This window comes from Pleurodeles waltl, chromosome 7 (assembly GCF_031143425.1).
Source record: "Pleurodeles waltl isolate 20211129_DDA chromosome 7, aPleWal1.hap1.20221129, whole genome shotgun sequence".
NCBI classification, from domain to species: domain Eukaryota; kingdom Metazoa; phylum Chordata; class Amphibia; order Caudata; family Salamandridae; genus Pleurodeles; species Pleurodeles waltl.
Genome location: NC_090446.1, coordinates 43,863,618 through 44,007,796, shown reverse-complemented (window position 1 = coordinate 44,007,796; position 144,179 = coordinate 43,863,618). Strand labels below are relative to the sequence as shown.

Here is a 144,179-nt window from a genome sequence, read left to right as displayed (position 1 = left end):
GGTACACCGCTGACTTTCCGTTTCTGGCCGCGGCTGAACCGCCGCGGTCAGAATGCCCAGCGGTGCACCGCCAGCCTGTTGGCGGTGCTACCGCGGTCGTTCACCCTGGCGGTTTTGTACCGCCAGGGTTGGAATGACCACCTTAATTCTTGGAAGAAGAACTCCCTTTGTGGCGGAAATCGACGCACAGCCAGCAGAAAACGACGCACAACCTGCATTGCAGTGAAAAATTTGCCGCATGCTGAACCGGAACGACTCAGCCCGACTTCACAAGGAGAAGATCAAGGCAGCTCCAGCGTATCGACCGGAACTTCGACACACAGCCGACTGGATCACAGCACAGCCGAGCCGGAACAACGCAGCCCGACTTCCTGAGAGGAATCGACGCAGCGTGTGACGTGCAGTAGAATGTTCCACGCAACACCCACCGGGTCGAAACAGCCCCTGTGACTTTGCCCTGCCAGCACCGGATTTCAGCGCATCATCCCCGGGGCATTCGAAAACCCCTCAAACCGAAGAGGATCCAAGACTGAGCTCCGGAAATCGACACAAAGCCTTCCCTGCGTTAAAAATAAATAATGCATCGCCATGTGCGGCCCGAGAAATTGACGCACACCTCCCTGTTTTCCACGCATCTCCTCCTCTGCCGTTGTTTGCAGAGATTTTGAACGCAAACCAGGTACCTTGTGCTTGCAAGAGACATTTGTTGCTTTTACAGTGATATTCCAAAATATACTTATTGAATTTTAATCGTTTTGACCTGCACCTTATCAACTAAATATTATATATTCTTCTAAACAATGTGTGGAGTATTTTTGTGGTGTTCTACTGTGTTATTGCATGATTTATTGCACAAATACTTTACACATTGCCTTCCAAGTTAAGCCTGACTGCTCAGTGTCAGGCTATCAGAAGGTGGGCACAGGATAAATTGGATTGTGTGTGACTTACCCTGACTAGAGTGAGGGTCCTTGCTTGGACAGGGGGTAACCTGACTGCCAACTAAAGACCCCATTTCTAACAGAATGCATTCCAAGAGCCCTTCTTTAACATTGGATCATCAGTTGGTACATGCTGGCCTCAACATAAACTTCTGACTATGGGCATGTGGGTGGCTGTGATTTATTTAAGGATGCAGGGACAGAGAAGCATGATCATAAAGGTTGCCATTGGCTCCTTCTTCAGTCCAGTTGGAGCTCACATGAACCATGGCTGCGGAGCCACTCACCAGATTCAGGTGCCTCTCCAATGGATGCTGTGGAACTGCTGACATGTATAATCATGAGGCCACATGTACTTAGCTTATTTTTGGTCGCAAACTGTCTAATTCACATAATCTAGCCATTTGTGACCAAAAAAAAAAAAAAAAAACTGTACAAAACCCTATTTTGTGATAGGGTAACCTATTACCAATGGGTTGCAAATTGTGACCTACCTCATTAATATTCATGAAGTAGGTCTATATGCGACCCACTGGAAATCGCAATTAAAAAATCACAATTTCTAACATGCGTATGTGTATTCCATGATTCTGTAACTCAATGTGAGAGGGACCTAATATCAACCAGGCCTGCAATGACTGGTACACCCATTTTCTGTCATATCCGTCTGAAAGAGGAAGACTTTACTCTAATCATGCATGTGTTTAAGTGCAGGTCGCAGGGTGATTTTGTGACCTACGGACACAACAAACATTTTAGAAATTTGGAAGTGAAGGGTAGATGTTCAGACTTTCTGCTGGCATTGATGAGGTGCTTTGGTTTAATGAGAGCAGCTGCTAAATTTGGTTCTGGCCATCAGTGATATTATAAATGATGTCACATAACATGTTCTGAATGATGTAATATGTGAGGTCATAAGCAGTGCATGGCAGAGCCACAAGTTATAGCTAACTATAACTGGTGAATGTCTGTGTTTTTTTAAGTTCAAAACATTCATGTTTTATATAAATAAATATATATATATATATATATAAATATACATATATATATACATATATATATATATATATATATACACACACACACACACACAATTAAAAAAACACAGTAAAGTGCAATTATGGTTTCAAAACGAGATGCAAAAACTACAAGTGATGATTCGGTAAAACCCTAACATCCGTCATTCAATGCTTATAAACTCACATAATACATCAGTAGTCTGTAATTCCTGCTGTATGGATAAAGTCCGTATGCAGGTGATGTTGGTTGCTAAGACATTTTGATGCAGGTTCTGACTTAAATCCAAGTCCTGTTGCCAACCACCTCTGAGTAAAACCAAGGGGCATATTTACAACCCTCTAGTGCCACAGTTTTTTTTAACGCTAAGGCAGCGTTAAGGAGGCCTTTCTCTCACGCTGTATTTACAAAGTTGCGCATTGCTTGCAGTGCACCACTTTGTAAACCCTTGCACCACATTATGCATGCGCCAGGCATAATGTCTGCAAGGGGGCGACACAGGGACGGCCCGAGCAAATGGCACAGTAAAATTTAAAACATTTCACAGCACCATTTTTACCTTCATTGTTAACACCTGCTTGGAGCAGGCGTTAAAATGACGCTCCCATATGAATCAATGGACCTCCCTGTGCTTTGCTGCACTAGCATGACAATTTTTGTCGCCAGTGCAGCAAAGTTTTGCCACTATTGTCCTAATGACCGTATGGTGCACCTTATTATAAATACGGTGCAACCATGGTGTCGTTAGGTGGGGCAGGGCGATGCAACAAAAGTGGCGTATCGGGACTGATGTGCCACTTTCTTGTAAATATGCCCCACATGTTTTGGCCACCAAGCATTATCTGCCTGTAGAGGGCAGGGTGCGTGGCGATCTATGTTATGCATTTAAAACCCAGAGCTATGGTCAAAGACTGAGTATGGTAGGCTTTATTAGTTGTGGATGGGTGAGTGCAGGCCTTCGCTGAAAATTATGCTTGACTGCTCACAGATCAAGGATGTACACTGTAAGGGATAGCCATCTGAGATGGTTTCACTCAGGATGTAGTTGTATGTCTGGCTCTAAATCTAAATTCCATTGTGCAAAGCTGAGGACTATGTTTAGTGTTCATTAACCAACCACAGTGGGTTGTCCATAGGACTTGGCTGCAGGCACAAATTCAGTGCCAAATCTTTGCTGCATGTTACCAAAAGTTATGTGCATTGTAGGTTGTTTGGCCACAAAGGACTGGGCAGAGATTTGACCTAGTGCCTGACTCCCAAAGCACATAGCCAATGGCCCATCTCCACCAGCTTTTACATGGGGGTGCAACCGCCATGTAAAAGCTGGTGGAGAGGGGACTCGTAATCCCAGGGCCGCGCTGCTTGCATTGCTGTCCTAGCAGATTGAGATCGCCAGATCTGCCAGGCCGTGAAAAAGTGGCAGTGCCGGCGGTCTGACAGTGGCGCATTTGTCACGGTCATAATGTGGAGGTCGGACCGCCACATTGGCAGCAGTCCGGCCGCCACCGCAAATCTGGCGGTTTTAGGACCTCCAGACTCGTAATGTGGGCCTGAGACTTGTAATGGAAATACATGCAGTAGTTATCAAGTTGACTTTGCTGAGAATCATCATCATTGTGAAGAGTTACACATGTCATTTTGTACATGATATTCACACTGATCAATGTTTGTGATGTTTTAGAGCCTAACAACTCCCTAACGGCACTGCTGGAATGTAATAAAATTGGACTACAACTATCATAATGGATTGCAACCTTGAACATGAAGGGTTGGTTTCCCTGCTAAGTACAATGAGGTTCATGTGTTACCAAATTATGGCCAATGGACTCACAGGATCATGGCATTGTGATTGGATCCAGAGCAACCAACACAGCAGTTTGGTATACAGCAATCCCCTTCACAAATCATTTGCACATGAACAGTTTGCTTCATTTTTATTGTTTCAGCATATTTGTTTCTGTCTACATGAGGCCACCAGATGTCCAACAATGTCAGGAAATGATGTGTTAGGATTGTTGTTTGCTTTGCTGGCACTAGCTGTTTGGGTGTCCAAGGAGAACTGTATAAGCTGCTTACTCACTTTCCGCAAAGCATCTGTCACTTAGAAGAATATTTTGCTAGGGGTTGGCTGAGAATTGCTATGCACCAAACCTACTGTCTGCTGTGTGTTACATGTTGCAAAATATTCTAGCATTGGTATTATTTTCAGGAATGGGGATGTCAGCGTATCCCTATGTTGGGATCCAGGCAATCCATAGTAATGAAAATATGTTTTGTATGGGGCCCATATCAAACTTGTATATCCTCTGGATCTCAAGCTGACTAAAGGTTATGGTTTCAGTCATATGTTAATCTGTCTTACTCTCATTCCTGTGTTGCTGTGTTGTTTAAGGCCTTTTTTTCCATCTCATGCTGAATGGCCTATTGTACCAGTACATGGATCTAGCATAGCATGTATTAGTTGTCTCTTGGTGATGCATCCATGGTGGTGTACTGTAGAATGGAAATGTAAGGAGCTGCAATCAACCTGTGGCTTCTCCTGTCAGTATTCATTTGTGTAGGTCCGATCCTGCATGCAGGTGTTTGTTTTCAACTAAAACAGTGCATGTGCTGTGTTTTGTTTACATGATTGTGTTGTTTTTTGTTTGTTTGCATTGCTTTACAACTTTTCTTTAATTCAATAAACGTTGTGGAATTTTAACCACATGCTTCTGATTGAAGATATTTTAAGGTGATATTTTCCACTGGTTTTTGTTGATCACTCATACTTGTAATTGATTGTTATTTAACACATATGTTATTTTTTACATGTGGTAAATATAAAATGTGGTAAATAGCACATGCATTTAATATCACACCTGGATCACATACATGCAGTACTTCACACCTCTACTAATTATCACAAGTATTTTTAACAGAATAGACAGTTCAGTAAATTCATGCACAATTTACAATGACATGTGGTAAATGCTGCTATGCTTAGCTGATAAGCAGGACCATAGACTTGGTCCCTGACACATCAGAAAGACTTTTCGCTATGTGTCAACCCAACTGCGAGTTCATATGTCCCCTCTGAGCAAAGATACTGTTTCATGTATTTTCTCCCAATCCCAAAGACTGCATATTTTTTTTTTACAATGTTTATAAATGATATACTTTAATTAATGGTTACAAAAAACATAAAGAGACAAAACTGATTATTTCTTTATATTTTGTGATTTGGTGGTTATTGATGAACCATTAATCCAATTACTGACATGATTTTGAAATATTCCATACAGATCCATATCGCCAACACTTAAATACACAAAAACATACATTATTTTTAGTTTTTGTTATGTTTATTTTCAAAGTTTGTCACCTGTGACATTTCAAATTAGGTTGCTTTTTGAATGGTCATGCATACGTTACTTTAACTGTTTGTTTTTAGTTAGTGTATTGTTAACAGAGTAGTGAATATGAAAAGTCAATATTCAGTATACAATGTTTTTGTACATTGCACATAGTATATGCAGTACTGGTTGTGAGACTTGTTGTGGGTCTTCACGTGATGTGCTTGTGCTGCTAGTGCTGTGTTGGTAGTGGTTAAGTTAGTGAAGGTGGAGGTTAGATATTGGACAGTATAGTTCTGTGAATGGTGCATGGGGATGTGCACCAGGGTTTGTGGGTATTTTGGGTCTCGTAGATTGTGTTGCCTCCTGTTAATTTTGTACATGCCTTGGCCCAGAAGATTGTCATTGGCAGTTATGATTCATTACTTCTGCCATCTCCATGGTCAGTCATATTACCTTCCACTCTCTTCCCTCAAACAACATAGATGCTCGTAGTACATCTTTGCCCTGTCTTGGTAAAATGTTGCAATATTATCCAAGGCATGGGCCTTCTTGTCAATCATCTGAGGGAGGCCTTTAAGGTAATGAGCAATGCCACTCATATTTGCTACAATTGATACGTATATTTATATTGACATTAATATTGTTGTTGTCCCGCGCAGTGGGAAGATGAGAGATGTTATATGCACCAAAGATCCCCACCTCCTTTGGTAGAGTGTTCGGCAGCTCGTATTCCTCAGGACAGAGTCCATCATTTTCCTGTGCAGCAGAAAGATGAGATGCGTTTTATGCACCAAAGAGCCCTGTCTCCACCTCCCCCTTTGAAGAGTGTTCCAGGGTTTATAGTCCCCAAGGCATAGTCCGTTGTTGTTGAAGACAATAGAGTGTGCCAAAGTACACATGGGGTTCCCTTGACAACATCGCACTTTGTTACTCACCAGGAAACTGGGTCTGGATTACGTTGAGGATTTGATTAAACTTGCCCCCCTGCTTTATTCGTGCTCAACCAAATGCAATGACCAGGCTAGCTTAAGTAAAGAGATTATTTTAGACTGTTTCTCATTTGCCTATGGGAATAAAGTACCTTCACTCAACTACATCAGAGATACAGCCGTTGTCAGCTAGAAGAGCCAATAGGGAGAGCAGTGAATTAATGAAGCCCTCTGTAAGAGACTATTATTTGGTAATAATTTCGTTGGGGCAGCGTCCTATGTGGACCTGGTTTGGGGATCTTGGGAGAGTATGCTGTTGACCCAGTTTAGGCTGGGAACCTCAGAAGAATATAATGTTTTCCTCAAGGTCAGTTTGACACCTCCAGTATATGAACATGTCTGTATGTCGAGGTCTCTACTCAGACTTTGCTGCATTATTTCTTTTTTTTGCAAGTTTTATCTCACTTTTGCACAATGTTTTCTAATGCCTCTTTTATAGAAGCGTTAATTAACCAAGTGTAGTGTGAAATTGCTTTATATGTAGTAACTTGATTGTCCTGAAAATTATAACTAAAACTAATAATTCTTTTGGAAGTTTCTGTATTTTGGGTTTTTAATGATATTTATGGTGTTTTATATAGGTATAATATAGGTATTTATATATTTTATGATGGCTTTTAAGAGATTGAATAAAGAGTATTGATTGGTTGATATTAATATTAATAAGATTGGCATGGGCAGGTCAGGGCCCCCCATGGCCAGCCCCGTCACACTTTTCAGACAGTGAAAAAAGCGTGACGGGTGCTAATGCACTGGAAGCACCACAACATTGCTGTTGGCTCAATTGTGAGGCGGTGTCAATGTTGTGGGCTGTTTCCAGTTGTTTCTGTCCGCTGACCCAGAGGGAATCTCATAATAGGGGCCATGGGAAGGAGACCACACTGGCAGTCTCCTGACCGCCGGCCTTTTCCAACTGTCGAAGTCGTAATGGGGGGCTCTGTTTGCAGTTTTACACTGCCTTGTTGACCTGTCAAAATAATCCTATTGCAAGTCCTAACCTTTCCTTTTTCTACATATGTCATCCCTAGGGTAGGCCCTGGACACCCAGCGGGCAGAGTGCAATGTATAGTTTTGCCTGTCCTGGAGTTTTCACTACTGCATGGCCTATCTCTCCCTTTGGTTAACATTGGGATTACCTTATTACATCTTAAAAGTGTAACGTTTTTTGAGTTAGATGACTCAAGACTCACAATTAAAAATCACAACTTATGATGAAACTGGATTTTATATTGCAATTTTGAAAATGCCATTTTTTGGAAGTTGACACTTCTTACTTTAGCCATTTGGTGCTTGCTGCCTGTCTCCAATACATTTCAGGGGTTTGGTGACAGCTGAGCATGTACATTCCATCTAGACAGCTACATACAAAGGGAGCTTAGGTGTGACTAATGGGCCATTCACAGTCTGATGGGGCTATCGTGGGCAGGACAGGAGTGTTGGTGCGCACGCGGAGGTTCTCTTGTTGCCTCAGGTTCAGAAACCACAGGTGCGCAGTTGAGACTCCATCATTATTCTCACTTACAGAGTTCGACTAAATCTTTGGACTTCATGATGGATGTAGAAGTCAGATTCATATAATTACAAATCATTGACATTAAAACCATAAACCAATTTAAACACCATGAACAGTTTAGACTCCAATGAAAACTCCAATCTGAATAGGTTTCAAAGCTTTGTTACAATCACAAAAGCAATGTCATGTAAATCGTGCCAAAACTAAGATATAAACATACATGAAAGCCATAGGCTGACCAAAACATCTAAAAAGACAGGACCAGATTTACAAGGCCCTAGCACCACCGGAGCATCACATTTTGTGATGCTCAGGTGGCGCTAACCACTTCTCCATATTTACAAGGAGGTGTAACGCCACTTTGAGTTTTCTGCATCAGAGGGGCGTTCAAATGGGTATTGAAGTGGGCATTCCACTACAACCCAGATTGCTTTTGATTCTGTCTCAGATTTTCAAGAATCTGTAAACCTGAGGCAGTGCCAAAATCTAATGCCACCCATGGGGTGGCATTAGCATGGCGCAAAGAGGAGGAATACTTTTATACCTCCTAGTTTGTTTGCTTTTGCTATGTGTGCTGCATTCTGCATTCACATGTAAATATGGTGCATCCCTGCGTTTCAAAACTGGTGCAGTGCAGTGCTGCTAATTGTGGCACAGCACTGCACTACGCCAGTTTCTAGTAAATCTGGCCCATAGTCTACTAAACATCAATACTGTTAAATGCTCCAAAATAATAACATAAATCAGCAAAACAACAATACGCAAGTTCATTTCAAATCTCAAAGCAACGAATGGTGACATCAGCAAATCATCAAAATGCAAGTTTAACAGTTCATTTTCAGGTTTGGGACATTCTTATCTCTAACATGAATTGGGGCTTGCATTTTTGGGGAAGAGGTAACATGTGAGCAAAAACAAAAGAAAGACAAAAATAATTTAAAAAAATCATCTAAACTATAACTCACTATAAAAAATATGCTGGTGTATTTGACTAAGCAGAAAAAGGAAACAATAAATCACATTTAGTTATACCTCTCCTTATGAAACAGCATACAGGTTGATTCTCCAGCAGCGACGTCAGTGGCGTCAGTTGACAGCAGCATCAGGGTGGTGGAGAACTCGGGCTGCACATAGGGTAAATCATCAGTTCAAAATTATTGGGCTTATTAGTACTGAACAGCATAAACAAATGAGGCATTTAAGTCTATGACGAGAACACACATCAGAGAACGTAGAGAAGAGAATGTGACAAGAACGGACTTTACCAAGGACTAAACCAAACTAGAACTAACTCCAAGTTTTAAAGTTCTCCACTAATTAAAATATGCACAATTCACTCATTGGTCCTTCAGGTGGGCATCCTTCCATCGTCAGATTCAGCATCCAATTGCTGTCAGTGGTGCCAACAAGTTTGCAACTTTTCAGAATCCTCCTAGCCAAAGTCCATTATCGGCCACATTACTACATATATTTCGGCCAGCTATCACATTTTCTAGATGTTTGTTACATTAGGATCCTCTCTCAAGGCACAGAATAAATTACTAATACAGTAATCTTTAATATGAAAACTACAAGTTTTATGTCTTGTTCAACAGCTCGAACAAATACTGTAACGTTGTTAGTGATAAACGTTGCATTTTTTCTTTGTATTGCCTGCCATCATCCTCTTGTAGATGGTGCAGCATCATCATCTGGCCCAATGTCTCCAGTACATGCAAGGGGATAGATAAAGATTACCTTAGTCTGGTGGGTCTCTGTATGTAACTCCATGGTATTGTGGGTCTTCAATACTGTTCGCTGAGCTTGAATTTGACAGTTGTTTAAGTTATAATACTTTCATGTACCTCAATCGGTAGAATGGTGAATGTATAATGTATTTCAGAAAATTGTATCCCCTGTTGAAGGGAATCCATACTGTGACTGTGATTGTAATTTGGTTGTTCTTTGCTAATAAAGATATTCAAACACCAAGTCAATGTTATAGTGATGAGTTGGATATAAAATATGCCACACACACACACACAAAGATCCTTCTCCTGAAGGTTAATGCTAAGCTTGACAGAAATATAACTATAATGTGTATCTTATAAAATGAGTGAACTGTTAGGTCGAAACCCAAAGAACACATGCTATACTTACCATTCTCTACCATCTGTCTGCTGTATATATCCAGTCCAGGATTTGTAGCAGTGCCAGGAATAGAAGAATAGGAGTTGGCAAGTGATGGATGAGACAGCACAGACCCGTAGTAATAAATAACAAGCATTTTCAATGCAACGGTTCTCGCATTTGCTCGAGTTGGAGCTATTAGTGTTGTAAACTCCTAACCGGTCTTGTCTTGCCACACAAATTAAAAGAAAAGGCAATACACTGTGTAAAATGCAGCGCGATGGTGCTGTAATTGAAAACGGAAAAATCAAGCATGATCGCGCTATGTAAACCCCAGCGCGATCGCACTGCGTGGAAAATAAAAAGATAAAGTAGTCCGGAAACCATGCTGAAAATATCGAGCCTCATATGATTTTAGTAGTTTACGGATGCTTTGTAGGTGGGCTTAACACCGGAAAAAGCATGACGTATGCATGCCTTTCACAAATGAAAGCAAGAGTATTTTAAAAGGCAAACCCACGAACCAATGAAAGTGACTGACATGACATGGGCGTGGTTTGAAGCCCAAAGAGAGATTACTACAGGGGACAGAGTGCTTTGTGCTCGCCCCTAAAAAGGTGTAGGAGCATAATTTTGTTTATAAAATGAATATATAAGTTATGGTCGAGTAGAGTTATAGTTACAAAAAAAAACAACAGTTTGTAGCAAGCAATGGCAAAGCCAATCGGACTCATGCTGGCTCTGACCTATCTGAGTTTCCAATGCTGGCTCCGACCTATCAAAGTTGCTAAAGCTGGCTTACGTCACAAACATTTTTGTAAAACTTTATAGCAAAAAACATTTATAGATAACCATCCATGTGAGCATGTGCATGCATGTGCACACAAGGATATGATTCTTGGAATGATTTTGTAAGAAAGGTGTGGTTTACAATGTGACAATGAAACAGTAAGTAGCACAGTAATCACTATATTGACCGAAAGGGACATGGACGCTTTGCCAAAGCATATGAAGATATGAGAGGTAAGAGAGGAGGGGGAGGTAATTGTGACTGGGAAGTTTAGGCAGTCACTTCCTTTTAAGCAGATTTAATATGGTAGTAATGGGAGTTAAGCATGGTACTGTAGGTAGGTTTGGTAGGAGTGATAGGTTAATGGGTAGATAATGTATATAGGTTAAGCAGCTATTGCAGGTTGGTATTTGAATGAGGTGTGATGGCAATTGACAGATATCTCATTTTTGCCAGCCATTTATATTTTTTCACTATTAAAACACTTTCTAGACTACCTTTAAAATCAGTGGAATTGCAGACATCAAGTGATCCTTGTAGGAGAAGAAAAGGTGATGTGACTGGTGAAAGTTGTGACTGATGGGACTAATGTTTTTGTTGTGGCTGCAGTTATGTGAGTAGGTAAATGACACTACTGCAGGGGTGTGACAGTTTTCCTGTTGCTAGTCATGCAGGAATAATTTTCAGATTGGGGGTGCTGCCATCAGTGTTATGTCACGAAGTCATAAGGATGGTAAAAAATCCAAGCATCATACAAATACGTGTAGCAAATGGGCCATGTCCGTTGAGAAGGAGAGTGGTAAGAGTGTGGTATGTAGGCATTAGTGCATTTTGGAGCACACTGCCACAAATATATTACTGAAGCATGGTGTAATAGTGCATTGTCATTTACAAACTGAAAATGAAACTGAACTCAGACAAAACGGAAGTCCTCATCCTCGGAAACACCCCGACTGCCTGGGACGACTCCTGGTGGCCCACGGCCCTTGGCACTGCACCGACCCCCTCAGACCACGCAAGCAACCTCGGTTTCATCTTGGACCCACTTCTCACCATGACCAAACAAGTCAATGCCGTATCATCCTCCTGCTTCCTCACCCTCCGCATGCTCCGAAAGATCTTCCGTTGGATCCCCGCCGACACCAGAAAGACCGTGACCCACGCCCTCGTCACGAGTCGCCTGGACTACGGTAACACCCTATACGCAGGAACCACAGCTAAACTCCAGAAACGTCTGCAACGAATTCAAAACGCCTCCGCCCTCCTCATCCTCAACATACCCCGCAACAGCCACATCTCCGCCCACCTGAGACACCTGCACTGGCTTCCCGTCAACAAAAGGATCACCTTCCGACTCCTCACCCACGCACATAAAGCCCTCCTCAACAAGGGACCCGAATACCTCAACCACCGCCTCAGCTTCTACACACCCACCCGTCCTCTTCGCTCCGCCAACCTCGCTTTCGCCGCCGTCCCTCGCATCCGACGCACCACGGCGGGTTGGAGGTCCTTCTCCTACCTGGCGGCCAAGACATGGAACTCCCTCCCCACCATCCTCAGGACCACCCAGGACCACTCCGCTTTCCGGAGACTACTCAAGACCTGGCTCTTCGAGCAGCAGTAACCCCCTCCCCCTAGCGCCTTGAGACCCGCACGGGTGAGTAGCGCGCTTTATAAATATTTATGATTTGATTTGATTTGACAAACAACATATATTCCATTGAAAGAGCCAATAAATTTGCATAGACATGGAACTTTCTGATAACACTGTAGAGCCCACAAATGATAATCTGGAAATCGAGGGCCTAATTTACAAGCCCCTTGCACCACTGCTGTGTCAATTGTGTTACACAACGATGGCGCTAGCACTGCACTACACTGCTTCATATTTATCAAATGACACATTGGGCCCAATACATCAGTTTGTAAAGCCCTGCATCTCATTATACCTGTGCAGGTATAATGTCCGGTATTATGTATTCCAGGTAGACATTCTCACAGAAAAAGCCACATAGAACTGATGCAGTGAAATGGACAACTTTTCACTGTGTCCCTCTACAACTTCACTGCTTAGACAAGGAATAAAATTGACACAGGTCTTTTTACAATGGGACTCTCCTTTGCATTGCTGGAGATGCGTCACTTTAACAATGCAACTCCAGCAATGTCTCACTTTAGCCAACATATGTGTCAGAATTTCACTGTTATTTAGTGCCGGTGGCGAGTTCCACACCCAAAAATCAGTGTAAACTGCACCACACAGCTCTGCTACTCGAGCTGATTTTGCTGCCTCTTGAGTGAATTTTCTTCAGGAGCTCCAGTCTTCTGACCATGAATGGTCACGACTGCCCGCAGCTGCTCACGTTAGAAAAATCTCACCAAATGTCCTGCTAGTGACCGGAAATCATGGTAGGTGTGCTATATGTCTCTTGCGCTCATCTCTCTTGTTACTCTGCGTCTCTGCAATACTTCGCCCACTGCTACTCATGTTGATCAGTGACTCAGGACTCTGAACATCATCTTGTAAAGGATTAGAACCTTTTTGAATCACTGTGCTAGAAATAGTTTACTAAATATTTTGACATATTCACCATCATTTCAGAAGTATAACTCTGTGGGATTCTGTGAAGCAGAATGAATGCTAGATCTGGCAAGCGAAGGTACCTTACTATTCCTTATTGCCTCCTGAGGATGGGCCAAATCGGACAATTTGTGCAACAAAGAGCTGTCCACTCAACATTCCTCGAAATGTCCTTTATAATAGAAATGTAAGGCTTGCGTTACAGATAACTGGTAAACCTTTCCTGAAAGACTTTCTTCATCATAAGTATAAAATTCGGAAGTTTGCTCTTCAGACATATTTTAAGAGATCTAAATATGCCTAAAGTAAAGGTAAATATACATTATTGTAAATTATAAGTAATAATATATTTTATTTATTGCATCTCTTTTTATAAAATGTATTTTCGATGTATGGCAATGAGAAATTGCTGAAAAGCCATATTAGAATGCAAACCAAAAGTAGAAAAGGGAACATCCCCTAGGAAATTAGAATTAACATGAGGACTGCTGTAGGAAGGTGGGGTATTAGTTGAAGGGAGCAGGCAGCCATCTCAAGTAATTACCACAATTCTTGTCAAGGTGAACCCTCAAAGTCACAAAATTAACTTGAGAGTGACCCCCTGATACTTATGTCACAGAGCAGACAGGTTTAACTTAGAAGCAATGCGTTAAGTATTTATACAGCACTAAAAAAGTTCCACTTTTGCATGGCGCACTGCTGAAGTTGAGGTTGTCGTAAAAGGAGACACTCTCACTCCTCCCATCTTATGGTGTCTTAGCCAAGGATCTGTACCCTGAGACTAAACTGGTGCATGACAGTCCAGGACTTCTGAGAGAAAACCACATTCCTCCTCAAGAGTGTGTTGTGCTGATGTCTGCCTTGGACAGGTCTCATATTTACTGTGTCTGAGACAGCATAGGCAGCACTTCCAGGTCAGAAGAGCCTTATCAGGCTCTTCTCTCAAAGAAGGTAACCTCTGACATACTGCCCTACCCACTATGCTTTGGCCTCCACCCCCTACACCGTACTGTCCATCACAGGTCTCCATACTCTCCATCTGCAGACAGTACAAAAGAAATCCCAGGTTTGGGGCACCCGGCACAGTTGTCCAACCCAGCTGCTCGCTCGCCAGTGAAAGTTAAATTCCAAGAATGCAATCACTGGGCCACTTTACCCCATTCCAGCGATATACAGGCCATAGGGTGAAAAAGTCATACCAATGGGCCTAGGTTACACTTCAAACTTGTTCTGGCAGATACTGCTCTGAGGAGAACATCTTTTTCCACCACCATGGTCTGACTGGCATCGATAAACTTTATACCTCTGAGCAGTGACAGAGACCATATTCATCATAGTCTGGTGAAAGTGTCAACTCCACGCCTCAGGAATTGACAGCTTACTTTCTGAATCCATCCTCACACTAAGGGATACTAGGACATCCTTTGCTCTGTCCTCCTGGGGACAACCTCTCTGTTGTATCCTGAACATTCCACTCCTGCTGCTGAAGGGGACCTGAACCACCCTTTTAACAGTCACTCCCAGCTAGCTTTTGGACACTCTAGTGCTGATCCAGAGGTCTGGTCCCTTTCAAAGCTCTATAGGCAAAATGGTATCAAAAGTTGAGTGCAGAAAGGCTAATATATGCCTTTTATGCCTAATGTGAAATCATATTGTGCATAGACGGGCCGATTATCTAGGCGTCCCTTTGTTTCTAAAGGGATGCCCCACATCTCGGAATGCTTTGAGGAGAACATCCACACTGAAAGAAGAGTGATGAGAAAAACACTCAAAAAAGCCCATTTTGCTCTCATCAAATACAGTCCAAGAATAAAGCCTGGTAACGGGTCCAGTGACTTCAAAGGCTACTGAATGGCACCTCAGACAAAAGCATGTCAGAGAGATTCAGCAAAGGCTTTGAAGAGGTAAACACTTGTGCGCTCACTGCATTATATTAACCTTAGGCATTAGGGTTCATAGCAGGAGCATTGGAGCAATATTTCAGCACAAATGTGAAATGACTAGAGCAAATGGAAAGAGACTAAAACCTCTAACATTAAACTAAGAACCTTAAAAATCTAAACAATATAAACACAGAAAATAACATTATGAATTGCGGGAAATGCTTTCCCTGAATGCAAGCAGCAAGAAAAGAGGGCTTGTTTCTCACAAACAAGATAATCATACATAACACTACATGCTCATTGGTTCGGAGATTCTTTGTTTCACATTGATTATTTCTCTCAAGCTTTATGATATATGTAGCTTGTTATCCTGGCTGCCAAAGAATTAAAGCAAGAAAAGTAAGCAGAATATGAGGCTCTCATCTTGCTATAAAATCTGTGACTTCTAACAACTAGAATCATGGTGCTGGCAGTTGTGTTAGTTAATGGTATGTGTATATCCCACCTGTACAACTTTACCTCCCATTACACTGCACTATTGCCAACAAAAAATAAGCTGTCAAGGGAAAAGTGGAAACATGTAGCACACCAAAGAAAAAGAGACACTGTATGAAATAGAGTTATTGGTTGAGGGAAGTAGAAGCCCAAATCAGGAGGTAGAATCTTGGTTCGAAAATGCCTGTCCACAGTCGTGAATAGCCCAAAACGTCTGGATTTCTACTTTCTTCACAGAGGAGAGCGCTCTGATGCCAGCTAATTGTCCATGACTTGGGGAGGCACCTCTTAAGATCAGAGACTCACTGTAGCAAAGGCCATCAGTGTTTATCAGGGTCCAGTTGCGGGGTCAGGGAGGTCCAGTTGAAGGGGTCAGCTGGGCAGTTGCGGGAGGGGTCTGGAGTTTCTTTGTGTTCCACTACCTCAGAACAGGAGCTCAGCCAACAGACATGAAGTCACTCAGGTTACCCTGGGAGGTAGGGAGCAGGTCCAGTCTTCATTCCCAGATATCAGAGTGGGCCTCAAGCAGCATGACAGTCCTCTAGGGAACAAGGCATGAACTAAAAAGCCTGGCAGTTCTTTGGTAGTAGCAGGTCAGTCCTCTGAGGAACAAGGTAGTAATTCTTCTGTAGTGTCCACTGATCAAGAGTGTACTAAAGAGGTGTCCTGAGAGTCCAATATGCATACCTGTCCACCCTTTAAGTTAGGAGGATTCTCTATGCTACCCAGATCTGGTTCTTGGAAGTTCTTCCCTTCCCCTACCCAGGCTCCAAGAAGTCTGGGGTGACAAAAGACTAGAGTCAAGTTCCATTGTGTGTGCGCTGGAGGGAAGACCCTTTGGAATGTAAGTGGAGCAGAGATCAGTTGTGCCCCAATATTTCAGGCAGGGTGGCCCATCCTGCCAACACTTCTTTCCCCTTTATTTCACTGTCTGTGAGGAATGCACAAACTCCAGCAGCTAAGCTATTCACAGTCATGATACACAGCACGCAGGCAGCAGGCACCAAGTGGTTAAGATAAGAACATACCAAGTGGCACAGGCAAATTGTCAAAGTAGCAAGTGCTGTTTTCAGAACTGTGACTTAAAATCCTACTCTACCATAAGCACTTAAATGTAATTAGTTAAACAAATGATATCCAATGCACACCACAGTAGTGAAAAAACGAATTTAGGAGTTTTTCATTAACAGGACATGTAAAAATCAAAAAACACATGTCCCGCTTTTTAAATACAATACACTCCACCCTATGAACTTTTAATGGTCTACCTTAGGGGTGACATATGTATTAAAGAGGAAGGTTTAGCCAAGTTGAATTGTCAGTTTTAAAATTGCACTACAGGCTGCAATGGTCAGAGACATATTTTAAAGTACTACTTAAATGAGTGGCACAATGAGTGCTGCAGGTCCACTAGTAGCATTTCCAGACCCTGGGTACAGGTTATACCATGTACTAGGGATTTACAAGTAAATTAAAGGTGTCAATTAGGCATACGCCTATGCTACCATGTTTTAGAGACAGTGCACACACACCTTAGCAGTAGTTAGCAGTGGTAAAGTGCACAGAGGATGAATGCATGGGTTCAGCAACAGAAGGCAAACAATTTCATTCCTGGGTGAGTTATGAGCTAGACTCTCAAAACCACATGCGCTCATTGTAAGAGCAGATCACAATTTTGTGAATCATGGTTGAGCCAGCAGGAGCTAAAAAAAGGAAAAAAATGCTTGGCCTCAGCAACTCAGCCAGAGAAGCTTCTGAAGCTTGCAATGATGTGAAGCGCATAGAGTAGCGGGGCTCAGGACGGGTGTGAGGCGGGAGGTGCTGGCTAAATGGGTGAGCAGCTTTTGCTACCAGTGAATGGCAGGAGCCACTTTTGCAAATAAATATTAAGGTGCATTGGTGTACAACATGGCATTTTGAGAAATTGACATTTAGCAAATCGTTTCCTTCTTGAAAGTACAGGGTAACCTCCTAAACCGCTGCCCTCATACTCACCTATATGAAACAAAGAAAGGAACAATGTTTTGTGATGGACAGATTAATCAGATGTAAGCAGGGGCAATATGTTTCAGAAAAGCAAATCACCCATCAACACCAACAAAGGGCAATGAAAACCTCAGTAAATGTGATAGCCATATTGACAAGCCAGTAAAAAATAGGTAAAAGGTAAATAGTGAAGGCAAGGCTCTTTACATCACTGGGCAACAAATGCAGTGTAAACAAGAATATAGTTGAAATTCCTGACACTGCGAAGAAAGCAAGGCTCTCCAGCATCCTGCAATGGGTGCCAATTTGTCACTCTTACCCTCTGGTTTGAGACTTTTAAAGGGGCACAAGCATTGCACTCTGTGTGGGCATCTCAGTGGCAGCATGAAGGGAGGTAGCAGAGGCCTTGTTCTGCTCTACCCCTGTCCTTTAGCATGAGACGTGATCAGCCCTTAGAGGCAAGTACTAATCCACTATTACAGAGCCACTAAATGTGATAGAAATAAGGGTGATGCTCAGGTTTGAAGTGGAAGTATGCACAGCTGCTCCAAGTACAGGTGCAAGCTGATCCTGCAAGCAGGTGGGAGCTGTTTGAGCTTTTGACAGTCTACCTGCACCAGCATCAAATGTCAGCTCCTAAAAAGAGGGGACGTTTAAAAACAATTGGCTTTATAAAAAGTAAATTAAGACCTCCTTGTGGCAACTTCAAAACAAAATAAAAATATATTTGTTATATAAAAGAACATATTGCAATAGTTTTCCCTGCCACTGAAAGGAGCTACTTGTTGTCCACCAATGCACACTGTGCAGGACGAAATTCCTGTCACTCACAGTCAGGTAACCAATGTTTGAATTAGGTTTACTCTGTGCTTCATTTCATATACTGGGGTGGGCGGAAGCAAAATGTGAATGACAGAAAAGTAGACCAGTGGATCAAGAGACATAACTGAAAGCTCCTTCAAATATGTATAGTAGATATATTTTATTTAAAACAATGGGCCTCACTTCCAAGAAACTAACGCATTGATATCAATGCGTCAGATTTCTTGTGCCTGCCGCACATCCCCTAACAATGTCATGGTTACACTCTATTTACAATACAGAGCTCCACGGTGCACATTTTCACAGATATGTCAGAAATTCTGATGCATCTGTTGGAGCTAAAGTGACGCATTGCTGAAGATGCATCATTAAACTGACCCAACTCAAGCAGTGCAAGGAGTGGACCATTGGGAAAAAACACTGCATCAATTGTACGCCTGGTCTGAGCAGGCAGTAACATTTTGATTCAGTTAAGTCACAGAGTGACGCATTTAAAAGTTATACATTTCTCTGCATCAGTGCTATGTGGCTTTTTCCATGGGAACGCCTACGCTGCATACATTATACCTGGAGCAGGCATAATTCATGCAGGGCTTTACAGACTGATGCACTGGGCCCAACACGTGAGTTTGTAAATATGGAGCAGTGTAGTGCACTGCTAGCACCACTGCTGCATCAAAAAAAAAGAAAAATGCTGCGGCAGAGCACGGGCTTGTAAATGAAGCCCAAAATACCTTGGCTAATGCCAGACTCCTACTCTGTGCACGTCAGCTGCAGGGATATCTGGCCCCCTGGTACCGATTTTTGGTCATGAGTGAAAACGTATCATGTGTGTGTGCCATGACCTAGGCCTGTCAAATGGTATTGCTGCCTTGCTAGACTGGCACAATCTGGTGTTAGCCCCATAGTGGTGTAGAGCTACTTCCCATGCCAGGAGTTAAGTGACAGACGTACGATGATGGCAGCATATCCAATTTTAGTTGTGAAGAAATCAGTAGTGTGAACAGGTATTTTTTACCTTTGTCAGCAGAGTGATGCCTTTTGGCCCACTCATGTACAGCTCTGCTACTTTTACCTATCTCACCCTTAGCCTTAATGATGAAAGTGTGTAGTATTGTTGTGAGATAATAGGGCTGATTGCAGAGGCCCCCTAACGTCTTGCCCCCATTTTCCACTTTTTGCTGGCATTTTCATGACTCTGATGGTGCCCTGGGTTTTGCTAACTAGTTCCAGGGCCAGTGCTCTGTGTAAAGTGGATATGCAAATTAGGCTAATTATAATTGGCTAAGTCAACCTACCTATAAGTCCCTAGTATATGGTAGGGCATGTAGGTTTAGGGACCCCAGCATAGGTAGTGCACCCATAGGTGCACTGCTGCGGTCCCCAGTGTCATTTTAAAGGCAGGCCTGCCTTGCTGGCTGCTTTTAAATTAAAGTTATATGCAAATTCGACTTTGGAATTAAAAGTAGTTCCAAACTCTTAAACTACCTTATTTTTACATATAAGTCACCCCTAAGGTGTGTCCTATGTGCCCCTATGGCTGGGTGCCATGTAACTATAAGCAGGGACCTTATAAAAATAGTTTTATAAGGCTTGGTGAGGTAAAAACAGCCATTGTATGGGATGGCCTTCATAGGCTAGAATGGGGAGTCTTTATTTTAATTTTAAAAGTCCCCTTAAGTGACAGATACAAAGATTTTGGTATCAAATTAATTGTTATAATAAATCCCACAACTTCCAGTTGTGGGATTTAATATAACTTGTTCAGGTAAAGAATTTTAAACTTTACCTGAAAAGTTGCCAACTTCAGCCCTGCATTGTTTTTGCTCCTGTGCTCTGATTGGCCAGCCTCTGGCAGCCTGGCCCGGCTGCCTTGATGAGATGTGAAGTGGCCTGGCTTCACACAAAGAGATGTGCCTGTGGGAGGGGATCTCCCCTCAACAGATGGTGAGGCAGGAAGGGGGAGGGCTGCCCAACTGGTCTTCAAAGGCAGAGAAGGACATTTGGAGAAACCCAGCAACACCCCCACATCCTGCAACCCCAGACAACTAGGTGCCCCCTTGATTAGATTAGGAGAGGGCAGAAGAGGGGTGTGTTTGTGATTTTAGCCACACCAGTGGGTGGGCTCAGCCAGATGTAACCTCCAAAAATCACTTTCAGCCATGATGGATTTTTGAGGAATGTTGCCTCCTGGGATTGATTTTTGCCACACTTCCCAGGAAGTGGTCATCACAGGGGGAAGGACCCTGCCCCTGGTTGGAGAACCAGGACCCCCCTGTTTTTCACCCAGGAGAAAGGATAAAACTGGCAGACCTGCACCCACACCTTAGTTCCCTACTAGATCCCTACCAGGAAGAACTACAGAAGAAGAAGGACTGCCCTGCTGGACCCCTGGCCTGCACATGGACCCTTCACTCTGAAGGACTGCACCAGCTGCACACTTGGGCTTCACCACAAGAAGGACTTTGTCTGGCTTCAACTGGTTCAAGGAGGGACTCCCTGTTTGCTGCAGGTGAACAATTGCTAACCAGAGTCCCCTGCACCAACTCCTGAAGAAACCAACCAGCTGACCGCTGCCCAGTGGCCAAAAAGGTGTTTGTGCCAGGTGCATTCTGGGAGTTGTAGTCCACTCCCCCAAGGATCATCTCAGAGCTTCTGGAATCTTGGGGTGAGCTGTGGACACCAAAAGAACCTTAAAGGAACATCTGGGAGAAGATCCATGAGTTTGGAGAACTTTTGAAAAAAAAGCTCCATAGAGGGACTGCCCCGCCGCGGCAACTTTAGCCGGCTTGCCTCAACCGTGACCCGGCCTGATTTGCAGGTTCGTCCCGGTGAAGAAAATCTACAAAAAAGAGACTAAGTTGGAACGTAGAAAGTTAACCGGGACCTCCCAGCCAGCGTATCCGAGGAGGAACCAAGGATGTCGGATCAAGATCCAGGTTTGTCCCGGTCGAAGGATTTTCACCTCGAAAAAACGACTAAGTCCGAAGGTAAAAATCTCCACAGAGGGCTCCTGCGACGCGTATCCGGAGAAGAGTTCCAGGAGGTCGGATTGGACTGGCAGGTTCTTCCCGCTGAAGAAAATCTTCAGAAAAACAACTAAGTCCGAAGGTAAACTTTTGACCGTGGCCTCCCGCGGGCTGTAGCCGAGCCGGGCTCCATCGCGGTCGGCCTTAAACTTTGACTTTGCCCCGGTCGAGGTGCGACCAGATGACCAGATTGGCGCTTTTTGTTTTTAGGCACTAGAAAATAATAATTCTTTTAAAATTCATATCTCCGTCATTTTAAAGATAAAAATATAATCTATTTTTATAAATTGGTTTTGGATTTTTAAACTGTTTCCTGTGTTTTATTTAATAACTTTTTTGTGATATTTGAATGCTTTACACTCTGTCTCCTAAGTTAAGCCTTGTCGCTCGTTGCCAAGCTACCAAGGGTTGAGCTGGGTTTAATTTACAGAGACCTAACTGGACCTAAGTGGAGGTTAGTGGCCAATTGCTAAGTGTAGGTACCTACGTGCCCTTACCAATAACCCATTTTCCAACAATTGTGCAACTCGAGATGCTTGTGTACACATGCTGTGTTATATAAGAGTCTGTGTTTGGTACATAACATGGAGTACTGTGGATTCCATTTTGGATGCCCAAGGCCTGGAAATGCAAGTTGGAACAGAGGCTTGAAACCTCCTACAAGAGATGTAAATTGCTGACTTTGCTGAGGGCTGTAGTGGGGAGACACAGACTAGAGGAGGGGAATAGGGAATCTTCTGTGCACATCAAAGGTCTCTTTCATTTAGGAAATAATTCCTGGTCAGTGGGTCCTAGGCTCATTGTTAGGAGAGATGGTGGGTCTGAGAAAGTTAGCACTGCAGGACCTGAAATTCATAATATAGGGGAGGGTTTAGACCTTTGTGAGCCATACTTCAACGAAGGCTGACAACGAGATGTGATCCTCAGTTACTCCCTTGGCCTATGGTGTAGAAGATTCTTCTGTGGCTGTCACAAAGGAAGTCACGACCAGTTGCCCTGAGCCTGGAGCACCAACCTTTGGCTGGTCTGCCAAAATTGGTGTACCCTGTGAGGAGGAGAAGAGCATCTGGAGGGAGCAAAACCCAGCTTGGATCTTGGTGTGTGGTTCCCAGCAAGCAAAGTGGGAGATTACGGGACAGGTCAAGGACATTGTGAGAGTGTGGGCTGTGTGCCCCACTCATCGTCAAAGTTTTTAATTATTGAATACCAGTTTAGGGCCGTCATGAAGATTAGGGCCATCATCCTGAAACATTATGCAAGACGATCCCTGCTGAAAAATCTAAAAGAAAGGAGCTGCCCTAGAGAGCACCGCTCATTGCAACACTTACCAAAAGACAAGCAAGCCGCAGAGGAGACAGATGACACCACTGGGGCCATTCAGACACCCCAAAACCTCATATGAGAGAAACTGCTTGATGCCATGTTTCTCCAGCATCAGGAGGCTGAGTACAAGAAGAGTGTACCAGTTTTCCTTGAACTCATTGGCTTCCCTTAGTGGGGTGAGTATCTTGAATATTGAACCCATAATATTGGTGTGGCAGAATATCAAGGATAAAATATTAAAAGCAAAAATAGCACTGCTTTATTGACTCTTAAGGAGAGAACAAGACTTTGCTGAATGCTGACTAGTGGAGGCCAATCATGAAAGTTGCTTTTATTCTGAAATGGGGAATAACTAACTCCAATTCTCCATTAAAAGAGAAGGGGGGCTCAGGAACACTATCCAGAAAGACGCATGTGTGAAAACGTTAAGAAAATGTGGATAATATTTAGTGTACTGGGTACATATTTAGAATCCTACGAAATACTGCTTTACAGTCCGTACATTGAGGCTTGCCCCTCTGTATGCCTTGCCCCTTCCAGAGAAGTGGACATGCACTACCACTTTGTGTCAAACACTAAAGAGGTAGTATTAACACAACTGGTCAGGACCAATTGTAGCTTGGGCCCTGGGACAGCAGGAATATAGGGTCCCAAACACCATGGCTCGGCACAGTCACTCCTGATTTCCCATTGCCATCTGAAAGGGGCTCTGACAGTCTGAGTAGCAGATAGATCTGGCAACAAGACAGAATGTTAATTACAGAAGTAAAGTTACAAGGAGGTTCTGTTGTAGAAAGGACCAGCCTACATTAGAGGGGGTGGAGATTTATAAATCTCTAGATAGGTATAAGTCCACTCAAAAACTGTCAACAGTAAAAAGTGTACATATGTATGTGAATCAATATATATGTGAATATACACCTTCATGACTAGGCAAATTACAGCTGAGAAAGTTACATAGTTGATGCTGCTGAAAAAACATACACAACACTATGACCCAGTGTCACTCCTTTACTACATTGTCAAATAACCTGTTGAACAGGTAATGAAGGACAAGTATTCAGAAACTACAAAAGCCAAAGATATGTTCACTGAATAAAGCAAAAAAGCTCCTAAATTCCAGTGATGTGTCTGCCCGTGGTGATTACTATTTCTAGTTTTTCAAGTACACAACACTGTGGCAGTTATTTTTTTGTTTGTCTTCCTTGAGTGGGGGATAAATACCAAGTTCACATTCTGCAGTCCTCAGAGCAGCACAGTTACAAAGAGAGGATTTGTGCGTGTTTCTTTATACTGAAGGGGCCACTGGAGACCATGAGCCGCCAAGGATTATTATTTCTCTCCTTTATGCCCCTTGTTCTGGGCCAGCTGGCTGACCTGAGGTTTAATAAGACCCTGGACACTGAAGGTATAGTTGTCCTGCTGTGGAACTTCAACAAGACCACTGAGGAGATCACATTTGCACTTCAAGTGAGGACCACTGGATGGATTGGATTCGGACTGAGTCCCAGCGGGGGCATGACGGGGGCAGACATTGTGATTGGTGGAGCGTCACCATCCTCAAATCAATCCACTTATTTTGCAGTAAGTGCACTAAAGATTCCCTGTGGGCATCTGGGTTATTTAAAGTGTGGTTTAGTGGCACCAAATGTTTGATATTAATCTGCAGTGGAGTATCCGTCCATGAACTGTACACTCCTTTGCAGATGACAACCCTTTACAGATAGTGCCCTAAGTGTAGGAGAACGCAGAAGAGGACAGGCAGCGAGGGGAAGGATAAAGCTGCTATGAGGCCATGGTGGTGAAAAATGGTGCTAAAGCTGACACCGGTCCAAGGGCCATATTTATACTCCGTTTGCGCCGAATTAGCGTCGTTTTTTTCGACGCAAATTCGACGCTAAACTAACGCCAACTAACGCCATATTTATACTATGGCGTTAGACGCTTCGGGCGCCAAAGTGCCCGGAGAGTGCGTCATTTTTTAGCGTGAACCCCTTCCTTGCGTTAATGATATGCAAGGGAGGCGTTCCCGTCTTAAAAAATGACTCCCAGGCCTTTACGTGGTATTTATACTCCCGGGCAAAAATGACGCCCGGGAGTGGGCGTGACCAAAAACGGCGCTTTTGCGCCGCTTTTTAACGCCTGGGTCAGGCATGGCGTTAAGGGACAAGTGGGCTCAAAATGAGCCCAGAGTGCCCTCCCTTGCCCCCAGGGACCCCCCCTGCCACCCTTGCCCACCCCAGGAGGACACCCAAGGACGGAGGGACCCATCCCATGGACATTAAGGTAAGTTCAGGTAAGTATTTTTTTTTTTTTTTTTTGTGGCATAGGGGGGCCTGATTTGTGCCCCCCTACATGCCACTATGCCCAATGGCCATGCCCAGGGGACAGAAGTCCCCTGGGCATGGCCATTGGGCAAGGGGGCATGACTCCTATCTTTACAATGATAGGAGTCATGTTGATGGGGGATGGGCGTCGAAAAAAAATGGCGCAAGTCGGGTTACGACGATTTTTTTGACGTAACCTGACTTGCCCCATTTTAAGACGCCCATACGCCATTTTCCCCCTACGCCGGCGCTGCCTGGTCTACGTGGTTTTTTTCCACACACACCAGGCAGCGCCGGTCCGCTTGCGCCGGCTAACGCCATTCCATAAATACGGCGCCCGCATGGCGCTTCAGAATGGCGTTAGACGGCGCAAAATCTTTTGACGCTAAACTGCGTTAGCTCAGTTTAGCGTCAAAAAGTATAAATATGGGCCCAAATTCTAGCTGACCAGTTAAGCATAGTTGTAAACAGGTGGAGTGAAAACATTTTCTATCCATCCAATTTAGAACACTGTGAAAAAATAAGTGGTTTCTTAGGGAAGCAAATAGTTATGTCCCAAGTCAAACATATGACAAATGATTTCACATAATTTAACAGTGCTTTTATAGATGAAACTACAGTATATCTGGGGGAAAGGTTTGCAATGCATATGTATTCGTTCACCATCGAGGTCTATTTATACAGAAAAAATGTTCTAATGAATTCGAATTTTCTTTTTAAATCTCCATTAAACTTTTAAAATGGTTTATAAAGAAAGGCCTACTAACACGTTGAAGTGGGTTTCATTCACAAACGCGATTCAAATCCAGAGTAAGGTTTATGGTGAATTTTCTTTCTAATTCAATCCAATTTCTTTTAGAATGTTGCATAAAGTAGCGCAAAATAGTGTTATGGGCAATATTGTGCTACTTTGTGTCTAGGGGGTATGCCAATGTTTGAGCATGGGCATTCCCATGCGCCAACACACCTGTTTTAATAGAAATCTCTATTTTTAAAATTCATAGATAGAGCCACTTGGCAGAAAATGACACCTCCTCGAAGCTCAAGTGTTTTCACAAGAGAATACAATTTTTTGTTACACTGCCATATATATTAGGGATTGTTATCTTATTTGTGTGCTCAATTTAAGGTGAATAATTTTGTAATAATTCTTCAAATCCTGATGCAAAATTTGGTGATGTACTCATTGTCGATCAGGTCACAAAAACGTCTAGTGGACTGTAACATGGCCAGATAATTATGTGTGTTTTCTTGTTGTACATGATAGAATGTGCTATTGGCAGTCAGTGCTTCCACGTGCTCTATGTAAGTAATTTGTTATGAATTTTGGATAGCTAGGCAAACACCTGTTGAAGTTTAGCTGTGAGAATGGTAGTTTGCCATTAGAATAGACAATCTGAATTCCTTTCATACCTCATTGTTTTATTCATCATCAAAATAATTTAATTTAGCCGAAGCCATAATATCAACATAAAAGTGCACAAACTACACATTTCAACACGGCCAAGGACTTCATCAACAGGAAACAAATAGCAAATCAAAGTGCATGCATATCCTAAAATTAAAAGGCAGTCATAAAATTCAACAAAGCATAACACATATCTGGTGAACCGAGACACTGCAGCAACACATGCCTATCCTTATAGTGTCTCAAATGTGTCTTATGCTGAATGGGGGCCTCATTGTTTTCACTTTTCACAATGTTTGTTAGATCGAAATTAGAATATATAAATCCAAAATCATTGTTAAAAAGGAAATAGAATAGTAAATTTCCCCCAATTTATGCATTTAATGCAATGTTTATTTGAATGAAATTAGAACAGCAAATCTGCCCCCCTGCCCCCCATGTATGCATTTTTCACAATCTTCATTAGACTGGAGTTAGAATAGCAAGGGGGATATTTACAATAAAATGAGGCAGCTTGCTGCACTGTGCTGCACCAGTAGTAAAGTGCAGTGGTGTGTCGTAATTACAGCAATATCATGCATCCCTGTACTTTTCTCTGCGCAGGCGCGCTATTGGCTGCTTAGAGCCAATGCAGGCATTCTTGCACCATGGCGCAAGGGTCACTGCATTGCAGGGATGATTTCTTATGTGCAGGAAGGGACAACTTCCTGCCCATAAACAATCATTAATGGTGCTTTCTTCCTTCTATGTGTGCTGCAGAATGCCATCACTGAGGTGGCGTAGGAATCTAAAGCATTCCTAGCCTTGTAAATTTGGGAATGCATCATATTCTATGGGTGTTGCGTGGGAACACCCACATAAAAACCCATGGAACGCCCCTTTCACAAAGAGTAATGCGTGAATGGGGGCCATATTAAAAAAGTGGCTTTCCGTGCCCTTGTAAATATGGGCCAGGACTCTGCCCCACTGGAGCATCAAAAAAAGTGATTATCTGGTGCCGCTAGGGTCTTGTAAATATGCCCCTAAGTCTGACCCTCTCCACCTAACTTATGCTCTTTCACAATTGGTTGGATTTAGAATAGTAAATCTGATCTACCCCTAGCCCAATACAATATTTCACTCTCCCAAGTATTTGTTGGGTTTGAGTTATAAAAAAAAAGATATGTGTTTTTAAACATTCTATAATCATTTTATTCTCTCACATTTATGTTCTATTGATTTTATTGTTTTAAATTGTTTACTTTACGTTTTATTTTTTTAGAATTTTGAAAATATAGTAATGCATTTAAATATAACTCTTTGATGCATTCCAAATATTTCCTAATATTAAGTTTTAAATTATTTAAAATCATGTGTTTTGTGGTGTTTTTTCTTTGATATGTTGCAAATGTTATAGATTTTTCTTAAAGGTGCTTCATGTGTATGATAATTGTATGAGATTAAGTTATATAACTCCAGTTGAAGAAAGTGTATATATTGGAGTAAGGGTGTTTCAAAGTATTTAAATAAAATAAATGTGCATTAAAAATATTAATTTGTTAAACAGACAATTCAAATACCTTAAATCCATAAACGAGTTAAAATTATTAAACTATATAAGAACATATTAAATAAATCATATTTTCATTAGACACTACTCCTGAACTGACCCTCACAAAACACACAAACATAAAATAGCTGTAATAAATTTTTCAGGATCTTGGGCTCTACTGTGGATTGGGGAACTAGTGTTAGTTTTAAGGTGTATACTATTTTTTGTTTAATATGTCACATTTGTAATGTCTTACTGATATACTGGGGAATGTGCGGCTAGTGACCTAACAAAATATTGATTAAAAAATAAAACATTGTTTGAATCATAATAATAGTCCTGAACTGCCCTATAAAACACATGATCATAAAGTAACAGTAATGAAGGTTTATTACTGTTATTTTATGTTTGTATTTCTAACCGGCAAGGAGGGGACCAAGTCTCTCATTGTGGGGTTTGCAAGGATAGTAGGGGGGAGTCACAACATTCACCTTCCTAACTGGAATGTGCTTGGCATGAGTTCAGCCAACAAACCCTATAAAATAATGACATTTGTTTAAATGCAGGGGTGCTGACGTGTCTTTCTTGCAATAAACCCACTTAGTAGCTGGGGAAGCATCCACATTTAAAAGATGATGGAAGGGCAAGCATTTTTCACAAATTCCTCTTCTTTTGCAAGGGGAGCGCTGAATTGGGTGGGACCTGGGGCATCATTTTATCCCACTGGGGTCAAAATTGACAAGGAATGTAGATATGTGTTCAATCAGAGGGAGCTGAATGGCAAGCAGATGGTGCTGGGCAGCATCTATTCCCCAAACTCAGAACAGACTCAGGGCCTCATTCAAAAGGCCTTTGCACCACCGTTGCATCATTCTTTTTTTTACGCAGTGGCGGCGCTAGCAGTGCTCTACACTGCTGCAGATATACAAACTAAAGCTTTGGGCCAAATGCGTCAGTTTGTAAAGCCCTGTGTCACGCTATACCCGCTCCAGGTATAATGCATGAGGGGAGGCGTTCCCATGGGGAAAGCCACATAAAACGGATGCAGTGAAATTTACATTTCACTGAGTCATTATGCGACTTCACTGCATCAGAAATTTACTGCGTGCTCAGAGCAGGCATAAAATTGGTGGACAGCTTTTCTTTATGAGAGCCTCCTCGCATTGCTGGAGTGGCATAATTCTTTTGATGCTAGTCAAGCAATGCATGAATTTAACACAAACAGATGCACCAGAATTCTTAACGCATCTGTGAAAAATTGAGCCATGGAGCTCTGTACAGTAAATACTGCGCATCCAGGGGTTCATTAGGGGGAACGTAGGGAAGTGCAAGAAATCTAATGTATCAGGCCATTGTGACAGATTCTTGTAAACGAGGACCTCAATTCCTAAAATCCCTGGCCTCTACATTGGTCTTAGATGTGTAGTCCCTGTTGATCATTCAGAAATCATATGCTTAAACTTATTAAAATCAATAAGACCTATAATAGTAATATTGATAAAAGACCATCACATTTATAAAAGAGAAAATAAAAACACCCTCAACATTACAAAAATAAATAGATAAAACAGCTGACAATACAGTACAATCTCGGTTTAGAGTTTGAGTCCATCCTTTTTCCGAATCAGCCAAACAGCATGTAGGTATCGGCTGACCACACAAACAATAGGCTCGCTCAGGTCTGACCGCAGGATCCTATAAACCTCTTAATATCGTCCTACACCAATATTGGTGCATCGGGTGTTAATCCAAAATCGGCACAGCTTTTTTTATCTTGGGCAAAAGGACATGATGTTCTCTATGTTCTCTATGTTCTCACTGGCATACCCACAATACTGACACAAAGGTGCTATCTGTGTCACAGTCTTCAATTTGCACACAAACTCATTAACTGAAAGATTCCCCAGCCTGGATTTGACAAAAAGCATATGAGCTACTGGTGGATAAATAGCATCTATGTAGAACTGTTACCCCGGCAGTGGCTTATAATCTAAAAACATTCCCTGTCTGAGCCTTACGATGACACTCAAGGACACTCTTCTGCCAGAAGGCTGTGATAATCTGGCCTCTGGCACCTGAGTGTATTGCTTGGGCGCATGTCCAATACTCCCCTAAGTCCAGGTTAACAATATAACACTTAACAAATTTGAAACAAGGAAATGTATGGGCCTTACTCAAACTCAAGTCTTCCTCCACAGCCAGCCTACAGTGGTGGAGGTCCTCCATTGACCATAGCCTGACCCAGTACAAAAGGGGGTCTTAGGGCTGCCAAATCCCCCACCTGTTTTAGCTCTAAATCAAAACATAATGGATCGATCGGATTACACTTGGGGAGGGAGAATAGTGACCTTATAAAGTTATTTTCTCTAACTATTAGGGCCCTGGCGTTTGAGTATCCCATACCTCTGCCCCATATCTGGCAGCAGTCTGTGCCATTGCCCTATAAATCTCTACAACAGGAGAAATGCACTTCGGGATAGTCCCCTGAACCCGCTTAATAATGACAGAACCAGCACATGCCAGCTCTATTCCACTTTTCTCCATATAAGTCTTCCAAGATCTGGCTTTGTCTAGCCTTACCCCTAGATAATCAAATGAATTTGATAATCTGCAGCATTTCCACTTTCAAACTGAATCTCCCTTTGCATGATCTATGCTGATTAAAGAACTTGGTTTTTGTCTTTGTGGTATTCACCTCTAAGCCAGGGGCTTTACAGAAATCAGTAAATCTATTTAAAATGTTCTGAAAGCCTGTAAGCATCCAAAGGATCAAGAGAGTATCATTAGTAAATAACAATGTAGGGATTGATATGCCTGCCAATTTCGAAGAATCATGAAAACACTTGCACAGAAAATCAACAATTTTTTTTATATACAGGGAGAAAAGAGATGGAGCCAGGACTCATCCCTGTTGGATTCCGCAGTGTACCGGGATGGGTTCTGTAAGATCGCCATTCATCCCCCATCTCACCTGGGCTGTGAAGTTATCGTTGAGTCTTATTAAAATGTCCAATAAATTCCCTGCCATACCCATATTGGCCAACGTGGACCACAGAAGCTACCTAGGAACCAGATCAAAAGTGGCCCTTTGGTCCACAAAGCCAAATATAGGTGATACCCAACTTGCCTCAAATATTTCGAAAAAAATTGTTCAAACCGGAAAATGCTGCCAATAGTGCTCACCATTGACCTAAACCCCACCTGCAAAAGAGAAAGCATGGAGGCCTCATCTATCCAGTGATTTATCTACTCAATACGTGCTGACAAAGGATCTTCTGAAGGTGATCAATTAGGCTAACCAGACTATAGTTATTTGGTATATTCCCAGCCCCCTTTTTATAAACAGGTATCATTTCTGCTGTGGTCCAGGAATCTGGAAGAGCCCCACTTGGCGCTATATCATTTGTGAGTCGGTTAATATAGGGGCCCCAGACTAATGGGTATGATTGAAACAAATCCCCAGGAATCCCATTCAGACTGGGCAGTTTACCTGGAGACATGGCCTGGGTAGCTTGTAGAGTTTCCTCTAATGAAAAACGTAAAAAATCAAGTCCTGCCCCCTTCCCATAGGACTCTTATACTGCTATTCCATCCTCCTTAAAATCATTGGGGAGGGGCGTAGATTTTAGAAAAATGATCTACCCATTGACAGGTTTGCACAACAAGTTCCAAAGGGCTATTAGATCTTAAGCAACCATGAGCCAATAAATGCCAAAAGCTCATAGAGTCCCGAGAATGGGCAGCCCTGACCAACTACATCCAGTTTCCATCAATCCATTTCTGCTTCTTCCTAGCGGTTCACTATTTGTATTGTTCCCTGGCAGCCCTAACCCTCTGACAGTCCCCATTCCTTACGGCCCTAATAAGCTCACTCTTGGCTTCCAGCATCTCTTGTTGTGCCATTTAGCCAAATGCAATAATGGAACCTTCCCAGCACGATTCTTTGTACACAAATCTTTTAGGGCAGAAAGTAAAACTGCATGCTACTCATTTACCGTTAGTTTTACCATTGGATTTCAAACTCAAATACCTAATAAATGTTTAATAAATGACAGTCAGGAACTCCCTATCTAAGCACAGCTTCGCCCAATTGACCGTTCTCCTGTTGTTACTTAACAATAAGATTGCTTCTGAACTATGTCCCTGGGCTATTAAACTACCTGTAAATAATCCACCTCAGTACAAGTTGTAGCCCATTATGGTCACTAACCAACCAATTTATAATTTCAAAATCCACTGCAAAATGTCAAAGATCCAAATCCAAAAAAACATGGTCAATCTTACTTAATACTGGCCCATGATTAAAGGTAAGGCATCACTTCACATCTGAAGAGAATCTCCCATTGCATGCACGTATCTCTTGGTTCAAAGTTAAGGACATGAGCTGGATGGCAGCCTGGGGCCAAGACAAAAGGAGGTCAGACCCAAATGAGGGGATGCCTCTGGCTGCATCCTCATCACTATAAATTGATGCTAAGCCTTCCAGTGGTTCAAAGGTGGTATTGAAATCACCTGCTTTTATTGATGGCTACCTATCTCCCTTATTACACAGATGGCAGACCAGAGCCGCCAAAGTAGGCGACTCCCTATTGCACTGTATGGTGGGGTTATAGATATTGTATATATGCCCCCACACACGCTTCTTTCCTTTACAGCTAGCCCCACGATATCTTTACTATTTACATCCAATCTTTTGATCTCCAAATCCAAATTAATTTTGAACCAAATATTCACACACCTAATGGGTGCCCCCTTTTTGGGGGTAAAGCCTCAATGCTATAATTCGAGTACCTCAATTAATGTACCTTATCCAAGGTCCACGTCTCCTACATAAGGATTAAGCCATATTTATTTATGAACATTCCTCACTCCAGTCCAAGATGATAATGCAATACGCTCCATAGTAGACACAATGTGGGCATTGACCTGTGATCCAGCTCTAACTTTAAAATCTATTCCAGTTTCAGTTTGGTAAACTGCCAACCCTGAGGAAAAGTTTGCGATCGATATGCCTGAGCAAGGACGTTTCTGTACAGACTTCCCTCCCCTGCAGAAAGATTTAATTCTCCTTGTAGCCCCCATATCAAATCAGGCTTCCTCGGACAAATCCCTTCCATACTGTACTCATTAGTTAACTTCTGCCTGCGACTATGGCTGCTATTGAGTCAATCCTGGCTCTCAAGGTCTGTGAGAATCTGGAATCTTGTGGTGACAGGAACATTGTATCAGGACCTTACCACATTTGAGCCAACTCAAGCTCACCTCTCATTCTCACTTGAGATCCTAACTCCCTTAAGTAGGAATAAAAAAAAACATCGGACCAACCCTCACGCCTGTATCCAACCTGTCTAAATTAAGCATGATGCCCCAATTGATCAGCTTCTCCGCAAGCTCTGGATACCTGCAATTGATTACTACCCAATTCCTGCTTTTAGTTTTGGCCATCGGCCCCATCCACCCGATCCTTCTCACCCACAGTAGTTCACTTGACTCGTGCAACCTAAAGTCTGTGTTTTGCGCTAATCAGTGGCATACTTTGCGGCATATTCAAGAGCCCCTAGTACCACCTTAGCGCCACCATAGCATCATTTTTTTACCCTAAGGTGGCGCTAAAGTGGCATTTTCCCCACACCATATTTTCAAAGTGGCGCAATGCATACATTGCTCCACTTTGTAAACCCTTGCGCCACATTATGCCTGCGCCAGTCATAATGTATGCAAGAGGGCATTCCCCCGATGGGGGGCGGGGTGCAAAATCTCTAAGAGATTTCCTTGCACCATTATTTTTGGCACTTTTAATGCTTGCTCAGAGCAGGCATTAAAAGGGGGCACACGAGGAGCAGAGCCAAAATGTTGGTCTCTTGTGCCCTGGTGTGCCGTATTTTAGATGCAGCGCACACAGGGTGGCGGTAGGAGGGCACTAAGGGGCGCAGGGAACGTGGAGCTGCATTGGGTGCAGTGCCACATTACTTAAATATGCCCTTATAATTTTCAGTTCAGCTCTTGTAATATTTTCAGTCTGGGATGCATGCCACGGAAAGTGTCTTTTTTACCGCGTGCTTGTGGTCGCCGGGAGGTTTTTAGCTCATTCAAGGGAAGTAATTCCCGTTTGTCGGCGGCAGGTGTAGGGTTTTGTAATCAACTGTTTGAATAATTCTGCTGTGACACTTGGAAAGTATAAACTGACGGTTTATGAGCGTTATGACGGGAATAGGGCTAGGCACTGCATGTTGTACAGGTGAAAGTTATCAGGGCGCTTTGAAGAATCTTTTGTTTCCCACCGATGGGATGAAAAGGTTGTTGCATCACTGCTGAGGGGCATCAGTGGCCTGGTACACACGGGTGGACTGGGGTGATGGTGAGGTCATGCCATTGAGATGAAGGTTTAATGTACGGGTGGTTTGCCCAGAGGCATTATTACTAACAATGAACTGCATTTGCCTTACACAACGAACGAGTTTCCGTCTTATTTACCCAACGTGGTTTGTTCCGCCTCCCACAAGTCACGCCACATTCCTCAAATGTTACTGATGTGAAAACTTGTGAGGCGCGGCACGGAATGACAGCTTCTAGCTGGCTGAGAGAGACGAGACTCCACACACCACAGCCAGGGTGAGAGCGCGGGTGGAAACTGAGCGTCGGTGGGATGTGCCTCGGGTCTACAGACACCAAGCACACGGGTACCCCTCAGCCTCGCGGTGCACTGTGGGATCACTGCGGAGGGATGAGGCGGCCTCCGGCTCTGCATGGCCACTGGTGATCACCATAATTGTGCTGTTTCCCCTTGTCTTCAGCACTGAGACTCATGTTTTAACTGAGTATGAAACTGAAATTTCCACAAAACAGTTTTAAACTTTGTTCTTTATAAAAGCTAATTTTGTAGACAAACGCCGCAGTTATAAGTACAATTTCACAGGTTATCTTTTTTCAGAGGGTAACGCATTTTCTTTACCCCTTTCTTATCTAGGAGGATAGGAGACAGCGCCACCCTCTGTTACCTACCACATATGGTGACTTAAGGGGGGCAGGAATGTAAACTGACTCAGCAGAGAAAGTTTGAGAGCACAACTGAAGTGTTCCCCGTGAGAATCATGAGGAAGCCAGGACGGTCAGGCGGCGCACACTGCAGGACCTTATTTACAAGGCCCCATAAAGCCACCCTGCATGGCTTTTCATGACCTTGTGTATATGGATTGAGGCAACACAGACCAAGTCGCTGCATTGCCTTTACTCTATACCGAGGCGTGCCATGAGCGTTACTGTAGGTGTTCCCACATAAAACCCATGGCATTCAACAGATTTCGTAAACTTGGGAATACCTCAAACTTATACGCCTCCCCACATGGATGTCGTTTATGGCTTGCTAGGGGTCACAGCTGCAACCCCATGATTGGCCCTTGCGACCCCTGGTACTGTATATGCAACCCCTGGACTCAGAGCTGGCAAAATCAGTGCCAGGAACACAGGGGCACTTTATCCTTATGGACATCGGTTGGGGCTCCAGCCTACTTGTTTTTTGTTATTTTTTAAAAGTTACCCTAATAGTGAATACCACTATATTATTCACTATTAGTTTTATAAAAAATTGAGTACAATTAGTAGAATACAACCCTCCCTGACAGCTGAGGTAAAAAATAAAAATGCTTTTAAATATATGTTGTGTGCATGCATGCAGGTGAGAGTATATTTATGTGATAAAGAGTGTGTGTGTGCTAGTGTGTAAGCATCTGTGGGTGAGTGAATGTATAGGTCAAATGTGGTCACTTTTGCTACCCCTCGCCTTTAGGTGAACCGACGTTCATGCCTCCGCAGGGGAGGCGTACGAGAGGTGCAAAAAATAGAAATATCTTTATTTCTCCTTGTTTTTTAAATTTTTCTATGTGTGCTTCATTCTGCAGCAAGCACAGAAAGAGGAAAACATATTTCTTGATTGTTTTTGTGCAAGAGGGTGTCCCTTCTTGCTCAAAAGCAATCATCCGAACAATGCAGACACCCTTGCATCAAGGTGCAAGGGTGACCTCATTGGTGCATGGCAGCCCATTGTGATGCCAGTGCAGGGAAAATGGATAGGAATGTGCTGTATCCCATGGATACTGGGCAATCCTGCCCTTTTCTTTTGATGCAGGGTAGTGCAGCAAGACTCCTTGCGGTGTTGCCCTGCACCAAAACCTCGTAAATGAGGCCCAGTGACCTTGGAAGGTATCCTAGCACATTTGAAGAAAGCAAAGGATAAACAAACCAGAATTAAAAGACCTTACAAAAAAGACACAGGGGCATCTTTACAAAGAATTGGTGTATGGCAGCTCCACAAGTCTATTTGCTATGCTGCCCTACGCCAATTCAAAAGGGCAGGAAAGCATCGTATCTATGAGATATGGTGCATTCCTGTCCTTTCAGCCAGCACCAGCACACAATTTTCTGCAAAATGGTGCAAGGGTGTCTGTGTTATTAGCAGGATTGTTTTTGTGCAGGAAGGTGCATCTCCATGCACAAAAATAATGCATGAAGGCTTTTCCCTCTTTCTATGTGTGCTGCAGAATAAAGCACACACAGAAAGAAAAAGAAGCAGGAGAAATAAAGATATTTCATCTCATTACACCTCCCCTTGGGAGGTGTACAGTTTTGAAGCATTCACAGGTTTACACATCCTTGTAATTCTGGAAATGCACAAAAACCCATGGAAAACCCACCTCAATGACCATGGAACGCCCCACTGATGCAGTGTAAGGCAGCGCAGTGATTTGAGCTGTGTTACCTTACACCATATTTACGAGACCATGAAAAGCCACGCAAAGTGGCTTTGCATGGCCTTGTACTTATGGGTCTGCTCTCTGAGCTTAACGGACCATCATAAAAAGTGACGCACCAGCAGCACCGGGGGCTCCTAAGTATGCCCTCATTTTCTTTTTTTATCTTGATTATTTCCAGTGGAACATAGCCTCTACCAAATATGTCTAACAGCTGTACAATTCTATATTGCATGATATATGTTGCAGGAATGATTTTTCTACCTTTCATAGTTCGCATGTAACAATAATTTGGCACAAAACATTTTCATAGGCGTCAAGTACCAGTTTTGCAATATTAAAAAAAAACAATTTAAGTTTTGCCTCTCAGAGAAATGTAGTTCTCTCCTGCAACCATGAGTGCCAGTCTTGCAGAGAATATTCTTTCTGGTAGTAAAAATTTGCCAGTATAATCTTTTTGCACATTCTGTAGGATAGGAATCGAATGGTGTAATTATATATAGGATAAATACACCCTGCCATAAGTATATGTATATTGTAATAAAAAAAGATGATTGAAGGAGTGCTGAAACCTTTCAAACACTCATCCCCATTAATAGATCTAGGGACTCATTCACTAAGACTATTAAGTATTTAAGACCTCTTTCTACCCATTTCACGTCAAAGTCACCTAGGCACTCTCCTAGTATCTGAGGACAACCAGAGCCCCTCACATTTGCTGCAATTCATTCTATAAATCTAGAATTTGTAAATTGGTAAAGGGAGTGCATCCAGGGTATGAATGCAGGTATCATGATTACTAGTTTCTGTTTTTTTTTAAACTTGTTGGTATTAAAATTTTCCAGAGAAAATACAAAACACCAACACAAATAAACATTGCAACAATAATAGATACAAAGGCTGATTCAGAGCCACGGTGCTGACAAGATGTCTCACAGAGCCCCCACCTGGCGGAGTTCATCACCCCTATACCAACAACAATTATCACACTGTTCAAATCACTGTAGGTCCCACCCAGATTTCCAGGTCCACTACACTCCAAGACTACCAGTCTTCTCCCTACCAGAGCAAGCATCGGACTCACTGGACACCTGTACCCATGTCTATGGAGGCACCAGTGACTAAGCAGGGGGGATGTCTGGGAAACATAATTCATCTCAGTCACCTCACTCCAGCGTTCCATCATCTCTCCTCGGAATTCCAAGTCCTGCTCCACATTCTCGTATGTCCACACTCTCCTAACCAACATTCCTCAGCGACTGACTACTCACTCAGATCCAACAACCATTTGTGCCACAGTGGGGGCGTGGAGGCTATCCAGTGTATCGCTAGGTGGCTCCTGGCCAACACTAGCCCCAGCAGTGCAAATCGATTAACCATTTTCTTCTCTATTTTTTGGGGAATGGGCAAAAGTCTAAAATGGAAATGATGCACCTTCCTATCGAGTTTGATGCCTATGACCTCTCTGAGTGTACGCAACACTCCATCCCAGTAAGTATCCACCTGTGGAGAACTCCACATCATATGAAGAAATTGTGCAAGGGATACAGTACATCTAGATGATGCATCAGCACAACAAGAAAAAATCTTATGCAACTGCTGTGGCGTACGATACGCCTGGTGCAGATAATAAAAATGCGGAAGCTTATAATGTGCATTACTGCCAGTGTCCTTCATCTGGGCATGGGCATGCTTCCATTTAGCATCTGTAAGAGGGTCTTACAGATCCCCAGACCAGCCAGCCTGGGATGGTCCCATATCTATGTATCTATCAGCCTCCAGTGTGACATACAACTTGGAAATGAGGCCCCATGCGTGCCTGCTCCAGCATGACACCAAGCGTGCATGACTCCTCCATCTCCTCAGGGAAGGCCAACCGGATCCCCTGGGTGGTGTGGGAGAGCTTGGCATATGGGAGAAACTGGCCCAAGCTACACAGAACGAGGTTGTCGCTTCCACCATTGTAAAAAAGGTGTCATCTACATACGGTCATCCCCCGCTCAACTGCCGCCCCCCAGCCACTGAAACATAGCCATAAAGGACTGTATTTGCTGAAAAGGCCACAACCACCAAGGCGGGAGAAGTCTAGCATATGGTGCTCTACACAAAGCCCATCTCACTGACTGCGCCCAGGCGACAGCCACCTGTTTCACAGTGTGGAGGCGGTCCGCCGGTACTCCAGTGCCACTCAGCTTGGAGAGACTGCTGCCATCCACCAAGCCACGCAATAGGCGGTTTTCCCAATTGGAGCCATCAGCATATCACAAGGCCGTATATTGCAGGAGCCCCACCAGAGAATAGATCTGCAAATCAGAGAGACCTAGTCTGCCCTCATCGGGGTCAAATTTCAAAATGTTCAGTTTAATCCAGTCCCTCTAGCCAGCCCACACCAAGAACACCAACAAACTATTGAGTTCTGTGAACATTGTCCCCGCTAAGTTGCAGAACAAATTCTGCATCATATAAGGCAGTAAGGCAAAAGCACCATCTTGTTCAAGTCTACCGTGGCCATCAACGAGACCAGGAGTGTATTCCAAAACTGAAGCGAAGTTCGTGGACCATTGATCACCTTCCCCAAATTCAGGTCACATTGGGGTCCGAGCCTAAAGCAATCTGTATGCCCAAATACCAAATTGATCCTACCCCCAGGGTAGATCATCCTCAGGAAGCTCCTCCCTTGAAAACCCCACTAGGCCCGCTAACAGGAACAGCACCATCTTGAGTCCATTGATTCATAAACTGGAAGCCCTACCAAAGTCCTCCAGCACCACCAGCAATACCAGAGTCCCCACAGGTATAGGAGAGTTTTGTCAGCCTACATCAACATTGTTCACACCACGTTTCTGACACTTACACCCCATTCTGCCAGTTGTTACTTTAGGCAGGCAGACAGGGGCTCCAATCCCAGGGAAAAGAGGAGCAGGAACAGGGGGCATTCCTGCCATGTACCCCTTCCCACATGAAAGGCCTTGAACACCACCATGCCTGTCTGCACCAACACTGTGGGCCTGCATACAGATGGCGCTCCCAGGGCAAGAATTCTGGCCCCACTCCCATGCACTACAGTAACTCCCAGCCCAGGGTGTCAAAGGCCTTTTTGATGTCCAGTGCCACCAGAGTCACATCAGTGTCCATCCCCCAAGTGGAGTGCATCACATGGGACAACTGTCTAAGATTGATATGGGTACCTCTCTCCAGCATGCACCGATCATTCTCCACCAGGCTCAACACTACTAGCCACAGCCTCATGTAGCCACAGCCTCATGGTCAGTACCCTGGAAAGGATTTTTGTGTCAATGTTCAACAAGCAGATCAGCTGATAAGACCCCAGGTCACTGGGGTCCTTATCTGGCTTTTGGACCATCACAATAAGGGCCTCGCGCATAGGCACTGGCAGTGGACCCTGGTGTCTAGCTTCCAGGAGCGTCTCCCGGAGTTTGGGGTCCAGTAAAGCAGAGTAAGTTTGGAAATATTCTACTGGCAAGCCATCGGGCCGGGCTTTTACCATGGCCCATATCACATAGGGCTACACTAACCTCCTCATATCAAAGCTCCCTTTTCAGGCTCTCCATTTGCTCTTCTGTAGGCCAAGGCAACCCCACTCTGTCTGAAAAGCTCCCCACCACTTGGCTCATATCAATCAACGGTGCCTCGTATATCCCTGCTAGATGGTCACGCAATAGTATATTTATGCCTAACTGTCCTACCACTGTCGTTCTGTTGGCCCTAGACAAGGATAAGATCAATGAGGGGGTCTTTCCCATTTAAGGAGCATGCAGCAGGTGCTCAGCTTTGCCCCCCCTGTAATCATTGTTTGTATTCCTTCCTGTTATAACGTTCTACATTATCCCATATACTCGCCATAGTGCACTGAGCTGCTGTCAGTTCACCAACCACTGTTCCCTGCTTTCCAGACTGTTGCTGTAGACTGGCCAGGTCCCCCTCTGCCTGTAGGAGATCCCACTCCAGCTCCGCCGAGTGCTACATACTCAGTAAAGGCTTTGAACCCACACAACCACTTTCAAGGTATCCCACTCAGTACTCCGCAGTTGCCATCGAAATACCCCTGCAGGACGACTAGATTTCCTCTTTGCAGATTAAGATGCCTAATTTATGTTAATAAAGACAAGGCTGCATTTGGGAATATTTTGAAAGGTTCACTTGAAGTTGGAACTCCAAGTATGTCAGGAGAAGTTTGTATCACTGCTGATAACAACCGCAGGAACAGTAAAACAAATTAGGCAACAGTGGACATCCCTGTTGAGGACCTTGCTTGATCTGAATGGTTCTAATAGAAACATATTGCAATTGATCTTAGCAGTGTGATTCTCATAAAGCCAACATACCTTGGTTCTGAATAGCTAACCCAGACCAATATGGGTCAATAAGGTGGCACATGTATGCCACTAAACCCTGTAAAAAGCTATTTAATCATCTAATGACAAGGCAAGTGCTTCTTCATCTGCCACAGTAGGTGCAATGCTGCACAACTGTGAGCCCATTTTTATCAAGGTTTTGCATTGCCCTTGTGCCAGGCAAGAGGGTGCAAGAGCGACACAAAACCTAAGCGGGATTTGTCAGGCTAGACAAGGCCACCTTGCATGGCCCTGCATGGCTTGATAAATCTAGAGTAAAATAAGGCAAAGCGAATCATTGCCTTGTGTCACTCTGCCTGAGGGAGGCATTCCATGAGTGGAGCATGAGTATTTCCATGCATCCACCCAACGGATTGTGGCGCATTCCCAGATTTACCATTAATGGTACACTTGCGAATGTGTCAAAATGCTACACCTCCCCTGGTGTGACGTAACAAGTGGAAATATCTTTATTTCCCCTTGATTTTTCCTCTTTTCATGTGTGCTGCATTTTCCCCTCCTTTACCGAGAGGTTAATAATCGCTTGGCTATATATGAACTTCAAGGTACCTACCTACTCCTCCTTGAAGACCTGATAGAACGAGTAATTGTTTCTCTGCCTTAAAAAATGTGCTGACAAAACCATCTTGGCTTGCCAACTTGAATGTTCCAATTTTATCAAGGGCATTTGCTATTTTGTCTCATGAAATGTCACACACTAAACCATGAAAAGCTGTGCTAATCTTACATGCTGTTATCTTCTAATTCCAAGGTGCCCTCATTTCTCAAAAACAACAAACTCGGTGGATCTGGTACAATGGAGATTCAGATATTGATAAGAGACAGAAAATTAATAAACTGTGAAATCATTTATGCAGATATAGTTAGCTGTGTATATGAGCAGATGGTGCTAGCTATGTATACTTTGGGATTTTAAGGAGAGTAGTTTCAGAGGCGTCAGATAAGAACTTGGTCAAAAAAGGAGAAACAAAAGGGAACAAAAAAACCTTACACCTCTAACTTTAGTTTCTGTGGTTAAACACCTAAGGCACTAAACAACATCTGTAACAATTGTCATTGTAGGATCTGGAAAAGAAAGAGAGCCTCAACAAGAAATGATATACTACTTAACGAAGTAGTCATCATCCTAAAATACTGAGCTGAACACCACCAATTGTAGTGATTGTTACAGACAAAGACATCCCCCACCCCATGAAACTTGTAACATGACCGAGGGCAGTGCTTTTAAACATATCAAATGGCCTGTATCTGAGATCAGTAAGAACAAGCATAGAGCCTGATGTACAAAGCATATTTTGAAGTGGCAAGGCAAAGGTTTGCAACAGTAAAATGGCCTAAACGAATTTTGTAATTCGGTAACAGGTTACTAAATTGCAAAGTGGGTTTAGAAATGTATCAGTAGTTTGTGACCATAAAGAAAGTTTTCTATCAGTGGTCTAGGAAACCATTGTTGAACAATATTTTAAGCTGCAATTTTTTCTTAAATGCATGCGGGTTTCCTTTAAGGAAAAAGGGCTGCATATAAAAACAAGCATTTGCAATACAATGGGTCTTGTGCTTGCTCGAGTTAGAGCTATTAGCATTGTAAATTCCTAACTGGACTTTTCTTGCCACATAAATTGAAAATGAAAAGTGAAACAGTTGACATAAGCAAGGCAATTCCAAGTGCCACGGCTGCCATGAGCGTGAGCGCGAAGGAGAGACACAAAAGTAAAAACAAGTTTCCTCACAGTCAAGCGTATTGGCAAACGTGCAACTAACCATGTAACAGGGTCGATGGGCAAGGCGGTAACACAACTGCCCCAAGGAGGGACAAACATAAAGCATTTACTAATGATAACAAAGAATGTTTTAGAGGCAAAGCCATGAACGAGTGATAGTGATGAGCGTGGTTAAAAGCCTACAGATAAATTACAACACACGTGCTCGACCTAAAAACAATGTTCTGGCGCACGCTCAGCCTAGAGGTTGGTGTGAGTGCCAAATGGGCTCTACCATCCCCGCAACGGCCACCAGACTCCTAAATACATGAAAGTAACTCCAAAAGGAGAGGCTAAACTTAATTTTTACTAGTCAATCTACTTTGAGGAAATCTAACTCTGACATTCAGTATATGTATCTCTCCATTCAGGCACAATTAACCAATTCAACTCGCAAAATCAACATAAAATTCTCATCCAATACCCGGATAAGAAGTGACAAGTGACACAGTTCGTGTAATTTTTTTTTTTTGCTGCAAAGTGTGAAGGTTTGATTAATAATATATATATTTTTTTTTACATAGCGCTTCATGTTTCAATTTTGTCATTTCGAAGCACTGAAACTACTAGTTTTACTAATGGCCAATTTAATGGTACTCAACTTAAAGACTGTGGAAGGATGAAAGAGTTAGTCTTGCTTGCCAGGATTCAAATTTGTGACCTTCAGTCCTGCGTATGTCAAAAACAAACCATCTGGCCAGCTACATTGCTGATAATATGGGATATCCCAGCATCTAAAGGACTGTTTTGGAGGGTAACCTGACTAAATACTTGAGAGAACCCAATAAAATAAAAGCACAAAGTATACGTGGGTATACTTTCTGCATACTGTTCAAGAACAAGTCAAAGGAGATGCTAGCATATGATGGGTTAGGATAGACTCAGAGGCTTAGCTAAACTATCTTTTAAAACACATTCAGAGCTATCTGTGCCACACCTGATCAGTGTATGACACACCTCACTCAACTGTGCATTGCTCACTTCGGCATGCAAGGTGTTGCTGCTTGGCTACCTGGTTTTCCCTTCGTGGGCAGGATAATTATAGGAGCAGTTTCTCTGGGAATGTACAGCAAGATAGTTCTGCAATAGGAGGGAAGGGCTGCAGGACGCTACTGGTTAGAACAAACCTGTACACCTTCAGCTCTTTCCCCAAACTGTATAGATTCACATGTGGGAAGTTGCCACCTCTCTTAGGGCCAGATGTACGAACACATTTTCCCATTGACACAGAATGGGAAAAAACCCTTTGCTACATCTGGCCCTTACTTCCAACCAGTCAGTGACTCCCATTTTTTTATTGTTTATTTAACTTAAGAGGAACAGTGTACAGTGGCGAAACGTGTTCTGTGGTAATATTGCCAACTGAAGTATCTTACATGTACTTTAAACGATCAATAGAGTACCCTAGGACCAACACCAAATAATATAATCATTTGCAATGCAATGGGTCTTGCATTTGCTCAAGTTAGCGCTATTAGCGTTATAAACTCCTAATTGGACTTTTCTTGCCACATAAACTGAAAATGAAAAGTAAAACAGTTTCACATAAGCGAGCCGATGGCCACCATGAGCATGAAGGAGACACACAAAAGGAAACAGAAGTTCGCTTGCAGTCAAACATATCAGCAAATGTGCAATTATCCATGTAACCGGCAAAAGTGCAATGATCCATGTAATAGGGTCGATGTCATGCAATGCGCTTGACTACTGCCCATCGAGATCGCACTGTGTAGGAAATAAAAATAAAAAGTAGTCCAGAAGCCATGCGTAAAACATGGAGCCTCTGATGTTTTCAGTAGTTTACCAGTGCTCTCAAGGAGGGCTAGACACCGGAAAAGGCATGACATATGAATGTCTTTCACTAATGAAATCTAGCATATTTTAAAAGGCAAGCCCACGAACCAACCAAGCTGATGGTCGTGACATGGGCGTGGGTAAAAGCCCACAGAGAGCTTACAACAGAGAGGGAGGGCTTGCGTGCTCGACCCTAAAAATGTATTTTATTAAAACTGACATGATGGTCTTATGACCCTAACAGGCCACCATCCCTATGATGACTTAGTGGTTGCAATTTGTGACCTACCTCATGAATATTGATGAGATAGGTCATATTAAGGAATGCTCCATGTGACATAGTGCATAGGTTGGCGGCAAAATCCCCTTGGATTCATAAAAAATCAGTTTGCACTTTGCATCCACCTTTTTGCAAAGACAGTGTTCGTACATAAGTCCCTCAGATCTATTTATATCTGTCTTTCAAATATAAATATAAACAAAGCAAGGAAGCCATGCAGAGATTCCATAGTGGTATCAGTGTGAGGATAAGTGAAGTAATTGTTACTACATTATGACGTTTCTACTGCTTTCTTACAAGGGCGACATGGATTTATTCCTGTCTTGGGCTATCATCTTTACAATCCTATTAAGTCATGCGCTGTCCGATTGCTGACTAGAATGTCTCAGGCCCTCATTCTGACCCTGGTGGTCAAAGACCGCCAGGGCGGAGGACCGCGGGAGCACCGCCGACAGGCCGGCGGTGCTCCAATGGGGATTCCGACCGCGGCGGTAAGACCGCGGTCGGACCGGCAGCACTGGCGGTCTCCCGCCAGTGTACCGCCGCCCCATTGAATCCTCCACGGCGGCGCAGCTAGCTGCACCGCCGAGGGGATTCCGACCCCCCCTACCGCCATCCAGTCCCTGGCGGTTCGACCGCCGGGAATCAGTTGGCGGTAGGGGGGGTCGCGGGGCCCCTGGGGGCCCCTGCAGTGCCCATGCCACTGGTATGGGCATTGCAGGGGCCCCCGTAAGAGGGCCCCTACAAGTATTTCACTGTCTGCTTGGCAGACAGTGAAATACGCGACGGGTGCCACTGCACCAGTCGCACAGCCTCCACTCCGCCGGCTCGATTCCGAGCCGGCTTCCTCGTGGAAGCCTCTTTCCCGCTGGGCTGCCGGGCGGCCTGAAGGCGGCCGCCCGCCAGCCCAGCGGGAAAGTCAGAATTACCGCGGCGGTCTTTTGACCGCGCAGCGGTATTCTGGCGGCTCCCGACAGGCCGGCGGCGACCGCCGCCCGCCAAAGTCGGAATGAGGGCCTCAGTCTTACTCAGGGCAAGTCCAGAAAAGGTTCATATTCCTTGCCGGTGACACCAACTGGGACCTGCCTGAGCAGAGACTTTTGGAAAAATCCCAAATTAGGTGCTCAAGAAGTATTTCCTTCCAACACAACTGGAAACCTAAAGTCCCTTCTATATGCTGGGCGCAAGAGGGAAAGGCCTTGGTAGGTAGAAGAATAGGATTAGAAGCTGCAATTCAAAACATAAATTTCTCATGAATATTCATCAATTTGTGTATCACGTTCTTAGGGGAGTCAAAGAGGAGAGCTGTTTAAGTTTAAAATATTTCTTACAATCTCAGTAGCTCATATTTATTATCAGATTTAAAATATTAATCAAAATGTCATTATTATCATCAAATACAGAACAAAGCATGAAGTGTTTTCCATTCAAAGAATTCCCTATTCTAAGATATCGGAACATAATTTGGGAAAAAGCATCAGTTAAGAACCCATTAGGAGTTCAAGAATGAAAGATGAGAAAGCAATCAAGAAGCTCAGTAAAGTTTATTAGCAATATAATTTCAAATAGGGAAATAAAAGGGTATCTCAGAATGAAACTGAGAAGTGTCTTAGCAAAGGGTTTCACAGAGACTATGGCAGAGTTCAAAAGAAAGTTCTGAAACTACTCTAGGGAGACACTATCTTATAACATGTATTATCTCCACATTAGCAACATTCTGTCTCCCGTCTTGCTTGATTCATCTATTCACCATACAGTGTCATAATAGGAGCAGGACAGCTTCCGTCATCTAAACTATCCAAACAAATGGTCTACCAAACATTCTTTAATATTGTATTACATTTTGCAAGAAGACTATCTAGCTGGATACTGGTCCTCACGCAAGTGAAAAATTGGGAGACAGAAAGTTCAGGGTTAGCGTGAGCAATATTTCATGACATATCCCCTTGAACATTTATTTGTGAACAAGCAAATTTAGTATATCAAACTAAACATTTGATTTAATTAATAAACTTATGAAAGTATGAAGGTTAAATAATGCTATTACATATGAACTAGTCGATTGTTTAATATATTTTGTTCTGGTAGTTATTTAAACTTCTATACTGACCTAGGTCAGTGACCATAAACAAGTGAAATGTGTACAGTTTTACATTCTTTAACAAAAACATGCTGATATGGCAGCATAGTCCCTTTTTGACTTGTAAGAAAAACAGGAATGAGAAAGAAATGCATATTATAAAAAGGGGCTTTAGAGAACAAATATAAATTTATATACAATCTATATAAACCCCCCTTTTTTATTAACTTTTACTACTCTTTATCACTACCCACCCCTAAACCCTAAAGATGCGATTACCACCCTTTCCCACTAGCCACCCCAATCCCTTAATTTACCCTTTCCATACTTTACCACTACCCACCATTAAACCCTAAATGTACCCTTATCGCCCTTTATCACTACCCACATCGAAGCCCCAAAAATACCACTCTTTAAAACAATCCACCCTTAAAACCAAAAAATACATTGCCGCCCTGTACCACTAAGAACCCACTAAGAACCCACTAAGAACCCATTAACCCTAAAAAATACCCTTCCTGCCCCTAAGTCCTAAGTCCTAAATACCCCTTCATCCCTAAACCCTAAAATGACCCTTACTACCCTCCCTCACTATCCAAAACTAAACCTTAAAACCATCACCATCATTTACGTATATGGGTTCACATACCTTAAAATACTCACCATGTGTGCTTAGAACATGCATGGTAAAGGCCTGTACATAGTAAAGTCTATGCACAAAAGGCATGCGTGGTAGAGGCATGCATGTTATTGACATAGAACCACAGCATGATATCTCTGTACTGCAGGATAATTTGCAAATTGTACTTTATTTCAGGACTACCATGGTGTTGGGGAAGTTACCCCAGTGCAGGATGCTGTTCAAGACTACAAGCTTGAGTTCTTGTCTGAAAATGAAGGACTTACAACCATGAGGTTCAGCCGCAAGTTCAGAACATGTGACCCCTTCGATGTCGATGTCACAGTAAGTGGTTATTATATGAGTATGGGATGGTTGCCCATGACGTAGACCTGACATGCACATGTGATGTAATGAACATTCCAAATTGTGCTTGCAGAATCAGCCTTATCTTTTTTGATCATTGTTCGCCAGCAGAGTTGTTAGGTGTGATGACCACCATCGGGTGAGATGGCAGCATCCTGGCAATTTAAATGTTCATGATGGTGATTTAGTGCTGCTATTTTCTAGTGGCTAGATGTTAACTGACTGTAATAGAGATAACCATTATAAAGGATGTCATTGAGAACTTGGAGCAATTAAATTATGCCCCTGCCAAGTGCAAACATGGGTGATTGTTCATTTATTCTCTCCATCCACCCCAACCCCACTTGCATCAGAGAATCTAGGAACATTTTGTTGAAGTATTCAACAATAACATTTTCTGCCTTTACCCTCTGTAGGCGAACACCCAGCGCATCATTGCTGCGTATGGGACTTCTGACACTATTGGCTACCACAGAGCCAATCAACGTTTCATGGCATCCGTCCAGCTGCTGTCAGAAGCACCAGTCTCAGGACCAGATCCAGAGCCATCCTTCACCTATGACATAAAAATGTCCAATGTGAGCATCATATGTAACGATTGTTAACCTGTTTCCAAGTATTCATTTGAAACTGTGCGCCCTATGGCCCATATTTATTGGAAAATTAAGGAGTGCGACAGTGCGCAAATATTGGCAGCGCCTTACTCAGTCATTTTCACAACGCAGGGATGCGCCTTATTTAAATGAATACTGTGCACCCCTGTATTGTGCTCTGCGCTGGCACTAAATTGAACTGCCTAGCCCCAATGCAGGCATCCTTGCACCAGTGTGCAAAGTTGTCTGCGTTGAGGGGTGTGATTGTTTATGTGTGGGAAGGTGTCCCTTCGTCCACTCAAACCTTCATTTATGACGATTTGGCACTTCTGTGTGTGCTGCAGAAGCCAGCATACACAGAAGTGCCAAAGCGTCATTTTAAAACAATTGTTTATGTGCAGAAAGGGACACCTTCCTGCACATAAACAATCATGTCTGGCATTTTGCTCTTTCTATGCATGCTGCAAAATGCAGCAAACATGGAAAAAGTAAAAAATGAGGAGGAATAAAAGTATTCCTCCTCATTGCATCTTGGTTAACTCCACCCCTAGGGTGGTGTTAGATTTTGGCGCTGCCTAAGGTTTACGAAAACTCGTATATCTGGGCAGCGTCAAAATGCAATGGGTGCTGCTGTGATACACCCACAGCAACACCCACTGCATGCCCCTTACACGCAAAAGGCTGCTTGTGAAGGGGCCATATTTACAAGGTGGTGTTCAGCCACAAAAAGTGGCTTAACGCTACCTTGTGAATACGTCGCGGTGCATAGCGCCACCAGAGCATCACTAAAAGTGATGCTCCTGTGGTGCTAGGGGCTCATAAATATGCCCCCATGTTTGACTGAGGGGTCACTTAGGCTCTGCACATGGAAACCTGTGTTTTTAAAGGCATCTGAATAAACTCTCCCGACTTGGCACTGCTTCTAAAGCACAGCAATAGGACATGATTTACAGTTTAAAATGCCTGTTTTCACCCCCAAATGAGTAAGAAAAATGGTGGTTAACGTTACTCACTGGGCTATATAATAGTAATAGAAGCAGCACAAGTATTTTTTGCATATAATAGTAATTGAAGCATCGAAAGTATTTGCGGTGTATAGTAGTAATAAAAGCAGCACAAGTATTTTTGGCATATAATAGTAATAGAAGCAGCACAAGTAATTTTGGTGTATAACAGTATTAGAAGCAGCGCAATTGTTTTTGGCATATAGTAGTAATAGAAGCAGCACAATTGTTTTTGGTGTATAGCAGTAATAGAAGCAGCACTAGTATTTTTGGCGTATAATAGTAATAGAAGCAGCAAAAAATGTTTCGGCGTATAGCAGTACTAAAAGCAGAGCAATTATTTTTGGTGTATAATAGTAATAGAAGCAGCACAAGTATTTTTGGCATATAATAGTAATAGAAGCAGCACAATTACTTTTTGCGTATAGTAGTAATAAAAGCAGCTCAAGTATTTTTGGTGTATAATAGTAATAGAAGCAGCGCAAGTATTCTTGGCGTATAGTAGTAATAGAAGCAGCGCAATTGTTTTTGGCGTATAGTAGTAATAGAAGCAGTGCAAGTATTTTGGGTGCATGATAGTAATAGAAGCAGCACAATTATTTTTGGCGTGTAGTAGTAATAGAAGCAGCGTAATTGTTTTTGGCGTATACTAGTAATAGAAGCAGCACAAGAATTTTTGGTGTATAATAGTAATAGAAGCAGCGCAAGTATTTTTGGCGTATAATAGTAATAGAATCAGCACAATTATTTTTGGCATATAGTTGTAATAGAAGCAGCGCAAGTATTTTCTGTGTAAAATAGTAATAGAAGCAGCACAAGTATTTTTGGTGTATAATAGTAATGGAAGCAACGCAAGTATTTTTGGCGTATAATAGTAATAGAAGCAGCACAATTATTTTTGGCGTATAGTGGTAATAAAAGCAGCGCAAGTATTTTTGGTGTATAATAGTAATAGAAGCAGCTCATTTGTTTTTTGCCTATAGTAGTAATAGAAGCAGCGCAATTGTTTTTGGCGTATAGTAGTAACAGAAGCAGCGCAAGTATTTTGTGGGTATAATAGTAATAGAAGCAGCACAAATATTTTTGGTGTATAGTAGTAATAAAAGCAGCGCAGGTATTTTTGGTGTATAATAGTAATAGAAGCAGCACAAGTATTTTTGGCGTATAATAGTAATAGAAGCAGCACAATTATTGTTTGCGTATAGTACTAATAAAAGCAGCACAAGTATTTTTGGTGTATAATAGTAATAGAAGCAGCGCAAGTATTTTGGGCGTATAATAGTAATAGAAGCAGCACAATTATTTTTGGTGTAAAGTAGTAATAAAAGCAGCGCAAGTATTTTTGGTGTATAATATTAATAGAAGCAGCACAAGTATTTCTGGCATATAATAGTAATAGAAGCAGCGCAATTGTTTTTGGCGTATAGTAGTGATAGAAGCAGTGCAAGTATTTTTGGTGTATAATAGTATAAGAAGCAGCGCAAGTATTTTTGCCTTACAGTAGTAATAGAAGCAGCACAAGTATTTTTGACGTATAATAGTAATAGAAGCAGCGCAAGTATTTTTGGTGTATAGTAGTAATAGAAGCAGCACAAGTATTTTTGGCGTATAATAGTAATAGAAGCAGCACAAGTATTACTGGTGTATAGTAGTAATAGAAGCAGCACAAGTATTTTTGTTGTATAATAGTAATAGAAGCAGCACAAGTATTTTTTGGCATATATTAGTAATAGAAGCAGCGCAATTGTTTTTGGCGTGTAGTAGTGATAGAAGCAGCACAAGTATTTTTGGTGTATAATAGTAATAGAAGCAGGGCAAGTACTTTTGTCTTATAATAGTAATTGAAGAAGGGCAAGTATTTTTGGCGTACAATGGTAATAGAAGCAGTGCATGTATTTGTGGTGTATGGTAGCAATAGAAGCAGGGCAAGTATTTGTGGTGTATGGTAGTAATAGAAGCAGCACAAGTATTTCTGGTGTATAGTAGTAATAGAAGCAGCACAAGTATTTTTGGTGTATAATAGTAATAGACACAGCGCAAGTATTTTTGGCTTGTAGTAGTAATAGAAACAGCGCAAGTATTTTTGGCGTATAATAGTAATAGAAGCAGCACAATTGTTTTTGGCGTATAGTAGTAATAGAAGCAGCGCAAGTATTTTTGGCGTATAATAGCAATAGAAGCAGCACAATTATTTTTGGCGTATAGTAGTAATAGAAGCAGCGCAACTACTTTTGGCATATAATAGTAATAGAAGCAGCACAAGTAATTTTGGCATATAGTAGTAATAGAAGCAGCGCAAGTATTTGTGGTGTATGGTAGTAATAGAAGCAGCACAAATATTTCTGGTGTATAGTAGTAATAGAAGCAGCGCACGTATTTTTTGAGTATAGTAGTAATAGAAGCAGCACCATTATTTTTGGCGTATAGTAGTAATAAAAGCAGCACAAGTATTTTTGGTGTATAATAGTAATAGAAGCAGCGCAAGTATTTTTGGCGTATAGTAGCAATAGAAGCAGCGCAATTGTTTTTGGCGTGTAGTAGTGGTAGAAGCAGCACAAGTATTTTTGGTGTAAAATAGTAATAGAAGCAGGGCAAGTACTTTTGGCTTATAATAGTAATAGAAGCAGCGCAAGTATTTTTCGCGTATAATGGTAATAGAAGCAGTGCAAGTATTTGTGGTGTATGGTAGTAATAGAAGCAGGGCAAGTATTTGTGGTGTATGGTAGTAATAGAAGCAGCCCAAGTATTTCTGGTGTATAATAGTAATAGAAGCAGCGCAAGTATATTTGGCGTATAGTAGTAATAGAATCAGCGCAATTGTTTTTGACGTATTGTAGTAATAGAAGCAGCGCAAGTATTTAAGGCGTATAATAGTAATAGAAGCAGCACAAGTATTTTTGGTGTATAAGAGTAATAGAAGCAGGGCAAGTACTTTTGGCTTATAATAGTAATAGAAGCAGCGCAATTGTTTTTGGCATGTAGTAGTGATAGAAGCAGCACAAGTATTTTTGGTGTATAATAGTAATAGAAGCAGGGCAAGTACTTTTGTCTTATAATAGTAATTGAAGAAGCACAAGTATTTTTGGCGTACAATGGTAATAGAAGCAGTGCAAGTATTTGTGGTGTATGGTAGCAATAGAAGCAGGGCAAGTATTTGTGGTGTATGGTAGTAATAGAAGCAGCACAAGTATTTCTGGTGTATAGTAGTAATAGAAGCAGCACAAGTATTTTTGGTGTATAATAGTAATAGACACAGCGCAAGTGTTTTTGGCTTGTAGTAGTAATAGAAGCAGCGCAAGTATTTTTGATATTTAATAGTATTAGAAGCAACGCAAGTATTTTTGGTGTATATTAGTAATAGAAACAGCGCAAGTATTTTTGGCGTATAATAGTAATAGAAGCAGCACAATTGTTTTTGGCGTATAGTAGTAATAGAAGCAGCGCAAGTATTTTTGGCGTATAATAGCAATAGAAGCAGCACAATTATTTTTGGCGTATAGTAGTAATAGAAGCAGCGCAACTACTTTTGGCATATAATAGTAATAGAAGCAGCACAAGTAATTTTGGCATATAGTAGTAAGAGATGCAGCGCAAGTATTTGTGGTGTATGGTAGTAATAGAAGCAGCACAAATATTTCTGATGTATAGTAGTAATAGAAGCAGCGCACGTATTTTTTGAGTATAGTAGTAATAGAAGCAGCACCATTATTTTTGGCGTATAGTAGTAATAAAAGCAGCGCAAGTATTTTTGGTGTTTAATAGTAATAGAAGCAGCGCAAGTATTTTTGGCGTATAGTAGTAATAGAAGAAGCGCAATTGTTTTTTGCGTGTAGTAGTGATAGAAGCAGCGCAAGTATTTAAGGCGTATAATAGTAATAGAAGCAGCACAAGTATTTTTGGTGTATAAGAGTAATAGAAGCAGGGCAAGTACTTTTGGCTTATAATAGTAATAGAAGCAGCACAAGTATTTTTGGTGTATAATAGTAATAGAATCAGCACAATTATTTGTGGCATATACTAGTAATAGAAGCAGCGCAAGTATTGTCAGTGTATAATAGTAATAAAAGCAGCGCAAGTATTTTTGGTGTATAATAGTAATAGAAGCAACGCAAGTATTTTTGGCACATAATAGTAATAGAAGCAGCACAAGTATTTTTGGTGTATAATAGTAATAGAAGCAGCGCAAGTATTTTTGGCTTGTAGTAGTAATAGAAGCAGCTCAAGTATTTTTGACGTATAATAGTAATAGAAGAAACGCAAGTATTTTTGGTGTATAGCAGTAATAGAAGCAGCACAAGTATTTTTGGCGTATAATAGTAATAAAAGCAGCGCAATTGTTTTTGGCGTATAGTAGTAATAGAAGCAGCACAAGTATGTTTGGCGTATAATAGCAATAGAAGCAGCACAATTATTTTTGCCGTATAGTAGTAATAGAAGCAGCACAAGTACTTTTGGCTTATAATAGTAATAGAAGCAGCACAAGTATTTTTGGTGTATAATAGTAATAGAATCAGCACAATTATTTGTGGCATATACTAGTAATAGAAGCAGCGCAAGTATTGTCAGTGTATAATAGTAATAAAAGCAGCGCAAGTATTTTTGGTGTATAATAGTAATAGAAGCAACGCAAGTATTTTTGGCATATAATAGTAATAGAAGCAGCACAGTATTTTTGGTGTATAATAGTAATAGAAGCAGCGCAAGTATTTTTGGCTTGTAGTAGTAATAGAAGCAGCTCAAGTATTTTTGACGTATAATAGTAATAGAAGAAACGCAAGTATTTTTGGTGTATGGTAGTAATAGAAGCAGCACAAGTATTTTTAGTGTATAGTAGTTATAGAAGCAGCACAAGTATTTTTGGTGTATAGTAGTAATAGAAGCAGCGCAAGTATTTGTGGTGTATGGTAGTAATAGAAGCAACACAAGTATTTCTGGTGTATAGTAGTAATAGAAGCAGCACAAGTATTTTGTGAGTATAGTAGTAATAGAAGCAGCAAAATTATTTTTGGCGTGTAGCAGTAATAAAAGCAGTGCAAGTATTTTTGATGTATAATAGTAATAGAAGCAGCGCAAGTATTTTTGGCGTATAGTAGTAATAGAAGCAGCGCAATTGTTTTTGACATATAGTAGTAATAGAAGCAGCGCAAGTATTTTGGGCGTATAATAGTAATAGAAGCAGCACAATTATTTTTGCCGTATAGTAGTAACAGAAGCAGCGCAATTGTGTTTGGCGTATAGTAGTAATAAAAGCAGCGCAAGTATTTTTGGTGTATAATAGTAATAGAAGCAGCGCAAGTATTTTTGGCGTATAATAGTAATAGAATCAGCACAATTATTTTTTGCATATAGTAGTAATAGAAGCAGCGCAAGTATTTCTGGTGTATAATAGTCAGAGAAGCAGCACATTTTTTTTTGCCATATAGTAGTAATAGAAGCAGCGCAATTGTTTTTGGCGTATAGTAGTAATAGAAGCAGCACAAGTATTTTGGGCGTATAATAGTAGTAGAAGCAGCACAATTATTTTGGGTGTATAGTAGTAATAAAAGCAGCACGAGTATTTTAGGTGTATAATAGTAATAGAAGCAGCACAAGTATTTTTGGCATATAATAGTAATAGAAGCATCACAATTATTTTTTGCGTATAGTACTAATAAAAGGAGCACAAGTATTTTTGGTGTATAATAGTAATAGAAGCAGTGCAAGTATTTTGGGCATATACTAGTAATAGAAGCAGCACAATTATTTTTGGCGTATAGTAGTAATAAAAGCAGCGCAAGTATTTTGGGTGTATAATAGTAATAGAAGCAGCGCAATTATTTCTGGCATATAATAGTAATAGAAGCAGAGCAATTGTTTTTGGCGTATAGTAGTAATAGAAGCAGGGCAAGTATTTTGGGCGTATAATAGTAATAGAAGCAGCACAATTATTTTTGCCATATAGTAGTAACAGAAGCAGCGCAATTGTTTTTGGCGTATAGTAGTAATAGAAGCAGCGCAAGTATTTTTGGTGTACAATAGTACTAGAAGCAGCGCAAGTATTTTTGGCGTATAATAGAAATAGAATCAGCACAATTATTTTTGGCATATAGTAGTAACAGAAGCAGCGCAATTGTTTTTGGCGTATAGTAGTAATAGAAGCAGCACAAGTATTTTTGGTGTACAATAGTACTAGAAGCAGCGCAAGTATTTTTGGTGTATAATAGTCAGAGAAGCAGCACATTTTTTTTTGCCATATAGTAGTAATAGAAGCAGCGCAATTGTTTTTGGCGTATAGTAGTAATAGAAGCAGCGCAAGTATTTCGGGCATATAATAGTAATAGAAGCAGCACAATTATTTTTGGTGTATAGTAGTAATAAAAGCAGCACAAGTATTTTTGGTGTATAATAGTAATAGAAGCAGCACAAGTATTTTTGGCATATAATAGTAATAGAAGCAGCACAATTATTTTTTGCGTACCGTACTAATAAAAGCAGCACAAGTATATCTGGTGTATAATAGTAATAGAAGCAGCGCAAGTATTTTGGGCGTATAATAGTAATAGAAGCAGCACAATTATTTTTGTCGTATAGTAGTAATAAAAGCAGCGCAAGTATTTTGAGTGTATAATAGTAATAGAAGCAGCACAATTATTTCTGGCATATAATAGTAATAGAAGCAGAGCAATTGTTTTTGGCGTATAGTAGTAATAGAAGCAGGGCAAGTATTTTTGGTATATAATAGTAATAGAAGCAGCAGAAGTATAATTGCCTTATAGTAGTAATAGAAGCAGCGCAAGTATTTTTGACGTATAATAGTAAAAGAAGCAGCGCAAGTATTTTTGGTGTATAATAGTAATAGAAGCAGCACAAGTATTTCTATTGTATAGTAGTAATAGAAGCAGGGCAGGTATTTTGGGCGTATAATAGTAATAGAAGCAGCACAATTGTTTTTGGTGAATAGTAGTAATAAAAGCAGCGCAAGTATTTTTGGTGTATAATAGTAATAGAAGCATTGCAAGTATTTCTGGCATATAATAGAAATAGAAGCAGCGCAATTGTTTTTGTCTCATAGCAGTAATATAAGCAGCGCAAGTATTTTTGGTTTATAATAGTAATAGAAGCAGTGCAAGTATTTTTGCCTTACAGTAGTAATAGAAGCTGCACAAGTATTTTTGACGTATAATAGTAATAGAAGCAGCGCAAGTATTTTTGGTGTATAGTAGTAATAGAAGCAGCGCAAGCATTTTTGGTGTATAGTAGTAAAAGAAGCAGCACAAGTATTTTTGGTGTATAATAGTAATAGAAGCAGCACAAGTATTTTTGCCTTATAGTAGTAATAGAAGCAGTGCAAGTATTTTTGACGTATAATATTAATAGAAGCAGCGCAAGTATTTTTGGTGTATAATAGTAATAGAAGCAGCGCAAGTATTTTTGGCGTATAATAGTAATAGAAGCAGCACAGGTATTTCTATTGTATAGTAGTAATAGAAGCAGGGCAGGTATTTTGGACCTATAATAGTAATAGAAGCAGCACAATTATTTTTGGTGAATAGTAGTAATAAAAGCAGCGCAAGTATTTTTGGTGTATAATATTAATAGAAGCAGTGCAAGTATTTCTGGCATATAATAGAAATAGAAGCAGCGCAATTGTTTTTGGCTCATAGCAGTAATATAAGCAGCGCAAGTATTTTTGGTTTATAATAGTAATAGAAGCAGTGCAAGTATTTTTGCCTTACAGTAGTAATAGAAGCTGCGCAAGTATTTTTGACGTATAATAGTAATAGAAGCAGCGCAAGTATTTTTGGTGTATAGTAGTAATAGAAGCAGCGCAAGCATTTTTGGTGTATAATATTAATAGAAGCAGCACAACTATTTCTGGTGTATAGTAGTAATAGAAGCTGCACAATTGTTTTTGGCGTATAGCAGTAAAAGAAGCAGCACAAGTATTTTTGGTGTATAATAGTAATAGAAGCAGCGCAAGTACTTTTGGCGTATAATAGTAAAGGAAGCAGCGCAAGTATTTTTGGCATATAATAGTAATAGAAGCAGCGCAAGTATTTGTGGCGTATGGTAGTAATAGAAGCAGGGCAAGTATTTGTGGTGTATGGTAGTAATAAAAGCAGCACAAGTATTTCTGGTGTATAGTAGTAGTAGAAGCAGCACAATTATTTCTGGTGTTTAGTAGTATTAGAAGCAGCGCAATTGTTTTTGGCATATAGTAGTAATAGAAGCAGCGCAAGTATTTTGGGTGTATAATAGTAATAGAAGCAGCACAATTATTTCTGGCATATAATAGTAATAGAAGCAGAGCAATTGTTTTTGGCGTATAGTAGTAATAGAAGCAGCGCAAGTTTTTTTGACGTATAATAGTAAAAGAAGCAGCGCAAGTATTTTTGGTGTATAATAGTAATAGAAGCAGCGCAAGTATTTTTGGCGTATAATAGTAATAGAAGCAGCACAAGTATTTCTATTGTATAGTAGTAATAGAAGCAGGGCAGGTATTTTGGGCGTATAATAGTAATAGAAGCAGCACAATTATTTTTGGTGAATAGTAGTAATAAAAGCAGCGCAAGTATTTTTGGTGTATAATAGTAATAGAAGCAGTGCAAGTATTTCTGGCATATAATAGAAATAGAAGCAGCGCAATTGTTTTTGGCTCATAGCAGTAATATAAGCAGCGCAAGTATTTTTGCCTTATAGTAGTAATAGAAGCAGTGCAAGTATTTTTGACGTATAATAGTAATAGAAGCAGCGCAAGTATTTTTGGTGTATAATAGTAATAGAAGCAGCGCAAGTATTTTTGGCGTATAATAGTAATAGAAGCAGCACAAGTATTTCTATTGTATAGTAGTAATAGAAGCAGGGCAGGTATTTTGGGCGTATATTAGTAATAGAAGCGGCACAATTATTTTTGGTGAATAGTAGTAATAAAAGCAGCGCAAGTATTTTTGGTGTATAATAGTAATAGAAGCAGTGCAAGTATTTCTGGCACATAATAGAAATAGAAGCAGCGCAATTGTTTTTGGCTCATAGCAGTAATATAAGCAGCGCAAGTATTTTTGGTTTATAATAGTAATAGAAGCAGTGCAAGTATTTTTGCCTTACAGTAGTAATAGAAGCTGCGCAAGTATTTTTGACGTATAATAGTAATAGAAGCAGCGCAAGTATTTTTGGTGTATAGTAGTAATAGAAGCAGCGCAAGCATTTTTGGTGTATAATATTAATAGAAGCAGCACAACTATTCCTGGTGTATAGTAGTAATAGAAGCTGCACAGTTGTTTTTGGCGTATAGTTGTAAAAGAAGCAGCACAAGTATTTTTGGTGTATAATAGTAATAGAAGCAGCGCAAGTACTTTTGGAGTATAATAGTAAAGGAAGCAGCGCAAGTGTTTTGGCGTATAATAGTAATAGAAGCAGCGCAAGTATTTGTGGTGTATGGTAGTAATAGAAGCAGGGCAAGTATTTGTGATGTATGGTAGTAATAAAAGCAGCACAAGTATTTCTGGTGTATAGTAGTAGTAGAAGCAGCGCAAGTATTTTTGGTATATAATAATAATAGAAGCAGCGCTAGTACCTTTGGCGTATAATAGTAATAGAAGCAGCACAAGTATTTTTGCCTTAAAGTAGTGATAGAAGCAGTGCAAGTACTGTATTTTTGACGTATAATAGTAATAGAAAGCGCAAGTATTTTTGGTGTATAATAGTAATAGAAGCAGCGCAAGTATTTTTTGCGTATAATAGTAATAGAAGCAGCACAAGTATTTCTATTGTATAGTAGTAATAGAAGCAGGGCAGGTATTTTGGGCGTATATTAGTAATAGAAGCAGCACAAGTATTTTTGGCATATAATAGTAATAGAAGCAGCACAGTTATTTTTTGCGTATAGTACTAATAAAAGCAGCACAAGTATTTTTTTTGTATAATAATAATAGAAGCAGCGCAAGTATTTCTGGCAAATAATAGTAATAGAAGCAGCGCAATTGTTTTTGGCGTATAGTAGTAATAGAAGCAGCACAAGTATTTCTGGCAAATAATAGTAATAGAAGCAGCGCAATTGTTTTTGGCGTATAGTAGTAATAGAAGCAGCACAAGTATTTTTGTTGTATAATAATAATAGAAGCAGCGCAAGTATTTTGGGCATATAATAGTAATAGAAGCAGCACATTTATTTTTGGTGTATAGTAGTAATAAAAGCAGCGCAAGTATTTTTGGTGTATAATAGTAATAGAAGCAGCACAAGTATTTCTGGCAAATAATAGTAATAGAAGCAGCGTAATTGTTTTTGGCGTATAGTAGTAATAGAAGCAGCACAAGTATTTTTGTTGTATAATAGTAATAGAAGCAGCGCAAGTATTTTTGCCTCATAGTAGTAATAGAAGCAGCGCAAGTATTTGTGGTGTATGTAGTAATAGAAGCAGCACAAGTATTTCTGGTGTATAGTAGTAATAGAAGCAGCGCAAGTATTTTTTGAGTATAGTAGTAATAGAAGCAGCACAGGTATTTTTGGTGTATAGTAGTAGTAGAAGCAGCACAAGTATTTTTGGTGTATAGTAGTAATAGAAGCAGTGCAAGTATTTTTGGTGTCTGCGGTAAACTAGAAATCAGATATGTTTGGTGACCAGACAAAGCGTAATATTGCTGCTGAAACATTCCCCATCCATCCCTTAAGCCAAAGATCATATTTTGCATCTTTATTTTTCATAATGTGTTATGCAGTTCATATTGTATCTCCTACAGTAATCACAAGTTGAGATAACTATATATCGTTGACTTTAGTATGTGATGGAAAAAACTCCCAACACCACATCCTGGAGCTGGAACTGAGGATGAGAAGGCTACACTCCCCTGCGGTCCACAGCAGGTGCAGGCAGGGGTGTCGTGAACACCAGCTTTAGCAGCTGCAGTGGGGGTTGAGTTCTTGGTGGGCCTCTTCTGTCTGCAATTTGGCAGACAAAGGCTCATAAATAAAGTGAAAGGGTGAGTGGGTGCGTGAATGAGTGAAAGTGTGGATAGATTGACAGGTGTGTAAGTGAAAAGGTGGATGGATGGGTGAGTGAAAGGGTGCATAGGTATATGAATGAGTGAATGAGTGAAAGGATGGATATAAGGATGGATGAGTGAAAGAATGGATAGGGAAATCAAATTGGATGGATGGATGGATAAACTGGTGGATGAAGGAATAAGTGAAAGAATGTATGGATGAATGAAAAGGGGTGGATGAATGGATGAAATGGTGGGTGGATAAATGAGTGAAAGGGTGAATAGATGATGAGAGAAAGTATGAATGCATGAGTGAGTGGATGGATTGATGGCTGGCTGGCTGAATGGATGGATGGATGCTGGAGTGTCATGAACCCCCAACTTTAGCAGCGACTGTGGGGGTGAAGTTCTTGATGAGCCTCTTCTGTCTGCACTTTGTCAAACAAATGAGTGATAGGAAGGATGGATGGATGTGAGTGAAAAGATAGATGACAGTGAGAGAAAGGATGTATGCATGAGTGAAAGGATGGATGGGATGAGTAAAAGGGAGAATAGGCAGATGGATGGAGTTCAAGGATGTATGAATGAGCAAAAAAGATGAATGAATGAGTGAAAGGACGGATGGAGGAGAAAAAGATGGATGAGTGAAAGAATGGATCGATGAATGAAAGGAGGTAAAAAGAAGGATGGCTAAAATATGGCTGAAAGAATGAATATTTGGATGGAGGAGTAAAAGTAAGGTTGAGTGAAAGTCTGGATGAATGAGTGAGTGAAAGAATGGATGGATGAGTGAAAAGATAAATGACTGGATGGGTGAGTGGATTGATGGGTGGATGCATTAGCGAATGGATGCATGGCTGAGTGAGTTGATGGATGGATGAGTGAAAAGGAGGATGGGTGAATGGGTGGATGGATGGATAATGGATGGATGGAAGGACGGATGGTTGGAAGAATTGATGGATTGAGTGAAAGGGCAGATGAATGAGCAAAAAGATGGATGAATGACCGAAAAGATGGATGGACGAGTGAAAGGGTGGATGGAGAGATGGACAGGTGGAAATGTGGATGGATGGACAGATGGATGGATGGATAGGTTTAATGGCCAAGTTTGCAGATGGATGGATAGGTTTGAAGATGGATGGACGGACAGGATGGTGAAAAACTGAATGATGGATGAAAGCATGAAAGGGTGACAGAATGTGAAGGTGAAATGGTTGATATCAGCAGGTGGATGAAAGGATGAATGGCTAGATGCTTGGATATTGGAGAAAAGATAGCTCTTCTTGGAAGAGTCATGATGACATGCGTTGTTTGCTTGTTACCATAAGAGCTTTGGTCCGAAGTGGGGGTTATTTTAATTATCTGGCTACCCCTTGGGTGCAGGGACTATAGAAGCAGGGTAATTGTGTGGGAGAGGAGGGGTTCATGGTGCTGGGGGTGTAACCATGCACAGTGTGTTTGCGGGCAGTTACATGTTATGACATTGATAATAATGATATAGTCTGACATAAATATTGCCACCTAAATTTCATTTACAAAGAAATGGCTTAATTGAGTGTACTATTAACTGCAGTGGGGGCGATATTTTTGTATACAATATTTAGGACACAATATTTTTTTATACTACTGGGTCAACAAACAGGGTCAACTTTCATGTCTGAACTTTACTACAGGGTCACCCCCCCCACGTCTGACAAATCATCAATGAAATGTTATAAGGGCTGGAAGACGAAATTGGAGCTAGTAACTCACCTTTTACAGAGGGAAAAGATAGTGCCAACCTGGTCTTAAGTGTTCGCAGTGCCCTCCAGTCCTGGTGGAAGCTCTTGGGATTTGAACAGTGACAAGGCAGGAGGGGATGCTTCTGTTGAGGTTCATTGAGTTATTATCAGGTGTATGCACAGGAGTGTGTCCAAGCTCTGTATTCTCAGTAACTATAGCAACCATCAGTGCACAAACCACCAGCAGCAGACATCTATGTTGCCTACTCACAAACTGCATTTTGTAGTACATTTAGTAGTACTGCAATAATACTACTAAAGCACTACAAAATGCCATTCAGAAACCTACGAATGTAAAACTCCACCTCCACCTCCAACTCTCCTATCTTATCTAGAGCAAGATACTCACACATGTAATTTTACTACTTGGTAGTAATTATGGGAGGGCCCAGGGGGAGTGGTTCAAAATGGACTGTACATATTAAAAAAGGAAGGGTTTAGGGAAGTGTAGGAGGGGATTAGCAGGGGACTATAGAGGTTTAGGGAGGGACGTGCATCCACCCACGTATAGTATGCCATTCCTATCCACTAACTCCACTTCTAAAATTCTTAGAGCCAAAAATACCTAAAACGGTAGTAAATGTACTCCAGCTCAGAGTTGGAGAATGTCCAATAACACACATGGCAACCGCTGGGACTGCAGCACCTTCCCATAGAACATAATGGGGCAGGAACTTCAAAGAAAGCCCACTGGAAATAGATGTTACAGAAAAATCTAATTTAATATTTAAACAATTGCTCACTAAATGGTGCACTGACGAAAAGTATTATGTCAGGTAGAAGCGACATGAGAGGAGAAATGCTTATCTGTGAATAGAGCGGGAGAAGATCAGGAGAATTTCAGTAGGGCTGAGATATCTGTTAGAAAGTGTTATCTTCACCCTCAGACCTGCAAAGCTACTTCCATTCATTCATGAGACTGCTACACGAGTCCAAAGTATTTCTTGAATTCTAGATCAATGTTGACAATCCTATGTGTCAATGGGATAGCTCCTGAATCTAGTTAACAGGGAGGTCATAGCCAGTGCCCGATGTTTTGCTCAGAGGTCCACGTCCAGAACTGATAAAGGTTAGGGTGCTGAATACCAAGCTGCATATTCCTCATTCCAAATCATGCCTCTTTAATCGACCACTACACACTTCCTGCTCTTTACCTCACACTTGCAGGTTCTTTTTCATCCCTATGTCGTCCCTTTGTCACAGTTTCTTTTCTCTGTTCTTCTTTCTGTCTTTTGTCTTTTTCTATGGCTTGCTCTGGATAAGAAAAGTCAAATGTGGACAAATAATGGCTGGTCCACAAAACTGAGTGTCAGCAGGACCCTCAAGCAACCACCAGTTCAAATTAAGCAATGTGAGATGGACATAAACAAAATTATGTTTAGGTTCATTTCTGAATTAAAATTATGTTAAAGAAAAGGTACGAATTGCCTCTGCCTCTTCCAGAGCCACAGTAGAATGTATCAACTGTTCCAGCCGCAACTTTCGTCCCAAATCATTGATAGATTACCACCAGTCAAAATAGGTGCCATTCATTGTAAGGAAATGCCTCTTTTTGCATGATCCTCCCCAAGGTTTCAGATTGATGCTGCTGGTTTTGTGACTCTGAGAGTGTTCAGAGCCCTGCCAAATAGCCCTCAGTACCAGTGCTCTGACCCTTAAAACATTCTTGGCTGATTGGTTTACCCACATTGGCTTAAGTTAACTTACTTATAAGTCCCTAGTGTATGGTACCTGGGTCCCCTGTATCTGTAAATTGAACTGTCCCTCATGGACTGCAGCATCTTTTGTGCAACCATGAGTGTGACAAAGCAAAGCAGGAATCCCCATCTGCCAGTGCTGGCTGGCAGAGCAGTTTTCAAACTATGACAAAGCCCACACCTTCCTTTTTATTATATCTAAGTCACCCCTACGGCAGGACTATTGAGCCCTAAGGCAGGGTGCAGTGTATTAAAAGGTGGTACATGTGATTTTACATAGCCTAAAAGTAAAAACCCTAAATTGTTGCTTTTACTGAAGAAAGGCTAGTAGCACATTTGCAGAGTATAGAGCAATACACTACCAACTCAACTGTGTTAACCTCTGAATTGGACTACTAAAATACTACAAGGTATCACAAGAATTGTAGCAATAAACCCATTTCATGCATCAGTTGTATTTAATATATCTTTTTGAGATATGGCAACTTTACAAATTTGCCGCTCTGTTGCCCATATTTCCAGTGGCCATTTATGATTGCTGGTTATGTGGTATTCTTCTGCCCTCCTGGGAAGAGATGTGGCCTACTCCCAGGAAGAAATAAAAAGAGTCTGGCATTGGAAGAGTTGTTGCCTCTTCCTGGCAGAAAAGGCCAAAAGGGATGTGAGCTCAAAAGGTGGGCTTCAAAAGAGAAGCCATCTTTGAAGGGCAAATGGAAGACACAGACAAGAGGGGCTTCTCCTTTGTTCTCGAAGACAGACAGACTTTGGGGGACAAACGGGGGAACAGTTGCCAATCCATTTTTTCTGTGGCTGTGTTGCCCTCAGGTAGCCACACCTCTATGGTGGCCTACTAAGCTTTACACACAGAGAGAGGGTATCTTTACCCACTTTACAGAAAGTTGCCATCAGGAGGTAAGGGACCTGGTAACCCATTGTCTAGGAGCCACAGAATTCCCCAAGGGCAGAATCTGGGCACAATTATGATATCCCTGGCAACCAGACCACAAGGTCATATCTGGTTTGGAAAGTGGACTGGAGAAGGACTCTTGCTGTTCCTGGATCCAGCAAAGGTAGTACTGGGCCTGTGGAGCCCTGAATCAGAAATAGTTGTCCTTGAGCCCCAGAAAGGAGAGGTTTCTCCAAGTGTCAGTTGGCTGACTTCCAGTACCAAGTGCAGGGCAAAAAAAGCTGAAGAAGCCTACTTTGGCAAGTGGTATCCACAATCGCTTCACCACTGCTGAACCCAGGAGAGTTGTTTGAGTGCAGTTTGGTCACCGAAGAAGGACATTAACCTTTTCCAAAGAGAACCAATGGTTTCTCTGTGGCCGGATACCAGTAGACCAGTGACAACAGGTTTTTGGCTAGATTTCATCCTGAATTCTATGGACATTGACCTCTGTGGCTAAAGTCACCCCACCGTGATCAAGAAGTCACCTACGGCCGCTCAATTGAAGTCTATGGTGGTTGGTGCCTAAGGACTGCAACTGGATTGGAGATTGCTTTGGCCTTGAAGTAACTGTCCACATAAGCCTCCTTCATTGCCTTTTCTTGCTCCCTGTCAGAGATGGTTATCTAAAGTATGCTGGAGTACCCAAACACAACTTCTTCAAAAGTTTCCAAAACATTTTAAAGTTACAGCTAACTGTGGTAGTGGTCAATACTTGTCCAGTTTTGATTTAAAAGCTGTGATTTATGAATTGCTTGAATGGTTATATCCTCAGAGCCCTCCAGTGGACTTTGCTTGTTTCGATGTCTAAAAATTAATTAAAAAAATTACTATTTTTTTCAACTGGTATTGAAGTTCCTAGGTGTGTTACTTTCTTGTTCAGTTGTATTGGTGCTTCTAAATGATTTGCAGTTGTCCCTTTGACACAACCTGACTATTTGAAGCCACAGCTGCCCAAGGCTGGGCTAAGGTTTTCTCAAGCGAGCCTGTCTGGAACCAAGTTGGGTTTGTGTATGTATTACAGAGTGAGGTTGCACAATCATACCATATAACACACCACATTCCTCACAATCACTCACAACGTGAAAGCTGTCCAAGGCGGTCAGCTTCCACTATGTGAATGCCAGTTGCGGGCATGGGAAAGAAGACGGGGAGAAGGGGGACCACAGAACCTGTTCCTTAAGAAAATAGCAATTTGAGATTGATAAAGGAGGGTTGAAGGTCTGCTGCCCCTTGTGGGGCTCCACCTCTGTTTTCACAGGCTTTCAGTAGAATTTGCAAAATGGAAGGTTCCCTCAATAATAACCATAAGGTTGAATTCATCAAATTGTATCGAATGGTCAGATTGAGCAGCACAAAATGTAGGATGGGAGGCAATGCAGCTGGTGTACAACTCACCATAGTACATTGGGCCCTTGCGGCTTTAACCTAACCAAGATGGAAGATTCCCAGACAGTTTTTTTTTAAGTTTTATCAGCAATGGTGGAATGGGGAGGGTTTTCATTATTTTCTCCAAACAAGGTTATATTGATACTCAATTCTAAGCCGTATATGATTTCTGTCTTGACACTGTTTCCTCTTGACTCTTTAATAACAGTCGATATGGATGATCTTCGTTATGGCCAGCCAAGACTGGTAAAATTCTAACATCATTCTTTTTTTCTACCCAATGTTTAGTTTTCTGTACCGTCTGATGCAACTACCTACGGCTGTGCATTCATTCCACTGCCACAACTGCCTGAGAAAAATCATATATATAAGGTACCTTTTTTCTACTTGCTTAATATAATCCATTGTCCATGAGACCATGTTGCCATGTGGTTCACTATACACCTCGTATGATATCATCACAAGGAAAGGACATTCTTGCGTTATTGCTCAAAGGATGTGGTGAATTTATTTGACTGCATACCACTACCTTATGATGGAGTATGCTTACACACTCACATCACATATGTCTCACATTCTGGGCACAATTATTGTATCCTTGGCACTCAGACCTCAAGAGCATGTCTGGACTGGAAAGCAGACTGAAGAAGGACTCTTGCTGTTCCCTGGACCCTAGTAAAGGGAGTACTAGGCCTGTGGTGCCCTGTTTCAGGAATAGTTGCCCTTGAGCCCCAGACAGGAGAGGTGACTCCAAGGGTCAGTTGGCTGACTTCCTGTTCCAGGTACAGGGCAAAAAATGCTGAAGAAGCCTACTTTGGCAAGTGGTATCCACAATCACATTTCCCTGCTGGACCCAGGAGAGTTGTTAGAGTGTAGTTTGGTCACTCAAGAAGGACATTAGCCTTATCCAAAGAGAACCATTGGTTTCTCTGTGGCTGGAGACCACTAGAATAGTGACAACAGGTTTTTGGCTAGATTTCATCCTGAATTCGAGGGACATTGACCCCCTGTGGCTAAAGTCACCCCATCATGCCCAAGGAATCGCCTAGGACCACTCAATTGAAGTCTATGGTGGTTGGTGCCGAAAGACTGGAACTGGACTGGACCTTGCTTTGGCCTTGAGGTAACTGTCCACATAAGCCTCCCTGAACCCCTTGGCTTTATTTCCTGTCAGCGATGGTCATCTACAGTATGCTGGAGTATCCAAACAAAACTGCTTCACAAGTTTATAAAACATTTTAAAGTTACGGCTAACCGTATGATGGTGTATGCCTACACACTCACATCACATATGCCTCACATCCTGGGCACAATTATGGTATACTTGGCAACCAGACCTCAAGAGCATGTCTGGACTGGAAAGCAGACTGAAGAAGGACTGTTGCTGTTCCCTGGACCCAGCAAAGGGAGTACTAGGCCTGTGGTTCCCTGTTTCAGGAATAATTGTCCTTGAGCCCCAAACAGGAGAGGTGACTTATAGTGTCAGTTGGCTGACTTCCTGTTCCAGGTTTAGATCTCTTGTCCTGGCCATGAACATTACTACATTTGTTTATTCACCAGAAAGCAGAATTCTAAAATGTATTTGATCAGAGCTAAATATGAGGTTCTGAACAAAGCCCATTATAATATTTGACCTAACAACAACATTGTCAGGGCATCTAGTGAATTTCAGGACCATCTGTCAGGGATTGTAGCGGAGTTAAGAACAAGTTAAGTCTGCCTGCTCTGTGCCAAGCTACCAGATGTTGAGCACAGTTTCATTTAGGGTGTGTATCTGATTTACCCTGACTAGCCTGGTGGTCCCTACCTAGACAGGGTGCATACCTCTGTCACCACAAGACCCCATTTCTAACAGTTAAAAACTGTAGGACTGCAAAAAGATGCATGGGAGGCACGGTGTCTAAACTTCGAACGAAAATCAGGAGTTTGAATAGCTTGTGAATAATTAGAGTGATATGACTTGATTCATGCCAATATACTATCCTGAATCCTTGCATTGTTAGCCAATTAAAAAAACAATCATCTGAAACCATATTGAGTGTGGCGGATAGGACCAGAGAGCAAAGCAGGTTCTATGTTATGAGATGGTCCAAAGCTAAAATGGACAGCATCCAGGGTACTGTTAGGTTCAAGAAATTGTTAAATCTGTCTGTTGATAAGTTTCTCCCTAAAATTGTTAAGAAAAAGTGAGAGATGGGGAGAAAATTCCTCAACATGGAGGGATCATCAGATTTTTTAAGGGGTGGGATCAAAGCATATTTCCAACATGAGGCAACAGAAGCAGTGGAAATAGATTAATAACAGATGGGATGTAATGCCTCGCCCACCAAATCAGAAACCAGGTGTATGATATGTGAGGGAGAAACATCAAGCGGAGAGCCAGAGGAAGTAAAGGACATAGTTGTTCCAAAGTCCTTTAGGGACCAAGAAGAGAAATCAGACATACGATGAGGATAAGCCATACCAGTCTGAGGTGGAGAGAAGGTCAAAATAGTGCTCCCAGGGTATAGGTGGAGAAGAAGCTGCAAATAGTGTCAATTTTACCAGAAAAAAAATTATCAGAAAAACTAGGATGCACTAGCATGGTTCCAGTGTGCAGGCAGGAGACTCCGGTGATGCCAAGAATGAACAAGAATAAAAACCTTTCCTGCATTATTGTGAGCTGTAAAAATCTTGGCTACATAATTGGCCGTTGTGTTCTGGACCAGTCATCTATAAGAATGGAGTGCAGCTCTGAGCGCAGCCTCCCAGGTGGGAACACAGTCCCCATGCAAGCTATGATTCACCTTTTTGCTTTAGGATTTAACCTCCTTTTGGGCAAGGTTATACCAGGGAGCTATTGAATGCAATTGGTAAGACTGAATTATGACTAGAAGCACCAGCTCTAGTGTTGAATTGATCTAGCAATTTAATTGTTCCAGGTCACTGTTAATAGCAGTGATGCAAGATGGACACACTAACTCATTAACAGCTCTGACAAAGGCCTCTGTTGAGAGTTTAGATGAGGCACATTTTGAATTAATAGTACAGAAGGAGTTTTTAAGATTGCTTGATGTGGTAGGATAATTACAACAAAAAGGAATGAGTGAATGGTCTGTCCAATCTTGAGGGAGGTGAATGCCACATTTGACCAGATTAATTGAGACAAAGAAAAGATCAAGGCAATGATCAGACGTAGGTGTTGGCCTAGACACCATTTGGTGCAGATTTAAACTAGAGACTGAGTCCAACAGCGATCACAGAATCCCAGAAACAGTATAAGTACACATAATACCGATAGAACAGCCAAGAACCTCTGCATGCAGAAAAGATTGCAACCAGAAAGACCATTTTGAGATAGTCATTGAAATTAGTAGGTAACTCTCTGCTGTGACTGTTTGGGCAGGGAACATGATAGGATATAACCCTAAAGGGGCAGGTAGACGCCAATTCCAGGGAGGAGGTCCACACCACCAGTACTTGGGGGTATATACCAATGAAACTCAGAGAATGATCTAAGGACCTCATTAACTTCAAAAATTAAAAAGGTGACTAGGGATGGTCTCTTTGAAACAACAAATCGTATAAAAGTTGGGTGTTCAGAATAACCAACAAACATACAAATAATCATGTTTATGTGTGCATAAGACTCATGCATATTTGTTGTTGCCAGGATGGACGTTTACTATTTTATGAACTAAGGAATATCCAGCTCAAAAGATCAGAAATAATACCACAAATGCATGCCCAATAAAGGGGCATTTACAAAGTGTAAGACCAAAGATACAAAAAACTGAGACGAAATGTGAATGTGTTTAGCTAAAGGGTCTCAACTCTAACAGAAAAAGTATTACTGCAAATGTGTGTCTGAAGTATGTAATTCTGAACCAATGTGAATTGTGATTCAAAAGTATGATAGAGGCAGATAGGTCAATGCTTGGTACTACAGACCATTCTTTGGTCAGCTAGGAATCATCTCACTACAGTTTTCCTCAAACAGAGATGATGATGGTCCATTGAGAAAGGATTTGTCCCTGGCTCTAGTTTGAAGTACTCAATGAAATAGGTTAAGGGGAAGGCTGAACCACACTAGAGTTAATGACCACAGCAGTATAGGTACCTAAAAATATGGGAGTGTCTGACTGTACTCTGTAGGTGTTGGCTAGGGCCCAGATTTTGAGGAAAACCGCAGATTGTGTAGATGATTGTCATTTGGTTAAAATGTATGTGAATTTATCCTATGTGAAAGTCTTTAAATTATGACAAGGTTCCTGCCTTTGTGGAACCCCATGTAAAAAAGTACTAGATAGTCAAATGTTAACATCTATGCATATTCTAATTTATTTTTGCTTGAATGTTATTACCTGGTAGGTTTGAATAAATACATTATTCCTTATTCTCTCACTGACAAAGTTTATGTATTCATTTTTCACCACTAATATGTATTTCACTTGTCATTATGCATTTACGAAGCCATCCTGGGATCCCTCAACCATGCACACTTGAGTCAAATGTGTTGATTTCTGGACATTTTGAAATGTGCCTTCTTTTCCAGTGACCTTTTCTCTCTGACATTCTCTGTGCACAATAGCATAGCTACTGATATACAAATATCCAGACTATTGTTTCAAAGGGGTGCAAATGAAAGTATATCTAAGAAAATTAGCGACCATTCCCTTCTGGAGAAATTCAAGAGAGTTTAAAATAGAGAGATTGTAATTAATTTTGCTCCCATGTTTAATAGTAGAAATTTGACCTAAGTATTTCCTCTGCTTATCTTTTTATTGAGTACAATATTTCTGCTCCTGCAGCATTCCTCTCCTATTTTAGCACAAGAAACAAAAATTGCTTTATGTAACTTGTTTTCTGCTCTGTGCTCTCCTCACAGTTTGATTCGATCATTCAAGATGGTAACAAAGATCTGATTCATCACATCCTGGTCTATGGCTGTCCAAACTCCACCAATGTCACCATTGCTCCCGGGATATGTAATAACAATCCAAACTTTTTTTATTGCTCAGAAGTGATTGCTGGATGGGCTGTTGGAGGCAAGGTGAGTGAATGAATCAACTGGGTTTGTCCAAAGTTTGTGGTCACAGTTACACACACCATCATGTTCTGGAGGAATTCTACCATGGAGGCAGACAATTCTATGCCATTTAAAACTCAGCTCAGGCTCTCTCAGCATTGTTGGCGCTAGAGGGTAGCTTTCATGTTGATGTTAGAACTGTCATCTTTGGTGTGGTTTCCCCTGTCTTTTTGCCTCTGCTTCCTGTATTTTTGACTGTGTGCTGGATTTCGTTTTGCTAGTTTTGGTACTCTGGGCACTTTACCACTGTTGATCCATGTTGAAGTACAAGTGCTCCCTGTGTAATTTGTGATTATGATTCGTTATCCATGATTGGCATATTTGATTTACTAGTAAGTTCCTAGTAATGTGTGCTCCGGGCATGTAAATCAAATACTACCAGTGGGCCTGCAGCACTGATTGTACCAACCACATGAGTAGCCCTGTAAACATGTCTCAGACCTGCCACTGCACTGCTTGTGAGTGCAGTTTAAAATGCCAGTTTGACCTGACACATGTACCCATTTGCCAGGCCCAAACCTTCCCTTTTACTACATGTAAGTCACCCCTAAGCTAGGCACAAGGCAGCCCCATGGGCAGGGTGCAGTGTAATCAAAAGGTAAGACATTTACTAGTGTGTTTTACATGTCCTGATAGTGAAATTCAGCTAAATTTGTTTTTCACTATTCCAAGGACTATCTCTCCCATAGGGTAACATAGGATTGCTTTGAAATATCTTGTAAGTGTAGTATCAAATGGGGAGCAGATGGAGATATGGAGTTCGGGGTCTCTGAACTCACATTTTTTTTTTAAGTAGTCATTTTCTTGCTCGACCATTCTGTGCCTCTGCCTGGCAGCTGAATTCATGTCTGGGTCAGACTGACAGTTGGGCTGTTTGCTAATTCACTCTGGACCGTCACACAGAGGGATCTGCGGTATGTCCTGCATAGCCTGATGTGTCTTCCTGGGCTAGAGTGAGGGGAGGAGTTGACACCTGCACATGAATAAGGCTGTGCCTGTCCTCTCACAATACAGTCTCCAACCCCCTAGTGTGTGTATGGGACCAGGGCAGGAAAGGAAAGGTCCTGTGCACTACAAAAACTGTCCTCTGAAGTGTGCCTGCTTCAAAGGCAGAAAAGAGTGCAAGTACTGGGCTTCTGACCCCATAATTTTAGAACACATCTGGATCAAGAGGAGATTCTGCCAAAGATAAGAGCTGAAGAGTTGTGAGGAGGAGTAATGCTCTTTTGCTGTGTATGCTTTGCTGGGTTTGCCTGCAGTATCTGTGTGTGCTATGGAGAGGTCAAAGACTGGACCTTGCTGTGTATCCTGCTTGTGAAGTTTCTCCAAGGGCTTGGATTGAGCTTGCCTTCTGTTGTGAAGTCTCAGGGACATCAAAGACTACAAATGCCAGTGCCTGGGCTCTCCTGCTGAGAGTCCTGACTTGCCAAGTGGTGACAAATCTAGACCTATGGCCCTTGGAAATTGAAGCTGGTATCCTGAGTGAAAATCTACGCACCTGAGCCATTGTGGTAGAAAAACCAATGCAGCCTCTGCACCGCGAATGAAAAATTGACGCAGCACCTGTGTTGTGGATGAAAAATTGATGCATCTTCCCTGGGTGTCAAATCTTCAACATCACCATACGGACGTGCATGTCTGGAAATCGACACGTTGTTCTCCTGTGCAGAAAGAATCAATGAATCGCCTACCCTGGGTTAAAGAATCGACGCACGGGCTCACTTTCAAGTAAGGAGTCAATGAATTGCTTGCTTTTCTGATACATCACCTCCCTTGCAGATTTATATTTTACTCTTACCAGGTACTTTGTGCTAAAACAACGCAACCATTGACTTTTATGGATTAAGACTCTTTTAACTTTAAAAGTGATATCAATACTTGTGCATGTTGGATTTGTCTTGTTATGGGGGGTCATTACGACATTGGCGGGCGGCTACCGCCGCCCCCCAAGCGGTAACCGCCGTGCGGCCGCCAGTGCGGCCGCACTCCCGCGGCCACCATCACGAAATTCCCGCTGGGCCGGCGGGCGCAAACCAAGTTTGTGCCCGCCGGCCCAGCGGGAATGAGGCCGCTACATAGGAGCCGGCTCCTAATGGAGCCGGCGGTGTTGCGGCAGTGCGACGGGTGCAGTTGCACCCGTCGCGCTTTTCACTGTCTGCTATGCAGACAGTGAAAAGCTGGCCGGGGCCCTGTTAGGGGGCCCCTGCACTGCCCATGCCAGTGGCATGGGCAGTGCAGGGGCCTCCAAGGACCCCAGGACACCCCTTAGCACCAACCTCTTCCTGGCGGTGCAAACTGCCAGAAACAGGCTGGTGGTAGGGGTGTCATAATCCGCGCTGCCCTGGTGGATTATCACCGCCGGGGCTAAAACGGCAGTAAACCGCTGCGGTCGTAATAGGCCAGGAAGCACCGCCAGCCTGTTGGCAGTGCTTCCGTCATTTTAGCCCTGGTCTCGGACCGACAGGGTCAAAATGACCCCCATGGTCTTGTTTTGTTTAGATACATATTTGTTATTGTTCCAAACTGGTGTGGAGTCATTTTATGGTGTTTTCACCATACTGTGTGTATATACGAATACTTTACCTATTGCCTCTGACGTAAGCCTGACTGCTTGGGCGAAGGTACGAAGAGGGTGAGCAGGGGTTATCTTAGGTGTGTGACTCCCTTACCCTGACTCCCTACTTGGACAGTGTAAACTGACTACCAACTAGAGACCCCATTTCTAACATTCTGGTCCTCATTAAGAGTTTGGCGGACGGAAAACTCAGTGTGGTAAACTCCTGACAGGGTCGCTGCCGCCTATGCTGTGACCTCCCTGCCAGAGTCATTAAGAGTTTCCCTCCAGATCAGCTGGCAGAAACCTAAGTTTTCCAACCACTGGCCTAGCAGGAAACAGGCTACAGCATTGTCACCGACTCGTAACCAAGCCAGCGGCAATGCTGTAGCCAGCAGGGTGCACCAGCACCCTTGCAATGTTCACTGTCTGCAAAGCAAGACAGTGAACTTTATGGCAGTGCTGGGTAGGGGGGGGCTGTACTGCCCCCTGTGGCACCCTGCCCCTGTTCGCTGCCAGGCTTTTCATGGCAGTGTTGCCAGCATGAAAAGGCTGGCAGAAATCTCAGTCGTAATCCGGAGGGAAGCGCTGCTTGCGGCGCTGCCCTGGCGGAGTAGGATCTCCGCCACTGCCAGACTGATGGGATCCAAGATTCTGGCAGAGTTGGCAGTTCCCTGGTGGTCAGTCTGCCATGGTTGTTCTGGGGTGATCGGACTGTCACATCCGTGGTGGTCCAGACCTCAACCGTAAGTGTGCCGGTCGTAAGATCACACACTTGTAATGAGGCCCTTTGTCTTTTGCATCACAATCAGTCCCTGGCTACTCAAAGTTCACCTCCTCTCCTGTAACCTCTGTTGCTCAACTGACAACATGCCCCCTTTCTCATCCCTCACCTTCTGTTTTGTCAACTATTTAGGCTCAGAGATGGTTAAAAGGGCTAAACTCTGAATGTGAGGGGTGGCTCATGAAGGGGGGAGGAAAAGGAAAGGAAAATGACAAGAAATATGTGAGTGCAAATGTAAGGCCTATGTCATAGTGTGACAAGACAAAATGAAAACAACAAATGTAATAACTAAAATTAAACTTTCCCCCAACAGCACCATATGAGCTATGAATCAGGAGAGAAACAATACACATACAGCAGTGGCTCAGTATACTTTTTTAGGTGACAATTTATAGTTCTCAATGATGACTTACCTACACTGATGTTGAAAACACGTGTTGAAAAACAAAAGTACAATTACTGAAGATTAGGTCATAAAGAGAGGGAGAAAGAGAAGGGAGGAGAAGATAGAAGATAAAAAGAGGGAAACGTAAAAAAACAATAACAGGAGAAGGAAAGCATACTCATGAAGTAGAGAAATGAAAGAAGAAACAGCAAATGGGGAAAAGAAGAACAAGGGTGGCAAAAGAAGGTGGGCAAGGAAGAATCAAGAGAGAGAAGAGAAAAAGCAAAGAATAAAAAAGGAAGTTTACAAAACAGAAAACTATAAGTAGGTCAAGATGGGTCACATATACGTTTGCAGTTGAGTCTCTGTTCTAGTAATCAAAACAAAACAGTCAAAGAATAGATATTAACTCAAACAATTAGGGGCATATTTAAACTTTTTGATGCAAAACTGCACTAATGCAGTTTTGCACCAAGCCAAAAAGTTTAGCACTGGCTTGCACCTTTCCTGAGCATGGGTGCCATATTTATGGAAAAGCGAAAGCCAGCGCTAAGCTTGGGCTAGCGTCAACAAATGGGACGCTAGCCAGGTGGCGGTATGGGAATAGGAGGTTGTGCATCAAGAAATGACTTAAGCTGGTTGAGGCAAAAAAAATGCCTGTAACCAGCCTAGCGTCAACCATCCATAACATATGAATCCTGTCAGTGTCCCCTGGGCATGGCCATTGCACCAAGTGACATTCAGAGGGCCCATGGCAGGACCCCCAATGGCACTTAGATCAATTTTCAAAAATACTCACCTATACTTACCCTACACACCTGGGATGGGGTCCCCTATCCTCTTGTGTCCTTCTGGTGTGGATGGGGGTGTTCCTGGGGCTTGAGGTGGGCCCCTGACACCTGTTCTGACACAGACATTAAATAATGGTGCTAAGCTTTCTTAACACCATTATTTAGGTCCACCTCCCACCCATGTGTCATTTTAGCATGAGGGGATAAATATGGTGTTATGGGGAATGCACCATTTTTTGGATGGGAACTTCTATCTTGCATCTCATTGACCCAAGGTGGGTTCACGCATCCAAAAATGGCTCTAACTCCAATATTTTGATGTCAGATGTGTCTAGCTTCAAAATATAAATATGGAGTTAAGTTTGCGCCGAATTTGCGTGAAAAGAAATCATGCAAATTTGGTGCAAACAGAGTATAAATGTGCCCCTTAATCCTTTGTTTCCAATCTTAATGAAACAAAAGGTTAACCTTGAGTGCGGAGAAGTCAATCCAGATTTAATTGGTGCAAATATGTTAGGTGAAGAATCTATTCCAAAAAAAACTAATGAGAGTGAGGCTTTGTGAAAGCTGGGATGCTACTGAGATCACAGGAATTGTTTGAGTGGATAATGATTTTCAAGAGAGGAACCCAGCATCCTTTAGCATTATACTAACCCAGGTTCTGTTGGGATTCTTGCTTGTAACTGATTTGCTCAACCATCAATACTCACCTTGCTTACTCTTCCCTTTCCCTCCTGTTTAGCTATTTGCTAAAATTACATTTTGCAGCATAACCATAAAGCAAGGCAAGTGCATACCTCATAGATATAATGCCTCCAGGCAGAATTTAGTTATGTAGGAGTCAAAGTCCAGTCATTCATTACCAGAATTCAATAGGTAATTTCCCACCCCATGCTTTGCTTGGGATGCCAAGGACATTCCTGGTATGCATAGCTGGTATGAGGAGACCACTCTGTGTTTCAATCAATATATTTGCCTCGCACTGTGATCAAGTCAATTTTCCTATCTGCAGCATCCAGTCTATCCGAGACCTCACCCAGTATGGAGATCCCAATATTGTCCCTTTCTTTGAATCCATCCATGGGCTCCAATTAGGAAAGCTAGAGCCCCATCAAAGAAGGGTTTCCTGAGTCAGCTAGCATCTCCAGCGTATCCATTTAAGGTTCATATGGAGCACTTGCAGCGTGGCCATTGTGACAGCAAGTAGTGAGTTTAGAACTGCAGCTCTGAGTATGTTACGTGCAATGTCCATTCAAACCGACCTCTGTAATTGGTCATAGCCTGCACCAAAAATCCAGTTGTTATTGGAGACAAGCTGGGCCCTCCAAAAATAAAGTTGCATGGTGGATATATCCAGCCCACTATCATAGACCTTGCAAGAAGTTAGCAAAGTCTACCCTTTGTTGTTTTCCTGCCCACAGCAATTTTGTAACCAGCACAGACACTTTGGAAGAAGCTGGCTGGCATATTGTATAGTTTTGAACACATAAAGCATCCTTGGCAGTGCAATCATTTTGACTAACATAGTTGTACCCAGCATAGGGAGAGGGAAGTTGTCTCAGTTATGGAAGTTGTTGTGCAGTTTATGCAGCGGGGAGAGTATATTGAAGTTCCAACACACATGCAAGTGCATGTGGAGAAGTGTGGCACAAAGGTTAGAGCGGCAGACCCTGAAGCAGAGATCTGTCTCAAGACCAGGGTTCAAGTCCTGCTTCGGCAGGTCTTGGGCTCCATTCCTTTGGACCAGATAATTCTCGCCTCGGTGCCTAATCTAATTAATGGGTGCAACTCTGGGCAATAGCTTGCTTAATCTCCACAACGGCCCCACCAGTGCTTGGCTGCCTGTCTTCACCCTGGGGGTGCCCAGGAGTGGGCACCTCAAAGGGAAAAAGCCAGAAGGGGTTCCATAGCGGTATGAGTACAGCGCCTTGAGACCCTAACAGGTGAGTAGTGCGCTATACAAGTGTGAAGTTTACAGTTTTTATGCTGAGCCCTTTTTTGGCTATTTGGGGTAGTTCGCACTTAGGCCTTCATAACTTTTTGTCCACATAAGCTAACCACGCCAAATTTGCGTCCTTTTTTTCCAACATCCTAGAGATTCTAATGGTACCCAGAGTTTGTGGTTTCCCCTGGAGGAGACCAAGAAAATAGCCAAAATACAGTGAACATTTCGTTTTTTCCAAAAAAATGGGAAAAAAGGGCTGCCGAAGAAGGCTTGTGGTTTTTTCCCTGAAAATGCCATCAACAAGGGGTTTCTGGTGCTGAAATCACTATCTTCCTACCTTTCAGGAACGGGCAGACTTGAATCAGAAAACCACATTTTTCAACACAAATTTAGCATTTTACTGGGACATACCCCATTTTTACTATTTTTGGTGCTTTCAGCCTCCTTCAGTTAGTGACAGGAATGGGTGTGAAACCAATGCTGAAAAACTAGACAAAATTCTGAATTCAGCAAGGGGTCATTTGTGTAGATCCTACAAGGTTTTCCTACAGAAAATAACAGCTGAAATAAAAAAATATTGAAATTGAGCTGAAAATAACTCTGTAACTTTTTCCTGCGATGTCAGATTTCTGAAAGCAATATACTGTTTTGTCTGCTGGACTCTTCTGGTTGCGGGGATATAAAGGGCTTGTAGGTTCATCAAGAACCCTAGGTAACCAAAGCCAATAAATGAGCTGCACCCTGCAGTTGGTTTTCATTCTATACTGGGTATACAGCAATTCATTTGCTGAAATATGAAGAGTGAAAAATAGGTATCAAGAAAACCTTTGCATTTCCAAAATGGGCTCAAGATAAGGTTTTGAGGAGCAGTGGTTATTTGCACATCTCTGAATTCTGGGGTGCCCATACTAGCATGTGAATTGCAGAGCATTTCTCAAATAGACGTCTTTTTTACACACTCTCTTATATTTGGAAGGAAAAAATGTAGAGAAAGGTAAGGGGCAATAACACTTGTTTTGCTAATCTATGTTCCCCCAAGTCTCCCGATAAAAATGATACCTCACTTGTGTGGGTAGGCCTAGCACCCGCGACAGGAAATGCCCCAAAACACAACGTGGACACATCCCATTTTTTGACAGAAAACACAGCTGTTTTTTCCGAAGTGCCAGCCTGTAAATTTTGGCCTCTAGCTCAGCCGGCACCTAGGGAAACCTACCAAACCTGTGCATTTTTGAAAACTAGAGACCATGGGGAATCCAAGATGGGGTGACTTGTGGGGCTCTGACCAGGTTCTGTTACCGAGAATCCTTTGCAAACCTCAAAAAGTGGCTAAAAAAACAAGTTTTCCTCACATTTCGGTGACAGAAAGTTCTGGAATCTGAGAGGAGCCACAAAATTCCTTCCACCCAGCGTTCCCCCAAGTCTCCCAATAAAAATGATACCTCACTTGTGTGGGTAGGCCTAGCGCCCGCGACAGGAAATGCCCCAAAACACAACGTGGACACATAAAAAATGTTCATAGAAAACAGTGCCTGCCTGAGGATTTTGGCCTCTAGCTCAGCCGGCACCTGGGGAAACCTAGCAAACCAGCGCATTTTTGAAAACTAGAAACCCAGAGGAATCCAAGATGAGGTGACTTGTGGGGCTCTGACCAGGTTCTGTTACCCAGAATCCTTTGCAAACCTCAAAATGTGGCTAAAATAACACGTTTTCCTCACATTTCGGTGACAGAAAGTTCTGGAATCAGAGAGGAGCAACACATTTCCTTCCACCCAGCGTTCCCCCAAGTCTCCCGATAAAAATGATACCTCACTTGTGTGGGTAGGCCTGGTGCCCGCGACAGGAATAGATCACACAACGGTCAATGTTGGTCCTTACATGAGGCAGCTGTTGACCCTGGGGTGATCCATTCCTGACGCAGGCACTAGGTGTAGGCACTCAAGTGGGGTAGTGTTTTTATCAGGACAGGTGAGGAGTCACTGGGTGGTAGGAATTTTGTGAATCCCAGCATATTCCTGTAGTTTGTGTGACAGAAATGCGAGAAAAATAGAGTTTTTATTCAACATTTCAGCTTTGCAGGGTATTCTGGGTAAGAAAACGTTGGGGAATCCACACAAGTCACACCTCTGTGGACTCCCCCGAATGTCTAGTTTCCAGAAATGTTTGGGTTTAGTGTGTTTCTCTATATGGCCCCAAACCCAGGACCAAAAACACAGGTGCCTGCCTTACAAAACCAGTTTGTTTTGCCATAGATAATTTTGATGGCTCCACAATACGATTTGGGTGGTGGAATTTGGGGCTGAACTAAATTGGGGAGCTCCCAAGAGAACACTCTCTCTCTCTCTGCTTGCCGCCGCATTCACCTGCTCTCTGGGTTGGGCAAACCCACTATTACCCAGTTGCACAAACAGCTTGCGAAGGTACAGCAGGACTGTCCTCATCACCTCCCTCATAATGTACTGGAAGAGGAGTTATTGAATGGGACTCCTCCGACTGAAAAATCACTCCCAGAGTCTGCGCCATTGTCCTATCCCTCAGATGCTGTCTCAGTATCTGATGTCTCAGTCTCTGATCCTATGTCAGAGCGGTCCTCTGTAACCCGAGTGCAGGCAGCAGTCATCCATCAAGATGCGATCTCTGCTATTGGCTAAACTGTTGCTCTAAAACACTAGCCTATGTAGACAGTCACAAAATCGATGGTGTGTGTGACATACGTGCAACAGTAGAGGCCACCTTACCTGCGCTTCTTCCCTCAATCAGCACGTACTTTCAAGACACTCAAAAAACACCTTGTCACATACCATTCGTCACAGACATTAACACCTCCTGCGCCCAGTCTAACAATCATTATTGGTGCTCCCACTCCCTCCTCCTCGGATTCCCTCATTACCACCCAGCAAAAGTGCCCTTCATCTCTACATAGCCGCCCTCCACCCCGCACATACATTTCATTGGTATTATAGCGCAGGTAAAGGCTGACTTTACTAATGTACTCAGCTATTTACATAAAATACAGATTTGCTCTTTGCAGTAGGCATATAAACCTTCTGCGCTTCTTTATGGCACTAAAACTGCCACTAGACAAGTCTGACCCTTTTCCCCCCAGGGAAACCACACACATATTGACAAAAGTGATATATATATGACAGCCAACCACCTGAAACTCACCTCAAGCAAAACCAAAATAATCCTCTTTGGCCCACACAAAAACACCTGGGACCCCTCATGGTGGCCCACCACGCTAGGCCCTGCACCCACCCCGCCAACCACGCACGCAACCTCGGCATCATCCTAGACTCCTCCCTCTCGATGACCCAACAAATCAATGCTCTCACCTCCTCATGCTTCAACACACTCCGTATACTGAAAAAAAACATTCAAATGGATCCCCACAGAGACCAGAAAAACTGTCACTCACGCCCTCATCAGCAGCAGACTTGATTACGGAAACGCCCTCTACGCCGGCACCACTCTAAAACTCAAGCGCAAACTACACGCATCCAGAACTCAGCAGCACGACTCATCCTCGACGTCCCCCAACACGAACACATTTCTCCACACCTCAAATCCCTCCACTGGCTCCCCATTGACAAAAGGATCACCTTCAAGATCCTCATCCTCGCACACAAATCACTCCACAACACAGGCCCTGCCTACCTCAGCGAGAGTCACCTTCCACACCCCCACACGAAACCTCCGCTCAGCTGACCTCTCTCTCGCCTCTGTCCCCCGCATCAAACACAACACCACCGGGGGCAGATCCTTCTCCTACCTTGCACCCAAAACCTGGAACGCCCTCCCAACCCACCTTCGCAAGACCCAAAACCTACTTCTTTTCTGGAAGGGCCTAAAAACCTGGCTTTTCGAACAGTGATCCTCCCAGCCCCTTTCCCTCCCCCCGCCCCCCCCCCCAGCGCCTTGAGACCCCCGAGGATTTATTAACACCCTCCCTGGTGTCGGCCACTGGTCGTGACCCGCACCAGGGAGGTAGTGCGGGCGTCGGCCAGTGGCCGACGCCCGCATTGAAGGGGTTAAGGTTGTCCAGCTTGAGTCACAGCTGGGACTACCACTCCATTGCCTTGGGCTCACTTTTCAATGAGATCATGATTAATTTGCCCCAGTTGACCACAATGCCAGAGGTCCTTCTGTAAAGTAAAAAACAATTCTAACCACTGACCTGCCCCTATGGGTTGTGGAGAAAGAGAAACATGTTGTGTGCATATAACAAGTACTCCTCCTCCTGAAGTACTTTGCAAGGTCATATCCTTGGATCCCTTTGGCTAGCGGCTCAGTTACCAACACAATACAAAAAGCACAAGTGGTGTCCATGTTGAGGACCTTGTTAGTTCATGAAGAGTTCCAACAGTCTAATGTTTATCCTTACACAGACTGATTGGACCATAGATAGGCCACTATTAGGAATCGAGCAATCTTGTTTGGCACAGCCCCCCCATGACCTCCTTCTTCTCCAATTAATTGTCATCCCCGAATAAACTGGATAGTCGATATCTCTGATGTCAGAGTGTAATACTGTAACCTCACTCGGAGCTCAATAGTCAATATTGCAATATTGATGATGTTGGAGCGTAAAACTGTATGAATTCACATAATTTTGGTGTTTTCATTTTTTGCTGATAATTGAATGTACTCAAACCACCAGGACCAGTATGTAAATGAAACCGTAAGTAAGTAGCAGCAACACCACAATTCAACAATCGTGAAAAGAGTGATTACCTCACTAAGAGGATGATTGTAGACAGTCCTGATGTGGGAAGTCTAACATTGGTATGGTTCATGAATTGTCACATAAATATATGGTCATCACGAACTACAAATACCATAATGCAACATAACTTACTGGTGTTGGTGGGTATAAATAGTTAAAAGTGATAAGGGACTACCAGCAGTGATCTAGACTGTTTATTTGAAACACATTTGATGGAATGTTGTTTTAGCTTATGCAACAATAAATAAATGCTTGCAGATTACTTTGGAGTGCTGTTTCTTATAAATATATATATATATATATATATATATATATATATAAACATCTATAAATTCATATCTGAATATACATGTACTGGCTATATAGATATTTCCTAATCCATCCCACAGTGTGATCTATGTTCAGTTATTACAATTTCATTAGTGTATTGCTTTTTTAGGAGGAGATTGTGGAAACAGCGTGAATATACAGAGCAGACACTTAGGTGTGCACATACATATGACCACACACATGCACACACATATGATCAATCAGTTCTGCTATATCAACCTGGAATTGCAAGAACTCCTTCAGAATATTTTTTAATGTGACTGGACTGAAAACATTTGTATTACTAGTGTTTTCTCATGTATGCAGTCAATTGACATCGGAGCCATATTTTCAACCAAACTTTCCAGCACCTACTATAGTAGCAAGATTTATGATTACATTTGATTGATATATTTTTCAATCTAAGTATGACAACATGGGTATTCTACTGTAAGATCTGTCAGCCGTGGGGTTGTCTTACCTCAAACTTTTTGCCTCACCTCCTCCATTTTTGCAGGACATATTTGTGTTGTTCTTAGGACTCTGTGTACTTTACCACTGATGACCTGTGCAAAAGTGCCTTTGCTCACTCCACTCAAACATGGTTATATTAGCTTAGACCCAACTGGCCTACTGACCCTATATAGTTATTGCACCCAGCTTGGAGCTAGTGCGATGGAGGGAGAAAATGCCATGCGTTTCAAGTCAGTGCCTAGAAGCTTCTCCCACCTTCTAGCACCGGGGCACCAGAGTACAGAAGCAGAACCTCAGACCACAACTCTTGAGTATACTTCTGCACCTGTGGACACTATGCCAGGAAGAAGGAATTCTGTGCTGCTGAAAGGACTGCCTCTCTGCTAGACTGCTGCTCTGAAGGAAGTTTTGCCTTGCTTTGCTGACCTGTTTACTGTTTTACAGATGATGCATCAGTGCCTAAACAAATCTTTTGAACATCAGTGACATAGCCAGCTCGTTGCTTGTCTCCATTTTGTTATAATGATTTACTTTCCTCCTTGCAGGCATTCACATTCCCCAGCAATGCTGGAATCCCACTGGGTAAAGATGTCACTCCAACCTATGTCAGACTAGAAATCCACTATAACAACAAAATGTTGCTGAGCGGTAGGTGCATCACAGAAGTTGCTTCTTTATCAGGCTTCTTAATTCCTGTGTATTGTTTCCAGCACTCCATGACAGTGACAGTACTCATGTACAGAGCAATCTGCAGCATTAATTTGCACCAAAGGGAAACAATGAAAATTTATCCAATTAAGAAAACTCTGCAAAAAGCAAATTTATACACAAAACATTAAAATGCCTTTTAGCAACTTGCAGCGGTATATTAAAAGTAATACCAATTTAAAGCAAACTTTATTTTTGATGTTTGAAAAACTTTTAATTATTTTGTATGTTATTGTGGTGCCTCATATTTAGGAGAAATTGTTCATCAGCTTATAGAACTATTTTATTTTCTTATATACACTGCAGTCCCAAAGTCCTCCATTAAAATCCTCTTTCCATATTTAAGGTGAATGGACCCTTTTCTGGCTTTCAGATAAACTGGTCAAAGAAGATATATGTTCCTTTTACAGAGTTGTCTTCTCCACAATTTGATTGCATATTTCTGAAACCTGGACAATGTATTCAATATCTTAGCATATATGTATCCAATGAGAAGGATAGCTTTAAAGAACAGAATTTAATGCCAGAAGTGACATTCTGGAGGGCAGATATAGCACACTGGAGGACTCTTACATTTACCCTGTAAAAGTGTGCTGCATTGGGAAAGGTGGTTCTCCTGGCACAATTCAGTAAGACTTGGCATGTGTAAGACAGTAACATGTATGTAACAAATGTACCGCTAAAATAAATACCTGTGCACAGGTATCACCATATGTATTCTACTATCTGTATCTGTAGGTCTGTGGATACCAAACAAGAAACATTTCACTATATTAATACAGGTTGACCCTGAACCTGTTGCTTTTTGCTTAGGTCTAATTGGTAACTTGTGTGTGCTAAATTTGTCAGCAGAAGTTCATGATCTGAAATGTAGGAAAGGCATCATCTAAGATGTGGCCATACATCTGGGTGTATTAATACCCTTCACCCTGCCCAGATATCCACTTGTCTCAATATGTCATCTTCTGGAATGAACTGCAAATAAGGAATGTTCATGCTCAAATAGGCAATTGCATCAGCCATAGCTTCCAGCTGCGTATACTCTAGCCTTCCTATTATGTACCACTTGGCTGTTATTTGAAAGCCAGCAATAACGATTTTTGAACCTTTTTGTAACAATAGCTGAAATGAGACTATAAAAATGCTTTACTAGCTATGATATCTCTCTGAAAACAGACACTGTCCATAGAGTTGATTGTGGATAGACCAAATAACATGTGTGCAAAATCTTTATTGCTAGCATCCACTGCAGATATCTGTTAATTATGTGAAGGTGTCATAGTGTCTGCATGTTGAGGTCTACCACAGAAGTGGACACTCCCCCAGATGTACCAGAATCTGCAATTTTGGAATTCTTGTTAAGGCTTTTGAAAAGATTCCTCATCTTTCTCTGTATTGTCTGAGTAGGAGCCCCAGGACCTTTTGCTTTTAGTAATGGCTTGATTACCAGAGGGCTTATGTCGATTGCACAAGGGAAGTGCTCAAGAGAGTAGGTTATGGCCTACAAAACATAATTACAATCAGAGTTCAATGCTGTGTTTTTAATCAATTATCGAACAGGCCTATCAATGGGTGAGTTTTTATATGAGATTGCAATATGCTTTCGTACTCCTGTCTCAGGTATTTGGAGGAAATTGATCAACTCTTCAGCTTGCTGTAGAAGGTCCCCTAATAGAAATGATACTGTACAAGAAACTGGTGCTTTTGACCCACCCAAATCTGTTTTTTATCCAATTTCATTTTTTCTTTATGTAGCCTGTTGAGTGCAAATTAGACAGACAACCCAGGTGGCATTGACAGCTCTTGTTGTTAGACAACTCCAATTCATGATGCCAAGGGCCCTAGAAAATGACTCGTAAAGAGCAATGTACCCCACTGTTCCAGCCAAAAAATGGTGTATGGCATTTTGTAAACCTGACTTAATAGGGACGCATCAAACATGTAGCTATCTAATTAATCTGATGTTCTAGATAGCAGAGACCTTAGTAGGAGCACAGGGAATCAAACCGTAAAATTGGTCCAGTTATTTGGCAATTAAAGACAGTACCTGCATGATGTTGCAGAGAAAGAAAAGAGCTCCTGAGTTCAGACATACTCATTCCAGGAAGCTACACAGTTAACTGCATGAGGAGTACCCCTTCTGTTTTGTGTTCCATAGAGCCGTGGCAGTGACAGAGGTAAGGAAGGGAATTTGTTGCAGAAGGAGAGGTGTATGAATGTTTTTCCATGCCACCAAGATATAGGACCTGAGTTTTGGCAAGTGCTTCAGCATAAACCCTGGATATTGTTCTAAGCTTCCTGGCATGCAGACACAAGGAGGCCTCACTATGGCAGATATCAGAAAATAATATTGGAGTTATAGCATTGTAAAATGTGCATCTACATTGACAACAGTCCAACTAAATAAGGTAATTGTTCAAAGAGTTCAGGGAGAATGAACTCCTCTATAAAGAACCAATGTATTAATTTAAGATATTTGAGGTCCCTCTGAGTTTTCTGCTGCAAATAACCTATTGGGCCCACTTGGAATGTATCTTCCACATGTAAAAGATAAAAATGCTGACTCAATTGCCTATCTACTATACAATTGGCCTGGCATGTCTCGTGACATGCCAGGCTAATCGTGGGGGCCCAGTTAGGGGACCATACCAACGGACCCTCAATATCACTGGCAGGGGTAGAGACTAGTTTTGAGAGGGTTGGTAGTAACTGGACTTCCCTTTTACATTTTGCAGAAGAAATATTTGGTGGGTGCAGCCCATGCTTGATGATAACTAGAAGCGGTACCCAACTGGAGTGTAAATGCTCCCTGGTAGCAAGAATTTCATTTCCTTTGTAGAAGTAGGCTTTCAAAGAATGTTTTAGGAAATAGAGGGCCCTATCTTCAGGTGATTTGAAAGATATGATCCATAAATGTCTAGTATTCTAGAGGTGTAATACATCTTGTCCCTCCAAAACCACTGGCCATGTGTTGGGGTCTTTTAAGAAGTTCTTTGACTTGAAGTGTTTGAGGAGCATCTCCAAATGGTATTGGCTACACATCTCCAATTCCATTTACAGATAGCCATAGAAGGGTATAGAATGTATTTACTTTATTTTGAGCCTGTGAGGAAGTTTCTGTGTTGTGATAGAAGGGTAGACTGATAACCCCAGAAGACCCACAAACTACATTCTGTGTACTAGAAGCAGAATCCTAAAATACCCAGCATATCAAGGAATATACCCAGGTATTGGATGCAAGTTGCAAACCTATTAGGCACTTTATATAACAAAATACGTTTCTTAATAAGCACAATCTAGGATAACTTGTTTGGACTGTACAATCTTTGAAACACAGAACCCTTTAAGGTTAAATCACCTCTCCATATAAAGTATTGAAGAAGTCAACTACCATAATGATATGATGATAAAATCTACTTGGTGCTCCTACTTTGAGAGCTTTGTCTAGGAAGGTGATGTTTTCCTTACTTTTGACAATAAGCAGAAATTAGGCCCCGGTAGAGTCCAGTGCTCTTACATTCTGGCACCTGAATGGCAAGGTGGCTATTGTCACTGGTTATCTCATACCTCTGATCTTTTGCTATGTGACAGATAGATAAGTGTATCATATCATGACATGATGCAGCACACCCACACACCTGGGGAACACTAGATGTGAGATAAGAAGTAAATGGATATTAAAGGAAAGTGGACAAGAAATTGCAAATAGGGATAGGTGAGCCATACTAGAAAACTGTTTCAGACACCTTTCATTAATATAAAATGTGAAACAGAGACTGTCCTAATGCTTACAAATGTGTGACAACTACAGATTTTATTTAAGTTAAAGTTTACTCTGTGATATTCCTTTAAGGTTTCTGATTTTAGGGCCATTGCTGGGTCCACCATCAGAAATCTGGTATGAACATGGAGCTTGACAGAGCAGGATACTTATCCAGATTCCGGAAATAAATGCATAAAATTCAGACAACAAGCAATTCACAATATAAACATGTTGATAATACAGTAAATAAATTACGCTCAAGACGTTATTGCAGTTGACAAGAGTGTTTAGGGATGCAATAGAAAGCTTTTAAAGATTTATAACGTTGCTGAATAAAACAAATATGTTGACAATTTATCTCACCCTATCCTGAGTTGCTTTTTGTATTTTCATCACGTGGCCCTCTAATGACAAGACCTCAGTGAGTAGTTGGAAGTACATTTTTGAACTCACAGCAAACTTGTACCCTTACACTGTGTACTATATATATGTCACACTTTTTCTTTGCTAATAACCTTAGCACCATTCCAAGTATCTTGATGAAACTTTTTAAAAGCATAGTCCATCCATTTTAGCTCCTTTGAAGAAAGTTTCAAGCTGATCCATCAAGCAGGGACTAAGAAAATGTTGGGTTCCAAAATTGTGATTACTCATGTTAATCCTGATATGGAATTTTTCTCTCCAATATAGAAAAAAGACTGACTGGAATTACAATGTTTGGGAAAAATGTAGAACTTTACTCAAAAAACGTTTTTGTGATTTGATATAAATACTTTGATCTGTACTTAAGATATTAGTGTTCAGATAGGGGCTCAGTATGGGCATGAAGGGTGAATGCTCTCAAAAGCTTAGGTATATATGGACAATTGGTGACACAGGAGACCAGTGTCATCCAAAGAATTAATAAAACAGGGCCTTGTGATTGACAGAAGGAGCTTTTTCTCCTGTCATTTCAGTATTGCAGTTTGAATGCCAGTGTCATGCTATTGAATGATCCGATTGGCTGGTCACAACTTTGAACAAAATGTTGTCTGTGTCATTACAGAACTTTGGGTCTCATTCCCAGAGTCCTAATAAACAATTTGAAAAAGGCCATAAGGGGGCTGGATGTACACATTTTTGTTTTTGTCCATAAAATTATGTTTTTCATGGTGGTTTTTGCTGCCATGAAAAGGCTGGTGGAGAACAGGTGTATGAGGCCACGGTGGGCCTGCACTGCCCATGCACTTGGCATGGGCAGTGCAGGGATCCCCCTGCCCAGCACCCTCGCAATGCTCACTGTCTGGTGCAGTGAGCATTGCAAGGGTGCTTGTGCATCCTTTGGGCGGCAGCTTTGCCGGTGGCGGCAATGTTGACGTGCAGCAGGTGCAGCAGCATCCTTGCGCATTTCACTGCCTGGCAGTGAAGTGATGGGGCTGTGCCTGGGGGCCCCTGCACTGCCCATGCCAAGTGGATGGGCAGTGCAGGGGCCCCCAGGGGCATCCTGAGTCCCCCTTACTGCCAGCCTTTCCATGGCAGTTTTTACTGCAATGGACAGGCTGGCGGCTGGGGACTCATAATCAAGCAGCGCTGCCCTGGGAATTATGACCGCCTGGCGAAAGCCTGGTGGTCAAGTGGAGGGGCCGGCAATATGGCCGTGGCTAATGTGCCACGGTCATAATACACTGGCGGAACACCACCAGCCTGTTGGCGGTGTTACCACCAGTGTACAGCCATCCGCCAGGGTCATTATGAGGTCCTGAGTGTCCACCTAGACTTTGAAAGATATGCTATGATTGTATCAAAACTGCTTTATTAATAGAAACATTATGTCTCTCTTTCCCTCAAGGGCTAATGGACAGCTCTGGCATCCGGCTGTATTACACCCCAGTACTAAGGGAGCATGATGCTGGTTCACTGACAACGGGAATCATACCCCACGCTTTCAGCTTTATACCTCCAGGGGCAGAATCATTCAACCTTTATTCAATCTGCAAAACTAAGATTTTCAATCAGGTGAATAAATGTCACATATTTATTTAGACACAGTTTGTTGTTTAGCATATATAGGATAATGTGTACTGGAACGCTGAAGTCCACATTACACTTTGGAATCAATGAAGCAGTGTCAATTTGCTCTTTAAAACAATATGTAAGAAGCACAAGCCTGCAATCAACGTGGGGCACTTGGTTGGAGAAAAATGATATATTTAAAATGAGAAATTCAATTAGCTTCTCACTGCACCATGTTTTCATTTGGTTGGTGTGTTTGATGTGTACCAGTTAGTTGTAAGCAAGTATAAAAATTAGTTCAAATGGAGGCATTTTCTAAATGGTGGGGGAGGTCACTGTTTTAATGACCAGCGATTCGTAGAAACTAGTAATGGTTTGTCATGGCCAGAATAGATGTCACTGTAGCTTCCATATGTTATATGTTTTCATTTCTTGCACTGCAGGCTTTTTTTTGTTGTAATTTTGTAAAAAGGGCCAAGGAAGAAGACCATGATGGTTGAAACACGTTGCCCTAGTTTTTGTCTTATGGATTTTTTTAAATAAACAAAGGCCAGTGAATTGCATGGAGTGCCAGACTTTGAATTTCTTTTTGAGTGGATATAAAATGGGTCCTGTGCCCATTTACTGAGCACCAACCTCGCCAGGAGAACGCTGGAAGGAACACAGGACTGTTTTTTAATAATATATATATATATATATATATATATATATATATATATATATATATACATATATATATATCCACATATATATCCACTGAAAGAAACTAAGGTTACAGGAACGTTATAGTTAGGTTCTTAATTTCCTCATACAGAATCACAGAAATTCAGCAGGAATAGTTATAGTTATTTCAAGTGACTATAACTCACTCCCTAAGGTAACTTTAACTTGCGTAACTGCTGAATTCCTAAGGTTTTGTATGATTAAATTTAGAATCTAACTATAACATCCCTGTAATTTTAGTTTTTTTCAGTAAATATATGTATGTATACAATCAACAGGTGGTCACCCTTAGGTAGATAGATAGTTATAGTTAGGATCTAGTTTTCACAGGAATTTTTTTATTTTGTTTTGCCAATACTTTGATGCCTTCTGACGAATCTTCACAAAATTATCAAAACTTCAAAACTAGTTTGCCACTCAATTCAGCTGCTGTCTTGAATGTGCTGGGGTGATTTGTGAAGCAGGGGCAAGAAAAAAGGAGGGTCCTAACATGCTTTTTTCCCCATGCAATTTCCATTGGGATATTTAGACACAACTGCAGCCTGAACCACTGGACAGAATTACACCAAATTTGACCATCTTTTCGGACTCAAACTAAGCTGAGTCCCAAAAATAAAGAGCACCTGCAGATCCTGAAAAAAAAAACCACAAGTGTTTTTTCCCGCGCTTGATTCTATTTCAACCTCCAGGTGTGTCAGGTCCCAGGGCCATATTTAAATATAAATAATGAGGAGAGGGCATTCGGCCAGTTTGGGAGTTGGGAACTGCCATCTCCCCAGGGACTCATATTATAAAATAGGAGGAGGGGCCTGGAAATAAGAGGGGGCTGAGTGGACCTCTGTCCTGATATACAAATTGCCCCAGGGACCACCACCTCCCTTAGGCACAGTAAGTGGTAAAGGGAAAGGGCTCTGGAGACCACCACCTCCTCAGGGCTGGCCCTTTGCTAAAGAAAGGAGGTGGACCGCTCCTAGAGCTATTAATGTCCCTGGTGACCGCCACCCCAAGGTAAAGGAGAGCAAATTCTATGTCCGCTCCCAGCAGGCGGGAGCAGGAATCTGCTTGCTGGGAGGAGACTTTTCACTTATTTTCTGCCACTACCAGATGAGACAATTGCTCCCACACGCAAGGAGCAGCATTTTATGCTGATCCCTGCATGCAAGAGCAATTAGACAGCGGTCCTAAAAAAAAAAAATGAATGTAGAAACATGCTTAAGAAAGAATAGCTTTGACAAAATTACACAGACATGGTCACTGGAGCCATTACCTCGTGGCCCTTTACACAGAGGCAGGATAGAAAGTGCACTATAATTTATCTAATGAGTTAGTTTAGCATTTACTCATTAACCAGTAGAAAAACCCTAAAGGATGGCCAAACCTCCTGCTGGAGGCCCACCGACCCCACCTCACATTTTTCTTGTTTGTTTTGTGGTACTGCAGTACTCTTGCAATGCTGCAGCTGAAGTGCCAACAGCAGTAGAGCAAGACCAGACAAGCTTCATTTGTTATAACTTGTTTGGTCTTGGGGTAGCGTGCCTCCCGCAGCAGACATGTAACACTCACAAGCAGGTGCACAGTGTCTCAACGTAGTACTGTGGTACACAGTGAATGATTTTTGTTTTGTTTTGGCTAAAGAGGGCCTTCTGGGAACCCCCACAAAGGCCAGGGTATCAGGTTACTCCCATCTCTGCCCACTTGTATCTCATTTGTTTTGTAAAAACAGGTCACGGGACTGAGTTTCTTTGTCCTGAAATAAATTGCAGCATCAACATTTTTCTTCATGTTCAGAATGCTCTATTTATTAAATTCACAAAACTGCAGAAGTCCCACGGTACACCAACAGGACAACCGTCCTGATAGCACTATAATTTAAATGCTAGCTTCTCAGAAACAGCTGAATGGACTTACTTTAAACCATGAAAAACACTTTTTGAGTAAAGATCTACTTTTCTGATAAATTTGGTGTAACTATGTCAAGCCATTTTTCCGTACTGCTTGCCGAACTTTCTGTGGGAATTAAGATGTGAAAAAAAAGCTTTGGCACACCTATTTTTTCCTGGCCCCTGCTTGATGGATCACCTCAAACTTTACAGGAAAGATCTGAGGTGGCTGACCCTTTTTTTTAGAACGTTTTGTACAGATTTGTCATACGGTGTGAAAGTTATTCATCAATGAAATAATGAGTGATGTCAATAATGAGGCCACCTAACCTGTCTTGTGAGGGATGTAATATGAGGTTGCATGCAGTGAATGGCAGTGGCACATGTTATAGTTAGCTCAGTAAACTATAACTGGTAAACTTATGTGTTTTTAGGTTTTTTAAATGTTAGTGTTTATATTAGCACTATTATTACAACACCTACCTATTACTTCAATTTAACCTTTGGGTTTTCCAGTGAACTTCTGAGTTTTTTCAAAGTAAAGTAAGATCTTATTACCATACCTAATTATAGAGTTTGAAGAAGGGAATACTCAGACACAAATGTAAGAATATTGCATCCTCCATAAAACAAGTGCCCTAGAATGTAATCCACTTGTAATATGACTGACGGGATACCCGTCATGTTTTCTGATGGAATAACCCATCCACCAAAATTTTACTCCGGCCCTAAGTATCATATCCTAGACAACTGAATAGTGAAAATATTCATGCAATCAACATTGAATAGATTAAAGTGCATCATACTGTGTTCATTCAAAGAAAAGAAAGGGCCTGATTTAGAGTCCATAGGAAAATCCCTTTAGCAGTCTTACAAGTGCCAAGTTCAATTACACAGTATTACAAGTTCATTTCAAACCTGTGCTTTGAGCATTATACCAACATCTTAATGACATCATTATTTATGACTCCCCTGCCACCAAAATTGACATTGATTTTGAAATTATAACACACTTTTCCAGATTCAAACTTTTAAAAATGTCAATTCCTGCAGTATATTGTTTATTGATCAATGCCACCTCTCTGTGCATTGCAGCTAAAATGTATAACCCTGCAAGGTTTTTGGTAAAAGCACCCTTCCAAATAACTATTGAAAATTTTGAAAATAAAACCTTGGAGGAGACAATTCACAAAGGCATTTAGTGGCGTGATCCTGTAATACTACTTCACATTCTCAGAAATGTAATTCATGTAGGTGCAGATGAATATCTCCCCCAGCCCTGTCCTATCTCTCTCTTATTTCTACATTTAAGGTATAAAAGTGGAAGAGACAGGCAGATTGCCAGGAAAGGGGAAATTAAAACACAGAAGGGCACCTACAAAAAGGTAAATCAGTTATAAATCATAAATGTTACTTGCACATCAACTCTTATAAGGATATGGTCCAATCTGACTCACCTCTACTGCAGCTAACTATTGGGTTCAAAGGATTTACACCTAAATCAGTAGCGGCAGGCAATACTACTGCCTTGCACAGAGAGACACCCTTACAAATAAATATGTACAGAATAATGGTTACATAATGCTATACAAAGTAGACTCACATATATAGCAAATTGTAAAAAATGTTTAGAAAGGAAAAACTTACAATATTTGTAAAATTCTGCCCAAATATCTTTACACTTTACAGACACCCATATAGTAATCATGTTGTAGGACATTTAAAGAAAATAAAAAGCAGTCACTTAAAAAATGTGAGTATATAACTTTAGACACTGCAGAAACCCATATACATTTTTAGAATATAAACTTATTAGACGAACCTCATAGATTTAGAAAATTACAAAAATGTAACTTGGAAAATGAATTATAAAAATTATATGAACCATCTAACACTAGGCAACACACCTTTAAAATCATATCATAACTACAAGCAAAAGAGAGCAAAGCCCATAGTGTGGGTTGCATTTCTGTACTTCAACTTGTACTATAGGGAACATATTATTTTTCTCCATTGATGCCTTGTTTTCTGTTGTTTTCAATGTATAAAGCTCCAAATAACCAGCTGGCCACCTCGTAGCCACTATAAACTGTGTCTGTCAGGCAGAGCAAAGGTAGGTCTGACAGACACACTTTATTTTCTGGTCAGGCAGCCAGGAGGTAGGCCTGTGCAAAATGTGCAGGCTCCTGGCTACCTGAGCTGAACTTTGCTGGGCTGAAGAAGTCACAGTTCCTGTGGGCGTGACCTCTTCAGCCTGGCGAAGCACCTCTAGCCCCCCCCCCCCCACGTGACAAAGAGGAGCATCACTGATTACCTCGGACCAAAGCACTTCAGTTCTAAGCTGTGAAGTGCCCAAGGCCAAGTGTCAATCAGTGATACCTCGTCACAGCATGGGCTGGGGTCAGCAGTCTCACTGACCCCAGCCCACTCTGTGACGAGTGAGGAACTGCTGATCTTAGGTCAGCCGATGAGGGAAGGGAACAGACCTATCCCACTGTGCATGCATGTAAGTATGTTTTTATTTTTAATGTTTGTTGCATGCGTGCATGTGTGCATGAATATTGGTGAGTGCAATTTGTGAATGGATGTGTGTTTGTTTTTGCGTGTGTGAATGCATGAGTGTGAGTGAGGGTTTATGTGTGTGGTTGTGCCCCAACTGCCCCCCCTCCCTGGTATATGTACGTGCCACCACTGCCTCCAACATACACAGACATCTACACTTTTGCAATGTAGAGCTATATTTGGGCAGATTTATACCTAAAATATGCCTGAAATGTTGCCATTCGATCTATGAGACCATGGTTTGAGTTGTATGAGTCCTCACTTCCGTGGAGGGCGAGAGAACAAACCCCTCTGACCGATGTATGTTTTACCCTGCAGTGCCCTGAACTTCATTTAGGCACAAAACATTTAAGCTCAGGCATAGGTGTAAATCTATGTACATGGCAAGCTCCATCCATTGACTTACTTCTCTGAATTAGGTGCAATGTGTTTCTAGCTTTTTGATTGGCCCAAAATTGGTAGCGCCCCTCACTTGGTAGCAGTTAGCTTTATTAATAAAAATCATTCCTGTACTACAGAAGGGAAAATCGTCAAATGTGCCTTTCTCATTTTCACCAAAAAAGTTTTCAACCATCCTAACGACTCTCTGAGACGTTCTTTGTTTTAGCACAAGGCAATCTAGCAGCTGTAGGCTTCGGGAGCGGGCTTGAAGCGGGAATGCTGCTGTGCACCACTGTTCCCTCAAGGTGTGTGTCCTTTATTGTTGTAGATGACCGGAGAGGAGATTCCAGATATGCAGGTGTTTGCTAATCTCCTCCATACTCACCTGACTGGAACAGCTGTGCAGGTGGTTCAGTACAGGTAAGCTGAGCCGCGGTGAGGTGGCTTCTCTAAGGGTGATTAGTAAGCCTTCTGGTCAGCAGGAAAATGGTGATGTATGAATGAGAAGTTACGGGAAATATTTATTAACAAATCACGCGTCACCTTGCTGTGCTGCATGAGAGGGAAAGCACACGAATATGTCGCACTTAACATTGCACAGAGCATTGCTGTCTTTTCCCTGTGCTGGAGCATGTACATGGTACAAGGGTGCCTGCATCATAAGAAGGATTGTTTTGTGTAGAAAGGCAGACCTTCTTGCACAAAAACAATTCTAAGAGACATTTCCCTCATTCTATGTGTGCTGCAGAATGCAGCATACATAGAAAAAGAAATGAGGAAGATAAATAAGGATATTTCTCCTTGTTATGTCTCCTCTGGGGAGGCATAGCATTTTGACTTATTCTCAGGTTTACCAGTAATGGTAAATCTGGGAATGCACCAAAATCAATGGGTGGATGTGTGGGAACACCCACTCTCCACCCATGGAACACCTTCCCAGGGCAGAGTAAGGCAACGCAGTGATTTGACAAGGTGCCCTTGTGTGGCGTGATAAATCTAGCTGGTAGGAGATGTGTAGTTCTTGGGTGTCTTTGCGTGGCACATGGGTGACACACCGCTTTGTTAAATTTTCCCTGCATATATTATTTTATTATGATTATCATCTGTAAAGACATGTTTTTCATTTATAATGGATTCTCCCAATGTAGAGTTCAAAAGGATGTCACTGGTTCTTGTGTTTCTCCTAATAGACTTCAGTTTAGTAATCCAAAGTTCAGGTTACATCATCAAGGTAACTTAGTAACTGTATGACATGAATATGACATGAGAGGAAAAGCACATACTGCCTTTTCTTGGCCCCACATGAGCTTACCCCTATATAAACGAAGGCGATGTAGTCTGGCAACATGCAAAGATCCTAATAACAGATGTGTTTGATCGAGGGACATGAGGTCAAATGTGATAAAAATGACACCTGATACAATCCGACACTGCTGTCAGAAATGTATCAAGTGCAATACTTATTGCCGATTCTAAGCTTTACACTCAAACAAGGGGCCTAGGATGCAGATTTGGGTAATTACAGGTCCAAAATCTTCATGTCTTGGCATTTACCTGGATTTTGTGTCCCAGAAAACATCGGAAGGATTGGCCTGCTGAAATTTCTCGGGGGAATGAAGACATTATCACACCCTGTACTTACTGGGTGGAATAAGATCTGCACCACTCATAATTTTGACACATGCAGTCAAAGTAGTTATCACACATATCTAAATTGACTTGAGTCCTTTGAATGGAATCGCATGATTACTCTGACAAAACTGTTGATTCGATTCCTGATTTTTTTGTAGAAATTTATTTCATCAATTGTATAAAATGACATATAATTGGACAAAAACAAACATATAGACCACATTTGCTAAGAGAAATGCAAAAGTATTTGTGAAACAAACAAATGTAACTTTAGGTGCCAACCTAATGATCAGAAACAAAATAAACAAATATGGACTAAATACAAAATATAATGGAAAGTAATATTTAACCCATACCGTGACCCTCTCCCAACCCAAGAAGCACGAGTTCTGGTGTAAGACATATATTATGAAACAATATATTTTCCAAAAACTTTTAAATCACAGTTTTTAAGGACTCAAGCTTATCACAGCTAAAAACATATGACAGAGATCTGTTCCTAAGTAATTACATCCTTGCCTGAGTGTGTTATAAATTAAATAATGTTATGTAGCCCTGCAGAGAGCAATATATGTTGACCCATTTCTAAGGAAGTAAAACATAGTTTCTCACTGGCACCAGTCCTTCGGCTCCAATTCTGTGCTTGCATCAGCAAATCATCCTGCATAACTATCATAAGCGACTGGTAGATGTTACTGATCTTGCAGTCTGTGGTACTCCCAAGTAACTCTATCACCAGATTTCTCTCCCTGCAGGGGCTCTCCTTGAGATTTGTCACAAAGAAATCTCTAATCTGAAGACATTTAAAAAAAGTGTTTTTATCCAAAGAGAAATCTTCTTTCAGTCTAGTGAAAGATTTAATTTGGCCATCAATAAATAAGTCACCAATCGTAGGATCACCTCCCAGATTTCTTTGTTTACAATATTTATCACGAAAAGTATTTGGTAAAGTTGGGGTATTCCATAATGGCATATGATAAGTGAGCCGATCAATTCCCATTTTTCGTCTCACTCACTGCCAGACACCAAGGCCCATATTTATACTTTTTTTAGTGCTGCATCTGTGTAATTTTTTGATGCAAAAGCGGCGCAAACTTAAAAAATACAATTGTATTTTGTAAGTTTTGCCACTTTTGCGCCGTAAATATGGGCCCAAATACCGCTTTTACTACTTTAAATGTAACTTTTTAAAAATAGCTGGTCTCCAGTATCCTTAAAAAGGCACCTTCATCTCCACTGCTGCATACTATAAATAGACAGCACGATGTCCCCTTTACCATCATAATCTGGAAAAATCAATACTTGCATATATTGCAGGCCAGTAGCCCAGTAATAATAGTTCAAATTAGGCACAGCCCATCCACCCCTCTCTCTTGGCAATACTAAATGCCCGAGGGCCTTACGGGCCTTAGCACATGACCATATAAAGCTGCAGGCTATCTATTCCATCTGCCTAAACCAACTTCATTCAAATTCCAGAGGGATAGTCCAAAGAAATAGAATACCCTGGGGAGAAAGAACATTGCATCGGCCTACTATGGGAAGATATAAGATATTGATACGGCGCAATTCTCTCCTGGTCCTGACTAGTACCGGGGTCAGATTACTCACCACAATTGTATCCACATCTGCTGTTATCCTGACCCCCAAGCATTTAGCTTGTTCCAGTCTTTGCTCATCCTCTAAGCACACCAGTTCATTGGCCACTACCTGACTTGTTGCTTTATGGAAGAGGTATCCCGAGACCTTACCAATCCGGTCTGTCTCCCTCTCAAGAATCAGGCGATACCACCGCGATGTCATCTGCGTAGGCTAACTTCTTAGTGCTCACCCCATGTGTTTCTATGAGCCTAAATTATGTGTTATTTCTTAATGCTACTAATGGGTCTATGGCCAGGGTGAAAAGCAGAGGGGAGCAGGGACACCCTTGCTTTGTGCCCCTTAGGATTTAGAAAGCAATGGCAGTGATGCAGATTTGTATAGTGGCTCATTGGTTAAAACCTGATCCTGACCTTCCATCTAGGGTTGACAAGACTGCTATAATTGTAGTACCTCAAGACTAGTTTTATGCTCATGAGGCAGGGCAGCTCGAAAGAGGGGGGCAAGTGTGTGGGCACCCATTGCACAATGGAATATGAACTAAAATGTTGGTATCTTGAGTATGAGCTTGTATCTGATGAATGGGACAGTGTAATGATTTATTTTTTTGATTAATCACTATGAAACCGCTTGTTGATTGAATTATGAATTTGTTTATGTATCCTCTTGTGCACAGGAAAATTACAATTAAAAAAGGAAAGGAATAATTAAATGTATAGACAGTTATATATCCAATACAGAAACCATAATAATAGTAAAATATTAGTCACTACTCGAAGACACATTTGTTTCATAAGCTTTAGGAGGCTTCCAAAAAGGTGATGAGCAGAAGTCAGTTATGGGCTTTAGTTAAGCAGTTATATGTGTCTTTTCTAGTAAATATATAACCCAAGTCCATCATGTATTTGGTGGTAGGGGACTTAATACCTAACTAAATAAAAAAAAATCAAACAGTGTTGCTTGAAGTGTAGAAATTGAGAAGAACATATCACCAGTATTCAAAATGTGTAAAATAATTTCCCAAACATTCAAAAACTCTTCAAAAATTCAAGCATGAGTGACATTTATATATATCAGATGTAACAGTGAACTATCTATTTGTTTACAATGCCAGTATAGTGGAGGGACCACTAAATCGTCCCTATATTATTTAGCAGGGATCAGTAAATATTACAAATAAGTTAATCTGATGTAAGGGCACTGTAAATAAATCTGAGACTCTGAAAAGCCAAACTCTGCTTCATTGGTCAGAAAAATCAGTTAAAGGAAACTTTTCGTTCCATGATATACCTAAAATATCTAAGGTTTCTGGTAGGCTTGTTGAATATCAAAACATTTGGTCTTTGGTTAATGGTTAACAACACATAAATAGAACAATGGACAGTAGATGTTGACTTTCCCATTATATAATTTCCTAAGAATTAGATTTGCTGCTGGAGTAATCAAGTTTGTGCCTGCTTAGTTCATATATATCAGATTAGTTTCTCAGTCATCAGGAGGCAAAAATAACTGGGCCTGAAAGTTCAGATTCCAAATATTGTTGTCTGAGAAGTTTTGTTATGCTATGGAAGTTACTGTCTCTCATAGGGCTGCATGTAGGGGGATGGTTTCAGGGACTTGCTGATTGGATCTGAAGTTGTGGGGATACTTCAAAATGGCACTCTCTTCAAGAGCTGGTGTAACAGCATTCCTGAGTGAAAATGCCATGGATAGAACATCTGTCCATCACAGATAGAGGCCCTATTTATTAAAATCTTTTTTCTGGAGCCATAAAGCTGTCTAAATCTAAGAGAAAAACTCCAATATATCCAGCTCAAAATGTTTTGAAGATGTTTTACAAACGAGAAAGGTCCTAACAGCCTTTCATTTCTACAAGGAATGGAGTGCAGATGGTATTCTTGGGCCGAGATATGTCCTATGACTTCAGCCTAAAAGAGACAAGATATTTGCCTGAAACCATTCCCATCAAAATGGTAAGTGCATTACTTGACACTGAATGAACTGCTGTTATCACTGAACTATTTCATCTGGGACACACTCCTTCAGGGGTTTAATTTGGTTTTGCATTCCAGAATTACACTCATGCTTAACAAGTATGTCAATCAAACCGATATGCTGAATTTTATTGTAAAAGTATTTCTACCAACTGAATTCTTTATTGCACATATTTGTAAAAAAAAAATAATAACAGCTGAAATTAAGAAAACATTCCAGACCAAATATACAAAGAGACAGGTCATAAAAATGATTGTAAATTGTCCACCATATATTTGTGACCTATCTATGATGTTTCAGTGTGTCCATCTAGTAATAGGTCACATTGTAAAATCTTCACTTGTGGGTGGTTGCAGAACATTAGACACCTCACTATTTGCAACCCCCAAAAAGTGACTGCAAACACAAAGATGATGACCTTGAAGATACAGCAAATCACCATCCCTGCTTTCTCTATTCCCAAATGGTATACTTTTTTTTAAGTATCCCATGTTCCTTAAAGGAATCAATGCTGTTTTAAAGAAAAAAATCCTGGGCTTGATTTACTAATATTTTGAGTCATGATTGTGCCTCAACCATGTCACAAAATGCTACTAGATATTTACAAAGTCAGACAAGGGGTGATTTTCAAAGAATTGTAACTCGACAGGGTGGCTTGCACTGAGTTGCATTACACTGTGTTCTGGGGGGGCATCCCATGGGTGGAGCATAGCTGTTCCTGTGAATACATCCATTAATTTCATACAATCTCAGATTTAAAAAGGCATGTAAACCTGAGATTGCCTGAAATTGCTTCACCTCCCAGATGATAGTATAATGAGGAGAACATCTTTTATTTCCTTGTAATTTCCTCTTTTATGTGCACTGCAACCTACAGTATGCATAGACAGAGGAAAATTACTAGGGGGCTTGTTTTTATGCAAGAAGATGTCCACTAAAGCACAAAAACAATTCATGTAACTCACTGTGGTGCAAGGTGACCTACGTTGGCACTGGGCTGCCTGAAGTGCACCTTAAAGGATACAAAAACGTGATGAATGGAATGCTTGAATTAACCTCAGCCACCGGTAATTGCTCAGGATGCATCCCAATCCATCAAAATTTTGCACACCATGTCACCTCAGTTTGGACCCAGCCATATGCAAATCAGTGTTGACCCTGTGCCAATCAGAACTGTCCAGACTGAACTGTCAAGCCAAGTCCTCTCTGAACCGGATCACAAGCAACCCAGAGCCAGTTTTGGCCCAGTTATCATCTCATCTAGTTAATGATGAGACAGTTTTTAGTTTTAATATTTATTCTATTATAAATGGGTAAAAAATCCAATTACCTAAATCAAATGCCTTAGATGGGTTAATTGGCACAAAAGTGACACATTGGCCGTGCTTAATTATGTCATATAGAGTATAATCTTGGTATCCAATAGAAATGATTGGCAGTGTTGTGGCCAGAGTTACGTTGCTTTTATTGGTACGCATCAACCAACACACAATGGGCCTGATTCATAAAGGTAAACGTACACTTTTATGTAAGTTTATTATTTCTTTGTAGTCACTAACTACAAGAGTAATTTTAGGACTGCAGAAACTTCACACTCCTGGCGGACTCTGCATATTAAAAGGCAGGCCCGTCCCATCATTTAATGTGTGGAGTTCTCCTCTCTGACTGTATTATTAGAAACGCTCCAGACCTGATTCTTCAAGCTCTGTGTTGTTATGGACCTTTTTGTTTCTTTGCAGGACCTTGATTATATACACACACACACGGGAATCCACTGAAACATAAACCTCCTCCCCGACACCCCCCTCTCTCTGTTGCACAGAATCTTGAATCATCACCTACCATCTCCACAGGATCAATATTCAAGAGGCTATTCAGAGTTTGGAAGATAGGGTCGTCATTGATAAATGTGGAGGAATGCTATTGCCCTAGGTACCTCTGACTGTCTGACCTATTTAGTTCCCACTTAGGGAATTTGTTTGGGAAAAACCAAAAAGCTTGTTGAATGGCTTTTGAAAAGCCAATTTGTTGAACAGGTGTTTGAAACTTCACATCTATTCAGCAAACTTGCAGTGTGCTCAAAGGAGCTGCCATAAAGCCACGGAGTTCCCTAGCAGGAAGGTGGAGATCTTTCAATATTGAGAGTTGTCCTGTGTAAGGGTGACTGAGGATATAACCGCCTTCGCTCTTTTGGTATAAAAAGTTTTCCACCAAACTTTGAATAACCCCCATTGTCCTGTTTTTTGCAACATATGCTGATCTTCCACAGTAAATGCTTCAAAATGTATGTCTAGATTTGGTAATAAGCAATATCTTTATTCTTTGATTATAGGGAGATGAAATGCAGATCGTGTGCACCTACAACACATTAGGACGTTCCAATGTAACATTTGTAAGTTCATTTAAAACAATTATACTCTCATTCATCTTTATCAAGCTGCATGCAAGGAATGTTACCAGTTGTGTGTCTGCTTCAATAAACAACTTGGGGTTAAATATCAAATGCTAGTTTGCACTCACAAACCTTCTGATTTGCAAATTCACATAATTTGTATCTGCAAAATTCCCAATGACTTTTTGCTATCTACTAAACCCATTTTGTGGGGTTAACAACTAATATCAAATCCTGATTATCAAGGGCTATAAAAGAGGTGTCCCTCCTAATTGCAATTTAGACTGATATGTATCATTTTTTTGCAATCACAATTGTCATTGAAACTGGATCAGGTACAGGCAAAGAAGCAGGAATCTGAATCACAATGACAAAAGAGCCCAGCCCACTGACCTCTTCTCTTTCGAGAATGACTCAGAGGGAGTAGCAATGGTCCAGGAGACCACTGCCTACTCCCCAAATATTTTTTTAAATTGAAGATTTCTTTCAAGCAACAACGGTTAAGTTAAATAACATCACTGCTTTAAAAGAAAATGAATCCAGTTTTAGAATGCAATTCTTTTGTTCCTTGCTGGCCACCATCCTTCTTTTTGTAGCCAATAGAATGGGTTGCAGATAACAACCTTCCTAGTTATTATTTATTTGGCAGGTCGTTCTGCAACTGTCAATGGCAATGCAACCTGTTAGTTTGTAGGTTGCATCAAAAACATAAAGGCAGGTCGCAAACGTCAGTGAGCAATGTAACAACACATTTTGAGACCAGCATTTTAGTACACATGTCTGTTTGCCCTCAGTTATCTTGCAACCAATTAAGCACAAATACAGAGCAAAGGAAAAGAGCCTCAATGAATTTGGGAACAGTCAGTGAGCAACAGAAATATGCAGTTTCTCTCAAGTTCTGCTAAACACTTAGGAAGATATTTGCAAGCGCCTTGCACTGCCAGTGTGTTCCTTTTTGTGACTCACCGGGGGTGCTGACTGCCGACCCATATTTACAAGGCCACGGGAAGCCTTTTTGCATAGCTTTTCATGGCATTGTAGATATAGAGTAAGGCAATGCAGCACAAGTCACTGCATTGCCTTACTCTGCATAAAAGAGGCGTTCCATGGACGTTGCAGTGGGTGTTCCCACACAACACCCATGGATTTTCATGACTTCCCAGATTTACAAGGTTTTCCAAACCCGCAAATGCATCAAAATCCTATGCCTCCACAGGAAATAACTTTATTTCTCCTTTTTTCTGCAACACACACAGAAGGAGGAAAATGCCTCTATTGTTTTTGGGTGGGAAGGAGTCCCTTTCTGCAAAAAAACAATCATTTCTACAAAGCAGACACCCTTGTACCATGGTGCGAGGGTGCCTTTCATTGGCACAAAACAGCCAGAGCAGTGGAAGAGGACAGGAATGCGCTGTAGCTCATAGGTACTGCACATTCCTGCCCTTTTTTTTATGCAGGGCAGTGAAGCAAGAAGTCTTGCGGCGCTGCCTTGTGCCAAAATATAGTAAATGAGGCCCTTGAACTCCACAAATATTCCATATCGCTGTGCACTAATAAAAAATGGATGGAAAAAGGGAGGCTTCGCGTTGTGAGTGGGAATGAAAAATGTTTTTCAAAAATTATTAATGGCGACTGTAAAGCTGAAGTTGCACATCTCAGGAAATAGTACATGTTCATTTGTTTGATTACCTGCTAGTCTCGCCATTCATGAAAGAATTGGCCTGAAGCATGTCCAAATTCTGTTTTCATACTCTTAGGGGCAGATCTAGCAAGATTTTGCTCTGGGTTTGCGTCACGAAAGTGACACAAACCAGTACAAAATGTTTTTTATATTATTTACTTTCCAAATCAAAACTTATTTTGCACTGGAAAATGAAAAAAAGTAACACAAAGTAGTGCAAGGTGCCTCTTTGTACTACTGTGCGTCAAGGGAGCGTTACGTGGGCGTTCCCATGCAACCACCCACCCTTTTTGATGTAAAACCCTATCTACCAAAAATGTGAGACAGGCGTTTGCGTAAAAAAATTAACGCCTTTTAAAACCAGGCGTTAAAAGGAAAAATGTTGTCATTTCTCCTTTCTTTTCCTACTTTGCATGTGTGCTGCACTGTGCAGCACATATACAAAGTAGTAAACTTTTTAGAAGTTTTCTAGGCCTAGTATTTTGTACTGGAAGGGGGCCCTTTCAGTACAAAACCTATGGCAGACCCTCGCACACATCCTTGCGCTGAGGCGCAAAGTTGTATGCGTGGTGCACAGCAGCTAACATCAGCACCTGCGCAAAAGAGAGGGGAGAGAGCCATATCTCTGCAGATACGGCGCTCTCCTGCTCCCTCCTTCTCGCGCAACGCAGCACAGATTTCTTGGCTGTTGTGCTGCGGGGAAGGATGGTAAATCTGCCTCTTAGTTTTTTTTGTCTAAGAGAGATGGGTAGTAAACCCACTAACCACCCTTTGCTACCATTTGGGCTTCCCCTCTGGTGGAATCAATCGTGATCACCTCACTCATCAGCTTAGATTTTTATGGTGACCTCTGATTTTTGCCTCTGTCCTCCTCAACTCATTGTTTCTACTTATGCCAAATTTCATCCACTTTCAGATTCTGCCCGGTCTTTTATTCTTGTGTCCTCCCCTTGCCATTTTCATTTACTTTAGTTTATCTCACACAGCTACATTTCTTAAGGCAGAACCCTTGTATCTCAAGTACCTTAAGGCTAGCATTAAATATGAAGCAATAGGCAGGAAACACCACTGCAAAGTCAGTATTTTAGATATCACGGTGCAATTAATGTGCCTTTATAATGTTCTTGCCCTGTTGATGGAGCGCTCCCAGAAAGGCTGCTGTCCCAAAAGTCCATAAAGAAGTTAATGGCTATATGAACTCTGTAGTAAGGAGGATTTCTGTCCAGATAGACATATTTGATGATTAGCCTACCAAAATATCATGACCAAAAACCTATCGACTACCACAATATTGCAAAGGTATTGATTTACGAATATTAACTCTACATGTTCCTTAATGATATATGGTATGTAGATAGAGGTGGCGTTAAGAATAGTAAATCAAGAAGTATCTATATTTGCTTACATTCACAATATACAAGTAGCCAAAAATGTTGGCACAATATTTTGGCAGATAGATGTTTTGGTCTTCGATATTCCAGTTACATAACTGCAGGTGGTGGTTGACTGGTGCTTCTATTAAAAATATAAAACATCTAGGTTAATGATGATGTTGATTTCAAGCAGTGAAAATTTATATTTTGAAATACAGGTATTCCTAAATCAGGTTACACATATATAGTTTTAAACAAAAATAGACTTTGACAACAGCAAAGCTACTACATTACCCCATGCAATGAAATACAGTTTTGGAGCTTTAGAAGGGGTGGTTGAAGCTTTACATACTGTACCCATGACTCATAGTTGATGGAGATATTGAGTGAATATACTCAATTATGGAATTTTTCAAACACCAACAGGATGACCTTCTTAGTGACTTTGGCCCGTTCGAGTTCCTCTCTGATGGCCTAGATTTCCACTTTGGGTTCATTGAATTTTAGATAAGTGATGTACAATCTCTTTGGCATGTATCTATAGTATTTAAGAGCTTTGTTGTTAGTGAGAATTAGATATGCTTTTGAGCTTAAGAATTTATTGAGTGTGTACTTGAAAGCTTTTAATTCCTTTAAATGTCATTTGCCTTTTTCATGGACCAGAATCTGTTCTTATTTTGACGTTTCCCCTGTGAACCAGCCTGTTATTTTGTTCTCTTCCTTAATATTCTGGCTCATTAAATTGATCTTTGTTTCTCTGATAGTGACTTTGAGGGTGTCCCAGATAATCTGAGGAACTCCGTATCAGCAAACTGTGTTTGAGGAAACCGCAAAGGGTATTTTTGAGTAGGTTCTGTTGAGGAGGGATCTTATGCAAGGAAATAATAAACTCTCATTGTCATTTGACACTTTTTGGGTCAGCATAAGGTGTATTTTATTGCCACAGATGCACGTTCTGATAACAGTATGTGCGGCGTAATTGCAGGTAGTGAATGAAAGAGTGGTACAGTTCAGAGTAGAAAGTAAAACCATTAATGTGGTGGGTTATCCAGTCACTTAAGATATATAAGGACATGGGACATGTAGAGGTTGATCATCTTTTTTGTGATTAATTGGGTGTACATTTGCACTGGGAAATTCTGACTAAGGTGTCATCATGACCTGAAGTCTGCCCCACAATGAAAATGTCCCCTGTGGTAGCTGAGACAATGTTTATTTAAATGTTTCTGAAACTGTAGGTTGCCAGCCATGGGGACGTATATGTCCAGAATATAGATCCAGATGCCATTTTTTCCAGTGGAGTGAGGAGTCATCTAACTTTGCTGTCATGTTCTACCATTAGGGTTGTCAACTAAGTTCTAGATTAATTTCAAGAGCCATTTTCCATTTTTGGAGCTGGAGAGTATGGAAGGTTGTCCGTCCGTTTATTCTTCATCTGAACAGCTTCACAAGCTTAATTTATAGTCTCCTGCAAGACTATAACATATCCCTAAGCCTTGGATTGTGTATCACTTTATAGGATGATTCATATCTTTGGTATTTAATGATACTAGTTTTAATATTGCTTCAGAGCACAACCTTGCTGTTAGAGAATGTCATTATTCTGAAGCTTCAATGATAGGTAAGGTGCACTTGTGTGTGTAGTGTTTGTAATAATAGGTAAGCTGCTCTATGGTTTCACTGTCCTTGGGTGACCAGCAAGAAGAAAGGAAAGAGACTGGAAGATAAAGAGAAATCAACAGTCTCTACTCTAAAAAACAAGTACCAGAAAAATCGAATCTTACCCCAAAATCCCAATCCCAACCAATATTTAAGTGGGACAGTGTAAACCACAATCGGCCTTAGAGCTAAGGGCCCACAACTCCTTCTATTGTCGAAGTGCATGGTATGTTTATTCTTTCTGGTATATCCCTACCAAAAAGAAGTTACCATTTGAGTGTAGAGGAGAAAATGAGGTATGATTTAAGATAGCTAATGTAAAGGAGATTAAATGTGGTTGGCACTGCAGTATTAATGGTCTATCAAAGACTGCACAAGAATAAACTGCATGTGACTGAGACTATAAAAACTATAAAATATACCATAAAAGAGTAAACAACATGTGACAGAGTAACTAATCGTAAAAGCTAGGAATAGCATGGTGATAAAACACACCAACAAATGTGAGCAACAGGTGAGAAATACATATTGGGAGCAAAATCACTGTAGGTAATCTTTTCAGACTCAGATAAGTTAGAAAATAAGAGGATCATTTTCACATGTGATCTTGAAGCAGACCATACCAGTGAAAAGCAAAGTGTCATGGCTCCGAGGTTATTGCTTTTGGAGAGGAAGGAATTCCAGTGTTTGATTCTTGGAGTATTCTTGGGAGTTTCCAACTTTGGTGCCATTCCAGATGTTCATATGTCCGCATGCGTGCATAATCAGCTCACATGGTTATACCATTGGGGCTTGTATATGACAGTTCCTGGGATTGTCAGCAATTTTTTTTTATTGCTGGCACTGTATGGGCCCTCTGCATCTTTTACTCACAAGCAAATTTGTTGGCCAATGTTGAGAAATCCATATCTCTTCATAGGGAGCTCCTTTTTCTCTGAGTCCTTGTGAAGGCCAAAGATTCTTGGGTTGCCTTTTGTATTGTGGTCCTCTTATACCATGATTTTTCTCTCTATCAGTTGATCTTGCTTCTTTGCCACTCCAGCTCTTTTTGAAATTGCAGCTTATCATTCTCCAATTGCTTTGCTTTCTGTGACTTTTCAAATTATTTCAAGGAAGTCTATTTACTTGCAAATATTGTTAATTTAGCATATGGTCTTGTGTTTGTTTTAGTAGATTGTGCCAGTTCATATACTTCATCAGTCTTTGAAAGATCAGGTCAATGGACACCCAGTGTAACTCCACCTCTTTATGCAAAAACTCTTAAATTAGAGGTTTAGGTTTGTGGTTCATTTTCCTACATTTCTGATCTTTAGATCTTTTCTCTTGGAGTGAGATGGTTTTTGGCTCAACAAGAATTAGCAAGCAGTATTAGAGAGTAAATTGTGAATGTTCTTTGCAGGTGGGGGCATCATCTTTAATGAAGATGTGAAGGAAAGTGGTCACTGTTTAGATTTAATCCCTAATATTTCCAGTAGATACTAATACATTTTAATGATGTTGAGGTGTTCACCACTCTGTTAAGGCTGAGGTGCAGACGGACATCAGACTGTTGATGATGACTCCATCATGAGCAGAAGACATGCTGGAGACAAATACATGCCATGCAAATCCACAAAATGTGGGGAGAACCACTTTTACTTAGGGGTGCTTTATTGTCATGCATGTCGATTGAGACCTGTACCCTCAATAAGTATTACATTTACTTTTGCTAAGTATGATGTTCTTATAGAAATACAAAACTCAAAATGTAGGGTACTAACGAGATGTACATGTACATAAATATTTCTTAAAATTATTTCAAACACACATATATATGTATACATATATATAATTCACTTAAAAAACAAAGGTTACATGGACATTATAATAAGGCTCACATTTTAAATGTACAAAACTATAGAAATTCAGTAGTTATAGTTAGAACTATTTCAAGTAACTATAGCTCATTCCCTGAGGTAACTATAACTTGCGCCCTCATCATGCACTGCTAATTACCCCACATATTGCAAGACTCAGGACATCTTTGATAACATCATTGATAATATCAATGCAATATTTGCAATAACATTTTTGAGGAGAAAACTGTGCATGGCAGGGGTGCGATTTTTTTAAATGATTGCAAAATTCACTGTTCTGCCATGATTTTCACTGTGAGTTAAAAAATAAATTACTTTTAAACCTTGGGGAGATGGAGTCTCTGGGGGTTCCCTGGACCAAGATTAAGGGCTCAGGGTATCCCTACCCTAGCCCCTTTTCTTTTTTTTACATTTTTTTAAGAATAGACTGAAGCTGCCAACACTTCCTGGTTGAAGTGTTGAAAGCCAATCAGATCTCTGCACAACACTGGGAGCATTTGGACGATTTAAAAGGAATCTTGGTCATAACTATTGTAGGAGGCTGGCCTGGTTTGTAGTGGGTAACAAAGGTACTTAGACCTTATACCAGGTCCAGTTATCCCATATAAGTGAAATGTAGGCAGTGTATAGAAGCCAGGTTGTCTCAGTGTAGCTGAGCAGCCAAGGTTTATCTAGAAGACATGCAAAACTCATGCAATATCACAGTACTCACACACATGAAAGAAAATACTCAGTTACAAAAATAAAGGTACTTTATTTTGGTGACACAAATTCAAAAAATACCTTAGAGACTATACTCCCTTAGGAGGGAAGTAATATACACAGTATATACACTAGAATGCAGTAATAGCTGTAAAAACTGTTAGAAAACAGTGCAAACAGTGAAAATCACAATAGAAAGCAATGGGACTAGGGGAAACACAAACCATATTCTAAAATAGTGGAATGCGAAAGTTGATTTCCCACCTAGGCAAGTGTAGTGTGTAGAGGGGTGCTGGGAGTGTAAGAAAACACCAAAGGTAAGTAATAGAACCAACCCCAGAGCCCAGGAAAGCAGGAGTAAATCACAGTAAGTTTCCTACAACACACAAGAACACAAGTTAGAAGATTACGCAAGAATCAGAAGAGACTGCAAGACACCAAGAATGGATTCCTGGACCTGAAGACCTGTGGAAGAAGGGGACCAAGTCCAAGAAGCACTGAAGAGTCCAGGGAGAACCGGAGCCCCTGCTAATCCGGATGAAGGTGCAAAAGAAGAACCACCAGTGAGGAAGAACAGTCAGTACTGCACCCATGATGCCGGATGGATGATTGCAGTCTGGTTTGCATCGCTGGATTCCGCCAACAAGGCTTAGTTAGTGGAAAATTGCACTGTCCGGGACCAGGAGGGACCTGGTGGCCTCTACCCAGGAAGAAGAGACAGAGGGGGCTCTCAGCAACTCAGAGAGCCCTCAGAAGACCAGGGAGCATGCACAGGGTCCCACATCATAGGGACAAAGAAGGTGCAAAAGGAGGCTCATGCAGCACTACACAAAGGGATCCCCGCCGTTGGAGAACCACTCAGGAAGCTGTGCATCACAAGATAGAGTGCTGGGGGCCGGAGCTGTGCATGAAGAACTTCATGGAAGGTCGCACACAAGCCTTGGCAACTGCAAAACATACGGTGCATGGGGTACTGTCTTGCGTGGGGAGACAAGCTCTTACCTTCCCCAAAGTTGGACAGCTGGACCTTAGGACCGTTGGGACCAGTACAGTCCACCACCTGTGCTTCTGGATCCATGCACTTCTTCAGGAGAGGGGACCCAAGCTACTGGTCGTCACTGCAGAGAGGTGCCTGCTGAAGCAGGGAAGTGACTCCTTCACTTCAAGGGAGAGTTCTTTGTTCTTCTGGTGCAGACTGAAGACAGGCAGTCCTCGGAGGATGCACAACCTGGAAACAGTTGCAGTTGCTAGCAGGAGCTGGAGATACAATGTTGCAGAAGTCATCTTTGCTTCTTTGTTGCAGTTTGTAGAGTTCCTGGAGGGTCCAGATGCAGTTTTGTCAGTAGAAGGTGAAGTAAAGGATGCAGAGGATTCCTGCTGGAGTCTTGCAATCTGAATCTAAGGAAACACCCAGGAGAGAGACCCTAAATAGCCCTGAAAGAGGGATTGGTCAGCTACAAAGGTAAGCACCTATCAGGAGAGGGCTCTGACGTCACCTGCTAGCTCTGGCTACTCAGATGCTCCCAGCGTGCCCCACCACCTTGGAATCAGAGATGACAAAACACAAGGACATTCTGGAGGAGCTCTGGGCACCACCCCTGGGGTGATGATGGACAATGGAGTGGTCACTCCCCTTTCCTTTGTCCAGTTTTGCACCAGAGCAGGGACTGGGGGTCCCTGAACCGGTGTAGACTGGATTATGCAACGAGGGCACCATCTGTGCCCTTCAAAGCATTTCCAGAGGCTACCCCTCCCATTCTTATAACATCTATTTCCAAAGGTAGAGGGTGTAACACCCCTCTCCCAAAGGAAATGCTTTGTTCTGCCTTCCTGGGCTCAAGCTGCTTGAGCAACAGGAGGGCCGAAACCTGTCTGTGAGGTTGCAGCAGCAGGGGCTGCCTGGAAAACCCCAGAAGGCTGATATGGCAGTACTGGAGGTCCACTGTGGATCCCCCAGAGTGCATGGAATTATACAACCAATACTAGAATCGGTATTGGGGTATAATTCTAAGATGTTAGACACCTTACATGGCCATATTCGAAGTTACCATTGTGCAGCTGGACATAGGTATTGACCTATGTCCAGTGCACGCATAAAATGGCGTCCTCGCACACACGAAGTCTGGGAAAATGATCCTGGACATTGTGGGGGTACCTCTGTCAGTACAGGGGTGCCCTCACACACAGGTACTCTGCACCCAGACTTCAGGGTTGGAAGGCCTGGCATATGGGTGACTTATAAGTAACCTGGTGCAGTGTAAATGGTTGTGAAATGGTGCATGCACCATTTAACACAGGTTGCAATGGCAGTCCTGTAGAAGCCTTTGGATGGGCTCCATGGGTGGCAAAAGTAATGCTACAGCACATAGGGATCCCCCGGAACCACAATGCCCTGGGTACTATATACTAGGGACTTATAAGGGGGCACCAGTATGCCAATTATGAGTGGAATATTGTGTTAACAGTATCCAATGACCAAATTTAAGAGGGAGAGAGCATAAGCTCTGGGGTCCTGGTTAGCAGGATCCCAGTGACACATTCAAACACACTGACAAACAGGTGACCGCCACTAGGTAAAGGCGGGTACTTGCAGACTGGTGACATTCATCCATGTATTTTTGATATTTTTCTATGAAAACCTGGTCCTAACTATGAGATACATCAAAAAAAGGCTACGCAGTTCCTAAACAACAAATATAATGGCACTGGTTCAGCACCAGCATTTCTTATAGTCAGAAGTGCAGCTCTCACACATCCATTGGATGTCATGCTTCATCATAGGGCCCACTCCACACCAGACCGGCGCTGCAATGTCTGGCAGACCCCCTGAGGGGGCACTATGCCAGAGAACTTCAACAAAAGTGTGTGCCACAAAACGGGATCTGGAATATATTCAAACCTAGACCTCAAAGAATGAAAGGCAGAATAAAGAAAAAAAATAAAATTGGCTCAGGGACCTCCTAACAATTTGTTTTAATAAAGCGGAAGGCCTCTGTCAATATTAAAAACAAAGCAAGAGTGGGTAAGGAGTAAGGTTCCCCCACTCTCTAAAAATAGGAAAGAAAAGCTGCTAGGGAAGCTCTTCCCTACAGCTTGTACATACTGTCAACATGACTATAAGAAATGCTGGTGCTGAACCTGTGCCATTATATCTGTTGTTTAGGAATTGTGTACCCCTTTTTCGATGTGTTGAGTAATCTGGGAGAGTGTACACTGGACCTCAATTAATCTCCCTGCCCCCCCTCGTTCTTTGCCTAACTATGAGATGTCATCAGTGATGTCATGAGTGATGTCACTGACCATGTCATGAGTGATGTAATATGTGAGGTCATCAGCAGTGCATTACGGGGGTGCAAGTTATAGTTAGTTGTTGTAGCTATAACTGCTGAATTTCAGTGGTTTTGTATGTGTGAAATGTGAGGCTAACTATAACGGAAGGCAAGTGAAGTGTGGCAATTTTTTACAATTGCTACAGGAGAGAAAATAATGTATGCATCAGTGTCTATCTGGGTGTCTCAGTGTCTGCATTACTATATGGCTGCATTTATCAGTGTATGCATCAGTGTGTCCCTGGGTGTGTCAGTGTATAAATCACTGTGTATGTGTGTGTTAGTGTATGCATTAGTGTGTGCTTGGGTGTTTTAGTCTACACCTCAGTGTGTGCTTGGGTGTATCAGTGTATGGATGAGTGTGTAGCTGGCTGTGTTAGTGTATGTATTATTTGAGCCTAGGTGTGTCAGTGTATGTACCAGTGTGTGCCTGAATGTGTTAGTGCCTGCTGTGCCCCTGGGTCTGTCACTGAATACATCAGTGTGTGCGTGGGTTTGTCAGCAGATGCATCAATGTATACCTGGGTGTGTTAGTGTATGTATCAGTGTGTGTCTGTGTGTGTTAGTGTAGACATCAGTGTGTCCCTGGGTGTCTCACTAAACGTATCAGTGTGTGCCTGGGTGTGTTTGTGAATGCATCAATGTATACCTGAGTCTGTCAGTGTACAAATCAGTCTATGCATGGGTGTCTCATGGGTGTATGCATGTGTTCCTGTGTGTATCAGTATACATATCAGTGTATGCATGGGTGACTCAGTGTATGGATCAGTGTGTGCCTGGGTGTGGTAGTGTATGCATCAGCATGTGACTGAGTGCGTTAGAGTGGGTCAGTGTGTCTGGGTGTGACACTTTATGTATCAGTGTGTGCTTGGATGTTTCAGTGTATGCATGAGTGTACCTGGGTGTGTCAGTGTATACACCAGCGTGTGCCTGGGTGTGTAAGTGAATGCATCAGCATGCGCCTGGGTGCATCAGTGTATACATCAGTGTGCATTGGGGTATGTTAGTGGCTGCATCAGTGTGTGCCTGGGTGTCTCAGTGTATGCATCCGAGTGTGTCTGAGTATGTCAGTGTATGCATCAGTGTGTGCCTGGGTGTGAGAGTGTCCTAGCGCCACCGGAGCGTCACTATTTGTAAATATGGCTCCTTCACACGAAACACTTTGGGTTGAAGAGGGTTGCAATGGGTGTTGCTGTGGGCATTCCAAAGCAACACCTGTTGCATTTTAAGGTTGCCACAGATTTATGAAAAATCGTAAAACTGAGGCAGTGCCAAAATCTAACACCACCCCAGGGGTGGCGTTAGCATGGTGGAACGAGAAGAAATGCTTTCATTTCTCCTCGTTTTTTGCTCTTTCTATGTGTGCTGCAATCTGCTGCACATATAGAAAGAGCAAATCACCGTAGAAGATTGTTTTTGAGCATGAAGGTGTCCCTTCCTTCAAAAAACAATCTCCCTCTCAATGCAGCCATCCTTGTACTATGGCGTAAGGGTGGCTGCGTTAGAGCTCAGCAGCAACTTTAGTGCCGGCACAGGGGGAAACACAGTGGTGCACTGTATTATTGTAAATATGGTGCATCCCTGCATTTTAGAAGTGATGCAGCTTGGCACTGCCAATTCATGTAAATCTGGCCCTTGGTGTGAGGGTAGATGTCAGAGTGTCTCTCTGAGTGTGAGAGTGAACGTGAGACTCTCTGTGTGCGTGTGAGAGTGGCTGTCACAGCATCTATGTAGGTGTGAGAGTGGGTGTGACAGTGTCTATCATGCTGTTAAAGTGGATGTGACAGTGTCTGCCTGGATGTGAAACTGGGTGTGATAGTTTCTGACAGTGTGAGAGTGAACGTGAGAGTATCTCTATGAGTGTGAGCATGGATGTGACAGGCTCTCTCTAGGTGTGAGAGTGTCTCCCTGAGTACGAGAGTGAGCATGAGAGTGTCTGTGTGGGTGTGAGAGTGGATGTGACAGCATCTTTATGGATGTGCGAGTGGGTGTGACAGTGTACATCTTGCTGTTAAACTGGGTGTGACAGTGTCTGCCTGGATGTGAGAGTGGGTGTGAGAGTGTCTCTCTTTGTATGAGAGTAACTGTGTGCGAGTGAGAGTGGACATAACTGCATCTCTCTGAGTGTGACACTGTCTGCCTGGATGTGAGACTGGGGACCAGATTTTGACCTTGGCCGAGGGGATTACTCTGTCCCAAATGTGACGGATATCCCATCCGCCATGTTACAAGTTCAATATGATACAATGGAACTTGTAATACAGCGGGCGGGATATCTGTCACATTGTGAGACTGTCTCTGAGTGTGAGAGTAGGTGTGAGGGTGTTTCTCTGGCTGTTTGAGTGAATATATATACATATATATATATTTTTTTTGCGTTTCGCGAGATCCGCAGATCCACCCGTGAATTGACACCAGGGGCCACTCTGAGTCCTGTGGGTGGATCCGCATCTCTTGCGAAACGTGAACAAATGTTTTCAGGCATTAGAAGCCCAGTATTTGCTACTTCGTTTTAACTTTATCACCACCTAGGGGTCAGGAAGCCTCTACCCTGACGCCATCTGCATTACTGTCCCCCACATTTCAGGCCCAGGGACCATTTCTTGACAGAATGAAATGGCAGCCACAACATTTCTGTCAGGTTGCGGCCAGCCAATCAGATTCTTCCTGAGGTGCGTGGTTCCACAGAGCGAGCAGCGGTGGATCTGCATCCCTATATATCTATTTTATTTGGCTTTAAATTACTCAAAAACTACAGAACGGATTCGCACCAAACCACAAAAAGCATACTTGGCGGAACAGGCTCTAGCTTTGTGCAAAATTTGGTGAAATTCTATTCAGCAGTTTGGGCTGTAGACGTGTCTACAGATTCTATGGAAAAATTAATACAAAAACATGTTTTTGGACCCCGCTCCTTTTTCTCCATCCCCACTTAATGGATCACCCCGAAACTTTCTAAACAGAAGACCGCCTGCCCTGTATTCAGGCCCAAAGTGACTCGCACATCCTTTCGTGCTCTGATACCATGCTTCCTTAATGCAGGTGGAAGAACCTTTTTCTTCTTGCTTACACAAAGAGGACGATGTAAAGGAGGATGTATTAATGAGTATTTCATTTGAAGCTCACAGAAGCAATATCTATAGTTGTCAGAGATCCTGCTTCTAAAACCAGGGATTCTCCAGCCGGGATCCACTCCTACATGAAACTGGAGGATAACCCTCATTACTACTTTATCTGGGATTTTAAACAAACAGGGAACAGTCACCAAGGTTCCTGACAAAGTGATCTACTTATTGCTTCCCGTCTAAACATGTGGTGCAAAAAGTGACCAATGTGACTCAATGATGGGTTGGATCTAACAGAATCATACAGTTTCACGGATGGTTTTGTGTGTTTAGTTGATTCTTAAAGACCTAAATCTCGCTAAGTGAAGATAATCCTTACTCTTTGATGTCTATTCCATACAGAAAAATCTTTGTTCCATCCTCCTGTCATTAATTCTATCTTGAACATCACACTGTCAAAACGGAGGCCCTGGCTTCAACTGAGGAGAAGGTTATCGATCATAAATACTGTTGGGATGATTATTGAATTGTATGTTTGATGTTCCGATTCTCCTCATTACATGTGTCCTAAATGGACCTAACAGTGATTATATGTATATTATATTATATTATATTATTATATTAAAGTGGACCTTTTATATGTACATGTGTATTTTTTGATAATTACTATAAATGGTTTTGTATTCATGGGTTATATATAATTATGTGAGTTACATCCCTGAAGTTCAGTCACCTGTAAATGCATCGGCTGTGTCTGTTTGGTTGTTTTTTAAAGAAATATAGGAGATGAACTGATAAAGAAGTGGTGAGATGACTCCAGAACTAATGTGACCCTCTTGATCAAGCACTATTGAGTTCTTCCCCTCCCCCTAAACATATTTGCTTCTCTGCACTTGTGGCAGCAGCTCTTTGGGGGTGAGCACCTACACAAAGTTGTCTGGTCTGCGGAGTGGGCTTTTACATTCCTAAATGGCCTCAAGTTAGGTTCTCCACACTCATGTTTGAAATCTTTCATAATTGATCTAGTTCTAAAGGCTCACAAGAGTTTTAAAATACATTTTAGATCAGTGTGTAGGGATGACGTCTATATAGTGCTTCTTGCCATTACTTCTGAAGATAGTGCAGAACCCCTGCACAGTCTGATAATACCATCTACCAGCTTGTGGAAGTAATTACTGAAAAAGTTTCGGATGAAGTGTGGCACTTGCAGATGACTGCACACGCTAAGGACTCTCCTGTTAGATACAGTATCCACCAGGTGGATACGAAGGTAAGTAACTTGTTCTTCAATCCCATCAAACTATCACTCCGAATAAATCAGACTATTGTGCCTTACGTTTTGACTGGGTACATTTCACAATTAATCTCTTTACATTTTTCAAATATACATAGGCCCTACACACTATATTTAGAAATCTGTGCTTGGTAAAGATACGTGTTCCTTTAAAGGAGCTCCTGCTGTGGCTGCTCCTCTGAAGGTGCTGAAAGTTTGCTGAGTGAATGACATGTTTCATGCTGCTGTTTGGCCAACTTTTTTATTTTTTAAAAATAAACTCCTTAAGCGGGACTTGTTTTTGAAAAACAAAACAATGATGACCTTAACAAATGGGTGCTTTCTCTAAGTGTGTGGATGTTACTTTTCTATTTTATGCATTGAGCGAAAAGCGCTCTGTTCCTGGTGTAATCTCTCTGTGGGCTTTCAAGCACGCCCATGATAAGCCCATCAGTTTGGTTGGTTCGTGGGCTTGTCTTTTAAAATTAGCTTGATTTAATTAGTGAAAGGCATGCATACATCATTCCTTTTCTGGGGTTTAGCCCGCCTCGAGTGCACCAGACAACTATACGAGGCTCCATGTCTTCCATATGGTTTCTCCACTATTTTTTCTCTTTATTTCGTAGGCAGCACGATCAGTAGTAGAGCACTTTGCATGACATTGACCCTTTTACAGGGATAATTGCACTTTTGCCGGTTACAGGGATAATTGCACTTTTGCCGGTTACAGGGATAATTGCACTTTTGCCAATATGTTTCACTGCGTGCGAACTTCTGTTTCCTTTTGTGTGTTTGCTTTGCACTCATGGTCGCCGTCAGCATACTTATGTGAAGCTGTTTTACTTTTCAGTTTATGTGGCAAGAAAAGTCCAGATAGGAGTTTACAACGCTAATAGCTTTAACTCGAGTAAACGCGAGACCCATTACATTGCAAATGCTTGTTCTTTTTGGACTGCCAGGGTTGACCTGGTTGTACAGAAAAAAAGTACTGTCTTCTCTAAATAGGGTGGGCAGTCTGACACAGACCATGGGGGTAAGATTTAAACCAAAGGAGACACTGGAGGTACCAACAGCAGAAACATTATGATCCATTTAACTTCATTTACAGCGAGTGACCCATCAGGTTGGCGGACACAGAACACTGCTTCGATTGTGGCGATGTGCCCTCTCTCCCAAACTATAAAAATAGGCCTATAGGGTCCTCTAGTGACATATGCCACTTGTTTGGTCTTAAAGACTTTTATGATGAAGCCAGATAGTGTGTGGTGCTGCTTGTACCTAAAGAACTTAAAGAAATATTTGAAGCATTAGTGGACCAACCTTTTCTGCTAATATGACAACATTAAATAATTGTTGAATTATTAACATAACAATTTTGCCTCTACTAAAATAAAGTCCAGATTTTTGCTGGCCTTGCACCATTCCACGACCACATTAGGTTTTTTTACGCTAATGTTGCCTTGGAAGGGGAAAAACACTGCTCCATATTTACAAAGTGGCACAATGCTTGCATTGCACCACTTTATAACCCATTGCGCCACATTATGCCTGCGCAAGGCATAATGTATGCAAGGGGGACGTTCTGGTGCTAAGAGAGCCATAACAATGGTGCAAAGGAATCTAGGAGATTCCTTTGCGCCATTTGTATCTCCATTTTTTAACACCTACTAAGTGCAGGTGTCAAAAAGAGGCTCCCATTGATTACAAAGGGCCTCTGGGTCCTTTGCAGGATTAGCATCAACTTTGGGCCTGATTCAGAACTCGGCGGATGGGTTACTCCTTCATAACAATGACGGATATCCTGTTTCCCAAAAGATTTCAACGGATTGGGATATTTGACACTGTTGTGCCAAAATAAACCGCCGGCCGAGTTCTAAATCAGGACCTTTGTCTGAAATCTCCCACTTGTCTGCCAGACTCTAAAAGTTCCTCTAGTGTCCTGCAGTGTATTATTCTACTTGTCTGGTCTTAATGATGTTTACGATGAAGCCAGATAGTGCTGCTTCTACCTAACGATCTTATAGAAATATTTGAAGCATTTAGTGGACCGAACCGTTTTCGCTAATATGACAGCATTAAATTATTGCTGAATTATTAACAAAACTATTTTAATTTTAGTAAAATAAATGAGCAGGCGAGACACTAGATGTGCTTAGAAAGACTTATCAAATAAGTGAATATTTCGGTCTTCTTATGTATAACTGATTGAACTTCATATAAGACAGTTAAAATGTGTAATGAATCCATGCTTAAAGTAGTGCAACACTTCCAAGGCCATGAATGCAGAACAGTACTTCTAGGCTGTTTGTCACATTACAAATCACCAGGGTTAACAGAAGTGACATCTTTGACCACCAGTGACATCACAGGTTCAGCCATTTGTGCTTCCTGTAGCATCTCATGAGCCTCATCGGGGTAGCACATCGTCGAGCCCTGATTTGAGTTCTGCTTCTGCCTTTGTCACCCCTTAGACCAGGATCCATAAGGGCAGCCTCTGAGGTAACAAAGAGCACGTCAGACGTAGCAGGTGCTGCCTCTGCCCATATTATGTGACTGTTTTTGGTGGGAGGTGTGATGGCACGTCACAACCTTAATAAGTATACTTACAAGGAGACGCAAACAGGTCAATGAACCTTTGGACCGCGTTTGGAGACTTCCCAGTACGAAATGCCCTCCTATCACCATCAATCAATAAGTCAATGAACATTAATAATAACTAATCAATAATCAATACACAATTAATAGGAATTAGCAATTGGACACACCATGACCCTTCAGTCATGAATAACCACACCAGTTTAATTTGGAGTTAGAATATGTATTTCCCTATTGTTAACAATCTAAAATCAAGTAGATTAAACTCATTAGCAATAAACACATCAAAATCAAAGCATGGATTGTATATGTCCAAATTATAATGCGCAATAATAACATGAATCAGTTTAGCAGAGTTTCATTAGTACATGAATCAACAAAGCAAGAACTCAGTCATTTGTCTATTTGCATAAGATATCAATGAACCCCTCAACTAACCACGAATTAGCATCAGCATGTTGGGCTTCATGCAAAACAATTTAGCAACACAAATTTAGAAAACATCTGAACTAAGGTCTCTCTCAAAATAGCAGTTGGTACCTAGAAAGTAAAGGCAAACAGACAATTACAATTTGCATTGGATAGTTACCAATCCAACAGATCAGCAAGCAGCGTCAGTCTTCGTCCTCAGGACATCAGTCGATTCACATCAGCAGAGTTCGGACGGGGCAAAGTCTTTAGCATTAAGGTAAGCAAAGTCTCTTTCAAGACACATAGGATAACATAGCTAAGGAATGACCAATTCCCTCAGATAGAGGAGAAGTTAACATCGGGCAGGAATGGTTTTAAAAGTATCAGAACAAACAGAAGTGTCCGGAAAAAGTGGCTCGGTGGAATGAGATTAAAGAATGGCTTTGAAGATGAACAAGAAAGTAGCTATGGCAAAATGAAATGGCTGATTTCTCCTTGTGCACAGTCATTAAGTTGAAACTGTCCAACTATCCCCTAATTCCCTATTGGATAACATTTGGTGCAACGTTATCTTTATCCAATAATTTTGCGTACAGTTTACTAGAATCTTCGACAGTTCACAATTCCCATGTCACAGATTGGTCCATTTTATTGACGCTTTCGACGGTTGGAATGTCAGGTAGCAATTGTTACATTTCAAGTTCAAGTCAGTGTCTCCATTGTCTTCTCCTAGTACGGTTAACCTTGTACCTGTTGCGAATTACACTGTTGCAGTTAGCAAGAACATCGCCTTCTAGCAGGCCAATTCTCATGAGAAAGAATTCTACTACGGTTACACACACACATAACTTCTGGAAAAGTACAGCTTCGCGTCCTTCAGGAAAAACACAGCATTAAACCAGTTAAAAGTGCAATTCAAACATGAGGCTAGGCAGTTAGGCCAAAGCCCTGCTAAATTAGGCCTACGTTAATATGAAGCAAACTCTTAACATGTGACCTTAAGTATGATATACTACTACGGAATTAAACCATATTGCATAACATTTCAACATTAATAAGCATTTTCATCAGTCTTCGTATACATTGGTGACCACTCCCCGTGGGCACATTTCAGATGCGTGCATTAATTTTCCCTACGTTAAACACATTTTCTATGCAGTTTCAACACACAATATGTAAGCTTTTTTGCATTAATATTTCTTGTTAAAACATCCACGTCAACAATCCCTCCTCTGATGACTCTTGTCATCACATAAAATCTTCCCCCACAAGTTTTACATCAGTTAAAGTTCTGTCATTTCAATTTCTTGACGTTTTGGCCTCCCCTTAAATTTTGCCTTAAACAATTTCTCCCTTTCTTTTTCTTCCCTCCTCTGATCATTTTTCGCCCTTCTTGTTTTTATTCTTTTGCATATTTTACATGTCACCCATATACCAAATAAACATACCAAAACAATCAATATCCCCTGTATTATTTTTGCTAACATCCCATGCCAAATACTGCCAAGCCAATTTCCCACTGAAGCAAAACCCTTTCCAACCTTTTCCCAAACACCAGGTTCTTTCAATTCCTTCAAGTCTGTACTTGCATTAGTTAAGTTAGTAAGCATACTTCTAATCTAATTTCTATTATCTGGAATAAATGCACAACAATGACGTTCATTAAGCATCTTACAAACCCCCGCATTTTTCACCAAAATAATGTCTAAAGCAAGCCTGTTTTGAAGAGTCATAGCCCTCTCCGCAGCAAGTTAAGTATCCATCAGGAGTATAGCTCCTGAGATGTTTGTCAGCATGTTATCCACAATAGTAGACAACTTTTGAATCTTTATTGAGTTCAAAATAACTCCCACTGAAGGAATTATTGCCCCAAATATATCTCCCACTACACTAGCAGCAGTCTCTCTTTTCTGTCTGGTACGATGTAATTCAGACAATCTCTGAAACTTCTTTAAGTCCTCAAGTTGGTAAATCTTTGGGAAAACTATCCCCAAAGAACATGTCCCATACCATCCCTTTGGAAGACGGTAATAAGCATTAAGACCACATATACAGTAGATCCCTGGAATCACTTGATCCTGTCCATTCAACATAAATTCCACTTACTCTGAAACAAAAACACATGCTTACATTCACTCATTCCCACAAACACATTGTCATAATATGATTTCGGCCTAGATATACAAAGCTTCCCTATGTGTAATGCATCTAAAGCTAATTTCCCCTGCGCTCTCATTGCACTATTAGCCTCTTTACTCACAAAAGCTCACTGCTGTAAGCCTTTCTCTAATTTGCCTTTTAAAGCTCTCCTTCTATCATCAGCATGATCTAAAAAGCTCTTTTCTACAGATGTAAGCAAGCATGTCAAATTATTTCGGTGAGCATAAGATGTACTAATTTCTAATGTCGGCTCAAAGAATCCTTTAACTAATTTTATACTATAGTATCTAGCTACATCACTCAAATCCTCTATTATGGGCACATAAGAAAACACTAAGGCCCTCATTCTGACCTTGGCGGTCTTTTCGCGAGACCGCCGAGTTACCGCCGCGGTGAAGACCGCCGACCGCGGCGGTATGCCGCTGTGTGCATTCCGACCACTGGGAGCGTTCCGCCGGGAAACCGCCAGCAGCCACACTGGAGGTCGGCGGAAAAGTGGAGACTGGTCAACCGCCACGCCAGCAGAACACCGCCCACAGAATTACGACCCACATATCTGTGTGGCGGTCTTCTGTTGGCGGTGTTCTGTTGGCGGTCACCTCCCCATGGCTCCCGTCGCCTCCCGGAGGACCAACGCACAAGGTAAGTTGACCGTCCGTGAGGGGAGGGGGGATGTTGTGTGATGTGGGCGTGCATGGGGGTGTGCGTGTGAGTGTGTAGAGGGGGTGTGTGAGTGCGTGTATGCGGGCGGGGGGTGCTGCTGTGTCTATGGGTAATGTGTGCTGTTCGGCAGGTGCGCATGTCTGCATGTATGTGTGCGGGTATGTGTCCCCGTTGTGTATGTGTGTGTAGGGGGTGTGTATATGTGCATGTTGGGGGTGTGTGCATGTCGGGGTGCATGTATGTGCATGTCGGGGTGGGGGTGGGGAGGGGGTTCGTACCACCTCTGGGGGGTGGCAGGGGGGTGGAGGGTGTGGGGGGAGGACTCGGGTGGGTAGTGGGGGGTGGGGGAGACCCCTATCAGTGCCAGGGAAGGAATTCCCTGGCCCCGATAGTGCCTACCGCCATGGTTCGCATGGCGGTTCCCGACCGCCAGAAACCGCGGCGGTAGGCAGGGTCATGATACCGTTGGCGGTCTTGGGACGACCGCCGGGCCGGAGTGCGCAAACTCCAGCCCGGCGGTCATGACCGCCGTGGCGGTCGGAGTGGGGAAGTGGCGGTCGATCGCGGCGGTGACCGCCGCGGTCAGAATGCCATATTTCTGACCGCCGGTCTGTTCGCGGTCCGACCGCCGCCTCTCCGCCGACCGCCAAGGTCAGAATGAGGGCCTAAATCATGATTGGAGTAGAAGTACTGAATGTCTTCCTGGTTCTAAAACCTTGTTAATAACAGACTACAACTTATCCCATATTTCAAAGGCAAACTATGATAGGTGACTCCTTCCTGTACAAAAGTAGGAATCTGTGTGCACACATAACAATTCTTAGCATCCATCGTCTCAACATACTCACTCAATAAGTGATAGAAAATGTTAGAAGACAACTCCCCTTTTGCATTAGTACCCTCATGTAAGTATCTCTCATCCAATTCAAACCTCTCCCAAGCTGTTAGTTCGGTAGTAGTTTCAGGAACTGAAGCATTGTTAGTCTCACTCTTATCTGGTAGTGCCATACCCACAATCACAACCACAATCAGGATCACACACACAATACCTAAGCCAATACCCAAGCATTTACAATGCCTACTCCCTCTATTCTCCTGCCTAATATTAGTCATGATCTGTAAAGAATCAGAAAGTGGCGGGTGGTTAATATATGACCACAACCCGGACCTCAATCAAGTTACTAAGAATGCAGCAAAGACATAACAAGCACTCTTCTTTCAGCAATTATTTACAGCTTTCAATCTCACTCCCAGGATCTCTTTGTCAAATTCGGCTAGCAGCTTGTCAAAATCGGTTTCTCAAAGGTCAATTTCAGGTTATCAAAGTCTCATCCGGTATATTCTCAGTCTCTTTCTCAATCTCAATTTTAGCTCAGTTTATTTCATCAGCTCAGTCCCTTCAGCCAGGTTCAGGTACCAAAGTATTGACCTGGAACTTCTCGATCAAAACAGAAAGACAAAAACTCTTGTTGCCATTCAGCTGTAGTTGCATACCCCCATTCAGGACCTGCGTACCTTCTATTTGCTACTCTCTTTCTCTTCAGCTTTCTATCACCTTGCAATTCTCCTTCACTCAAATCTTCTTTCCTTGTGGTGTCTACTTCTTCCTCTATTGTTTTCTCAACGACCACTTCTCTCTTCTTTCTTTGTGACTCTGGCCACTTGTCTCCTTTCAGTGTCTCTTTGGTCTTTGATCTCTCTGGTTGCAGTCCTGCACTTTCTCCTTGCTCTATGGTGTTTTCTCTTGATGGACCTGCAATCTGATCAGAAGGAGTCAGGACACCTTGACTCTCCTCCGGCTCAACTTCTCCGTCTTCTGGGTCTGTCACGTTCTCTATATTATTCTCAGAATCAACTGCTTCTGGGAGAGCCTCCTTCTGACTAGACTCTCCTGCTGCCTCAATTGAGATAGGCTCACCGTCACCTCCCTCGATATCTTCTCCTTCGCCTCTTTCAGGAGTGACTAAGCCGTCCTCAACGGGCTCTCCTTCAGTCTCAGTTCCCTTTCGATCTCTCTCCGGCCCTGAGACTTCTTTGTCAGTTGTTGGTACTTTCAACAACTCAACTTCCTCATCAGTTGGACATGTCACCTTTTTCGTGTGACTGGCATGAATCCAGTTCGGAACTCCTGCACACTTCACAGCTGTAGTAGTCGTTAGTATCACTTGGAAGGGCCCTCTTCAATGAGGTTCCAAGCACGTTTTCCTTACGTGTTTCTTGATGACAACCGAATCACCAGCTTTCAGGCTATGTCCTGGATCATGGATCGTAGCTTCCACCTGGTGGGAAAAAGAGCGGACCACATCAGCCAGACCCTTGCAGTAGTCCAACACCATATCATCTGAGATATTCACAAGAGCATTTGCAGGCACTGCGGGCAGTCTCATAGCTCGGCCCATGAGTATCTCATGTGGTGACAGTCCTGTTTTCTTGTTGGGTGTGTTTCTCATGGACATTAACACTAAAGGTAATGCGTCATGCCATTTCAGATTTGTAGACGCACACATTTTTGCAACTCTCGACTTCAGGGTACCATTAATTTGTTCCACTGGTCCTGATGCTTCAGGGCGGTACCTACAATGCAACTTCTGCTCAATGTTCAATGCTGCACACAGTAATTTAATCACCTCTTTGTTGAAGTGACTTCCCCTATCTGATTCTAAAGAGACCGGAAAACCGAAATGTGGTATCAGTTCCCTAAGCAATAGTTTCGCTACTGTGTGGCTGTCATTTCTACGTGTAGGGTAAGCTTCAATCCAGTGGCTAAACACACAGACAACCACCAACACATACCTTAAACCTCCACACACAGGCATCTCAATAAAATCCAATTGCATTCTGCTGAATGGACCTCCAGCTCTTCCAGTGTGGCTCAAATTCACCACTGTCCCTTTCCCCGCGTTCATCTGTTGACAGATGATGCAACAATGGCAAAGCACTTCAGCTGCTTGTCTAAACTTCAGATTGAACCAGTCAATTTTGAACAACCTGATCATGGCATCCCTCCCAATGTATGCTTGACCATTATAAAACCTTGCAAATTGTGACAAAAGACTGTTCGGCAAAACCATTTTCCCTCTTCTGAGACCCACAAATCATCTGATCTTTGTATGCATTGCATCCTAACCCAAGAACGCTTCTCATCTTTACTGACATGACCCTGCAACAATTTCAACTCTTCTAATGTGCCAATCAACCTTAATGCGTATCCTGTGCATGTCTCATTTTCCTTTTCAGTTAGCAGTTCCCATTGATCCTTGAACGATATACAGTTCAATGCGCAAAACCTTGCGACTTGATCCGCATATCTGTTTCCCATTGTAACAAAGTCTTGTGACTTCAAGTGTGCACTGCATTTCACCACGGAAATTTCATGAGGTAACTGAATCGCATGCAACAATTCTTTAATACTTTCACCATTTTTCACTGGCGAACCAGAAGAGGTCAGGAAACCTCTCTGTGACCACAGTTTGCCAAAATCATGAACAATTCCAAATCTGTACTGACTATCAGTATAGATAGTAACTCTCATCTGAGCAGAGACATGGCAAGCCCTAGTAAGAGCTACCAGTTCAGCTACTTGAGCGGAATAAACTCCTTGAAGCCAGGACGCTTCCAGAATACCAGAAATTGTGCATACTGCGTATCCGGCTCTCAGCACTCCTACTGAGTCTCTCAAACATGAAACATCAACAAAGATAATTTGGTCATTTTCTTCCAATCGGGTGTCTCTAATATCAGGTCTCGGTTTTGTGCACAATTTTGTCACCTCAAGACAATCATGTTCAACATCTTCCAAAGTTTCAATATCTGTGTCTTCACTTGGAAGCAAAGTTGCCGGATTCAACACTGTACATCTCTTCAACGTTACATTTGGTGACCCCAATATAATTGTCTCACACTTGGTCAACCTTGCATTGGTCATATGCTGTGTCTTTGTTCGTGTCAAAAGGATCTCAACTGAGTGAGGACCATGACTGTTATAGAATGTCCCATCACTATGCCTTCATGCTGTGAAAGGCTTTGATCAACTGCTGCTACTGAACGCAAACAACCTGGTAAGGCTGCTGCAACTGGGTCCAAAGTAGCTGAAAAATATGCTACTGGCCGGTTTACACCTCCATGGACCTGTGTCCAGACAGACAAAGAAAATGCATTGCGTTCATGACAAAACAGAATTACATTCTTTGTGTAATCAGGCATACCTAAAGCTGGAGCCCTACACATGCTCTCTCTTAGCTCAGTAAACGCTCTCATTTCCTTCTCTCCCAACACTATAATGTCCTGATACTCTTTGCATGTCAGCCTCAGCAATGGCTTGGAGATGACTGAAAAATTTGGGATCTATTGGCGACAATACCCCACCAGCCCTAGGAACATCCTAACATCTCTCCTTGTTGTCGGGGGATTCATCTGTAGCACTGCTGTTACTCTTTCTCTGGATATTTTCCTCGAACCTTTCTCAATTATGTGACCCAAATACTTCACCTCTGTCTGACAATACTGCAATTTCGTGGGGGACACCTTGTGCCCATTTTTTCCCAAATGGTTCAGTAGGTCAATCGAGTCATACTTACACTCGTCCCTTGTTTTGGATGCAATTAATAAATCATCAATGTAATGCACTAGAGTTGATTGGAAAGGCAGCTCCAATGACTCCAAATTCTTCTTCAGTATCTGGTTGAATATGGAAGGTGATTCCGAAAACCCTTAAGGAATTCGACACCAACTGTAGACCCTGTCCAGGAATTTAAAACTGAAAAGCAATTGGCTGTCCTCATGAAGAGTCACAGAAAAGAACTCCTGTGACAGATCAACTATTGTGAGCCATTCTGCATTGCATGGTATCTGAAACATAATCACAGCTGGATTTGGTACTACGGGGCAACATTTCACCACTATGTCAATGATCTTTCTCAAATCTTGGACAATCTGAACTTTCCCACAGGGCTTTCTCAGTCCCATTATTGGTGATTTACATGGACTGCTCAACACCTCCTTCAAGACTCCCTGTGAGAGAACAGGGCTGATTGCTTGAGGCCCCCTAACTTTTTGCCCCCATTTTCCCCTTTTGGTTGGTGTTTTCCTGACTCTGATGGTGCCCTGGGTACTGCTAACCAGTCCCAGGGCCTGTGCTCTGTGTAAAATCAGTATGCAAATTAGGCTAATTATAATTGTCTAAGTCAACCTACCTATACGTCCCTAGTATATGGTAGGGCATGTAGGTTTAGGGACCCCAGCATGGATAGTGCACCCATAGGTGCACTGCTGAGGTGCCCAGTGTCATTTTAAAGGCAGGCCTGCCTTGCTGGCTGCTTTTAAATTAAAGTTATATGCAAATTCGACTTTGGAATTAAAAGTAGTTCCAAAGTCTTAAACTACCTTATTTTTACATATAAGTCACCCCTAAGGTGTGCCCTCTGTGCCCCTAGGGCTGGGTGCCATGTAACTATAAGCACCAGCTTCACACTTGGGCTTCACCACAAGAAGGACTTTGCCTGGCTTCAACTGGTTCAAGGAGGGACTCCCTGTTTGCTACAGGTGAAAAATTGCTAACCAGAGTCCCCTGCACCAACTCCTGAAGAAATCCACCAGCTGACCACTGCCCAGTGGCCAAAAAGGAGTTTGCGCCAGGTGCATTCTGGGAGTTGTAGTCCACACCCCCAAGGATCATCTCAGAGCTTCTGGAATCTTGGGGTGAGCTGTGGACCCCAAAAGAACCTTAAAGGAACATCTGGGAGAAGATACAGAAGTTTGGAGAAGTTTGGAGAACTTTTGAAAAAAAGCTCCATAGAGGGACCGAGCCGCTGCGGCAACTCTAGCCGGCTTGCCTCAACTGCGACCCGGCCTGATTTGCAGGTTCGTCCCGGTGAAGAAAATCTCCAAAAAACAGACTAAGTCCGAACGTAGAAAGTTGACCGGGACCTCCCAGCCAGCGTATCCGAGGAGGGCTCCAAGGATGTCGAATCATGATACAGGTTTGCCCCGGTCGAAGTATTTTCACCACGAAAAAACGACTAAGTCTGAAGGTAAAAATCTCCACTGAGGGTTCCCGCGACGCATATCCGAGGAGTCGGATTGGACTGGTAGGTTCGTACTGCTGAAGAAAATCTTCAGAAAAACGACTAAGTCCGAAGGAAAACGTTTGACCGAGGCCTCCCGCGGTCTGTAGCCTTGCTGGGCTCCATCGCGGTCGGACTTAAACTTTGACTTTGCCCCGGGCGAGGTGCGACCAGATGACCAGATTGGCGCTTTTTGTTTCTAGGTGCAAGAAAACAATAATTCTTTAAAAATTCATATCTCCGGTTCCTCTTATCCGATTTTATTCGTTTTTTTGTGTCATTTTAAAGATACAAATATAATCTATTTTTATAAATTGGTTTTGGATTTTTAAACTGTTTCCTATGTTTTATTTAATTACTGTTTTGTGATATTTGAATGCTTTACACTCTGTCTCCTAAGTTAAGCCTTGTCGCTCATTGCCAAGCTACCAAGGGTTGAGCTGGGTTTAATTTACTGGGACCTAACTAGACCTAGGTGGAGGTTAGTGGTCTGTTGCTAAGTGTAGGTACCTACCTGCCCTTACCAATAACCCTTTTTCCAACACTCCCTGTTTCACGAACTCTGCAATGAGTTGCGCAACCTTCATAAGGACATCTTGCGCCATGTGGTACTGCGGTACCTGGGGAAATATTGCATTAGGCTTCACACTGGTTTTAACTGGCTCAACTCCTTTGATCAGTCCTACTTCTTTCCCAGTCAAATCCCACACCTTTTCCTTAACTGTTCCCTGTACGTCTGAGGGTAGTTCAACTATTGTGAACATTGGAAAGAAGTTAATCAGAGGGTATTCCTCATCTGTTGTCTCAATTTCAGGTTCTGAAACCTGTTCCTCTCCCTCATCATCACTATTTGTCTGGACTTCAATTCCATCATTAGAACAGGTGATTGAACACCTCGTCTTGCACAATAAGTCTCTTCCCAGTAGGGATACAGGACTTGAATCACAAACCACAAATCTATGCAATCCCTGGAAAGTACCAAGCTCAACTTCAACTGGATCTGTGATCAGATTAGTCAGTAGTCGGTTTGCTACTCCTACTACCTTAACTGTCCGTCCTGAAAGGGGCAATTTTGGAACCTCTGCACTTCTGACTGCAGAGCGAGTAGCTCCTGTGTCAACCAAAAATGAAACCTTGTGACCCATAACCTTTCCTTCCACATAGGGTCCTTTCTGATCTACCTCTAAGGATGCTGCAAGCCTGCACTCCTCTCCATCTGAACTCTCATCCGACCAATCATCGTTTTATTCCATTCTCACCACGTAATGGGAATTGCTGCAATGTGTCATTTTGACTCACTCTTTGACCTGTGACCTGTTGAGGAAGCATCACCTGCTGCTGTTCCATTGGGGCTAACGGTAATTGCATTTGCCGTCTAGGTACCATGGGGACCTGCTGTTGCATTTGCCGTAACTGCATTGGTTGTGCACCTTGCATTTGCACCTGCTGTATGGGTTGAAAACCTTGCATCTGGTTCACAATATTCTGGAAATTTGGATAGGAACCTCTCAATCTTGGTCCTCTCACATTTTGAAATGAACTGACATCATTGTTTTGTTGAATAACACCTTCCTGCACCATCATTGGACACTCCCGCTTCCAGTGTCCAACGACCCCGCAAGCATGACAAGGTAACACTTTTTTCATTCCTTGTACATCATTTTGAACTATCACAGTATTCAAATCTGGACCACGGTTCACCATGCCTCCTTGTCCTCTACCTCTCATCTGCGGCTGAAACATCCCATTTCCCTGCGGCTGCTGTACCACCTGCTGTGGAAAACTTCCCTGCATCCCTGTCTGCGCTGCCTTGATTTGCATCACCATCGCTTTCTCCTTCAACTTTCTCTGTTTCAACTCAATCTCATCACTACAGTACTTTGCACACTGCAACACCTCATCAACTGGTTTTGCTTGCCAGCAAATCAAATGACTCTTAATTATCTGGCCAATTTCAGGTCTCAATCCGTCCACGAATCTGAACACAAAATGATTCATATCCTTCGCCTCAATAGTCTCTGTGCCTCTGTAATGCTTGAACGCCTTCAACAACCTCTCATAATATTCATGTATCGACTCCTTGGCTTCCTGAGCAGTTCTGTCAATCCTCTGCCAATCAATATTCTTAGGCGAAACTCTAGTTTTCAGAAACTCAATCACTTTGTAATAGTATTTCATCACCTCAGGAGACGGCCCATCTGTTTGTCCGTCCCTCGCTGGTTCATCAGTCGGCCAATCTACACTCCTTTTGCACTCAATCCACAAATCAGCTGGAACTAATATCTCAAAGAGAGTGTTCAGGTCTTCCCAGAGAGACTTCGCAAGCTTCACGAACCTGTCTGTCTGCTGATACCATTCTATTGGTTTCTCTCTTAATCTAGGGTAATCATTTGTAAAAGACAAAATGTCACCTCTGGTCCAAGAAACATGGACAAGAGTCCCTCCCGCAGTTTCTCTCATTGGTAACATCTTTATAGTGTTCAAGTCCCGTTGTACTCTAGCACTCTGCTCTATGCAGTCACTTTTCCTCTTGTCTCTTTTCGTCACCCACCTGCCTTCCCACTTGTCCAAGGCTCCCCAAACTTGTGCAATTTGCAGTATTTCTTTGAGGTGCGCTTACATTCCAGCAGACCTGATGTGCTCCAAATCCTTTGGCTCAAAGTCTAATCTGTAACTTCTCTTCAAATGTTTGGTATTCTCTAGGTCTATGCCATGCTTATCAGCCAGGTTTGCCAACCTCTGATGCACCTTGCTCACTTCTTTAGTTTTCTTAGGGCACAAGTGCCTCAATTCTGCTTCTGTGTATGACTCTAACCTGTGCACACCCATGTTCCCCTCAACAAGTTCACCTGTTTCAATGCCCAACCCCACACAGTTCAGGAATTCTTCTCCTTCCGCCCTCCCTGCTACTGCAGGAGTAGTCTGTGAAGTATTGATTTTGTTTAACCAGTCAGCTGTTGTGCTGTTAAACCTTGCAGTGAAACATTCCCAGCCTGTACTAAAGGCGTCTGCGGCACATTTGCATTCGAGTTCTGCGGTGTCAGCAATATTGAACCTGAGTGTCTCATAGCATCTGGAGGAACCCCAATCGGACTGAAATCTAATAAGGACGTTGATCCATCAAATGTCGGAACTGTGGGAGTCATCCCTTGTGTGCTTTCTACAAACCCTCCTCTTGTCGTATTTTGTGTCATTACCCCTTGATCGCATACACTAGGCTTCACCTGTGCATACAATGGTACAGGTGGACCAACCGTAATAGGCAAAGATATGGCATCTGGTGTCTGTCTATTTCCCAAAGTCTGTGGACGATTAACTCCCATATTCTGATTCATCACTGGCATCACGTCTGACTGTGCTCCTGTGACTGAAGTGTATCTCGGCATCATTTGCGGCTGCACCTGGGGCAGTAAAAGTGGAGTTGGTTCTGTCTGAACCAAATTTGGTCTCTTACATCTCTGCTCTGTCGGCACCATCAGATTGGTGGCGGTTTCTAGAAAGGGTACGTCAGGATAAATCCTCTGAATCTGTGACGGTTGCAACTGAGGTTGCATCATCTGTGTGGTGGGCACACCAAAACTACTCTGCATCGGAACTTGTGTCTTGTGACCCACCTACAGGACCTGTACTGTTACTCGGGCCAATTCTGTCTGCCACCTATGGCGGTGGACGATCATTCAATAACTGAGTAAGGAACTCATCATCATCTGAGTCATCTATCTCTGTCAAGGGCTTTCTAACCTCTTTGTCTTTAGAAGGACTTTGGTTCGTCTTATGGGTGGCTTTCTTCCCTTTGCCCTCAACCTCTGGGGTTATCGCTGGAAACAGTCTAACTCCATCTATTGTTTCTCTTCTCCAAACTCTCTGTGCACTATCCAATCTAGCCTCCGCTATTGTCTTTTCTGCTCTCCTCATTCTCCTCTCGAACTTCTGTTGCTGTTGCTGTATTACCATTAGTTCCCAAATTTCTAATGCCTCAAACTGGGCTGGTCTTGGAGGTGGCTTCAGGTCATTTAGCACCATCCGCAAGTTTTTCTAAAACTCTCAAATTGAACGTTCCGTTCTCAGGAAACGCTAAGCACCCATCTTTTCTGTTGCTTTGCACCATTGCTTTAGCCAAAGACATGGCGCGACACCCTTCTCTTCCATTACAATGCAAGCCGGTGTACCCGCTGCCGGTGTAACTTCTCCTACACTTGCGGTAATATATCTATCTCCCCTCAAAGCACTCTTAAACGCTTTGAAAAATTTCATCTTTTCGTCTTCATTTTTATTCTCAATCAAATTAGGAAGTGCCTTTTATTCCCAGAATTTTCTTTGCCTACCTTCTCAACCAATTGCCTCTCACGGACGGCTGCAATCCGTGCGTGACCCTTCTCACCAACCGACCTACCCCAGCGCAGCTCCAATGACGTCACACTCACACGTACTGTGGCTGACAAAGTCTTGCGGCTTGTCCTCCACTTCTCAATTCATACAAACTAATGCAATATATATTGCGAGCACCAACCAATATCAAAACTCAAATTTGCCGGTTTACTACAGGAAAGGTAACACAATCGCTTCAGAACTTTACAGAAGTTTCGCTTAGCCTCGCCCGCTACTCTCTCCTTCTCAGATCCCGCACTCGCAAGCAAAATTTGAGCCACAAATTCTACTCTCGACTTGTCAATGGATTGTTCTAGTGCACTTTAGAACTCAACAAATCTCCATCGCAGTTTTCATTCACTCACTTTGACTCAAACTCGACTCGTCGACTTCACTATCGACCTATTAAACAGCACAAATTACAACATAAACCAAGTGTCTCATACACTTATCAATATTCTCCGGAGTCTTAGACCACACAGGGTCCGTACATCATCAACAACCATGTGGACAATTTTTTAGCACAAAGCGCCACACTCATATGAAGTTTGATGACTTACCTACTCTCATACTGTGGAGTACACACACTCCTACTAAAACATCATCATCTGGCCTAAAATCCTCGCAAACTTCACAGTTCACCTGCGATTTGCATAAGCTGTGCAAGCGCAAAATCTACTTCATTCACACTATCACTAGAACGCCGAGAACATACTCAAACTTCCTTCAGCAAGCTCTGAGATTCCGGGAAAGTCATTTGGGACTTAGGGAGACATCCTCTCTCCAATTTGCATAATTGAAAAAAATTATTCAAAACCCAATTTATTCGGTACACCTTGCCTACTACCAAACTGTTTCAAGGGCCAAATACATCCGCATCAAAACTGTTGGTTATCACACTGGAGCTTCATAGGCTAAACATCAACTATACAAAAACCGTGATTTCATCCGCACCCCTATCAAAGAACTGTTAATTTTCGCACCATCAACTCTACCAAAACATGACCTTTCGTACTGGGGCCCCAAAGGGCCAAACCATCCGCACTGCTACCAAAACTGATGGCACGTCTGAACCTTAATAAGTATACTTACAAGGAGACGCGAACAGGTCAATGAACCTTTGGACCGCGTTTGGAGACTTCCCAGTACAAAATGCCCATCAATCAATAAGTCAATAAACATTAACAATAACTAATCAATAATCAATCCACAATTAATAGGAATTAGCAATTGGACACACCATGACCCTTCAGTCATGAATAACCACACCAGTTTAATTTGGAGTTAGAACATGTATTTCCCTATTGTTAACAATCTAACATCAAGTAGATTAATCTCATTAGCAATAAACACATCAAAATCAAAGCATGGATTATACACGTCCAAATTATAATGCACAATAATAACATGAATCAGTTTAGCAGAGTTTCATTAGTACATGAATCAACAAAGCAAGAACTCAGTCATTTGTCTATTTGCATAAGATATCAATAAACACCTCAACTAACCACAAATTAGCATCAGCATGTTGGGCTTCATGCAAAACAATTTAGCAACATAAATTTAGAAAACATCTGAACTAAGGTCTCTCTCAAAATAGCAGTTGGTACCTAGAAAGGAAAGGCAAACAGACAATTACAATTTGCATTGGATAGTTACCAATCCAACAGATCAGCAAGCAGCGTCAGTCTTCGTCCTCAGGGCATCAGTCGATTCACCATCAGCAGAGTTCGGACGGGGCAAAATCTTTAGCATTAAGGTCAGCAAAGTCTCTTTCAAGACACATAGGATAATATAGCTAAGGAATGACCACTTCCCTCAGATAGAGGAGAAGTTAACATCGGGCAGGAATGGGTAGAGGATGGTTTTAAAAGTATCAGAACAAACAGAAGTGTCCGGAAAAAGTGGCTCGGGTGGAATGAGATTAAAGAATGGCTTCGAAGATTAACAAGAAAGTAGCTATGGGAAAATGAAATGACTGATTTCTCCTTGTGCACAGTCATTACGTTGAAACTGTCCAACTATCCCCTAATTCCCTATTGGATAACATTTGGTGCAACGTTATCTTTATCCAATAATTTTGCGTACAGTTTACTAGAATCTTCGACAGTTCACAGTTCCCATGTCACAGATTGGTCCATTTTATTGACGCTTTCGACGGTTGGAATGTCAGGTAGCAATCGTTCCATTTCAAGTCCCAGTAAGTGTCTCCATTGTCTTCTCCTAGTACGGTTAACCTTGTACCTGTTGCGAATTACACTGTTGCAGTTAGCAAGAACATCGCCTTCTAGCAGGCCAATTCTCATGAGAAAGAATTCTACTACGGTTACACACACACATAACTTCTGGAAAAGTACAGCTTCGCGTCCTTCAGGAAAAACACAGCATTAAACCAGTTAAAAGTGCAATTCAAACATGAGGCTAGGCAGCTAGGTCAAAGCCCTGCTAATTTAGGCCTACATTAATATGAAGCAAACTATTAACATGTGACCTTAATTATGATATACTACTACGGAATTAAACCATATTGCTTAACATTTCAACATTAATAAGCATTTTCATTAGTCTTCGTATATATTGGTGACCACTCCCCGTGGGCACATTTCAGATGCGTGCATTAATTTTCCCTACGTTAAACACATTTTCTACGCAGTTTCAACACACAATATGTAAGCTTTTTTGCATTAATATTTCTTGTTAAAACATCCACGTCAACAGGTGTCTACCTTTGATGTACACTGTTAGCCTCAGTGAAAGGTGACACCACCAAGTGCTGAACGACTTCAGGGCACCAAACCCCCATTCAGGGACTTTGTTTGTAAGCTCCAGGTTGTTCATTTCGCCAACACCAACTAATACAATTCACATAGGAAAACAAATGGCCTGTTTAACCAATCTGACTTTTCTTTTGCAGCAACCCTACTGCCTTGAACCTTCTGCCCTGGACACCTAATAATATTGCAATGCTGCAACAGGCAACAAAGGAAACAGTTCAGTATAATCTAGTGTTCCATTCTAATGTAAGTTGTTTTCCATGTCCATTTGAAGAATAAAAAAAATACATTTGTGCATGAGAGAATATTAAACTGTTGATATAAAACTGCTAGGTTTGAGCAGGTATATGTTCAGCTCTTTATAGAAGGTTTCAATCCCTGAACTCAGGGATTAATGGAGTGAGCCTGCTATGATCAGCGCTCTGATTAATATAACAGTTGCAGCACCTACAGTTGAAGGTTGGTGAATTTGGGAACTTTTTGTGGGCTTGGTATGGTAGCATCCTTTTTTTGCTTGTTTCAATGTTAATTTGAGGAAAATTGACAAACTTTTTCATCTGTAAAGGATGAGCTAATATTTGCCCTTCATCATTTAATCAGCATCTTTTGTGCTTTATTTCTTTGGCACAAAAACAATTTATTTGTAAAATGATGACCCTAACATATGAATGTTGAGAACAACCTGACTCTTAAGATGCCTGTGTGTGTGGCAGTCATGATTCTTTACAGTTTATATTCTTTCTCCTTCAGGCTTTATTTTATTGTCTCACATTTTATCATTGATGTCTGGCTCTTTAGCAACCATTTTTTCACTGGACTAAACCGGCAACCATGTACTGGTGCATGTGCAGAGCAGCTCTGGTTTCTCCCCCTGGGTACAGCTACACTGAACGTTACTGCTATACACACCTTGGATGATTTTCTGTGTCTTGCCAGCCTCGCCTCTGCTGCTGGTGAGACCACCCATCATCTTGATCCTGTGCCAACCCCTGCTCAAGATGCCCTTTAGCAGGACAGGAGATAGTCACGTCTGCTAGCACTCACTTTCCTTCCAGACCTCAGCTTGTGGTGAGCCTCTTCCACTTGATCAATTGATTTCCGCCTGTTTTTAACTGGTGCTCCCTGAAAGGCCATTTTAGTCACTGTCAGGGAACTCTGGGCCTGATTTAAAAGGCAACTTACAGTTGTTAGTATTTTACACTTTTGTTATAAGATTACTACTTTGTGGCTGTTCACAAAATCTGAGTGTAAAGTTACTCAATAGTGTAAGATAAAATTATAGATGTAAATTAGTCATAAGCGTAAGTTACCTTTCTGAAAACCCCCTTGATGGACCTGACCCTTTTAGCAGGTTCATCCCCAGACCTTTGCCTTTGGTTTCTGACCTTGTTTTGGTTGCTATTTCTTCCCTGCTAATCAGTGATAAAGTGCTTGTGCTCTTTCCCTACAAAATGGTTAAATTGACCTACACCTGACTGGTACCTTTTTCACTATTAAGTTCCTAGTAAATAGTGCAACATGTAACCAGGGTCTATAAATTAAATACTACTAGTGGAGTGCAGGACTCACTGTGCCATCCACTAAAGTAGCACTTTAAAACATGTCTAGAGGCCTGCCATTGCAGCCTGTGTGCATTTCAACCTGGCAAAATAAACATTTTGCCAGGCATAAAACTTCCTTTTTAATACTTATAAGTCACCCCTAAGGTAGGCCCTAACAGCTCCTAGGTAGGGAGTATGGTATTTAAAAAGTACGACATGTGAGTTTATGTTTTACATGTCATGACAATTAACAACTTCTAAAATTGTTTCATTGTTATAAGGCTGTCTCTCATATACACTAGTACTGGGTTGCCTTATTACATCTGATACATTCTAACTCCAGATTGGGAGCAAATAGAAAAATCGTCTTTACACTGAAATGAATTGTAATTTAAAATCATATTTAATGTGAAAGTCACAATTTAAGCTACATTTCTGAAAATGCAACTTTTAGAAAATTGTCATTTTTTGGCCAAATCAACTGTGCCTTTCTGCCAGTAGCCAGGTTCACATGACTGTGACTGTCACGCCTGTAGTTAGTTGTTGATTCCTTCCAGACATGGGGACAAAAGGGCTTTAGGTGTGGACATGATGGGCCATGTACCCAGCCATACTGTCAGAGCTGTGTGAGGGAGAGATGTGACAATCCACCATGATCTTGTCATGGCTCACCAGTGTCCTCCCCAACAGCCTTAGTTTTTTTTGCCTTTGTTGTCCTTTTTCCTGTTGAGACTATTGTTTTGGTTGGTCATGTTGACTTTGTAAAAAAATCAAATCCAGAACAAAATCAAAAAAAGAAGAAACCATTTATTTTTAGAACTAACCAAAACGTCTCAAAAGATAAAGTGCTTCCACCAATATTAACCATATTTTTCAGGTATCATAATTACTAAGTTGTAGTTGCTATAAAGATAAATGGTAAGTGTAAATTAAGTTAAACACTGCCCTTATGGTGGATTCATAGTAGATAGTATGTTAGTGATAGACTACTACAGCAATATCTGACTGTATACAATACACATTACACAGAGTCAATCCATCCTTGCTTTCCTTTTTATGTGCTTGTAGACAAAACTACCATTTCTATTACACTACTATGTCACCATTTTCAACATTTACCCATTAAAGATGCTCATATGGTAGTAGTTATCATGCGACAATGGCAAAAAACAAATCAATTGCGTTGTGAAAACCCCATAGATGTTGTTTATGTCCAATAGGTAATTTGATGATTGAGAAAAAACATAGAAGAAAAGAATACTTAAAGTACATTTTTACAAATGTCAACGCCCATGGCAGGCCACATAATGACAAAGCTCTTGATTTTATTAACTACAACACATAAATACCTTTTCCTAGAACAGCCTTAGAGGTCCACATAGATATATAACTGTTTTGTGTCGAAATATACAGATAGAGCTGATCAGGTGTAATTTTCAATTTTTCTGATATGTCTTTGAAGACAAAATTGAGCTCTTATGCTTTCCAACAGTCAGCAGATTCTCAATGGTGGAATTTGGTAGTTTTGGGCTCTATTCACATAATGTTTTTCTTCCTAAATCTTTTTCTTATCTCCTTTTCTATTCCTTTTTATTGTCATGTGACCTAAACTGTGTGTTTAAGATGCCTTTCTAATACTTGGTAAACATCATTGCTGCAAATTAGCTTATTTTCTTACCTCCTTTTTTGGTAGAATTGTGCTACATTTGTAGCCCAAATTGTATTCAAATCAATAATTGTCCTCCTTGCAAAATTATGTTGCTGGTATGATGTAGGTTCCTAATAGCTAATCAACCAAGGAAAATCTGGTTTCTAAAGGTGGTAAAATGGACACCATCTGATTGATACAGTGCTGCATTTGAATATTTGATATTCAAATGAAAAAATAATGCTGACAGTGTCTTGTTAGCATGTCAGTTTATTAAACTTAGCAGCATTTAAAATAGATCACTTCACTTTTTGTAAAGGACCCCTAGACCAATGCTAGGGGCTCAGGGTGACCCTACTAGTGCCCCTTTTCTTTTTTTTCACTTTTGTTTCTGGGACTCGGATGAAGCCAAGTCCCAAGATGGCTGCCAACACTTCCTTGTTCAAGTGTTGGCAGCCAATCAGATATCAGCACGGGGACAGTTGGATCCACGGAGGATCCGCGTCCCTAGATATCTATATTTCTTCCCCTTTAATATCTCATAAACTACTGAACAGATTTACACCCAACACACAAAGCACAATCTACACACCAAGATCTAGCTTCCTGCCAAATGTAGTGTAATTCTGTTCAGTGGTTCAGGGTGTAGGCATGTCCAAACACCTGGTGGGAAAATGAATGGGGAAAACGTATTTTGGGACCCCCCCTTTTTCTTAGCCCCTGCTTGACGGATCACCCCAAAACTTTCAAGACAGCAGCTGATCTGACCAGAGTATAAGTTTTGAAAATTTAGTGAAGATTCGCGAAAGTTATTGGCAAAACAAAAAACGTTCTTCCTATGGAAACTAGGACCTAAATATAACTACCTACTGGTGACCTAGTTTCCATAGCAAGAGTGAAACAGAGAAACCAGAGGTTTCCTTGGGCATGTAAACAGAGGAAACAATTGATCTCACAGAGAGGGAGCTGCATGTTTAGCAGCTCCTTCTCTGTAACAGCAATGCCGGCTCCCGCAGGAGTCGGGTAGCCTGCTGAGACCATGCAGACCTTCAGGCTCCCGCCGCGGTCCCCAAAAGTGCCCAAAGAGGGTAAGAAAATAGTCAAAAGAAGAAACAGAGGGAAAAAACAAGCAGAATATGAGCAGAAAAGCAGAAACAGAAGTCAAGAAACGAGCAGAAAGGCACAAACAAAAGTCAAGAAACAAACAGAAAACCACAAACAGAGGTCAAGAAACAGGCAGAAAGGTAGACACAGAGGGCAAAAAATGGTCATAAAACAAGCATAAATGGAGAAACAGAGGGCAAAAAGTGAGCATGAAGGCAGAAATAGAGGGCAGGAAATGAGAAGAAAGGCAAAAAAAAGAGAGGTGAAGGACCAAGCAGATAAATAGAAACAGAGGGCAAGAAATGAGCAAAAAATGAGTAGAAAGGCCTAGACAGAGGAGAGAAATGTGCAGAAAGCAGAAACAGAAGGCAAGAAATGAGTGGAAAAGAGGTAGAGAGGCAGAAACAGAGGGCAAAAAATAAGAAAAGAAATAAAGTAAAAATAGAAGTAAAAAGTAAAGGAAAAAGAAAAAGTAAAAAGAAAAATAAGAAAGGCACAAACAAAGGGCAAGAAATGAGCAGAAAATGAGCAAAAAAGCACAGAGAAAAGCAACAAATAGAAAGGCAGAAACAGAAGTAAAAAATGAGCAGAAAAGAGGCAGAGAAGTGCAAACAGAGGGCAAGAAACAAGCATTAAATGAGCAGAAAGGCACAAACATAGGGCAAGAAACCAGCAGACAATGGGCAGAGAGCACAAACAGAGGGAAGAAAAAAGTAGAAAGGCACAGAAAGCAAGAAACTAACAGAAAATGGGCAGAGAGGCACAAACAGAGGGCAAGAATTCAGCAGAAAGGTGCAAACAGAGGGCTAGAAATGACCAAAAAGACAGAAACAGAGGTTTAGAAATGAGCAGAAAATGGGCAGAGAGGCAGAAACAGAGGGCAAGAAATGATCAGCAAATGGACAGAGAGGCGCAACCTGAGGGCAAGAAATGAGCGGAAAGGCACAGAGGGCAAGAAACAAGCAGAAAGCAGAAACAGAGGGCAAGAAACAAGCAGGAAACAAGCAGAAAGGCACAGAAGGAAGAAACCAGCTGAACGACACAAATGAGGGCAAGAAACAAGCAGAAAATTAGCAGAGAGGCAGAAACAGGGGGCAAGAAACAGACAAAGAGGCAGAAACATAGGACAAGAAATGAGCAGAAAATGGCCAGAGAGGCACAAACAGAGGGAGGAAACAAGCATAAAGACACAAACAGAGAGCAAGAAACAAGCAGAAAATGGGCATAGAGGCAGAAACAGAGTGCGAGAAATGGGCAGAGGTGCACAAACAGAGGACACGAAACTATCTGAGAGGCACAAACAGAAGGCATGAAACAATCAGAAAACAGGTAGAGAGGCACAGACAGAGGGGAAGAAATGAGCAGAAAGACACAAACAGAGGGCAAGAAATGGTCAGAGAATCATAAACAGATGGCAGAGAGGGACAAACACATGGATAACTGATCCTCCCTATTTTGTTTTCTGCTTTCAGGGAACCTACATGGCGGACTATGGCTTTGTTTACAACATCTACGACCCACCAGCAACCTCCTGTAATGGATCAGAGTCAACCAGTCGTGCTCCATACACACCTACTCCATCAAAAACACCCTACGGGCCAACCTTCACGTTTCCAACTGACACCGGACACAGCTCATTCACAGGACACCTACATTTCACTATATTTCTCCTGTCTATATTCTCTGTGATTGTTACATTCCTAGATTCCTAGAGGTTAAACATGTGTCTGACACTGATCACTGAAAAAAATTAAATGGCAATCGGAATGTGACTACAGGCAGCTACTCACATGTATGAGATCATATATCTACAAAATACAGTAAGAGTGTAGACATACTCCAGACCCTTACTCTTTTTGTTGGCCTTATTCCCACCCATCATGTGGTGGCATCTTGCTTCCCTCTCACTAATGCCCTAGTAGCTGGCAAATGATGAGTATTTTCCTATCAGCAGAAGGTATGCACATCAATTTTCACAGACAGACTAGAGGAGAAAGGGGGCCAGATGTTCTAAGAATTTTAACAGTCACAAAAATTCCAATTCTGCATTTTTGACTGCTAAAATGCAATTTCCTAAGTACTAATGCCAGTTTTAGGACTTAGAAAAGTTTCAAAACACCTAAAATGAGATTTCGAATGGATACCAATCAGTGTTTGGAAGGGGAGTGTTGTATGTGTGACTACTTTGCTATCGAAATCCGTTGAAAATTTACTGACCCCTCACAGGAGGTGGCAAAGCACTCACAAAAGGAAAGGGGTCCTTGTGTGGCCCCTTTCCCTTTATGAATTAAAAAAGTTTATTTAAGAGTTTTAAACAAACTTTAAAAATAAGAAAACCTTTTTTGTTAGACCAATTTTCTTTAAAGAAAATTGGTTGCACTTAAAAAAAACTAAAAGCAGTCAAAGACATGGTGGTCTGTTGGCCCCAGCAGGTCAATGTCCCTGTGATGGCCTCCAATGGTAGAGAGTCACAGTTTGAGGCCTACTTCTTTAAAATTGGTGTCGTAGGTCAAATTGCCATCCACTACAATTCATATTTTTGAGAGCAGATGTATTAGTACATAGAATGGTTCTTTTATATCTTTAATGGTCACAATTTGTGAGAATTACGCTGAGACCTGAAGTCCATACATCTGGCCCCTGGTTCTTTAACGGAGCTTACAGATCCAGTTTCAACTAGCAAGCTTGCAGCTGCTTCTTTTTGTTTTTATTTTCCATTGACATCAGTCCTTGGCTTTGGAGTCTCAAAAATAAAGTTGTCCAAATTTGTTGTGAACTCTAT

At 41.9% G+C, this 144,179-nt stretch overlaps 2 protein-coding genes across 2 annotated transcripts; both read left to right on the top strand.

Annotated features, from left to right (window-relative positions):
- Positions 1–24,040: 24,040 nt before the first annotated feature.
- On the top strand, positions 24,041–137,350 carry LOC138303592 (DBH-like monooxygenase protein 2). Its single transcript, XM_069242865.1, has 11 exons — positions 24,041–24,397; positions 47,934–48,080; positions 48,518–48,679; positions 66,759–66,842; positions 71,338–71,502; positions 84,052–84,154; positions 89,806–89,972; positions 95,844–95,935; positions 100,623–100,719; positions 103,074–103,133; positions 137,245–137,350. Exons 1-11 carry the CDS (start codon positions 24,128–24,130, stop codon positions 137,281–137,283), a joined length of 1,386 nt encoding a protein of 461 aa, XP_069098966.1. The 5' UTR covers positions 24,041–24,127; the 3' UTR covers positions 137,284–137,350.
- A 4,196-nt stretch (positions 137,351–141,546) lies between these two features.
- Positions 141,547–142,648, top strand: LOC138247159 (acidic phosphoprotein-like). The gene is made up of 2 exons (XM_069201899.1): positions 141,547–141,659; positions 141,806–142,648. The coding sequence occupies exons 1-2, from the start codon at positions 141,579–141,581 to the stop codon at positions 141,923–141,925; spliced, it is 201 nt and encodes a 66-aa protein (XP_069058000.1). The 5' UTR covers positions 141,547–141,578; the 3' UTR covers positions 141,926–142,648.
- The last annotated feature ends 1,531 nt before the right edge of the window (positions 142,649–144,179 follow it).

Excerpts from the sequence above, each read along its gene's own strand:
- LOC138303592 (XM_069242865.1), top strand. The coding sequence starts at position 24,128 with ATGAGCCGCCAAGGATTATTATTTCTCTCCTTTATGCCCCTTGTTCTG. Across the intron at positions 48,680-66,758 it reads ATGACATAAAAATGTCCAAT|TTTTCTGTACCGTCTGATGC; the intron begins GTGAGCATCATA and ends CCCAATGTTTAG. Across the intron at positions 103,134-137,244 it reads GACGTTCCAATGTAACATTT|CAACCCTACTGCCTTGAACC; the intron begins GTAAGTTCATTT and ends TTTCTTTTGCAG.
- LOC138247159 (XM_069201899.1), top strand. The coding sequence starts at position 141,579 with ATGGAGAAACAGAGGGCAAAAAGTGAGCATGAAGGCAGAAATAGAGGG. Across the intron at positions 141,660-141,805 it reads GAAAGGCAAAAAAAAGAGAG|AGGGCAAAAAATAAGAAAAG; the intron begins GTGAAGGACCAA and ends AGGCAGAAACAG.